This window comes from Aquarana catesbeiana, linkage group LG01 (genome assembly GCF_042186555.1).
Source record: "Aquarana catesbeiana isolate 2022-GZ linkage group LG01, ASM4218655v1, whole genome shotgun sequence".
Lineage (NCBI taxonomy): Eukaryota > Metazoa > Chordata > Amphibia > Anura > Ranidae > Aquarana > Aquarana catesbeiana.
In genome coordinates this window covers 110,990,340-111,134,518 of record NC_133324.1, presented here as the reverse complement: position 1 = coordinate 111,134,518, position 144,179 = coordinate 110,990,340, and the positions used below count along the sequence as shown (strand labels likewise).

Below are 144,179 nucleotides of genomic sequence, written 5' to 3'. Positions count from 1 at the left end.
TACTCTGCAATACCCCGCAATACTCTGCAATACCCCACAGTACTCTGCAATACCCCGCAATACTCTGCAATACCCCGCAATACTCTGCAATACTCTGCAATACCCCGCAATACTCTGCAATACCCCGCAGTACTCTGCAATACCCCGCAATACCCTGCCATACTCTGCAATACCCCACAATACTCTGCAATACCCCGCAGTACTCTGCAATACCCCGCAATACTCTGCAATACCCCGCAATACCCCGCAATACTCTGCAATACCCCGCAGTACACTGCAATACCCCGCAATACTCCGCAATACCCAGCAATACTCTGCAATACCCTGCAGTACTCTGCAATACCCCCCATACTCTGCAATACCCCCCATACTCTGCAATACCCCCCATACTCTGCAATACCCCGCCATACTCTGCAATACCCCGCCATACCCAGCCATACCCTGCCATGCTGAGCCATGCTCGGCTGTACTCGGCCTCTGTATGTGGCCAGGCTGTGGAAGTCTCACACATGTGGTATCGCCGTACTCAGGAGGAGCAGGAGAATCTATTTTGGGGTGTCATTTTTGCTTTGTGTACATGCTATGTGTTAGAAATATTGCATAAATGGACAACTTTGTGTTAAAAAAAAAAAAAAATACGTTTTAACCACTTCCCGCCCGCCGACTGTCATACAACGTCCTTGACTTTGTGCGGGGATATCTGAATAAAGCCTGCAGCTACAGGCATCATTCAGATATCAGCTTTTTCAGCCGGCGATTCCCTACACCATAAGAACGATCATAGCAGCTGTTCCACTGCTTGATCGTTCTTACGGGAGGCGAGAGGGGATGTCCCCCCTCCCGCCGCACTCCGCTGCTTCTACCGACTCACCGCTACGATCGAAGCCAGGATCGTTTTTTTTTTTTTTTTTTTTTTATTTCAGGCTTCCAAGCCTAGAGGTGAGATGTGGGGTCTTATTGACCCCATATCTCATTGTAAAGAGGACCTGTCATGCCATATTCCAATTACAAGGGATGTTTACATTCCTTGTAATAGGAATAAAAGTGGTCAAAATTTTTTTTTTTGTAAAAAAGCATCAAACAAAAATAAATAAAGTAAAATGAACAATAAAAAAAAAAAAAAAAAAATTTAAAGCACCCCTGTCCCTGTGTGCTTGCATGCAGAAGCGAACGCATATATAAGTCCCGCCCACATATGAAAACGGTGTTCAAACCACACATGTGAGGTATCACTGCGATCGGTAGAGCGAGCGCAAACATTTTGGCCCTAGACCTCCTCTGTAACTCAAAACATGTAACCAGTAAAAAATTTTAAAGCGTCGCCTATGGGGATTTTTGAGTAGCAAAGTTTGGCGCCATTCCACAAGCGCGTGCAATTTTGAAAGGTGACATGTTGGGTATCTATTTACTCGGCGTAACTTCATCTTTCACATTATGCAAAAACATTGGGCTAAATTTACTGTTTTGGTTTTTGTAAAGCACAAAACAGTTTTTTTTCCAAAAAAAAGCGTTAAAAAAAATTGCTGCGCAAATACCGTGTGAGATAAAAAGTTGCAACGACCGCCATTGTATTCTCTAGGGTCTTTGCTAAAAAAAACATATATAATGTTTTGGGGTTCTATGTAATTTTCTAGCTAATAAATTATGATTTTTACATGTAGGAGAGAAATGTCAGAATTGGCCTGGGCACTCCAGAATGCCTGAAGGTGCTCCCCTGCATGTTGGGCCTCTGTATGTGGCCACGCTGTGTAAAAGTCTCACACATGTGGTATCGTCGTACTCGGGAGTAATAGCAGAATGTGTTTTGGGGTGTAATTTGTGGTATGCATATGTGGAGTGTAAGAAATAACCTGCTAATATGACAATTTTGTGAAAAAAAAAAAAGTAAAAAAAAAAAAACTTGATTTGCAAAGAATTGTGGGAAAAAATGACAACTTCAAAAAACTCACCATGCATCTTTCTAAATACCTTGGAATGTCTTCTTTCCAAAAAGGGGTCATTTGGGGGGTATTTGTACTTTTCTGGCATGTTAGGGTCTCAAGAAATTAGATAGGCCGTCAGTACTTCAGGTGTGATCAATTTTCAGATATTCGCACCATAGCTTGTGGACGCTATAACTTTTACAAAGACCAAATAATATCCACCGATTTGGGTTATTTTTACCAAAGATATGTAGCGGTATAAATTTTGGCCAAATATATGAAGAAAAATTACTAATTTGCAAAATTTTATAACAGAAATGAAGAAAAATTTATTTTTTTACAGAATTTTCGGTCTTTTTTCTTTTATAGCGCAAAAAATAAAGAACCCAGTGGTGATTAAATACCACCAAAATAAAGCTGTATTTGTGTGAAAAAAAGGACAAAAATTTCATATGGGTACAGTGTTGCATGACTGAGTAATTGTCATTCAAAATGTGAGAGCACCAAAAGCTGAAAATTGGTCTGGTTAGGAAGGGGGTTTAAGTGCCCAGTGGTCAAGTGGTTAATAAATGCTCCATCACTAGTATATATAGTAATGGGGATAGCGGGCAGCCCTGTTGGGTTCCGTTCGTTATAGGGACTACCTCCGAAAGATAACCGTTTGCCTGTATCCTAGCCGTTGGGTTCTGATATAAGGCCATTATTTTATCTATAAGTATAGGGCCCAACCCCCATTGTACTAAGGTCTCTCTAAGGAAGTTCCATCCCACCCTGTCAAAAGCTTTCTCAGCATCAATTGCCAATAGACAGGATGGGATGGAACTTCTCTGTGCATATTCTACTAATGTGAGTGTTTTTAGAGTGTTATCTCTTACCTCCCTACCCCTTACAAAACCCACCTGATCTAGATGTATGTATGCAGGTATTATAGGGGCGAGTCTATTGGCGATTATTTTAGAGTACAATCTTAAATCAATATTTGTTAGAGAGATTGGTCTATAGTTTCCACATAAAGTATGATCCTTCTCTGGTTTGAGTATAAGTGAAATATAAGCCTGCATACTTTGTGGGACAAAAGGCACTGATGTGGATACTGCATTAAAAGTCCGCTTCATAATAGGGATAAGTTCTTCTTTAAATGTTTTATAGAATCATGGGGTAAAGCCATCAGGGCCTGGGCTTTTCCCAGGTACTAATGCATCGATTACTTTTTGTATCTCTGTCTCCGAAAAATCCTGATCTAATTGTAACGTTTCTATCGGTGCTAGTACAGGGAGTGCAGTTTCTCTAACATATTGATAAATACTTTGTTGGAGTCCCTCCGGGTCACTGTTTATGCCATAGTTAGGTATATTATATCATTTCGTATAGAAAATCTGAAACTCCTTTAGTATTTCTTTTGGGTCGTATCTCATATCTCCTTTTTCTGACTTGATCTTGACAATGGGCAATACATTGCCCCGATGGCGCAGAGCCCTTGCAAGAAGTTTACCTGGTTTATTACCTTGCTGGTAATATAAGGAGCGGTTGCTATCTCTTATACGTAGTGTTTGCTCGTTTATCAGTGTTTTTAATTCTGTTTTCATTTCCGTTAATTCAATTAATTTTTCACGTGTTGGATTTTGTTTATGTTGGGTTTCTATTTTGGGTATTTCTTTTTAATAGTTAAGTCATTCTATTACCTTTTATTTTCTTCAGTCTGGCCCCATGTTTTATAAAAAACCCTCGAATTACACATTTTAATGCTTCCCACTGGTTCGGCAAAGATGTAGTGTCTTTTATATGGTCGTATAAGAAGTCTGTTATCGCCTTTCTAATCTCTGTCACACATTTTTCATCATACAGCAAATTATCATTAAGTTTCCAGTTTCCCCTACTATTTTTACTCTTAAATATGTCCAGTACTAAAAGTGCTGTCGCATGATCTGACCATAACGAGCTACCTATCTCGGTAGATAAGGTTACTGCCATCCCCATCTGATTTATCAAAAAAAAAATCCAGTCTATGGTATGTCCCATGAACTTTTGAGTGGAACGTAAAAACTTTTTCCGTTGGATGTAATACCCTCCAAATATCAATCAACTGATATTTTGCCATCGTTTCTAAAAAAAAATGTTTTCTCCCTACCCAACTGTACTAGTGAGGGTGCTGTAGTATCCTCTTTATCCAGGACAAAGTTAAAGTCTCCCCCAATTACTGTTATCCCCTCCGCCTTTTCCATAAGCACTTTTAACATTTGTGTTCCTACTTTATAAAGTAAATAAGTGTGGCGCTAAATAATATGTGCGTTATTGGGCAAAGCCTGACAAAATGGATATCCGTGAGGACAACAGCCCAATAAAGTATATTTAATGAAACACCAAATAAATTGTGTATAATACTAGTGAGGGTAAATATATAAGAAAAATGTGTAAATAAATCATTCAAAACGGTCCTGTGTACATTGGAGATCCGTAATGATAGGATCTAATCACTATAAAATAGTGTGAAGAAATACATAGAGAAATTGATCCCTATGAATCTCAAATTAATGTATGAATATATAGAAAAATAAATTAGTAAAAACTTTTGTAGAGTGTAGTGACACACATAAATAAAAAATATTGAAAATATATAACACTATAGTAACATATATTGCTGTCACGACCAAAAGTCCAGCATATATTTATAGATAACTAGCATAACTACAGTCCAATGACAAATAAATGGGTAAGCATCTAGCAGTGTAGTTGAAAGATCTGTAGCTGCCAAGAGAAGTGGTAAGAGGCCTTAAATCCGGGGATGACGTACACAGGATAAGGTGCCCTGCATATATGTAGACGGGATAGGCAAAAATACCCTTACCGGCAATGGTGGACCCCTCGGCCAGAGGCCTGGGGGTCAAACAGGCTTAAGATATGGAAGAGGATTCCACAGCAGCTGGAGATGTTGGGGGAAATCTGCAGCACTCACCAACCGACCTCTCTGGTTATAACGACTCTCAGTCTCCAAGATGTGAATCAGGAACTGCTTACAGGAAAGCCGTTTCCATAAACTGGATAAGGATCCTCAAAAGAAGTGGGGTTCAAAAGGAAGACCTCCCCATAGTGTAAATCCGCGTATTGAAAAGCATTTATTTAAAAATCCAGAACTATACAACACACCCTGACCTAAACAATACAGTCAGGTATAAAACAATAAAAAGCGCTATGAAATAAAAGTGGCAAGACAGGCATATGCCTGTCTTGCCACTTTTATTTCATAGCGCTTTTTATTGTTTTATACCTGACTGTATTGTTTAGGTCAGGGTGTGTTGTATAGTTCTGGATTTTTAAATAAAAGCTTTTCAATACGCGGATTTACACTATGGGGAGGTCTTCCTTTTGAACCCCACTTCTTTTGAGGATCCTTATCCAGTTTATGGAAACGGCTTTCCTGTAAGCAGTTCCTGATTCACATCTTGGAGACTGAGAGTCGTTATAACCAGAGAGGTCGGTTGGTGAGTGCTGCAGATTCCCCCCAACATCTCCAGCTGCTGTGGAATCCTCTTCCATATCGTAAGCCTGTTTGACCCCCAGGCCGCTGGCCGAGGGGTCCACCATTGCCGGTAAGGGTATTTTTGCCTATCCCGTCTACATATATGCAGGGCACCTTATCCTGTGGACGTCATCCCCGGATTTAAGGCCTCTTACCACTTCTCTTGGCAGCTACAGATCTTTCAACTACACTGCTAGATGCTTACCCATTTATTTGTCATTGGACTGTAGTTATGCTAGTTATCTATAAATATATGCTGGACTTTTGGTCGTGACAGCAATATATGTTACTATAGTGTTATATATTTTCAATATTTTTTATTTATGTGTGTCACTACACTCTACAAAAGTTTTTACTAATTTATTTTTCTATATATTCATACATTAATTTGAGATTCATAGGGATCAATTTCTCGATGTATTTCTTCACACTATTTTATAGTGATTAGATCATCATTACGGATCTCCAATGTACACAGGACCGTTTTGAATGATTTATTTACACATTTTTCTTATATATTTACCCTCACTAGTATTATACACAATTTATTTGGTGTTTTATTAAATATACTTTATTGGGCTGTTGTCCTCACGGATATCCATTTTGTCAGGCTTTGCCCAATAACGCACATATTATTTAGCGCCACACTTATTTACTTTATATTTTCACCACAATTAGTCTGATTGTTGTGTCGGCAGCTCCTTTTTTGTTTTGGTTGGCGCATTATTATTTTTATCTTTTTAGTGTTCCTACCTTATGCTGACCTTGAAGTATATGTTGATGAAGGTATATTTCTTACCGAATATAATAAGTTTGAGTAGCATTGCTCTTCCATCTTTATTGCTCCATTCTTCCAGCACTTGATGTGGTATTGTCTTATGTATTGCAATAGAGATGCCTTTTGATTTTGAATACATAAAGGAGTCATGATACCATGTAGTATAAAATCTATTTTGTAGGTTAGGGATATGGTCCGTGCGGAAATGCGTCTCCTGGAAAAATATCACACCGACTTTTTGTTTATGGAGCGAGTATAGAACCTGAGACCTTTTTTGTTGCTGAGTTAAGACCTCTAATATTGTAAGAGCATATTTTCATGTTTCAAAGTCCGAAAGGATACCCAGGAGAAAAAAAAAAAAAGGGAAAAAAAAAGGGAACACACACTCACACCCAACACCCAAACTACCCTAAAGCTATTTGACTTATGTAAAGTCTGTCTTACTAACTAAAGTAAGTTCACTATAGAGGGGTCACCGGACACCGGCGTCCAAGATCGGCTGCTCTATCGGTGGCGCACGCTGCATTTGAAATTTAATTTCCTATTCTTTTATTTCACCTTCTCCCTCCTCCCTCCCCGTTATCCATTTATCCTATCCTCACCCTAAGCCAACAGAGAGGGAAGACAGGAAAGCACAGGTGGGGGGGGGGCACAGGGGAGGTCTCTCCAAACATATACATCTCATGTATATCTATATTCTCCTCTCCATCCCGTCCCGCCACGAAGGAAATTTCTTTCTGTCACCGCGGGAAGGGGATACAGAGACGCAGCAAGAAGGGAGATGAAGAGGGGAAAGGGAGAGGGGAAAAAAAAAAATTCAAAACCCCCAACGGGAAAGAAAAAAAAAAAAGAAACCTTGGTCCCCAACCCAATCATATTATTATTTAACATCCCTCTATATCTTCATTATAATAACCAATTTCTATATTTGTGCCTAAATTCCTACACCAACATCTTTAATCACTCATACATATCCCGTGTCGAGCCGGTCTAATATATATCCTCTGTGCAACATGTGTTTTTATGTCAACCAAGATATTCCAATATAGTACCCCATTAACGTCTATATTTCCACATTGTGGAAAAAAAAAAAAAAAGGGAAACCCCCCCCCCCCATACAGTCACCCCCAGCCCTCTCGGTGTCAAATCCATCGAACTCTGCTATTTTGTTACATAATAATGTGTTACATTGTGCTAGCATCTTACCAAAAATAGTGCTAAAATCCCAGCAAAATATCCTTAATATTTGTGCTATATCTTTATATTATTTACACCAAAAAAAAAAAAAAAAAAGGGGGGGAAACCCCCCATACTACACACTCCCCTCCTCCCTCTCCCCCCTAAATTATTTACTTTTTTTGTACCTTCTTATTTAATTAATGAGTTAATGATTACTTATAGCCCCTCCTCCCCCATACATTGCTCTTCAAAACCTTCTAGGCGATTTCATATAAGAAATGGGCCAGTCCGGCAGTTCAACTTCTGATAATTTAAGAGTTGCCAAAAACTGTGGTAGATCTTCTAAATCATTGAATATTGCGGTTACTTCCTCTCTTTGAGCCTGTAGTTGAAATGGAAATTTCCATCTATACTGCAGATTGTTCCTTCTAAGTTGTTCCACCAGGGGTTTTAATGCTCCTCCGATCCAATGTATATTTCGATAAGTCTTGGAAGAATAATAGTGGATCTCCCTCATGCTGGATATTTTGATTCTGTCTTGCTGCTAGCATGATTCTGTCTTTTATGTGAGCATAGTGCATCTTACAGATGACATCCCTTGGTTTACTAGGATCTAATCTCCTTATTCCTGCTACTCTGTGTGCACGGTCTATTATCAGATCTTTTACATCCATATCCTGAATTATTTCCTGAAAGATTTTCTGTAACGTTGTTATAAGATCCTTAGCATTCACTTCTTCCTTTAAACCTCTGATTCTTATGTTGGATCTTCGGCTTCTATTTTCTTGTTCGTCCAGGCTATTTATTAGTTGATTTATTTGATTCCCTTGTTTTTGTATTTTTTTCTTTTACCTTCGCTAGTTCTTGTTCTGTTTTTGAAACTCTGTTATCTAATTTAGCCGTTTTTTCTTGTGCATCTTTTGTGGATATCTTGAGCTCTTGGATCTCTATTTTATATGTTTTTTCCAGTCTGTGCACATATTGATCCATATCTGCTCTAGTTGGGAGAGATTGAATGTATGTTCTCATGTCCCAATTTTCTTTATCCTCTTCTTTTTGTTCACTTAAAGAGCCTGTTGTGTCTATTGGTGAGCTATTTCTAGGATGAACCATTTGCTCCTCCCCTGATGATCTAGATGTTGCCGATATTTCCGCAATGTTTGATATTTCCTGTGATGTATGTAGAACTTGAGTTGTTCGGGGCGATTGCAATTGTAATTGTTGAAAGATCTCCTTTATATCTGTTGCTTGTGTAGATTGAGCTCCTGTAGGGTTTTTATTTTTACTTTCCATTTTATCTTTCTTGTTCTTTTGAGGCTGAGGTGTTTTATTTCCTTTCTTGGGTGCCATATTTTTATTAGAGCTTCTGTCTCTTGATCCTCTCCCATATAGAATGGATATTTTATGCGTTTTTATGATTACTTATCCGTCTTGGCTCTTGCTTAATATTATTGTGCTTTTTTTCTTTTTCCTTTCTTCTCCTTTTCTTTCCTTCTCTTCTCTCCTTCTTTCCTTTCTCTTCCTCTCCCTCTCCCCTCCTTCCTCTCTTCCTTTCTTTCCCTTCCCTCCCTTCCTTTTTAAATGAGCACAATATTTATCAAGGTATTGCAATAAACAATTTTACATCTTAATTTACATCTTATAATCAGACCCTTGATTGATGCTGGGATGACCAATAGAAACTGTTGGTATAGTGTATATTGTCTCTATACATATATTGAGTGATTAGATTCTAATAAGCTCTATTGCCCCAAAAGTGTTTGTGCCTGCACAGAGTCCTTAAATCTTCTCAGTAACACTCTTTCAGGAAAATTAAGACTAGCACTTTGTAATTTCTTATACAGTCTTTATACATTTCGCTGTTCCCCTACATATCTTCCATAGTCATACCTGGTACAGAGGTCGTTGCTTTCTTTCCTTGTTTGGTATACCGTGGCGCCCCTGCAGCTGAAGTTTCCACTATGTAGACTGAAAACCGGGAGATCACCTGGTCTTCCTGAACCCTGCTGTTTGTGTCCCGAGATCCTCCGCCGGAGTGCGCGTCCTCCCAGCGAGCCGCCCCCACCGCCTGTGTATGCAGACAGGCAGAGACTCCCGCACGGCTTTGCGCTGACTCCTGGCTCCGTCCTCGGTCTCACTCCCAGCACCCGACAGGTACCGTTCCTTCCTCGATCTCCCGGAACTATTTACGCCTCTTCACAACACCGCTCCGGTGGTGGCGGCACTTCTTCGGATGGCTCAGTCTTGTTAGAGGTAGTCTCTGGCATTCAGCCAAGTAGTTAGGCACATGTATCAGCTGGCCTGGACCTCCTTCTCTACGGCGTCTGCAGCGTGTCTGCCCCTCGATCCCCCTAAGCAGCCATCTTGGGCGTCAACTCCTCCCCCCCATCCATGTTTCTTAATGACAATGGAAAAGCCTATTCCGAAGTTGTGGTCTTCTGCACCTGTCTGTGGCCTGCACTATTGCTGTCCCCAGTCTAGGCTTTTAGATTTTCCACAACCTTTTTGAGGCACCTGTTTGCATTCTTCCTTTATGGAAGAACCCTGGACATGTTTGTCCCTCCCAAGTGGCTATCAGCCTTGTTTGTATCCCTTTTGTTAAACGGTGGGCTGCCCCCTCTGTGGACCTAGCAGTATCCCATTGCTAAACGTTGGCCACCACAGTGTATGATACAACTGTCTTTCGGGACCTCATCACTAAAGGACAGGAGGCCCTTTATAGAAAATTGTTCTCTGACAGGCCAGACACTCTGAAACCTGTCTTGGCCTCCTAATGAGTCTATTTAACAAACAAAAAAAACTTTGCAAAGAATTCACACAGCACAAATAATCCCTGTGATTTGCCTAAACTATTTCCTATAGCCAGAAAGGAACTACGTGATCTACATGAGGATAGTCTGCTCCAGAGCTAGACGAGCAGAGGTGAGGGCTGATGTAGTTTGAAAGAAGGGGTATGGGTGGCTTACAGACAGCCCCTTGACATCTGACTCTCCTGCAACAGATGAGAGATGGGGAACAACCCAATCAGTGGAGAGGGACATTAGAGCAAACACGCTGAGGACCCTTCTGAAAAACTATACTGTTTAAAAATGTCTTCAAGTGATGAACTATTTCCAAGTGTCCCAGAATGAGGATGCCAAAAGAGGGCACTAGGATAGGCTCTGGAGTCAACCCACGGCAACATGCCAGGTAGACAAGTGCAACATTGATGAGTCAGAGCACTAGTAGGGCAGTTAACAGCCTGTGTTGGTCCCAGCTGATCATGAAGTTCAGAGTGTCCTGCTGTAGAGGGGCAGGGATAGTGAATCTGATGGATATCAAAACACGACCAAAGGCCTTATCTATCCTAAAGGGAAACATGATTGCCCTTGTACAGAGGAGAGTGGCAAGAATAGGACACTTCTCCTGAGTCGGAAATGGCACAGGAGCTAATAGAAGCTTTGGGTTTAGGAGACCCCACAAGGGCAAACATAGGTCTGTTAATCTGTGGAGTGGCATAGAAATGTAGAGCATGAGCAGCTGCAGAGAGCACTAGAAACCAGAGACTAGTTTCTAAGTCTGAAGGGGCACTCTCTGAACAGCAACCTACCCAAAAGCCTGCAAAGATTAACATCCCCCACTTAATAGACCTTCATTCTGAAGGCTTCTTTGAGGGTTTTGCAAGGTTCCTTGCTTCCAGCTTTGCAGGTGTCTGGAGAACCAGGCTTAGGAGGGCCCAGTTGTGCCTATATCAACACTAGGGCAAGGGACTTTGTAAATCTCCAGTTCTCGCGAAGGCATCAGTATAACTCAACAGTGTCCCCCAGTGGAGGAGAATGAAACTGATCTTTTCAGTAATTTGTGTAAGGTAAGGCGATTTTAAGTAGTAGAATCCTGTTTGGCTAGCACGCCCCTTCCCCACAACATATAAAACTTTTTGGACAACTCATGAGTGGGCTTATGCAAGAATCTAAAATTCTTAAATTAGTACAGTGAGGGAAAAAAAGTATTCGATTCCCTGCTGATTTTGTATGTTTGCCCAATGACAAAGAAATGATCAGTCTATAATTTTAATAGTAGGTTTATTTCAACAGTGAGAGACAGAATAACATAACAAATTTCAATAAAGTTATAAATTGATTTACATTTTAATGAGTGAAATAAGTATTTGACCGCTTCACAAAACATGACTTAGTACTTGGTGGCAAAACCCTTGTTGGCAATGGCAGAGGTCAGACATTTCTTGTAGTTGGCCACCATGTTTGCACACATCTCAGGAGGGTCTTTGTCCCACACCTCTTTCCACATCCTCTCCAAGTCATTAAGGTTTAGAGGCTAACGTTTAGTAACTCGAACCTTCAGCTCCCTTTACATATATTTTCCCTTATCGTCTTTCAGGACAGCACCTTGAGAGCGTGGCTCCACCCACTTGACAGGAAACACACCTCCACCAAACTTTAAAAGGAGGCTCCTTCCCACTTATCATCAGTTTATGTGTTTCCTCCGGCGGGAACACATGTGGGAGTTTGGAGCTCTCAAGGTTCTGTCCTGAGAGAACAGGCTCCCTACTCCACTATTTTTACCTACCTCAGGAGAGCCGATTCCTCCCATTTTCCACAGGCTTACGGGTGCCGGGTGGATGGGCTCCTTCTCCCTCGTCAGTGCTCGGGGAGAGCCAGGACTGCTCCGGGTATTGCTGCTCCCAGGCGGAGGCGTCGGGCATGTCAGGCATTTCTGTTTGTTTTTTCTTGCCTGCACATGTTTTTTCCCTGACGCCGCCGCCATCTTGGGAAGGGCAGTCAGAGGACTGCATCCGCCGGATGTGAGGTATCCGGAAGTGGGGCGGCATCCATGGAGCAGGCGCCAGGCGTCATTTCCGCCGGAAGCGCAGGGGGAGGAGGGAGGAATAGGTCTGGTGCCTATTTATTGCCGGTTTCGGTCCGGCGCACAGGTGCTATTGGAGTCCGGAACCGGCGTTTTCGCCACAAGCATCACGCTGCTGCCTCAGCATGGATTCAGGAACCGCAGCGAGTGGAACAGGCACAGGCACCAGCAAGGCCCAGGTAAGGAGCAGACTGTAGTTTCTGCTCAGCTTTACTGTGGGGTCTCTCTCTAGCCCTCTTCTCTCTAAATGTTAGTGAAGTTTGAGGGTATTTTTTCCCCCTGGTGGCGGAGGGGCCTGTCAGGGCACATGAGTCTGATAGCTTTTCTCACTGTGCACCTGTGGTGAGCAACCTTGAGTAATCAGGCTGACTCTAAAAGATGGTTTGTCTTTTTTCTCTCTCTTTTTTTTCCCTTATCATGGCAGGCCAAGAGCTCTGACCCTGGGATTAGAAAGAAATGCCCTTCATGCAAAATTAAGTTAAATGAAGGCTGGAAAAAGGCTTTATGTCAAGCATGTATTGACTCCTTGGTGAGGGAAGAAACCACTTCCGCATGCAGTGATCTAATCGCATCTGCCAAAAAGGAATTGGATGCTACCATTCAATCCTTCAGATCCTCACTCACCTATCCATCTGCAAGTCAGCCCACTACCTCACAGTCCTCTCAAGGCTCACTGTTAGTCCCGGCAGTAGAGGCGGAAATGGGTCCTCTGAACCGGGAAGGGCTTTCCCCATCCCATTCTAATGAATCGAATGAGGATAGTGATGAGCTGGAAAATATGTCTTCCAAGTATAAATTGTCTTTGGATCAGGTGGATGGCCTTTTAAAGGCTATTTATGCTACTCTAGGCCTTGAGGAAGAGCATAAGGAGATGTCTTTACATGACAAGATGTATGCAGGGCTTAGTGAGTCTAAGTCCCGTACCTTTCCAGTCCATGCAGTGATTTCTGAAACAATCAGAAAAGAATGGGCTGACCCTGATAGGAAACCATTTTTCTCTAGGGCTCATAAGAGAAGGTTCCCTTTTGATGAAGACCCAGCAGCTCTTTGGAATAAGGTTCCAAAACTTGATGCAGCCTTTTCTCAGTTGTCAAGATCTACTGATCTAGCATTTGAGGACATGGGGATCTTAAAAGACCCCATGGATAAAAAAATGGATCAACAGCTCAAGCGGACTTGGCAATCCATTATGGGCAACCTTAAGCCAGCAATGGCAACTACTTGCATCTCCAGGAACTTGGAGTATTGGGTAAATCAGCTTAAAGCTCATATAATAGCAGATTCCCCTAAACAAGAAATCCTTGACTCCTTTTCTACCCTCTCAGCAGCCGTAGCCTATGTCTCTGATGCCTCAGCAGAGTCTATCAGGATGACAGCTAAGGCGGCAGCCCTTGCTAATTCGGTTAGACGGGCTTTATGGCTAAAGACTTGGCAAGGGGACACAGCATCTAAAAACAAATTATGCGGGGTCCCTTTTCTAGGAGACTTACTGTTCGGCCCTGATTTGGATTCAGTTCTGGACAGGACTGCAGATAAAAAGAAATCTTTTCCTGTCAAAAAGAAGAAACAACCAGTCAAACGTTTTTTTCGTCCTCAAAGGGCTCAGGAACAGAACAAGTCTCAAGAGAAAAAGAAAAGCTGGTCAGGGCAGAGGGGTAAGGGCAGAGGAAATGTCCTTTTCCATCCTCCTGCGCCAGCCAGCAAGACGCAATGACAGTCGGTTACAAGTAGGGGGAAGACTACAAGACTTTCTCCCCTATTGGGCAAGCATAACAGAAAACCAGTACATCCTGAATATGCTAGCCCAGGGTTACAATATAGAATTTTCAGATCTCCCCCTAGAAAGGTACTTGGTGACAAATCTTCCAAGAGATGTAAAAAAATCCCTGGCAATGAAGAGCCTATTAAAGGATCTGATAGATCAGGGGGTTATGACTTACGTCCCTCAGGGGGAGCTTTATCAGGGATTTTATTCCCGTATATTCCTGATAAAGAAACCATCCGGAGATTTTCGGTTAATCCTAAACCTGAAACCGCTGAACAGATCAGTCCAATACAAAAGGTTTCGTATGGACTCCATCTTCACGGTCAAGAATCTATTGACGAGGGAATGCTTTATGGCATCAATAGACCTTCGAGATGCCTATCTGCATATCCCTATAGCCCCGCAGTCCCAAAAATTCCTAAGATTGGCGATAAATTTGGGAAAAGAGGTTCTGCACTTGCAATTCAGGGCCCTCCCCTTTGGCCTGTCTTCTGCCCCACGAATTTTCACAAAAATAATGGCAGAAGCGATTGCTCCTCTTCGCATGCAGGGGATTGCGGTAATTCCGTACTTGGACGACCTACTCCTTTTTGCCCCCTCCAGGGAAAGACTGCTAGACAACCTCGGAAGGACCCGAGGTCATCTAGAAACCCTGGGTTGGATCATAAATCTGCAGAAGTCAAATTTCGTTCCAGCCCAGAAAATACTATTCCTGGGGTATCAGATTTGTTCAAGGGAACAAAAGATTTTTCTCCCGGAAGAGAAGAAGGGGAAAGTCCTGAAGGTGGTAGCGTCCTTGCAGGCAAGCCAGCAATTATCAGTCCGACAAGTGATGTCATCCCTAGGAACCCTAACAGCAACCATACCAGCCATTCAATGGGCAAGGTTACATTTCAGGCCTCTCCAGAGCTTTCTCCTGAGAATATGGAATCACAGGTCAGAATCTCTGGAAGCAAAGGTAAAGATACCCACCAAAGTCAAGAGATCACTTTGGTGGTGGAGAAGACAGGAGAATCTGTCAGAAGGCCTGCTCTGGTCATTTCCAATAGAAAAAGTGGTAACGACAGATGCCAGTGTATGGGGTTGGGGAGCTCACTTAGACCAAGACTTCGCGCAAGGAATGTGGTCTCGGACAGAGGCAAGGAGGTCCTCAAATTGGAGGGAACTAAAAGCAGTCGCCTTAGCTTTAGATGCCTTCTCTCCCATCCTTCAAGGTTCTCATGTCCGGGTCCTCTCAGACAACGCCACTACCATAGCCTACCTAAACAAACAGGGGGGTACAAGAAGCAAAACACTTCAGTTGCTAGCTTCAAAGATCCTGGTTTGGGCAGAAAAGCATGTTCGGTCCTTATCAGCAGTCCACCTCAAAGGCACCTTAAATGTAGTGGCAGATTATCTAAGCAGAAGGCGGATTCAGGAATCAGAATGGAGCCTGAATCCGGAAATCTTTGCAATGATTACCAGGGCCTGGGGTCAACCGCAAATAGACCTATTTGCATCACAGGAAAATACACAACTCCCAGTATTTTTCTCTATTCACAGAAACGACAAGGCCCAGGGGACAGATGCGTTAATCCAGCCCTGGAACTTCCATCTGGGTTACGCATTTCCTCCTTTCCAACTTATCCCGTTGGTGTTAAGGAAGATACAGAGGGAGAAGGTGGAAGTAATCCTAATTACTCCATTTTGGCCAAAAAGGGCATGGTTTTCCACCATTCTACAGATGGCAGTCAAACCATTTTGGCGGCTGCCTCTCCGGCAGGACCTGCTCCTACAGGGTCCAATACAGCATCCGGGAGTGGCCAGTCTAAGCCTCACGGCCTGGTTTCTGAGGAGCAGTTGTTAAGAAACAAAGGTCTGTCACAACCCTTGGTAACTACCTTACTTTCCAGTAGGAAAATAGTGACCAGAAAAATCTATGCTAAATATTGGAAGGTCTTCAACTCTTTTTGTCATTTGACTAAGAGAAAAGTTAAAAATTTAGTGTCAATTTTGGAATTTCTTCAAGAAGGGGCAGACAAGGGATTGTCAGTCAGCACCCTTAGAGTTCAAGTAGCTGCTTTGGGAGTATTTCTAGAAAGACCAATCTCTTCTGAGCCCTTGGTTATAAGATTTTTCAAGGCACTTACCAGATCTAGACCAGCTCCGGCTAAGCACTTTCCCAATTGGGATCTATCAGTGGTCCTGCAAGCCCTTACAAAGGAACCTTTTGAACCACTACAAGGAATCTCTCTAAGGAATCTTACTCTTAAGACCTTGTTCTTAGTTGCAATAACGTCAGCAAGGAGAATTGGTGAGCTGCACGCCCTATCTGTTAAGAGACCCTTTTTAACCATCTACACAGATAGGATTATACTTAAAACCGATCCAGGTTTTTTGCCAAAGGTAGCGTCAGCACACAATAGGTCGCAGGAAATCATCCTGCCAACCTTTTGCTCTAACCCTTCGGGGGAAAAAGAAGGCAAATTCCACAATTTGGATGTAAGAAGGACTTTATTACAGTATCTGGAGGTAACAAGTAACTTTAGATCCTCGGATTCTCTATTTATACTTTTTTCAGGTAAAAAGAAGGGCCAACAAGCTTCTAAGGGGTCTATAGCTAGATGGCTTAAATCAGCTATTCTAGCAGCCTACGCTCAGTCGGGGCTATCTCCCCCGCTGGGAATTAAAGCACATTCTACCAGGGCTCAGGCCTCTACATGGGCAGAAATGGCTGGTGCCACCCCAGATCAGATTTGTAGGGCGGCTACGTGGTCAAGTTACCTTACGTTTGTCCGTCATTACAGACTGGATCTTCTGTCAGCCAGTGAACAGGCTTTTGGCAGAAAGGTCCTGCAGGCTGTGGTCCCTCCCTAAGTGGGTAAGTCTCTGTTATCCTCTCAAGGTGCTGTCCTGAAAGACGATAAGGGAAAAATCAAGTTAGACTTACCGGTAACTTGTTTTCCATGAGTCTTTCAGGACAGCAGCAACCCGCCCTTATTGTATTAAATTACTATGCTGTGACTAACCATATTCTGATTATGTGTTCCAGCTTGGGCCGGAGGTTCTCTACTACTACTGATGATAAGTGGGAAGGAGCCTCCTTTTAAAGTTTGGTGGAGGTGTGTTTCCTGTCAAGTGGGTGGAGCCATGCTCTCAAGGTGCTGTCCTGAAAGACTCATGGAAAACAAGTTACCGGTAAGTCTAACTTGATTTTTCTATGGGATTAAGGTCTGGACACTGGCTAGGCCACTACAGGACTAATGTGCTTCTTCTTGAGCCACTCCTTTGTTGCCCTGGCCATCTGTTTTGAGTCATTGTCATGCTGGAATTCCCATTCACGACCCATTTTCAATGCCCTGGCTGAGGGAAGGAGGTTCTCACCCAAGATTTTATAGTACATGGCCCCGTCCATAGTCCCTTTGATGCGGTGAAGTTGTCCTGTCCCCTTAACAGAAAAACACCCCCAAAGCATAATGTTTCCACCTCAATGTTTGATGGTGGGGATGGTGTTCCTGGGGTCATAGGCAGCATTCCTCCTCCTCCTGCTCCAAACACGGCGAGTTGAGTTGATGCCCAAGAGCTCGAATTTGGTCCCATCTGACCACAACACTTTCACCCAGTTCTCCTCTGAATCATTCAGATGTTCATTAGCAAACTTCAGACGGGCCTGTACACGTACTTTCTTGAGCAGGGGGGCCTTGCAGGCGCTGCAGGATTTCAGTCCTTCACAGAGTAGTGTGTTGCCAATTGTTTTCTTGGTTGACTATGGTCCCAGCTGCCTTGAGGTCATTGACAAGATTCTCCCATGTAGTTCTGGGCTGATTCCTCATTGTTCTCATGATCATTGAAACTAGATCTTGCATGGAGCCCTAGATCGAGGGAAATTGACAGTTATTTTGTATTTCTTCCATTTGCCAATAATCGCACCAACTGCTGTCACCCTCTCACCAAGCTGCTTGGCAATAGTCTTGTAGCCCATTCCAGCCTTGCGTAGGTCTACAATCTTGTCCCTGACATCGTTGGACAGCTCTTTGGTCTTGGCCATGGTGGAGAAATTGAAATCTGATTGCTTCTGTGGACAGGTCTTTTATACAGGTAACAAGCTGAGATTAGGAGCACTCCTTTTAAGAGAGTGCTCTTAATCTCAGCTCGTTACCTATATAGAAAACACCTGGGAGATAAATCTTGCTGATTGATAGGGAATCAAATACTTATTTCACTCATTAAAATGCAAATCAATTTATAAACTTTTTTGAAATGTGTTTTTCTGGATATTTTGTTGTTATTCTGTCTTTCACTGTTAAAATAACCCTACCATTAAAATTATAGACTCGTCATTTCTTTGTCAGTGGGCAAACGTACAAAATCAGCAGGGGATCAAATACTTTTTTTTTTTTCCCCTCGCTATACAACCCCCATTCCAAAAATGTTGGGACGCTGTATAAAATCTATATAGAAACAGAATTCAATGATTTGCAAATTTCATAAACCCATATTTTATTCACAATAGAAAACATAATGTTTAAACTGAGAAAATGTACCATTTTAAGGGAAAAAAAAGATTTTGAAATTGATGGGAGCAACATGTCTAAAAAAAAAAAAAAAAAAAAAAAAAAAAGTTGGGACAGGGAAACAAGCTGGCAAAGTAAGCGGTATGAACAGGGAAGAGCTGGAAGAACATTTTGCAATTAGGTTAATTGGCAACATGTCAGTAACATATTCGGTATTAAAAGAGCATCTTAGAGAGTCAATGTATTTTAGAAGTAAAGATGCCAATCTGTGAAAAGCTGCATCTAAAAATTGTCAAACAATTTCAGACTAATGTTCCTTAAGGTAAAATTTTAAAGACTTTATATACCGTATTTATCGGCGTATAACACGCACTTTTTTCCCCTTAAAACCAGGGGAAAATCGCAGGTGCGTGTTATACGCCGATCCCCTGCGATCCCGACCTGTCACATTTTCAAAATCGCCGACCGCGATTTGAAAATGGCGCCGCCGGCGCCGAAATACACAGCCGGTCCTCGGCTCTTTCCGGCGGCTGTCGTTCATTTTCGGCTCCACTCGTAGTCCCGAGCGGAGCTATCCGAACCTACTCGGCTAGGTTCGGATAGCTCCGCTCGGGACTACGAGTGGAGCCGAAAGTGAACGACAGCCGCCGGAAAGAGCCGAGGACCGGCTCTGTGTATTTCGGCGCTGGCGGCGCCATTTTCAAATCGCGATCGGCGATTTTGAAGCCCAGAATGGCTGGGATCACTGGGGAAGTCTGCACTGGGGAAGGCTGCACTGGGGAAGTCTGCACTGGGGAAGTCTGCACTGACAAGGCTGCACTGGGGAAGTCTGCACTGACAAGGCTGCACTGACAAGGCTGCACTGGGGAAGTCTGCACTGACAAGGCTGCACTGGGGAAGGCTGTACTGACATGGCTGCACTGACATGGCTGCACTGACATGGCTGCACTGACAAGGCTGCACTGACAAGGCTGCACTGACAAGGCTGCACTGACAAGGCTGCACTGAGAAGGCTGCAATGATGGGCGTTTAAATGTAAGTTTTTTTTTCCCTTCAACTTCCCTCCTAAAAGTTTTTTTTTCCTTAAAATTCCCTCCTAAATTGGGGTGCGTGTTATACGCCGGTGCGTGTTATACGCCGATAAATACGGTATATATATCATCTACAGTACATACTGTAATATCAAACAATTCAGAGAATTTGGAGAAATCCATGGAGTGTGGGCTCAGGAATACTTCCAAAAATTACTGAACACAGGTAGCTGTGCCATCCAAAAACACAAGGTAAAGCTCTACCATAAAAAAAAAAAAAAAATTATATATATATATATATATATATATATATATATATATATATATATATATATATATATAAACATGATATAGAATTGCCAGTGTCTTCTTTGACCCAAAGCTCATTTAAGAAATGGTCTGTTGCAGTTGCAAAGTGGAAAACTGTTCTGTGGTCAGACAAATTGAAATTTGACATTCTTTTTGGCAACCATGGGTGCTGCGTCTTTCAAACTAAAGAGGGGAGGGACATTCTGGCTTGTTGGTGCACAGTTCAAAAGCCTGCATCTCTGTTGGTGCATTACTGTGTATGGAATGGGCAGCTTGCCCATCTGAAAATGCTGCATCAATGCTGAGCAATATATGCAGGTTTTAGAGCAGCATATGCTCCCATCAAGACAATGTCTTTTTCAGGGAAAGCCTTGCATATGTCTGCAGGACAATGCTAAACCTCATACTGCATCTATGACACCAGCATGGCTTCATAGTAGAAGAGCCTGGGTGCTTAACTGACCTGCCTGCAGTCCAAACATTTCACCAATTGAAAATATTTGGCACACCTTAAAATGAAAAATACGACGAAGACCCAGAACTGTTGAGCAATAGTCTCCTCTGTTCCCAGATGTTTACTGAGTGTTGTTAGAAGAAGAGGGGATGTTACACTGTGGTAAACATTATTATTATACAGAATTTATATAGCGCTGACAGTTTACGCAGCGCTTTACAACATTAGGGCAGACAGTACAATTACAATATAATTCAATACAGGGGGGAATCAGAGGGCCCTGCTCGTTGGAGCTTACAATCTAGGAGGGAGGGTCAAATTATACAAAAGGGTAATAGCTGTGGGGGATGAGCTAATGGAGAAAGTGCAGTTGTTAGATGGAGGCAGGATAGGCTTCTCTGAAGAGGCAGGATAGGCTTCTCTGAAGAGGAAAGTTTTCAGGGATCGCCTAAAAGTGGATAAATTTGGAGACAGTCTGACAGATTGGGTTAGCGAATTCCAGAGGGTGGGCGAGGCTTGGGAGAAGTCCTGGAGGTGGATATGGGAGGAGGTGATGAGGGAGCTAGAGAGCAGGAGATCTTGGGAGGAATGAAGAGGGCGATTAGATTGGTATTTTGAGACTAGGCTAGTGATGTAGCTGGGGCAGAGTTGTAGATGGCTTTGTAACTTAATGTTAGTATTTTGAATTTAATTTGTTGGGCAAGTGGCAGCCAATGGAGGGATTGGCAGAGAGGGGTAGCAGACACTATGTGGTTTGTAAGATGGATGAGTCTGGCAGCAGCATTCATGATGGACTGAAGGGGGATAGTCTATTTAAAGGTAAGCCAATGAGGAGGGAGTTGCAGTAGTCAAGGCGAGCGATAACCAGGGAGTGAATCAGGAGCTTTGTGGTTTCCTTGGTTAGAAAGGGACGTAGTTTTGAGATGTTGCGGAGGTTGAGGCTCTTGAAAGATAAGTCAGGGAAAGAGGCACGTGGGGGAGGAAATATTATAAGCTCGGTTCTGGACAAGTTGAGTTTGAAGAAGTTGTGTGACATCCATACAGATATGTCTGTTAGTAAGTTAGTGATGTGTGAGGAGACTGATGGAGTGAGTTGAGGGGTGGAGAGATAGATTTGTGTGTCGTCAGCATAGAAATGCTATTGAAAGCCATGAGGCTATCAGCTGACCCAGGGAAGAGGTGTAGATTGAAAATAAAAGAGTAGAATTGTAAGTGACACTGAATGTGCGTTAGCATAGGTAGGATGAGAGCCACTGAAGAGCATAGTCACGGAGACCAAGGGAGTAAAGTTTTTTGAGGAGGAGGGAGTGGTCAACCGTATCAAAGGCAGTTAAAAGGTCCAGAAGTAGGAGTACAGAATAGTGTCCGTTGGTTTTTGCAGTTAGGTCATTTGTGAGTTTTAAAAGAGCAATTTCCGTGGAGTGTTGAGGGTGAAATCCAGATTGAAGGGGATCAAGAAGGTTATTCTTAATGAGGTGGTCACTCGGTTGTAAACCAGGCGTTCAAGGCGTTTAGAGGAAAAGGGGAGCAAGGAGATAGGGCATAGGTTGTTAAGATTGGTAGGGGCCAAGGACAGCTTTTTAAGTATGGGGGTGACCAGTGCATGTTTTAGAGCATTGGGGAAAATGCCAGAGGTGAGGGAGAGATTGAAGATGTGGGTTAGAGAGTGTAGGATAGAGTCAGAGGGCGACCGTAGTGTTTGAGAGGGAATAGGATCCAGTGGTTAGGTGGGCGTTAGAAAGGAGTTTAGCAACTTCACCTGTAGTAGCAGATTTGAATAAGGGTGAGTGTCAATTGTAGCTGTTGATATGGGGTCTTAACTGGGGGAGATACCTGTAGAGTGGAGATTTCATCACAGATTGTTTCAATCTTGTTTTTGAAGTGATTAGCAATCTCCTGGGCAGTGAGTGAGTCAGTGGGTAGAGGCTGTGGAGGATGAAGTAGAGAGTTGAAGGTAGAGAAAAGTTTACGGGGACTGGATGAGGTGTTAATAAGAGTTGTAATATAGGTCTGCTTGGTAGTGTGGAGGAAAGAATAGTATTTTTGGAGGGCAGATTTGTATTGGTTTAAGTCTTTGAGAGACTTAGTCTTCTGCCACAGACGCTCAAGAGCACGACTAAGTTTTTTGAGAATTTTAGTGTCATCTTTTGCCAGGGTTGTAGGGGTCGAGGTCTGATTCTGCATGTAGTGAGGGGAGAGAGCTTGTCCAGGGTGGAGGACAGGGATTTATTGTAGATGGAAGTGGCTTGGTTGGGGCAGGACAGGGGAGAGATTTTGTCATAGAGGTGGTAAGTAGCAGAATAGAGAGAAGAGTTGAAGTTGTGAAAGTTTCTACGGGCGATGGTTAGGTGATTGGAGGGAAAGGTGGTGGAAGACAGGGAGAGAGAGAAACTAATAAGGTGATGGTGGGAGAGAGGAAAAGGATTGTTTGAGAAGTTGCATGGAGCACATAGGTAGGAGAATACAAGGTCAAGGGTGTTGCCATCAGAGTGAGTAGAAGCCTGTACCCATTGCTTCAGGTCAAATGAAGAGGTTAGACTAAGAAGTTTAGAAGTAGCAGGAGTGTTTGTATTAGCAGGGATGTTGAAATCACCGAGAAGGATTGTGGGAATTTCCAAAGGGAGAAAGTAGGGTAGCCAGGCAGAAAACTCATCAAGGAAAGTCGATAATGGTCCAGGGGGCCGGTAGATCACCGCAATTCTTGGGGAAGTTGGAGAGAATAGACGTGTACAGTGAGCTTCAAATGATGAGAGGGAAAGAGAGGTAGAGGGGAGTGAATAACCTGGAAGGTGCATTGGGGGATAGGAGGAATCCCACTCCACCTCCCTTGCATCCATTAGGCCTAGGGGAGTGAGTCCAGTGAAGGCCACCCTGGGAGAGGGAAGCAGGAGAAGGGGTGTCGGATTCGTGGAGCCAGGTTTCGGTGAGAGCAAGTAGATTAAAGTAATTAGTGACAAAGAGGTCATGAACAGCGATTAGTTTGTTGCAGACAGAGCGAGTGTTCCAGAGAGCGCAGGAGAGAGGGAGGCTGGCGTTGGGAAGAAGAGGAATGGAGATTAAATTGGGTAGATTGCGACTACTGTCAGGAGGGTGTAGGGTGATGGTGATGGGTGTGTTGCGTAGTTAAATAAGGGAGGCCCAGGGTTTGGGGAAATATCTCCAGCGGTTAGGAGAATCAGAAAAGTAAGGGGGGTAATATGAGAATACAATTTGTATGAGGGGACATGCTTCAGTATCTTGGGGGGTTTGTTAGCAAGAGGTGATGAGTGAAGTAATAGGGAGAGGGGAGAAGTGAGGGTGATATGTACAGATTGTGGGGTGGAGAAGAGGGGTGAAGAAAATAGAGTTTGAGGAGAGACGCTGCAATTGTGAAAAGGAAATGAGGTCACCTGCAGTCTGCTGTGGTTTGCTTTGTGCAAGTCGCTGAAGTGCAAGAGTGGAACTGCCACTTATTTAAAGAACCCCACTTCTTTGGAAGAACCTCCTCCATGTGCAGCCCCCTGTATGTGTTCCCCGTAAAGCAGGCCTTGTTTTTATACTGTACAATATTGGGTGTGGGTTGAATCTGGCAATTAATCAATCAGGAGGTAATATTAGGCACAGTGCTACCAGAGCAAAACTTTTCACACCACAATCAAACTGCAAGAGGACTAAAGGCCAAAATTGTAAAGATAAGGGAACCCATAATTTAGGTAAGACTTAATAGCTAAATAAACATTTAAATAATGTGAGCATGGCTACAGATGGAGTTGAAACAGCAGTGACAAACAGATTTACCAAATTTGCATGTGACCAGTCAGTCAATGTTCAGTTTAAGGTAGATGGAGGTATAAACGCAGATTTACCAAATGTGCAGGCAAACATGGCCCTGTCCCAATTTTTTGGAGACGTGTTGCTGCCATCAATTTCAGTTACCTTTTTTTTTTTTTTTTAATTAAAAGAGAAGTATGGGTTATTTTTTTTAGATTCATACTTACCTAGGTGGATGCAGCATCAGACTGATGCTGCAGCTGTCCCCCGGAATCTCTGCACTGGGAACCAAGCCACTGAACATGGCTAATGGCTCGGTTCTCACTCCTCCCCGAGCGGAGAGATGCTGCCGGTCAGTCAGCTTCTCTACAGAAGTCGGGATAACGCGCTGCCTCGACTGATAGCAGTGACGTCTTTGAAGAGCGGACTCCGCTGAAAACGGGTCACAGGAGTGCAAAACAAATTGCACTCCTGTGACCCAAAGGAGAAGCCCAGCCTAAAAAGCTCAGGCTGGACGTCTCCTTTGAAATGAAACATTTTCTTACTTTAAACATTTCATATATTTTCTATTGTGCATAAAATATGGGTTTATGAGATTTGCACAGCATCCTAACTTTTTTGGAACTGGGGTTGTAGGTTGTAGATCTGTTTTGCCTTTCTTACAAAAGATTTACATTTTCCCTCTTTCTACTACTGTTGTCAGTGGGTGAAGGCTAGTCAACTGACAAAAAAAAAAAAAAAAATCTTTAAATCAAGGGAGAAAATATAGAGCTTCCATAAAAATACCTTAATAGCAATTTTAGGCCGTTTAAATAGGAGCAAATTATGGAAAAAACTGTCCTGTTTTTAGACAGTGGTCAGGGGGCGTGGACGGGATGTAAGCGAGGACAGACGCATCTTCCGTGAGCTCCGCAAGCCTCCTGTACCTTACCCTGTTCCAGGGCTCCACGAGAAGCAAATACTCGGGCGCCGCCGCCATTTTGTTGAAGCCTGCGCTTTTCCTCACTCTCCACTGCACGACACGAGGATGGAGTATCCTGCGGCCGCACAGAGAGCTATGCCACCTAAGCCACAGCCGGATCCGAGGCCTTTGAGCTCCACACGAAGCAAAGACTTGGGCGCCACTGCCATTTTGTGGAAGCCTGCGGCTTCTCCTCCCTTTCCACTGCACGCAATGAGGATGGAGTATCCTGCGGCCGAACTCCGACGGGGGCCCCTCAGAGAGCTATGCCCCCTTCCACCCCTGAGGCTGGCGCAGTGGCAATTAGCAAGCCCATACTGGAGGCTACAACTGCTAGCAAGACAGAAATAATGGTCAGAATTGACCACCTGGCATCAGAATGCATGCTCATCTGCCATGACCTTGATAAAATGAGGGGTTGAATGTCGACTGCAGAGGGTCACATCCCTGATGTAGAGGACTCCACCAACTCACAAGCAGCCCAGTTATCCGAGCTGCAGGACATGGTAAGGGCATTGCAACACAGGGAGGATGACACAGAAGATCGGCAGCGAAGACATAATGTGCGGGTGGTGGGGCTCCCTGAAGGCTCTAAGATCACAGCATTCGCCCAACGGTTCTTTAAACAGCTACTGACTCTAGAAGATCTTCCTCTAACTTACGTTGTGGAGTGAGCTCATCGGTTCCTACGGGTAGTCACCCACCTGGAGCGCCTTCTTGGCCCTCTCTTATGCAATTTCTGAACTACCGAGATAGGGACAAGATACTGGCAGAAGCCAGGCAACATCCTGAATTACGATACGAGAATGTGAGAGTGATGATGTCCCCTGATTTTTCGGCAGAAACACAGAAGACGGCGCTCTTTCACTGATATTCGGAAGCGGCTGAGGGAAAAAGGCCTGCAATACAGTATGCTTTACCCCAGCAGGCTCAGAGTGCAGCATAATGGTGCTGTGAAGTTCTTCAACACCCCAAGAGAAGCGTGTGACTGGCTGCATGCTGTCCCTTAAAGCTATCTGAGATCCAATTACGGCTATCTACTGAGAATTCTCCTTGTTTGCTGTCTGCTGCAAATTGTGTTCCAGAGTCTAACCATACTCCTTATGACTACCCTTACTCTACCACCTAGTTTGTGCCTTACTCTTTGGTTCTTGTTTTTCTCCAGGGGACTGGATTAGACCCTCTCTGATCTAAGGGCTGGGGCCCTGTTAACTTTTGCCTGTCTGATTTGCGGAGTCTCCCACGGAGGTTCTTCGCGGTAACAGAACAGCTGATACTCGGAAATAGGCTTGAACCCCCCCTCCCCTTTTTTTTGTTAGGTTTTGAGTGAAAGCTGTACACTAGACCTGTTTTTCTTTAGTTTCAGTTTCTAGTGAAGCAGCCGAGATAGTTTTTTTTTTTTTTTCTGGTCGCCCGTTTCAGGTCCCCACTATAGTGACCTGCGTTCTCAGGTTCATAACATAAGCTTTGGTTTTTGTTTTGGGTATAAACTATTTTCCAAGTCCCTTCATGCATTTTTGGAGGGCGCTGGGTAATGGTAGGATAAGCACATCGTGCTTGGGCTGTTCATGTGTGATTTATATATTTTTGTTTTCTTCATTTTTTACCCGTTTAAGTGCTAACAATTTTTGGTGCGGCTTTATGCTGATTGTACTGCTTATGAGTTGCCCTCTGATATTCCCATTCCTTTATCCTGACCCACCATGGTTATGTTATTATTATGGCTACCCGTGACGTTAACTTCTTTACTGTGCTATTGTGGAATGTCAGAGGCCTCAACTCCAAGTTCAAAAGAGCTCTTTTGTTTCAATATCTGAAATCCCACTCACCCCAACTTATCCTTTTACAGGATACTCACCTCATGGGCAGTAAAATCCTAACGTTAAAAAAGCCGTGGATACAAAAGCCATTCCATGCCACTTATTTCACATTTGCCAGAGGGGTTTCTATTCTAGTGCATACAAATTTTCCATGTCTGATTGAAGAGATACGTATTGATCCCCAGGGTAAATTTGTGGTATTAGTTTTCACATTATGGTCTCAAAGATATATAGTGGTTAATATGTATGTTCCTTCGATTAGGAGAGAAATCTGCAATGTTGGGACTTTAAATGAGGATAGTGGGGCCGTTCATAACCCCTCCTCCATCCCGGTTCAATATTAGAAACTAAAAAAGAGAGCAGAGCGGATGCGGAACTTTAAATGAGGCACACGGGAGCAGAGGTCTAGCTAGAGTAAAGTATCAATTATTTTTTTATTAAGATAATACATGAATTCATAAGTTTACATTTATAGGCACATAGCTCAATAATTATAATTTATATTCAATCATATATTACATTCCAAAGAAAATATAAATAACACTGCGCTAACCCAATGTGAAAAGCAGCTACATAAAATATGACCAATATTGTAAACAGAAGTAAAAGTGAAATGCAGCGCTAAAAATGATAACCAATGGTAAAAGGCACATCAGACATGGTGCCCATTACCAATATATACATAGCTGAAACACATGAAGCATAATACCAAAAAATTGAATATTAGACGGGATATAGTAAAGTCCCAATGTATGGTTATGAATCTGATACAAGAGAGTCCCAAACATAGGCTAAATATGAATGTTGGACTGATGTAGAAATCTTCTCTTGTATATCACGAGTTGTACGATCATGGGAAGTGAATAGATGGAATACGCTTACCAGCAGGAGTGGATTCGGATGCCGGTGACACAGAATCAAACAGGCTCTGAGATCCTTAATGGACGATGGTTGGTCCTGGAAATCCCGGATCTCGAGGGGGATCTATCCTCTATGGTCCACGTCACGACTGTCCGTTCAGAAGCCCAAGGGGGAATTCTCCGCCACAAACAAGTCTCCACAGCATGGATGGTTCCCAAAAAGATAGATAGGATGCTGATAGTGCAGATCAAATGACGTATTTTATTGGATATAACCAATAATCAACAAACGATATAAAAACGTGATCATGTGTAAAACAATAAAATCAAGTGTAGGAAAGAGTAAGGCTCACCGACGTGTTTCGTCCACATGGACTTCAACAGGGGCATCAAACTCCTCTCCTACACTGTACAAATTTATATAAAATCTATGCCAATCATATGGCCAAACGCCAGCAATGGAGTCATGTGACAAATCGACTCCTGATAGGCCAAAGAGGAATCAGCTGACTGCCTGGGACTGTCCAATGAGGCCACCCACTAATGGGGAAGGAACGTATCCCTTGACCAATGGGAAATTAATAAGAATAAAGATAATAACAATCAAGATGATAGGGAGAGAACCCAAATGATCATGATTTCCGCAGTGCTGTAATCATCTGTGCCCACTCAGAGAGTTCTACAATGCATCAGTACATTTGTCAAAGCATATACATAATGCCTAAATCCAGATTGTAAATGTGGGTATCCCGGGAAACATTATGCAGGTTATTAATGAAAGCCCCCTGTCGGTCACATGACCGCATCATTCCTAGCATGGCCAATCGTATTGCATACTGCACGATCCTTCTTATTGGATCTGTGCAGTAAACAGGAAGAACCACAGGGAAATGATCACGTGACATGTCTGCTGACATAGTCACATGATCGGGAGACGAATCACGTCTCAATCACTAGAAGCCTGAGAGTCATGTGGCAACAAAGGAAGTCACATGCTCTCCTGTGGCCAATAGAACAGTCTTATATCTCCCACTCGTCCAAACTGTAAGCAGGGAAGGTAATTCCATCCACTACAGCCCGGAAGTGACGGATATAGCGGCGGGGACAACCGAAAAGACAGAAGAGAGAAAAATCTCTCTATCTCCTGGTGTCATGCTCCGAAGAGCTGCTCCATGTTAAATGTAAATGGCTGAACAATATGTTGAACAATAAGGATGAGAAGTGTATGTGCCTCCACCAACATGTGCAGATATATATACGTGTGCCGTAATAAAATAATAAATATGTTAAATTTAGGATATGTAGCAATATGGCCAAATGGGAGGAGGATGTCGTCTATTCACCCAGGAGGCCAGAAGTGGCTCTCTGGGTCCGTTACATAGACGACATCCTCCTCCTATGGAAAGGCGATCTTTCCTCATTACATGAATTCATGGCTCATTTGAATTGCAATAGTCGAGGTATTAAATTAACCTATGAAGCCAGTCTCACGTCTATACATTTCCTTGATTTAGAGATTAAGGTTCAAAATAATCGGTTGGAGCTTCGAACATTCTTCAAACCCACTGACCGTAATGGGTATATCCCATTGGACAGTTGCCACCACTCACAGTGGCTAAAATCAGTACCTCGCAGCCAATTTCTTCGGCTGCGACGCAACTGTACCAATGAGGCAGATTACGTCATTCAAGCCCAGACCCTTAAAAACAGATTCATTGAAAAGGGTTACACATATACAGAGTTGGAGGCAGAAATACAAAGGGTGGGTTCTATAGATAGATGATCCCTGCTGGTCACTAATTAAAGGAAGACCAAAGATGATCAATTTAAGTGGTCGTTCTTTACAACCTATTCTGTACAAGCTAGGCAAATTCAAAAAATTGTCAAAAAACATTGGGGCATTCTTCGGAATGATGCACTCTTAGGCCCAGCACTTCCAGAACATGCGGGAGTCACATTTAGAGGAGCCAGATCCATCCAAGGACAAATTGCCCCTAACATCATAGATCCCCCCCAAAAGACCCCTTTTTTTCAGGACTACAAAGGTTTTTTTCCTTGTAGGAAATGCAGAGTCTGTTTTTTTAACACCAATGTAAGACGTAAAACTGATACTTTTCGATCAACAGTCACTCAATGCACTTATTCCATGAAGCACTTTACTACGTGTGCCACAGAATACATAGTGTATCTTCTAACTTGCCCCTGTAAAAAACAGTACGTGGGTCGTACTAAAAGAACCTTTTCAGTTCGAGTAGGAGAACATCTCACTAACATACAAACAGGCAAGACCAACCACACGGTGCCTAGACATTATTCCACACACCACAATCAGGATCCTACTGGAACCCAATTTCTCATTTGTTGCTAACTGGAGGGGCGAATCACGTGTGTGAGGAGTCTCAAGACTCGAAACATATTGGATATTTGAATTACGCACTTATTCGCCCCATGGGTTAAACGTAGAATGGGATATTAATTCCTTCATTAACCAAGCCTGATTGTTTTGTACACTGTAAGGGGTTAATATTTATCTTATTGGTCTTTAATACTATTCTCACGGCAGTCCAGTTCCCTTTATTTATCCATAGTGTTCTGTCAAGTTTTAGTTGTATTCACATACATTCACCTATTCACACTGCACATTTTCATCATCATTTTTCAGATTATAGGTCCATAGATTTAAATATTACTGGATGGACACACATTTCCATATCATTTTTTATTTTTATATTTTCACTTTCTCACATTATTATTATTTTTTAGTCATGTCCCTATGGGATAGTGACCATGTACGAGGGGAAATTTTCTCCTTCTTTCTAGCTCATTTGGGGATTTAAGCCCCCCACACTTAATTTCAGAATTTTATTCAATTCCATCCTCACTTATTTATGCAGTGGGGAGGATGCTATTTTCCCTGTCTGCTGCTTTTGAGCTTTGTTTATTGCACATTTACATTTGCTGACTAAATAGTCTTACACATTATGCACTCACATTTTTATATTGCTACATATCCTAAATTTAACATATCATTTATTATTTTATTACGGCAGACGTATATATATATCTGCACATGTTAGTGGAGGCACATACACTTCTCATCCTTATTGTTCAACATATTGTTCAGCCATTTACATTTAACATGGAGCAGCTCTTTGGAGCATGACGCCAGGAGATAGAGAGATTTTTCTCTCTTCTGTCTTTTCGGTTGTCCCCGCCGCTATATCCGTCACCTCCGGGCTGTAGTGGATGGAATTACTTTCCCTGCTTACAGTTCGGACGAGTGGGAGATATGACTGTTCTATTGGCCACAGGAGAGCATGTGACTTCCTTTGTTGCCACATGACTCTCAGGCTTCTAGTGATTGAGACGTGATTCATCTCCCGAGATCATGTGACTATGTCAGCAGATATGTCACGTGATCATTTCCCTGTTGTTCTTCCTGTTTACTGCACAGATCCAATAAGGATCGTGCAGTATGCAATACGATTGGCCATGCTAGGAATGATGCGATCATGTGACCCACACTTCCGGGCTGTAGTGGATGGAATTACCTTCCCTGCTTACAGTCCGGACGAGTGGGAGATATAAGACTGTTCTATTGGCCACAGGAGAGCATGTGACTTCCTTTGTTGCCACATGACTCTCAGGCTTCTAGTGATTGAGACGTGATTCGTCTCTCGAGATCATGTGACTATGTCAGCAGACATGTCATGTGATCATTTCCCTGTGGTTCTTCCTGTTTACTACACAGATCCAATAAGAAGGATCGTGCAGTATGCAATACAATTGGCCATGCTAGGAATGATGCGGTCATGTGACCCACAGGGGGCTTTCATTAATAACCTGCATAATGTTTCCCGGGATACCCACATTTACAATCTGGATTTAGGCATTATGTATATGCTTTGACAAATGTACTAATGCATTGTAGAACTCTCTGAGTGGGCACAGATGATTACAGCACTGCGGAAATCATGATCATTTGGGTTCTCTCCCTATCATCTTGATTGTTATTATCTTTATTCTTATTAATTCCCCATTGGTCAAGGGATACGTTCCTTCCCCATTAGTGGGTGGCCTCATTGGACAGTCCCAGGCAGTCAGCTGATTCCTCTTTGGCCTATCAGGAGTCGATTTGTCACATGACTCCATTGCTGGCGTTTGATTGGCCATATGATTGGCATAGTTTTTATATAAATTTGTACAGTGTAGGAGAGGAGTTTGATGCCCCTGTTGAAGTCCATGTGGACAAAACGCGTCGGTGAGCCTTACTCTTTCCTACACTTGATTTTATTGTTTTACACGTGATCACGTTTTTATATCGTTTGTTGATTATTGGTTATATCCAATAAAATACGTCATTTGATCTGCACTATCGGCATCCTATCTTTTTGGGAACCATCCATGCTCTGGAGACTTGTTTGTGGCGGAGAATTCCCCCTTGGGCTACTGAACGGACAGTCGTGACGTGGACCATAGAGGATAGATCCCCCTCGAGATCCGGGATTTCCAGGACCAACAATCGTCCAACCATCGTCCATTAAGGATCTCAGAGCCTGTTTGATTCGGTGTCACCGGCATCCGAATCCACTCCTGCTGGTAAGCGTATTCCATCTATTCACTTCCCATGATCGTACAACTCGTGATATACAAGAGAAGATTTCTACATCAGTCCAACATTCATATTTAGCCTATGTTTGGGACTCTCTTGTATCAGATTCATAGCCATACATTGGGACTTTACTATATCCCGTCTAATATTCAATTTTTTGGTATTATGCTTCATGTGTTTCAGCTATGTATATATTGGTAATGGTCACCATGTCTGATGTGCCTTTTACCATTGGTTATCATTTTTAGCGCTGCATTTCACTTTTACATATATTACATTCCAACAAGGACTTCTCTGTAAGCATACGAGGATATAAATAGAAAATACATAACAATGAATATGTGATACTCAGTGTCACTAAAGGAAAAATCAGAAATACAGTAACATTGGAATGTCCATACATTGTTAATAATGGTGTATATATAACGGTAGTTGTAAGTTCTACGCCGTTTCGGGACCTTATAGCCACTCATCAGGAGCATAACCGTATTATTCACCTACGAGTAGGGAGAATAGCAATATTTAGAATAAGTTTGAAGGACAAGTGGGCAAATGTAAAACATAAAATTCCACATTCTGTCACAAAGACCATGGACTTACAATTGCGTCCGTGCGAAGGCGGCGCAGCCCTGAATGCAGAGCCCGCCCACAGTGCCAGGGTCCGAAGCTGAGGGGGCGTATCCAGGCAGCAAACCCGGCACCGAGAAACCCCCAGATTGGGTCAAAGTGTGAATACAAATTGAAAAGTGACGGGGGTGAGCTCAAAGAGAGGGGGAAAATAACCTGAAAAGCAAAAACACAAGGTGGATGGGTGAGAATAGTGTGAAAAGATAAAAGAGGGGTAGAGCGGTGAAAGTGGATTAGAGTGAGAAGAGTGAAAGAAAAGAGGAAGAGAAAAATGAAAAAGTGAAATAAGAAGGTTTAGAAAAAAAGAGAGTGGAATAAGTGAGAGACGACCAGGATAGTCCAAAGGGAGACCAGGAAAAGGGGATAGTGGAGCAAGAGAAATATAGTAAGTGAATGAAAAGGGGTGAAGAGAGACCAACCTGCAGGGGTAGGAGTATGGGCATGGTTGCCATAGTGTGTAATGAGAGACACCTCACTGGGAGAAGCCAAAGCGGGGAGTGCCGCCGCAGAGTCGCCCCCAATGTCATGCAGCCAGCAAACCAAAGGGGGACCGGGAGGCGCCGCAACCCCGCCAGCCAAACACCAAACTGTCCGACCGCAAGCGTCATACCGACCCCACCAAGCGCTGGAGAAGGAAATACACGCTGCTGCTACAAAGGCGTCACAAGGACGCTGTACAGCCGGTGCGGGAGGCATGACGTCGACACGCAATGGGGGAGGCCCCGCCCGCCTCACGTCACAACAAGGCGGAGGGGGGATCCCCAGTGCGCGTCGCAGCTCCGGAATAGGCAGAAAGGGCAGACAGCGGCCAGAACCAACAGCGCACGGACACAACTGCAAAAGTTGAATTAACAAGGGGCAAAAACACCTATGAAAATATCCTAATGATTGACTCTATATAGGAACAATCAAAGTATATAATTGGAAAATTCTGGATAGACATAACCTAAATGAGTTAATAGAGAATGAATGTAAAAATTAAATGATATAATACTTGAAAGTGCGACCGTGTGCCTCCATCCCTAATTATTTGATTAGAAGGAGAGAAATCTGCAATGTTGGGACTTTAAATGAGGATAGTGGGGCCGTTCATAACCCCTCCTCCATCCCGGTTCAATATTAGAAACTAAAAAAGAGAGCAGAGCAGATGCGGGACTTTAAATGAGGCACACAGGAGCAGAGGTCTAGTTAGAGTAAAGTATCAATTATTTTTTATTAAAATAATACATGAATTCATAAGTTTACATTTATAGGCACATAGCTCAATAATTATAGTTTATATTCAATCATATATTACATTCCAAAAGGACTTCTCTGTTGTAAGCATACGAGGATAAAAATATAAAAAATACAGAACAATGAATATGTGATACTCAGTGTCACTAAAGGAAAACTGGCAAAATCAGAAATACAGTAACATTGGAACATCCATACATTGCTAATAATAGTGTATATATAACGGTAGTTGTAAGCTCTACGCCGTTTTGGGACCTTATAGCCACTCATCAGGAGCATAACCATATTATTCACCTACGAGTAGGGAGAATAGCAATATTTAGAATAAGTTTGAAGGACAAGTGGGCAAATGTAAAACCTAAAATTCCACATTCTTCCACAAAGACCATGGACTTACAATTGCGTCCGTGCGAAGGCGGCGCAGCCCTGAATGCAGAGCCCGCCTACAGTGCCAGGGTCCGAAGCTGAGGGGGCGTATCCAGGCAGCAAACCCGGCACTGAGAAACCCCCAGATTGGGTCAAAGTGTGAATACAAATTGAAAAGTGACGGGGGTGAGCTCAAAGAGAGGGGGAAAATAACCTGAAAAGCAAAAACACAAGGTGGATGGGTGAGAATAGTGTGAAAAGATAAAAGGGGGGTAGAGCGGGGAAAGTGGATTAGAGTGAGAAGAGTGAAAGAAAGAGGAAGAGAAAAATGAAAAAGTGAAATAAGAAGGTTTAGAAAAAAAAGAGAGAGTGGAATAAGTAAGAGACGACCAGGATAGTCCAAAGGGAGACCAGGAAAAGGGGATAGTGGAGCAAGAGAAATATAGTAAGTGAAAGAAAAGGGGTCGGTATGACGCTCGCGGTCAGCCAGTTTGTGTTTGGCTGGCGGGGTCGCGGCGCCTCCCGGTCCCCCTTTGGTTTGCTGGCTGCATGACGTTGGGAGTGACTCTGCGGCGGCACTCCCCTCTTGGGCTTCTCCCAGTGAGGTGTCTCTCATTACACACTATGGCAACCATGCCCATACGCCTACCCCTGCAGGTTGGTCTCTCTTCACCCCTATTCTTTCACTTACTATATTTCTCTTGCTCCACTATCCCCTGTTCCTGGTCTCCCTTTGGACTATCCTGGTCGTCTCTCACTTATTCCAATCTCTTTTTTTCTAAACCTTATTTCACTTTTTCATTTTTCTCTTCCTCTTTCTTTCACTCTTATCCACTTTCACCGCTCTACCCCCCTTTTATCTTTTCACACTATTCTCACCCATCCACCTTGTGTTTTTGCTTTTCAGGTTATTTTCCCCCTCTTTTTGAGCTCACCCCCGTCACTTTTCAATTTGTATTCACACTTTGACCCAATCTGGGGGTTTCTCGGTGCCGGGTTTGCTGCCTGGATACACCCCCTTAGCTTCGGACCCTGGCACTGTGGGCGGGCTCTGCATTCAGGGCTGCGCCGCCTTCGCACGGACGCAATTGTAAGTCCATGGTCTTTGTGGAAGAATGTGGAATTTTAGGTTTTACATTTGCCCACTTGTCCTTCAAACTTATTCTAAATATTGCTATTTTCCCTACTCGTAGGTGAATAATATGGTTATGCTCCTGATGAGTGGCTATAAGGTCCCGAAACGGTGTAGAGCTTACAACTACCGTTATATATACACTATTATTAGCAATGTATGGACGTTCCAATGTTACTGTATTTCTGATTTTGCCATTTTCCTTTAGTGACACTGAGTATCACATATTCATTGTTATGTATTTTCTATTTATATCCTCGTATGCTTACAGAGAAGTCCTTGTTGGAATGTAATATATGATTGAATATAAATTATAATTATTGAGCTATGTGCCTATAAATGTAAACTTATGAATTCATGTATTATTTTAATAAAAAATAATTGATACTTTACTCTAGCTAGACCTCTGCTCCCGTGTGCCTCATTTAAAGTCCCGCATCTGCTCTGCTCTTTTTTTTAGTTTCTAATGTATGTTCCTTCCTGGTTATGGGAGATTTTAATGCTACGTCACCTGATCTAGATAGACCTACCCCCTCCAAATATTATTCTACAAATCTCTCTGCCTGGGCTTAGGCGGCGGGTCTCACGGAGATTTGGAGGTGGACACCCCCCCCCCCCCCGATACTAGGTCTTACTCCTGTTTCTCAGCCTCATAAAACTACATCCCGCATCAATTTAGCCTTTTCCAATCCCTCACTTCTTGCAGATGTAATTGAGGCGTCATACTTGCCAAGTGGCCTATCTGATCATTGCCCTCTATCAATTGTGCTTCGTTCCCCTGACTCTTGTAACGCAGCACTGTGGCAGTTAGGTTCACAGTGGGTCTCCCATCCAGACCTTGCAGACAAAATTCTGCCTTTATTGACTGAATTTTGGAAGCATAATACGGGGTCCTCCTCTCCGGAAACAACCTTGGATGCCTTTAAGGCTTACATGAGGGGACAATATATTTCTTCCATTGCTGCTATCAAAAAGGAACAGCTGGCCACAACTCTGTCTCTGCAACAGTTGGTAACTGACCGCACCTTGAATTATAATACAGACCCTACCACAGTTTTGATTGACTGATGGCTGCTCAAAGAGACTTGCAACTTCACCTGACGGCGGTCACCAGACTTGATGTGTATCATAATCAGTATGTCTTCGAGCAGGGAGATGGAAACGGCCGCTTATTAGGCATGATGGCCCAGCACGACCGACCACTCACACTCATATCTGAAATTACTAGCCCTAATGGTGAGACTGTGACCTCTCCTTCAGACATCCTAAACACTTTCCAGGGGCTTTATGAGACATTATATGCCTCTGCCTTCCAATTTTTGGCCGAGTGCTTTGCATGAGCTGTTAGATCCCTTGGCGCTCGGTTGGCTCTCGGACGGGGAGCGGGAGGTGCCGGTGCAGCCATTTACGGCCTTGGAGGTCCTTAATGCAAACCATTTTTTTCCCTCTGGAAAGGCACTGGGCCCAGATGGTCACCCAATAGATTTTTATAGGGCACATGGTGAAATCTTGGCACCACTCTTGGCCTCCCTCTACATTCAATGTTTAACAGATGGAGAATTACCCGCATCTATGTATCATGCTTACTTGACCCTCATACATATATCCCCTATGGATCCTAAATCCTGCCTTTCCTACAGGCCCATTGCTCTGTTGAACAATGATTTTGAAATCCTCACAAAACTTCTTGCCCTTAGACTATATCCAATGCTATCCTCTGTGATAGATTCAGACCAAACAGTTTCATGCCTCGTAGAGCCACAGATGTCAATCTCCGTAGATTGTACACCAACATACATGCTCAACACCTCAACACAGGCTCGCGAACGGTGGCCTCTCTGGACATAGAGAAGGCTTTTGATACCTTTTTATGGGAAACACTGCACAAAATGGGGTTGCCTATGGTCTTTATAAAATGGCTCCAGGTGATTTATAGTTGCCCCACTTCCTCGATACGCTTGGCTGGTGGTGTATCTCTCCCTCTTAGGCTGTACAGGGGAACTAGGCAGGCCTGCCCTCTCTCCCCGGCTTTGTTTGCCTAGGCCATTGAACCAGTGGCTGTGGCTTTACACACCTCTCCACTTATCAGGGGTCTTCGCATTGGCTTGCTGGAGGAAAGGGTCGCCCTGTATGCGGATGATATGCTGCTCTCCTACTGATGCAGGTTTTTCGTTACAGGGGGCCCTACAAGTTTTAGACTCCTTCGCTACTTTCACAGCACTTAAGGTTAACTGGTCCAAATCTCTATTATTTCCGATTGACCAGGCAGCAAAGACAACAACCCCCCCCCCCCCCCAGATACCTCTTTACAGTGGGTGGACACCTTCAAATATTTGGGAGTCACAATTTCTTCCCAGGCCTCGGACTTCCTCTCCCTAAATGTAGTCCCAGTTTTACTCGAGGTTAAGGCCAAACTAAAAGCATGGGAGAATCTACCCTTGTCCCTGTGGGGACGGGTCAATCTGATTAAAATAAAAAATTATCCCCAAGCTCACATACTTATTTCGGCATTCTCCACAATGGTTACCCAAGTCCTTCTTTACAAAAAAAAAAAAAAAAAACACTTAACCAAATTTTCTCATCCTTTCTTTGGGGCCCCAAGCCACCCAGATATAAGCTGAGCACCTTGATGCAGCCGTGTATGCAGGGTGGTATGGCATTTCCCGATTGCTTTAAATATTTTTTGGCTACCCAATTAGTGACTGTAGCCTGTAGTAGGTAGTTGATTCCCGATTTGTTCAACTCATCCACAATGCTAGAGGCTGCGGTGGTCGGGTTGCTGGAGGCAATTAAATTCTTGGCCTACAGAGGACCACGAGCCCCTTATGACCTGACCCCTTCCATGCTTACCACCCTGCGGGCTTGGAGGGCGGAGCTGGCTGTCGAGGGCTATTAAAAAAAAACCCAAAAAAAACAGAGGTCTCCCCCAACGCACCAATTTGGCTGAATCCCAACCTTTTGCACATTTACAAGATGTCTGACCCATATGCTTGGACCAAATACGGTATTAAATGAATCTTGCAAATAGTATCACACCAGTCCTTAGTCCCCTTATCTCAACTTTCCTCTGCATATAATGTCCCTATCTATTATCATTTTTGCTATTTGCAACTTGCTCATGCCTTTGCTGTACAATTTCCACGTTCCTCCTACATGGTTGTTCAGTCGGGACTGGAACGAACGCTCTGAACGGAGTGTGGCAAGAAGCCAACTTCGCACCTATATTCTCATTTAATGTTTGCATCACTGCCGCCACTAGAGGGGCTTTGGATTCACTGGCAACGTGACATTCCTGCACTGGATAATGATGACTGGAATGATGTTTGGGATTTCCCTTTCAGGTCTTTAGTCTCAATACGCAACAGACTTGTGCAATTTAAAATTGTACATAGAGCATACTTCACGCCTCATAGGCTCCATATGATGAACGCAGATATATTGCGCTGGCATGTTGGCGGTGCTTCGCCCGGAGATTTTTTTGCACATCTTTTGGTACTGTCCCAGGGTCAGGAAGTCCTGGGAAGAGGTTCTGGTTCTGATAGATCTGGTCACCTCAACCTCGATTCAGCCATCAATGGAAGTATTTATTGGGGATGATAGATAATATAGTATCAACGGTTGCCAAGAGAACACTGATAAGGCTGCTCCTTTTTTATGCCAGGAAAAAATAGGATTTTTATAACAGCTTACCTGTAAAATCCTTTTCTTGGAGTACATCACGGGACGCAGAGCCATAGTAGTTACTATGTGGGTTATAGGCCACCGTTAGGGTGTGCTAGTGTCCATCACCTAAGACAGGAAGTTCACTCCCTATATAACGCCTCCCACTACTGGGAGTACCTCAGTTTTTTTTGCCAGTGTCTTAGGTGTTGGTCCTGAGTAAAGATGTGCTAGGCTGAGCTCCACTGGAATATTCCTTTGCTGGGGCAACCTGTGCAACCGGATCCATTCAAAGTGTCTTTTCAGGCCAGCCTTGTGGCGGAAGAAACGAGGTTTAGCCCGTAACGCTTCTCTTTTTAGAGAGTTGGACCCTGGGATCCAGTGCTTTCGTTTTTTCAGCCATAAAGCTTCCCGGCGGGGTGCTTTACGGGTCCAGGGGAGTGGAACCCCCGAGAAAAAGGGACCCCGGTCCCTGAAGGTTTTTTAACGGAGCCCACCGTGAGGGGTGAAGATTGGGTCTGTTGGTTTTACCACAGAATCCCTGCTGCGGCATAAGGTAAGTGGAGATGCCTAAGGAATTTTAAATTTTCTTATGGATTGTCTCCTTTAAAAGTAAATGTTGTCATGTTGTCAAGTCACCACTGGGGGCTGTTTAGAGCACATACCTTGCTTGTGCTTTCCATAGATCGCTCTGTCAGCAGAAGTTGCAGGCTTTCTCCGGCTAACCAGTCCCAGGCCTCCGGTAAGTTTTGGGGGGGGGGGGGGATTCCAAAAACCCCCCACCTGGACAGAAGCTCTCCCGGATAGGTAGGGGGAAGCCCAGAACGATCAGCGGATGCCGCTCCAGTCTTCCACTGCCTCTGTATGGCAGTTTGTCATCTGCTCTCCTCCAGGCCAACACACACGGGCCCGCGCTCGTGCGGGAAAATGCTCTTTTGAAAAGAGATGGGGCGCAGTGGGAAGACGGAGGGGGTGTGGCTTTGGCGTGGCATTAGCGTGCAGAATGTCTAGCGCGGGAGTGCATTTTAAAAAAGCTTCATTGTGCTGACTGCAGCTGTCAGAGGGGCACAAGAGCAAGAGGGGGGCATGTAAGTGGTGACACAGGCATTCCCTTGGCACATTTACTGAGCATTAATAGCAGAGGCAGTTGCTGGACTATTTGCTCAAGCATTTCACAAGGATTTCTTCTGGTAGTGCCTCTGCATTTGTGCAGCGGGCTATGGTCAGAAGGGGAGGTAGAAACACCCCAAAAAAAGGGTCTCCCTCAAGCTCTAAGAAGCTTAGTCTCACCTCTACAATGGCATCCTCCCCTGAGAGATCTGGGGTGGCTGGTCAGTGTGAGCTATCGGGGCCGTCAAATGTTGCAACTGTTTCCAACACTGCAGCCCCTGTCTATATTACTGAAGAGGTTTTTTCCTCAGCTATGATAGGATTGAAAGAAAGATTAGCGGCTTTAAACGCATCTTCCCAGAATGGGACAAAATGTGTCAACGGTTGCCAGGAGAACACAGATAAGGCTGCTCCTTTTTTATGCCAGGAAAAAATAGGATTTTTATAACAGCTTACCGGTAAAATCCTTTTCCTGGAGTACATCACGGGACACAGAGCCATAGTAGTTACTATGTGGGTTATAGGCCACTGTTAGGTGATGGACACTGGCACACCCTAAGACAGGAAGTTCACTCCCTATATGACCCTTCCCACTACTGGGAGTACCTATGTTTTTGTAGCAAGGCAATATACGTGTATTAAAAGAGGGGAGGGACCTCTGTGTCCCGTGATGTACTCCAAGAAAAGGATTTTACAGGTAAGCTGCTATAAAATTCCTATTTTCGTTATCGAACATCACAGGACACAGAGCCATAGTAGTTACTATGTGGGATGTCCCAGAGCAATGCCAACTGAGGGGAGGGAGACAACAAAAGTAGGGCACCATGAGACCAGAGAACTTATACTGCTGCCTGCAGCACACTGCGCCCAAAGGCGATATCCTCATGCCTTTTTACATCCACCTGATAGAATCTGGTAAATGTATGGACTGAAGACCAAGTTGCGGCCTTGCAGATTTGAGCCATGGAGGCTTGGTGATGCACGGCCCACAAAGCACTAACAGTCCTGGTGGAGTGCGCTTTGATTTGAGAGGGTGGAATCTTCCTCTTCAAACCATAAGCTTGAACAAATTACTTGCCAAATCCATTTAGAAATAGTAGATTTCAATGCTGCCTGTCCTCTTTTAGGACCTTCAGGCAACACAAACAAAACATCCGTTTTTCGAATCTGAGCAGTCGCCTTAAAGCAGACTTTGACTGCTCTCACCACATCAAGAGAACGTAGTGACTTTTCTTCCAGGTTCTGGAAAAAACAAAAGGTAGAACAATATCCTGGTTTAGATGAAAACCTGATACTACCTTCGGTAGAAAGTTAGGATGAGGACGCAATACTACTCTATCCTTGTGAATAATTAACCACTAAGCCACCGCCCACCGTCATATGACGGCTGGACGAGGCTTCTATTGTTCTGGGAGGACGTCATATGACGTCCTCGCCTTCCGAGCCACTAGGGGGCGCGCGCTGCGTCGCTCGGGACCCGGTGCGCGTGCCCGGCGGCTGCGATGTCCGCCGGGCACCCGCGATTGCCGGGTAACAGAGCAGGAGCGTGGATCTGTGCATGTAAACACAGATCCACGTCCTGTCAGAGAGGAGAGGAGACCGATGGCGTGTCCCTTGTACATAGGGACAGCGATCGGTCACCTCCCCCAGTCAGTCCCCTCCCCCCACAGTTAGAATCACCTCCTTAGGTAATACATTAACCCCTCGAGCGCCCCCTAGTGTTAACCCCTTCCCTGCCAGTCACATTTACACAGTAATCAATGCAATTTTATAGCATTGATCGCTGTATAAATATGAATGGTCCCAAAAATGTGTCAAAAGTGTCCGATATGTCCGCCGCAATATCGCAGTCACAATAAAAATTGCAGATCGCCGCCATTACTAGTAAAAAATAAATAAATAATAAAAATGCTATAAATCTATCCCCTATTTTGTAGACGCTATAACTTTTGCGCAAACCAATCAATATACGCTTAGCGCAATTTTTTTTTACCAAAAATATGTAGAAGAATACGTATCGGCCTAAACTGAGGAAAAAATTTGTTAAAAAATTGGATATTTATTATAGCAAAAAGTAAAAAATATTGTGTTTTTTCAAAATTGTCCCTCTTCTTTTGTTTATAGCGCAATAAATAAAAACCGCAGAGGTGATCAAATACCACCAAAAGAAAGCTCTATTTGTGGGGAATGAATGATAAAAATGATAAAAATTTCATTAGGGTACAGTGTAACATGACCGCGCAATTGTCATTCAAAGTGCGACAGCGCTGAAAACTGAAAAATGGCTTGGGCAGGAAGGGGGTGAAAGTGCCCTGTATTGAGGTGGTTAAACATGGTTCTTTACAAGAAAGAGCAGCCAACTCTGATACCCTTCTTGCAGAAGATATGGCTACCAGAAAAACTAGTTTCCTTGTCAAAAGTCAAGTCCCAAGGGTTCAGGGGTGACCTGACCGGTGGATTAAGCCGCGTTACCAGCTGTATAAAAACTACAGACCAAAGAATGTGAAGCAAGTGGTCGTTGAAACAATACCGATTAGGCCAAGACCTGGCGTTTGATAGTACTCAAGGCCAGCTTAATTTCTAACCCAATCTGCAGAATGTCAAGAATTCTACCTATGACATACTTTCTGGGATGCCAACCCCTGGATTCAGACCAGGAAACATATGCCTTCCAGACTCTATAATATATGATTCTAGAGGCTTCCTTGCATTAATTAAAGGTAGATGCCACTGAACCTGAAAGCCCACGCTTCTTCAGAATGTGGGTCTCAATAGCCAAACCATTAAATTTAGCGTTTGTAAGGAAGGCTGGAATACCGGACCTTGCGAGAGTAGGTCTGGACGTGGTGGTAGGGTCCATGAGTCCCCTACTGCCATCCTTATGATCTTTGCATACCAAGATCTTCTGGGCCACAAGAATCACCGACTTCCCTACCTGCTTGATCCTGCGAAGAAGTCGTGGAAGCAGCAGAATAGGAGGTAATGCATAAATCAGTAAGAACTGATTGCACGGGACCACCAAGGCATCTGTTACGCATGCTAGCGGATCCCTTGTTCTTGACACAAAGCTGTTGATCTTCTTGTTGAACCTGGGCACAAACAGATCTACGTCTGGGATCCCCCATCTTCGACATATTGCCAGGAAGATCTCGGGGTGAAGGGACCATTTTCCCGGGAACAACTGCTGGTGACTCAAATAGTCCGCCTGCCAATTTTCTAATCCTGGAATGAAGACTGCCGATAGGCAAGGTACATTGTTTTCTGGCCAAGTTAGGATATGATTCACGTCTCTCTGGGGCACACGACTTCCTGTGCCCCCTTGGTGATTGATATAAGCCACGGCTGTGGCATTGTCAGATTGGATCCTGACAGGACAATTCCGTAACCTGAACATCCAGGCCCTCAGGGCCAAGCGCGCTGCCCAAATCTCTAGAATGTTGATGGGCAAGCCCATTTCTGAATTGGACCATTTTCCTTGGACAGTCGCCTCTTCTAGGACTGCTCCCCAACCTGAAAGGCTGGCATCTGTCGTTACCACCTTCCAGGTAACTGGAAGGATCTTCCCTTTTGCAGATTCTTGGTTATCAATCACCAACTGAGGCTCTGGTGCACCTTTGGAAACAGACACAGTGGGAAATCTAGAGCTTGGACCTTCTTGTTCCAATCTAATAGGATACTGTTTTGCAGCAGCCTCGAATGAAACGGAGCATAAGAAATGGCCTCGAATGAAGCCACCATCTTTCCCAACAACCTCATTCTTTTTTGCTTTGACCACCTGAATCAGTTCCTTTATGGCGCTGATCTTTTCCTGGGGCAAAAATGCCCTTTTCTGGGCTGTATCTATGATCAGACCCAAGTATTCTAATCTCCTTGATGGTTTTAAGGAAGATTTCTCTAGGTTGAGAATCCAAACTACGTATTCCAGGTAATTGACTGTGGTGACCATACTTTGGTCTAAGAGGGCTACGGACTGGTCTACCAAGAGCAGATTGTCTAGGTAAGCTATAATTACACCTTGGGTCCTTAATCTGGCTAGAAGAGGGGCCAGGACCTTTGTAAACACTCAAGGTGCAGTAGCTAGACCGAAAGGCAGAGCTACAAACTGAAAATGAAGATTTTCTACCTCGAAATGTAGATATTTCTGGTGAGCAGGGAAAACAGGCACATGGAGGTATGCATCCTTGATGTCGATTGACGCCAGAAATTCTCCTCCTTGTAGGATGGAGACTACTGATCGGATTGACTCCATGCGAAAAGAGCGGATATTCAGGAACCGGTTTAGATCTTTGAGATGTAGAATGGATCTGACATCTCCATTTGATATTGGCTCCGTGAAAAGGTTTGAATAAAACCCCAATCCCTGCTCTTCCATGGGGACCATCGAGATAACTTTTTGAGACAAAAGACGATCCAATGCTTGAGAGAGAGAGGCTTCTTTTTCTCTGGATCCTTGGGAATGTTTAATCTGAGAAAACGAGAAGACAGGGACTCTTGAAATTCTAGTTTGTACCCTAGAGCTATTGAAGAAGTCACCCATCTGTCTCGACACTCTTCCTGCCAGACCTTTGAGAACTGCAGAAGTTTTCCCCCCACTCGAGCGAGCAGGGGCGCCCCTTCATAAGGAGACTTTAGTATTTTGTTTTGTAGGTTTCCTCCCCCAGGACTTTTGTCACTGAGGTTGACCCTGAGGTTTACCTCTTGAACTTGACAGCGGAGGCCGTCGTGACTGCCTGGAGGCTGATGGCACTGGAGAAGGAGCTTGTTTAAATTAAATACGTTTACTCCTTTTCCTAACTGGCAAAAGGGTACTTTTTTCAATAGAAATTTTTTGGATGTATTTATCCAAATCATCCCCAAACAGCTGTTCACTGCGGAAAGGAAAATCAGCCAGGAGCTTTTTGCATAGCGCTTCGGCTGACCAATTTTTCAACCATAGTATTCTACGCATATGGACCAGCCCAAGCTTAAGGTGCGAGGCCTGAAGAATAGAATCTCTCATAGCGTTTATTGCAAAACATAAAGCCCCTGGTAGCTCGGCTAAATCCTGGGCCTGCTGATCAGGGATAACCTTGAACACCTGTTGAAAGACCAGTTTAAAAGACTGACATGCACCAATTGCTACCACTGCAGGTTGAGTCACTGAACCTGCCAGAGAAAACGCGTGTAACAGGAATTCCAATTTCTTATCTGTTGGATCCCTAAGCAATTGAGCATTGTGTACCGGACAAGTCAAACTTTTATTCACAGAGGATATAGCAGCGTCAATTGCTGGTATCTCCCACCTTTTAGTGAATTTTTCCTCCATAGGATAAAGTGTTAAACTTTTTAGGAGGAAAAAAATGCTTATCTGGGTGATCCCAACTCAGAATACATAAGCTGTTCCAGCAATGAATGGACAGGAAAGGCATGCACAGCTTGAGCAGGCTTTAGCGAACCCAAATAAGAAGTGGGCTTATCAACTGACTCAGTTAAGGGTAGCATAAAAGTGGAGCGGACCAACTCAGTAAGAGATTGTACCAGCAATGTTTCAGATTGTGAAGCTGAAGGAGATCCTTCTGCATTTGACCCCTCAGAAGAGGAGTCATCATTCTCTTCACGGTCCCCTGAGGGAAATTCATCTTCTCCCACCCCCAGTTCCTCTGTTTGAGGGTCCCGGGTAGTAGAAGGGTACCGGTCACATTTTGTCCCATTCTGGGAAGATGCGATTAAAGCCGCTAACCTTTCTTTCAATCCTATCATAGCTGAGGAAAAAACCTCTTCAGTAATATAGACAGTGGCTGCAGTGTTGAAAACAGTTGCAACATTTGACGGCCCCGATAGCTCACACTGACCAGCCACCCCAGATCTCTCAGGGGAGGATGCCATTGTAGAGGTGAGACTAAGCTTCTTAGAGCTTGAGGGAGACCCTTTTTTTGGGGTGTTTCTACCTCCCCTTCTGACCATAGCCCGCTGCACAAATGCAGAGGCACTACCAGAAGAAATCCTTGTGAAAAGCTTGAGCAAATAGTCCAGCAACTGCCACTGCTATTAATGCTCAGTAAATGTGCCAAGGGAATGCCTGTGTCACCACTTACATGCCCCCTCCTGCTCTTGTGCCCCTCCGACAGCTGCAGTCAGCACAATGAAGCTTTTTTAAAATGCACTCCCGCGCTAGACATTCTGCACGTTAACGTCGCGCCAAAGCCACGCCCCCTCCGTCTTCCCACTGCGCCCCCCATCTCTTTTCAAAAGAGCATTTTCCCGCACGAGCGCGGGCCCGTGTGTGTTGGCCTGGAGGAGAGTAGATGGCAAACCGCTATACAGAGGCAGTGGAAGAATGGAGCGGCATCCACTGATCGTTCTGGGCTTCCCCCTACCTATCCGGGAGAGCTTCTGTCCAGGTGGGGGGTTTTTGGAATCCCCCCCCAAAACTTACCGGAGGTCTGGGACTGGTTAGCCGGAGAAAGCCTGCAGCTCCTGCTGACAGAGCGATCTATGGAAAGCATGAACAAGGTATGTGCTCTAAACAGCCCCCAGTGGTGACTTGACAACATGACAACAGGCATGACAACATTTACTTTTAAAGGAGACAATCCATAAGAAAATTTAAAATTCCTTAGGCATCTCCACTTACCTTATGCCGCAGCAGGGATTTTGTGGTAAAACCAACAGACCCAATCTTCACCCCTCACGGTGGGCTCCGTTAAAAAACCTTCAGGGACCGGGGTCCCTTTTTATCGGGGGTTCCACTCCCCTGGACCCGTAAAGCACCCCGCCAGGAAGCTTTATGGCTGAAAAAACGAAAGCACTGGATCCCAGGGTCCAACTCTCTAAAAAGAGAAGCGTTACGGGCTAAACCTTGTTTCTTCCGCCACTAGGCCCGGGTACCATTCAATTTGGCCTGAAAAGACACTTTGAATGGATCCAGTTGCACAGGTTGCCCCAGCAAAGGAATATTCCAATGGAGCTCAGCCTAGCACATCTTTACTCAGGACCAACACCTAAGACACTGGCGAAAAAAACTGAAGTACTCCCAGTAGTGGGAGGCGTTATATAGGGAGTAAACCTCCTGTCTTAGGGTGTGCCAGTGTCCATCACCCATATAGTAACTACTATGGCTCTGTGTCCCGTGATGTACGATAAAGAAATATAGCCATGCAATGGAAGAAACCCTCCGCCCCGTCTTTAGCTCAGTGGAAGCGATTAGTAAATGACAGTCTTCCCTTATACAAAGATACCTATGCGAACAGGGGCTGTCCCACGAAATATGACAGGGTATGGCATACATGGCTAGCTGAACCCTTGACAGCCTAATTAATGAAGTGAGTCACTACCGTTCTTAACGGATTTGGTGTACCAGAATGATTATGTATACTGTATGAGGGCAAAATGTTTCTTATTCCGAATATATAATTGTTAGAGGGCATTATGTATCATTGCAATGAGCGGCACCACCGACTTAAATATGGGGTACATCCACCGTATTCCTACTTGCCTCCTGCTGTATTCTCTTAGAAGGTTAGGAGTGGACCCCCTGAATAGATGTTCTGCAAATCTTTTGTTAAGCACTTTATTTGTGTTTTTGTGTATAAATACTGCAATAAACAGATTTTTCCAAAGAAAAAAAAAACTAGACAGTGGTCAAACTAGAATTAAAGTCCTGTTAGAAATTGACAAAGTTATTCCTGAATTAGTAGATTGGTGCAGCTAAAGTAAAAATTACCCTTTTCCACAGTGGGTGTAAGGGTGGAATAGCCCAAATGGTAAAATGAACATCACAACGATATCCTTCATGTAAAACAACCTTTTTATTTATAATATAAAGAATATAAAAACACTTTATAAAACTAAACACATACACATAAGCATAGTGGAGATCTAAGTAGAACAGATGTTTAGGTTATCAGTGCCATATACCAGCAACATGAAAAAGCAGCATCAGGCACTTAGCACACTTTTGAGAGTTGCCATTACGCCTTTGATTGCGGACACGCTGGTTCAGTAAAAAAAAGTTGAGACACATACATATTAGGAGAAATTTAAACAAACTACATCCCCTGCCCCAGATGTATACTTACCTGAGTCAGACAGCTACAGCCCACACAAGCTGCAGATCCTCTGGCTATAATCTGCCTTGTCCACACAGTCAGTCCTCATAGACTTCTATAGATCCATGTCCCAGTATCTCCAGTATCAGCAGATAACCCCATTAAAGAATGTGGGAATCAACTCTGAGTTGTAAAGTGTGAGGTGTAGCCAAAACAAAAGAGAAATATGAATATTGCTGCAGCTGTCTAAATTTAGGTAAGTATACATCTGGGGCAGGGGATGGTGTGCCTTTGCTCGGGGAGCCATCTGAAAGTATGATTATCTTTTAACATCACAGAAGAAACTGTGCTCTACCCAGTACAGCATTACCGTACACCATTGCTTAAAAATGACATGCCATCCCTACTCATGGCACCGTGTGCAGGAAAACCTTTCACATTCATTCCAAACGTCTTTCCAATACATGGCACCAATAATGATCACATCATGAAGATATCTTGGAAAAAAAAAAAAAAAAAATTATATATATATATATATATATATATATATATATATATATATATATATATATATATATATATATATATATATATATATATATATTGTAAAGGACACCTGTAGAGAGAAAAACATATAGGCCACCACTGAACACGTCCTGGCCTCTGATACATCCTGTAAAGCTTCTGTTTCCATATTGTATAAATCTTGAGCCCCCAGCATTTGCTAATGAATTATTGTAAAATAATTTGAAAAGAGCTCTTCTTCACAATGTATGTCTCTAAGAGCGACAAGAATGACGCACCTTACCGGCCTGTAATAGATAAAATATTATGCCAATCAATACACTGACTGAACACGTGAAAGGACTGACACACTGTATGCATTTGCATTTTCTGTACATCTTGCTAGTACTGCTGTCTTCTTGCTGGACTTTGCATGTTATGTCAGTAGAGTCTGTGGCAATGATGAAGAATTAATGAAAAATCCACTAATTTTATACACATCGAATAATGACAGCCATTCCTAGGTCTTTATTATATTCTTGGCCCAATTAATCTTTAAATTTCTAGGTGCATCAAAACAAAAGATGTTTAATGTCTTCCAGTTATTTTTTTTTTTTTATTTACAAAGCAGGCACAATCTGACTAGAAAAGCCCGTCTCCTGCCAGCATGCTGTAGATAAGGACCCTTGCTCTCTGTATGGAAGCAGTGATATCTCTGAAGAGGTCCAGCATATACATAGAAAATAATCACCCCCCCCCCCCTTTAAAATTATCACATTGTGTTGCTTTGCAGCCTGAAATGAAGACAGTTTTTTTGTTTTATCCCGCTGTATTTACTAGCGCACCATCAAATGTAACTGCAAAACTGCTCAAGTTCAAAGAAGAGTGGGCAAATATTGCAAAGTCTAGATGTGCAAAGATAGTAGAGACATATCCCAACAGACTAAAGGCTGTAATTAAAAAGGTGGTTCAACAAAATACTGACACAAGGGGGTGAACACCCAAGACGGAACACCCAGAGACATAATAGTGAAACCGCACTTTCACGCGGTCAAAGAAGAGGTTATGCGACAATCTTGTTTGAAACCTAAGCTACTACTACGGGGCCACCAAATTCAGGTGTTCGCAGACTTAGCTCAGTCCACCATACAAAGAAGACGGGCCCTCAAGCCTCTCCTTACGGTCCTAATGGAACGGGACATCAAATACCGTTGGTCATTCCCCTTCGCCGTGAAGTTCACAATACAGGGCAAGACTCACGCTTTTTCCAACTTCCCAGAAGGTGAGAGACTGTTCCTGTCCCAAAAACTAATATCTCAGGATTTCTCCTCAACATCATCGGGGTCAGCCAAACGCCCCCCTCTGGAACAAGGGTTCCTCTAAGAAGAGCAAGGATGGAAGACCACCATAACTGACCTTCAAGGCCCCCTGTGTTCTCGGTCCTACTTTGGACTTCTCCACTTGGGAAGTAGTTTCCTCTGTTGACTGAGCTAGAGCTCCATCCCTCCAATTCCCAGACCAGTCAGGTCCCCTGTTCCAGGTCTTTACTCCAAACCAAAGGCCTCTACACCACAAGACACTACAGCTCAGAGAGAAGAGACGTCTGCAGTAGCCAGCCCTTCTGTTGCCCGTTGCTTCCAGAAACAAGATTCCGGATCTTCATCCCTCCCCGCTGGGGTCTAGATTCCTACAAGATTCGCTATTTAAAAGGAACCAGCAACTACCTCCTATCCAGAACTGTGTTCCTGGGTCTTGAACATTTGAAGTTATTTTCCTAGGGCTACCTCTCTGATAGCTGCACTTCATCTTTTTTTGCTCTCTCTCAGGGTTTTTTCTATTTTTTTGTTTCTTAATCCTTTTACCCACAAACCTTTTTTCAGGCCTCTTTTTGTTATGGCCAATCCCGTTGCCTGGTCTCCCCGCATTCTCTCGGCCTTCCCGACCCTTCCCCTCAGTTTGGTTGGGGGGGGGGGGGGGGGGAGGTAGGGATGGGAGGGTGGCGGGAGATGGAGGCCTAAAGCACAGTCTCTATGAGACCGTATATTTCAGCACATGTTCACGGTTTTTGTTATGGGTTTCTTTTTGTCAACTCAGTTAACCATGACTTAGTTGTGCATAGTTTAGTAGTCAGACATATGTTACTACAGGGGTCCGGGGTGGTACCCTTGCGCCTCCTCTCATTCCTGGGGAACCGAATGTGTTCTCTGCGAGTGAGACTTCACTCGCCCCTCCAGGGCGGGCGAAGGTTAAGAGTGGAGATCTGGCAGATATCCAATCCGCCGCCCTCCACGGGTCTCGTTAGAAGACCCTGGTTACGGTCTTTGTTTTTGCGTTTATTTGATTCTCTTCCTTCCTTCTCTCCCCATTCATTCTCTTTTTCTATTCTGGCCTGTCGGCGGGAGTCATCCCCAGTCCTCACCCTCACAGAATTAGGACGAATCTTCACCTCCATCACCCCCGCTGCAAATAATCGTCATCATAAGGTGGGTGGCTGCTGGGTAGGTGGTCGTCCCCCCCTCTGTTCCAATGGCTGATCCAATATTGAAGGGAGTAGATCTCAAGGTGGCATCTCATAACGCTCAAGGTCTTAATTCTCCTAGGAAAAGGAGATTAGCTTTTGACCACTACAAATCCCTCCGACTGGATATAGTGCTCCTACAGGAGACGCACTTTCCGATTCGGTACAGTCCCAGGTTCCTCCACTCCTACTACCCATCTTTTTTCCTCGCCAACGCTCCAAACAAAACAAAAGGGGTGGCAATCCTTATCTCAAAAAACAGCAAATTTGCACACATCTTGGACTTTAGAGACCTAGGGGGCAGGTTTATTCTTGTAAAGGGCACTCTGGAGGGAGTTCTATGCTTCATAATCTCATATTACGCCCCTAATAAGGGTCAAGCCACTTTCTTCCAGAACCTCTTTGCAACTCTCAACCCCCTACTGGAGGGCAAGGTCATCTGGGGGGGGTGACTCTAATGTGGCGTTTGACCAGGGTCTTGACAAAACTAAACCCCTCAAAGACCAGTTGACGCGTCCCACAAAACTGTGTACCAGAATAGCCAAACAAATACACTCCCAAGGCTTAGTAGACATTTGGAGGGAACTGAACCCCAAATGCAGGGACTTTACTCACTTCTCCTCTCCCCACCAGTCCTACGCTAGGATTGACCACATCCTCATTCCTACTACACTAATCCCTCTGGCCAATAGGGCCTCTATCTTAGACATAGCATGGTCGGACCACTCACTGGTTCTCCTATCCTTGAGAAATGTCCTAACGGGGAACAGGGACTCTTCCTGGAGACTGAATGAGTCTCTTCTAAGCGACCCAATTCACACCAAGATGATAGCAGACGGCATTAAAGCATACTTTAGTCTAAATGACGTAGAAAACATTTCCCCCGAAACCCTTTGGGCCGCCCACAAGGCTACCTTCCGGGGGGAGCTCATCAGGCTAGCGACGCAGGTAAAGAAAGAACGACTGATTGACATCCAAAAACTGGAACAAGCCTTTGTAACCCTGAAAGTTGACCACAAAAAAAAACCTGTCTAAGGCATTATCGGATAAACTAGGTGCGATCAGACTTGAGCTCAATCTGGCATTAACGGCAAAAGCCGAAAAACATTAGATGGAGTGAAGCCAAATTTTATTGCCAAAAAGACAAAATTGGACCGATGTTAGCTGCTCTCTCACTTTCCCTAAACTTCGTATAGCGGGCCAACCACCAACAGCCAATCCAACTAAAATTATGTCTGCCTTCCACGAATTCTACTCCAACCTGTATAAACCCACCCAAGCGGTGAGAGATACCTCGAACGACTCATTTTTCACAAACCTTCAAATTGCCCTCTATTTCCAAGGAACATAAAGACTTAATGGACGAACCCTTCTCCACAGAGAAGATAAGGGAGGTCATCAAAAGCCTTAAGAATGGTTCAGCCCCAGGCCCGGACGGTCTATCGGTCCCATATTATAAGACTTTCGGAGACATATTGGCCCCCTATATGGCTACATTTTTCAACTCTAAAAACTCAGGTTCCCCAATATATTCACATCTGAACACGGCTTTCATATCAGTAATCCCCAAACCCAATAAAAACCATGAAGAAGTAGAGAATTATAGGCCCATTTCCCTAATTAATAACGACCTTAAAATTCTAACAAAAATTCTGGCCAACCGTCTTGCTTCTTTTATCAAACTGTATGTTCACAAAGACCAGGTGGGTTTTATTCCAGGGAGGCAGGGCCCAGACCAAATTAGGAGAGCGGTAGATATTGTCTCCATTCTCCAATCTAACTGGGAAGGGGGCCCTAAGCAGGAAGGAATGTTATTATCGTTAGATTTACATAAAGCCTTTGATTCGATCGAATGGCCATATCTATTCTCTCTTCTGGAGAAGTGGGGTTTTGGGACTCGTTTCTTAGGAATCCTGGGATCCCTGTACTCCAATCCAAAAGCGGTAATCAGACTACAAGGCCAATACTCCAAACCCCTCCAAATAGCAAGAGGCACAAGACAGGGCTGCCCCCTATCCCTTCTGATTTTCGCCATGGCGATCGAAACACTGGCGATAGCGATTAGGTCGAATCCCAACATCCTTGGAGTATCCTGTGGGAACCAATTACACAAATGTGGGCTATTTGCGGACGATATGCTCCTTTTCATCACTTCCTCGACCACCTCCCTCCCAAACCTGTGCAAACTCCTGAAGGAGTTTTCCAATATTTCAGGACTGAAGGTTAACTATTCCAAGTCTTCTGCTTTAAATATCTCCCTCAAGGCAGACACAGTTTCCGCACTTAAAAGTTCCTTTGACTTCAAATGGAGCGACCTCTACATCGACTACTTAGGAATTAAACTTACAGCCAAAACGGAACAATTATATTCTTCGAACTTCCCCCAGACCTACCGCAAGTTAGAAGCTAACTTAGGAAATTGGTCGAAGGGGGAGGTTTCCTGGCTTGGGAGAATCCACGCGGTGAAGATGACTTTCCTGTCGCATCATGGCAGCATACACTTTGGGAGGTTGTGACTCCACCCCTCACAACCTGATAGGACCACATAGCTATAAGTTGTAAAGATGGCCCCCGCCCCAGTATTCTCTTATTTTTCCTCACCTGAAGGACTGAAGATGTCAGAAGCACCCCCTTACCGAATTCGCCCCAGCCAGGTTCTAGCCTCTCCTGGGTGGAAGTCCTTGCCTGTACAGCCTCTAAATGAGCTAGATGGAAGGAACCCCACTCTGGTGATCTCAGGGGTATATGCGGCTTCAGTATAAGCCTTAAACAGGCTTAGTTGTGTGCAGTGGTCTCCATCTGCCTTTCCCATTTTTTGGTGCAGCTTGCTGGGCATTGTGGTACTTCTGTCTCTCCCCTGTGCGGTCGGGCGTCTCGGCGCTTCCGCGCATGCGCAGTGAGCGCTTTTAGGGCATCCTGGCACGTTCCCCAGGTTCCAAGACTGCGCATGTGCGGGCGGGACGTGACCCCGGCAGCCATTGCGGTCCTTTTAAAAGGCTCAGAATGTCAGTTTCTGATGCCTCCAGCTTCCTGAGCATTTCTGACGCTGCTGTCAACTCTGCTATCAGCTCTGCCTCACCTCTGATCGCTCCCTCCTTGGGGTAAGTGTTTCTCTCTTCCCTGGTACCTTTGATGGTTTTGCTTGCATGTTTATACTTGCCTGTATCCCTCCAGGGTATCACAGTTATCCTTTCCATGGAGACCGCTGCCCCAGCAGATCACCATCAGTTCAATAGGTAAGGGGGGGGGGGATGTTCATGGTAAGTAATGAAGATTGAAAAAGAGAGCAGGATCGTACTAATGCTGCCTCATTGGTCAGCCATTGGTCACGTGGCAGAAGTCGCTCAGCCCACAGGGGAAGCCGTAGGAGGAGCCGTTCTTACTCTAGGCATAGACATTTCCATTACAGAAGATCCCCTGCTCGTAGACGTCAGTCTTCTGCACATCCTTCCCATCCAGCGGGAAATGCTTGCTGGGAATGCGGGGCCACAGCCCTACCAGACAGATTAGCCTGCCGCAAATGTATGGATGAAGCCACGAGAGAAAAAGAGCTGGTCACTGTAGACCCTACCGGGGTCCCTGCTACGCATATCTCAACTCCAGACGTGGAGGCTACAGCCCTGAGCACCTCTCCATCCCATCCCAGTACACCTAGGGAACAAGAATTCCCGTCAGATGAGGAAGAACTGGAGGCGGCAGCAGGGTTTGATTTTTCACTCATAGGGCCCTTTGCGAAATCGGTCAAGGAAGCGATTAACTGGGAAGAACCTGAGGAGGTACAACAGAAACAAAGGAAGTATTTTCCGAATCTCAAGAAGGTGCCTGAAGCCTTTCCATTCATAGAGGAACTGGATGAGCTTATTAAAGATGAATGGCAGAATCCAGAGAAGAAAGTTAGTCTAACAGACTTACCAAGTTATATCCTCTAAAAGAACCCAGGGTATCTCCCCTGGTTTCCCCTCCAGTGGTGGATGCCTCTTTGATGCGCCTAGCCAGGCATGTGATGCTTCCCATTGAGGACGCAGTGACGTTCAGGGATGTCCTGGACAGAAAGGTGGATACGGACCTTAAAAGGGCTTAAGTTTTTGCAGGGGGTGCCTGCAGACCAGCAGTGGCACTGGCCACCGTCGGGAAAGCTATTTCCGGTTGGTCATCAAACACTGCGAAACTCGTGGCTGAAGGCGCAGATCAAGACCAGATCGTTAAAGCCCTACAGGAACTCAGTCTCGCAGGAGATTTCGTGGCGGAAGCCTCTGTGGATACCATTAGGTCCGCTTCGAGATCTATGTTAGCTACGGTAATGGCCAGGAGGGCGTTATGGCTTAAACCCTGGTCAGCCGACCCGGCCTCAAAGTCCAACTGGTGCAGGATTCCATATGATGGAGTTAACCTCTTTGGTGCAAAGCTGGATACAGCAATATCCAAAGTGACAGGCGGGAAGTCTGGTCTTATCCCTTCAGACAGAAGACCAAAACAACAAAGAGCGCCTCCCTTCAAGCACAATCTCCCGGAAAGATACAGGGATGCAAAATCCTATAGGCCCGGGAAGGAGTACAGGAGAACTTGGAAGAACCCTCATACGTCCTTCCTTAAATTCCAAAAAACCAAAACCCCTGCCTCCAATGAACAGAAACCTTTTTGAAGGTACGCCCGCCCAACCAGCGGTAGTGGGTGCCAGGCTCACAAGATTCAAGTTGGTTTGGGCGGAATTGATAAAAGATCCATGGACAGTATCCACCATCCGGGTCGGGCACAGGTGGTCGTTCAAGAACCGCCCCCCAAGGGGTCACTTTTGCGCAACCAACCAAACTTCCTCCTTCCAGAGAGAAAAGGCTGTCCTTGGTCCAGTATATCCAGGATATGTTAAGGAAACAAGCAATAGTGGAGGTCGCACCATCTCAAAGAGGTCAAGGTTTCTATTCCCCACTCTTTCTAGTAAGGAAAGAGTCAGGGGACTTTCATCCTGTCCTGGATCTAAAGAAACTCAACCGGTCAATCCGGGTAGAAACATTTAGGATGGAGAGCCTTCAATCAATTCTCCAAGCGATAAATCGGGGAGACTGGATGCTCTCGATCGATCTTCAAGACGCATACTTACATATGCCGATTCACGCAGAATTCCAGAGATTCCTCCGATTTACGATAAACAGCTGGCACTTCCAATTTTGAAGTCTTCCGTTTGGAATCTCCACCGCACCCAGGACGTTCACGAAAGTCCTATTGCCCATGATAGCCCACTTGAGAGAGAGGGGATTGAGAGTCCACCATTACCTGGACGACATCCTGCTTCTTTCGGGCAACAAGGAGTCTCTCATCCAGCATCGGGGAATCCTGGTCTCCACCTTACAGTCTCTAGGGTGGCTGATAAACTGGGAGAAAAGCAGTATCCATCCCACTCAGAGAATGGTCTTTTTGGGGGCCGAGCTGGACACGAGAGAGAACACGGTGGAGCTTCCAGGGGAGAAGATTCCTCCCCTGATTCAGAAGGTGAAGAAGGCTATCTCGGCCAAGAGACTACCAGCCAGAACATGCCTCAGTATCCTGGGCTCCTTGGCATCCACCATTCCGATGGTTCAGTGGGCGCAATGGAACTCGAGGCCTTTCCAAATTTCCTTCCTGGGCCAGTGGAACGAGATTTCAATGTCACAGTCGATTCACATCCCTCAGGAGGTGAAGCAATCATTGCTGTGGTGGACACGGCCTCGCAACTTAGGAAGGTGCAAGCACATTATCACCCCTCACCAGGAGACGGTGACCTCAGATGCCAGTCTGCAGGGGTGGGGAGCTCACCATCAGCACTTTGCGGCTCAAGGCCGCTGGCCATTCAGGGCACAGGACGCAGTGTCAAATGTGTTAGAAATGAGAGCAGCACTCCAGGCGCTCCTGTCCTTCAGCTCCCTCTTGAGAGGAAGACATGTTCTTCTGAGAATGGACAACAAGGTTGCGGTTGCCTATGTCAACAGGCAAGGGGGCACCAGAAGCAGGTCCATGATGCAGGAGGTCCGTCCTGTCCTAGAGTGGGCACAACTGAACCGGTTAAGCCTAAGGGCAGTCTACGTTCCGGGAGTACAGAACGTGTTGGTTGACTCGCTGAGCAGGAATTTCACCTCCAACCACGAGTGGTCTCTGAACCCACAGGCCTACGCCCTCATATCCCGGACTTGGGGTTCACCAGAGATAGACCTGGCGGCAACCCCAGAGAATGCGAAATGTCGGAGATTCCTATCAAGAATACCATTCCCTTCGGCGGAGGTGACGGATTGTCTCCTGCACCCCTGGAACTTCCAGCTGGGATACATCTTCCCTCCAACTCCTCTCATAGCGAGGTTTCTCCTGAGACTCAAGGAGTCATCGGCACTGGTGGTGGCAGTGATTCCCTTCTGGCCGAGGAGGCCATGGTTTACCACTCTGATGCAGCTGAATAAGGCAGATCCCCTGCCCCTTCCGTTGTTGCCAGACCTACTCTCCCAAGGTCATCTTCTTCACCCGAACCCGGAGAAGCTACATTTGATGGCTTGGAGACTGAAAGGGCTAGGTACCTAGAGCAAGGCTGTTCCCAGAGGGTAGCGGATACCCTACTCTAGGCCAGGAGGCCTACCACGAATAATACTTACAGGCGAGTCTGGGAGAAGTTTACCTCCTTCGCTCAACAGCAAGGTTGGGACCCATCCTCACCATCGGTGTCACAGGTCCTGGAGTTCCTTCAACTAGGCCTAGAGAAGGGCCTTAGATCAAGTACCTTAAAGGTCCAAGTCTCGGCCCTGTCCGCCTTGACAGGAGTTAGATGGGCACAAGATCCCCTTGTGGTTCAGTTCCAACTGGCCTGTCTAAAGCTGAGGCCGCCTAGAAAATCTTCCTTCCCAGTCTGGGACCTCTCAGTCGTACTGGAAGCTCTATCTAAGGAGCCCTTCTTTCCTAATGAGAACATATCCTTATGGGATCTGACGCTGAAAGTCTCATTCCTGATAGCCATAACATCGGATAAGAGGGTGTCAGATGCAAGCCTTAATGGTCAGTGATCCATATCTGATTGTATTGCCAGACAGATTAGTCTTGAAACCTTCGGACCGGTTCATCCCCAAGGTATCCTCATCCTTTCACTTCAACCAGGAGATTAACCTTCCGGCTCTCAGTACGGAACAAGGCGATCCTCACCCTCTGGACGTCAAGGGTAATGTCCTGGAGCATCTTTCAGCTACCAGATCCATCAGGAAAACGGAAAGTCTCCTAATCATTCCGGATGGATTCAGGAGAGGTCAAGCGGCATCCTCACGCACCATTGCGTCATCGCTGGTGAAGACCATCAAAAAGGCCTACTCACTGAGCAATCATCAAGTACCCGAGGGCTTAAGGGCACACTCCACTAGGGCAGTGGCAACCTCCTGGGCAGCATATTGTAGAGTCTCGGCGGAGACAATTTGCAGAGCGGCTACCTGGTCTTCCAGGAGCACCTTTATGTCCCATTGCAAGGTGGATTCCGCCTGGTTATCCACAGTGGATTTCAGAAGATCCGTTATCCAGGCCAATTCTTCTGTTCTTTGTTAATAAACTTAGTTTGAATTCCCACCCAGTCTTTGCGAGTTACTCCCCAAAGTGTATGCTGCCATGATGCGACAGGAAAATGGAAAATTGTATACTCACCTTTCCGTAATTTTCCTTTCCTGTCATATCTTCATGGCAGCATACAATCTCCCACCCGTCTGAGGTGATATATACAGAGAATACTGGGGCGGGGGCCATCTTTTCAACTTATAGCTATGTGGTCCTATCAGGTTGTGAGGGGCGGATTCACAACCCCCCCAAGGGGAATGCTGCCATGAAGATACGACAGGAAAGGAAAATTACGGAAAGGTGAGTATACAATTTTCCGTTTTGCTGCCTAGACTCCTCTATCTATTCAGGGCCCTTCCAATAAACGTTAATAAGGAACACTTAACTAAATTCCAAAGAAAAGTAACCAAATTTATTTGGGGGGGTAGAGGTCACAGAATCCAGCAAAGAACCCTTTTCCTACCCAGAACACAGGGGGGTTTAGGGTCTCCTCAGCTTTTCTGGTACTGTCAAGCTGCCAGGCTAGCTCAGCTCTCCACAGTCTACTCTAAGGCAGAGAAACCAGACTGGATTCAGATAGAAAGATAGGCTGGCCCATCCTACACCCTGGACTTCCTACTATGGGTACCCCCTAGGCAGCGACCCCCAATACTCTCCCTGTCTCTCTCTCAATCTTTCAAACTCTGGGACAACCTAAGAAACAACCTCACTTTAATCTCGAGGTGTCACCCGCTAGCGCACATCTTCAACAATCCAGACTTTACCCCAGGGATGGATATCAAAGCCTTCAGATGGTGGTTGGACAAGGGATTGTACCGAATCGGACACTTCTTCACTTCTGAGGGCCCCTTTTCTCTTGAGTTCTGTCTCAATCATCTTGAAATGCCTAATTCTGAGCGTTATAGATTTCACCAAATAAGACATTTTCTCCGCCACATTTGGGGGGGTGGGGGTGGGGGAGGCAATTCCCCGTCTCACACATTTACACCATACGAATTATGGTGTGGGCGGTCCTTGGAACAGAGGGGAGAGATCTCCATCATCTATCAGTCACTAGCTCTTCAATTTCAAAAGACTCCTTACATGCTAGCCTTGGAGAGTGATCTTTCCCTCAACTGGGACGTTGATAAATGGAGAAGCTCCTTCAACAGATCCTTTTAAGAATATCTCCCTAATTGAATCAAGTATCAAGGTCATCACCAGATGGTACCTCACCCCGGACAAATTGTCCAAAATGTTCCCAACAGCGGACCCCAAGTGCTTCCGAGGGTGTCAGCTGTTGGGCTCAATGGCCCATATATGGTGGGAAGGTCCCAGACTGAGGCCCTACTGGAGCAAGATATTCTCCCCGATTCGAAAAATAACGAAAATCCAAATACCGAAAACCCCAGCCATAGCTCTTCTTAATGGTAACTTACCTAAGACACCAAAATGGTCATGTAAACTAATACATTTCATCCTCCTAGGTGCTAAACTCACCATTGCCAAAGCATGGAAACAACCCAAGGTTTCCTTCAAGGCAGCTATTCGTAAAATATCCTGGATTATGTCCCAAGAGAAACTCTCGAGCGTGCTGTACGACACCAAAGCACATTTCGAAGCTTATCTGGGAACCATGGGCGCAGTTTATTGGTAATTCTCTCATACCTGGTGTCCAACCTTAAAATTACAAGCACTTTAAAAGGGGACGGGGGCCTCTCCCGATGATAGGCTAGCTTCTCTCTCCCTCTCCTCTCTCTTTCATATCTTCTCCCCTTCTCTCTCTTTTTGTCACTACTCTTCTGCTCTTCTCTCCAGGGGGTCTAGGAAAAGTCCTCCCGACTTGTATGCAAACCATCCCCCAGAAGGAATTTTAGCCCTAGATAGTTAGCGAACCAGGCTACAGCTACCTCACAGCTTTATCCTTGACCCCGAGGCCATATGGTTACTATAAGTTGGGGGTGGTTCGCAGAGATTCTTCCGTGCACAGCTTGATCCCTTTTGGGGTACAGGCGGAATCTCTTCTGGTCACTCTAAGTAACTGTATTTAAATGTAGCGGTCTACACATTCTTTGAAGAGCCGCAGTAGCTCGGTAGGTCCTGTTTATTGATTGGGTTATTTGATAGATTTTTGCATCTAGTATTGTCAGTTCATGCCTCCCCTTCAGGGGGTTTCCATGTAACAATCTGATGTTCCTCTTATTATTTTGTATTGCTTTGTTTTATTTGGTAAAACCAATAAAGACTTTGAAAGCAAACAAAAACTATGTCTGCCTCTGCTTCAGGCTGCAAAGCAACAAAATGTGAATATTTTAAAAGGGGGCGATTCTTTTCTATACTCACTGTATTCTGTTAAGTCGGAGTTCAGAGCCCTCAATTTAGCGGGTGCACAAGTTTTGATAATTCTAGAGTTTCAGTGCCATAGCCTTTTCTGTTTGAAGGTTACAAAAGGGATGCAAGCATCTGAGAACAAGTCACCTGACAATGAGTGTCAGTAGACAAAGTATGGCTGTCACTATGGGGTTTATTTACTAAAGCTAGAGAGTGCACTATTAGTAACACTTCTGCAGAGACACCAATCAGCTTCCAGGTTGTATTGCCAAAGCTTATTTGAACAAGCTGAGGTTAGAAGCTGATTGGTTTCTCTGCAGAAGTGTGACTCATTTTGCACTCTGTAGCTTTAGTAAATAAACCCCTATGAGACTATAGAGGTCACTAACCTCAAGTACACACAAAATATAGTATTGATATGGTGTCAGAGACATAGCTGATTTTTTTAATGAAGTAGTTCTGCTGGGACATGTTGTGGAGTGGTTGAAGGAATTCTACATGTAAAAGTAAAAAAGCGATTTATAATAAATCTTCTGAAAAGACCTCCGATCCTACAGCAAACACACTGGCACCCAGGCTTATGCCATTTTGTGTGTTCCTACAATAATGCAAGAGATCCTGTCTTCATTATAAACATGGACTTGTTTATGTAAGCAATGACAAAACTGATATGTATAATAGGATTTGACAAGTGCTACTAATTAAACATATACCAACCCTTCACTCTCATGAGAATAGCAAATATTCGGGATGTATTGTCGTAGTTCCACTGGGAATGTGTCAGGCACATCAAATTCCTGGTAGCACACGTTAGCTTCCTTCTCTGTGTAAAGATGTGACAGATCAGTCTCCTGGGATTAAAACCAAAACACATATTAATGTTAACCACTTAAGGGCTGGTAGAATTTCCCCCTTAATGACCAGGCCATTTTTTGTGATACGGCAATGCGTCGCTTTAACTGACAACTGCGCGGTTGTACGACGTTGTACCCAAAATTGATGTCCTTTTTTTCCCCACAAATAGAGCTTTCTTTTGGTGGTATTTGATCACCTTTGCGGTTTTTATTCTTTGCGCTATAAACAAAAAAAAGTGCGACAATTTTGGAAAAAAAACCCCAATGTTTTATACTTTTTGCTATAATATGTTACCAAAAAAAATTTTTTTTTAAAAATGTAAAAAAAAAAAAAAAAAAAAAAAAGAAATTTCTTCATCAGTTTAGGCTGATATATATTCTTCTACATATTTTTGGTAAAAATAAATAAATAAATAAATAGCGTCTACAAAATAGGGAATAGATTTATGGCATTTTTTTATTATTTATTAATTTTTTTAACTAGTAATGGTGGCAATCTGCGATTTTTAGAGGGACTGTGACATCGTGGCGGACAGATCGGACACTTTTGACACATTTTTAGGACCACTGACATTTATACTGTTTAAATGTCACTGGTAGGAAAGGGGGTAACAATAGGAGGCGATCAAGGGGTTAAATGTGTTCCCTCACTGTATGGGGATGGGACTGACTAGAGGAGGAGACATATCGCTGTTCCTACTTACTAGGAACAGACTATCCGTCTCTCCTCTCCTGACAGAGTGGGGTTTTGTGCGTTTACACACACACACACACACACACACACACACACACACACACACACACACACATTCTGACCCTCGATCGCGCATGGCTGTGATGTCCATCGGGGTGCCTGCTAGAGCTGTTTAAAGGGCCGAACAGCTACGGCGATTCGCAGGATCGCAAATGGTTAAAGTAGGACTCCAGGATGAAATACATCCATCTGCTTAAAGTGACAGTTTAGTAACAAAATTAGGTCCTGTTAGATTACTTCATTCTGGCTTCTTTTACAGGTATAGCCATTTAAAACATTACAAATAAGTGCCTATATTGTTTAACCACTTCAGCCCCTGAAGAATTTACCCCTTCCTGACCAGAGCACTTTTTGCAATTCGGCACTGCGTCGCTTTAACTGACAATTGCGCAGTCGTGCGACGTTGTACCCAAACAAAATTGACGTCCTTTTTTTTCCCACAAATAGAGCTTTCTCTTGGTGGTATTTGATCGCCTCTGCGTTTTTTATTTTTTGCGCTATTAACAAAAAAAAAAAAAAAAAAAAAAAAAGAGCGACAATTTTGAAAAAATAAATTTTGCTATAATAAATATCCCCATTTTTAAAAAAAAAAAAAAAAAAAAGCAAATTTTTTCTCAGTTTAGGCCGTTATGTATTACATAGTTACATAGTTACATAGTAGGTGAGGTTGAAAAAAGACACAAGTCCATCAAGTCCAACCTATGTGTGTGATTATGTGTCAGTATTACATTACATATCCCTGTATATTGCGGTCATTCAGGTGATTATCTAATAGTTTCTTGAAGCTATCAATGCTCCCCGCTGAGACCACCGCCTGTGGAAGGGAATTCCACATCCTTGCCGCTCTTACAGTAAAGAACCCTCTACGTAGTTTAAGGTTAAACCTCTTTTCTTCTAATTGTAATGAGTGGCCACGAGTCTTATTAAACTCTCTTCTGCGAAAAAGTTTTATCCCTATTGTGGGGTCACCAGTACAGTATTTGTAAATTGAAATCATATCCCCTCTCAAGCGTCTCTTCTCCAGAGAGAATAAGTTCAGTGCATACAACCTTTCCTCATAACTAAGATCCTCCAGACCCTTTATTAGCTTTGTTGCCCTTCTTTGTACTCGCTCCATTTCCAGTACGTCCCTCCTGAGGACTGGTGCCCAGAACTGGACAGCATACTCCAGGTGCGGCCGGACCAGAGTCTTGTAGAGCGGGAGAATTATCGTTTTATCTCTGCAGTTGATCCCCCTTTTAATGCATGCCAATATTCTGTTTGCTTTATTAGCAGCAGCTTGGCATTGCATGCCATTGCTGAGCCTATCATCCACTAGGACCCCCAAGTCCTTTTCCATCCTAGATTCCCCCAGAGGTTCTCCCCCCAGTGTATAGATTGCATTCATATTTTTGCCACCCAAATGCATTATTTTACATTTTTCTACATTGAACCTCATTTGCCATGTAGTCGCCCACCCCATTAATTTGTTCAGGTCTTTTTGCAAGATTTCCACATCCTGCGGAGAAGTTATTGCCCTGCTTAGCTTAGTATCGTCTGCAAATACAGAGATGGAACTGTTTATCCCATCCTCCAGGTCGTTTATGAACAAATTAAATAGGATTGGTCCCAGCACAGACCCCTGGGGGACCCCACTACCCACCCCTGACCATTCTGAGTACTCCCCATTTATCACCACCCTCTGAACACGCCCTTGTAGCCAGTTTTCAATCCATGTACTCACCCTATGGTCCATGCCAACGCACCTTATTTTGTACAGTAAACGTTTATGGGGAACTGTGTCAAATGCTTTTGCAAAATCCAGATACACCACGTCTACGGGCCTTCCTTTATCTAGATGGCAACTCACCTCCTCATAGAAGGTTAATAGATTGGTTTGGCAAGAACGATTCTTCATGAATCCATGCTGATTACTGCTAATGATATCATTCTTATTACTAAAATCTTGTATATAGTCCCTTATCATTCCCTCCAAGAGTTTACATACTATTGATGTTAGGCTAACTGGTCTGTAATTCCCAGGGATGTTTTTTGGGCCCTTTTTAAATATTGGTGCTACATTGGCTTTTCTCCAATCAGCTGGTACCATTCCAGTCAATAGACTGTCTGTAAAAATTAGGAACAACGGTCTGGCAATCACCTGACTGAGTTCCCTAAGTACCCTCGGATGCAAGCCATCTGGTCCCGGTGATTTATTAATGTTAAGTTTCTCAAGTCTAATTTTAATTCCGTCCTCTGTTAACCATGTAGGTGCTTCCTGTGTTGTGTCATGAGGATAAACACTGCAGTTTTGGTTACTGAAGCCCCCCGATTCACTCGTGAAGACTGAGGAGAAGAATAAATTCAATACCTCTGCCATCTCCCCATCCTTTGTAACCAGATGTCCTTCCTCATTCTTTATGGGGCCAATATGGTCTGTCCTCCCTTTTTTACTGTTTACATACTTAAAGAATTTCTTGGGATTTTTTTTGCTCTCCTCCGCTATGTGTCTTTCATGTTCTATCTTAGCCATCCTAATTGCACCCTTACATTTCTTATTGCATTCTTTATAAATTCTGAATGCTGTGGATGATCCCTCAACCTTGTATTTTTTGAAGGCCTTCTCCTTTGCTTTTATATGCATTTTTACATTGGAGTTAAGCCATCCAGGATGTTTGTTCGCTCTTTTAAATTTATTACCCAATGGGATACATTGGCTAATGCCCTTATTTAATATGCTCTTAAAGCAAACCCATCTCTCCTCCGTATTCTTTGTTCCTAATATTTTATCCCAATTTATGCCTTTTAGCAAGGTTTGTAGTTTAGGGAAGTTGGCTCTTTTGAAATTCAATGTCTTTGTGTTCCCTTCATGTCTCCTATTTGTGTGATTTATACTGAAACTAATTGACCTGTGATCGCTGTTACCTAAATTGCCCCGTATTTCCACATCTGTTATCAGGTCTGTATTGTTGGTAATCAGTAGATCTAGTAATGTTTTATTTCTAGTTGGTGCGTCTACCATCTGACCCATAAAATTGTCCTGCAAGACATTAAGGAACTGGCGAGCCTTAAATGAATGCGCGGTTCCCTCCGCCCAGTCTATGTCTGGATAATTAAAATCCTCCATTATGATAACACTTCCCATCCTTGCTGCTAATCCAATTTGTGATAGGAGATCCGTCTCCACTTCCTCCCTCAGGTTAGGGGGCCTATAGCATACTCCCAGTATTATTTTCCCCTTAGCTTCATCCCTTTGGAGCTCTACCCATAAAGATTCCACCTCCTCCCTAGCCCCCTCAGTGATGTCATCTCTCACATTCACTTGTACATTATTCTTGATATATAGGCATACCCCTCCCCCTTTTTTACCCTCTCTATCCTTGCGGTATAGGGTATACCCTTGAATGTTTGCCAGCCAATCATGAGAGCTGTTGAACCAGGTCTCTTAAATTCCCACAAAATCCAAATCCTCCTTGTACAACAGTATCTCTAGTTCACCCATCTTGTCCGCCAGGCTCCTGGCATTGGTGAACATGCCACATAGTTTAGACCGGTCGCATATTGTCCTCGTATTGGGTGTTTCAAGATTGCAACTTGGACTTGCTACTATACTCACCTTGTGTTTTTGTGCTTTGGTTAACCTACCACTAATGCCCCCAATACTACCCTCTGGAATATCTTCCGCGCTGGCTATCACTGTCTCTGGACCCTCCCCCCCATCGCCTAGTTTAAAAACCCCTCTAACTTTTTGGCCATCTTCATTCCCAGCAGATCTGCACCCTCCTCATTTAGGTGCAGTCCGTCCCTTCTATAGTACCGGTTACCGACTGAGAAGTCGGCCCAGTCCTCCAGGAACCCAAACCCCTCCTTACTACACCAGCTCTTCAGCCACTTGTTTACTTCCCTAATCTCCCTCTGCCTCTCTGGTGTGGCTCGATGTACCGGTAGTATTCCTGAGAACACTACCTTGGAGGTCCTTTTCCTCAATTTAGCTCCTAAGTCCCTAAAATCGTTCTTTAGGACACTCCATCTGCCTCTGACTTTGTCATTGGTGCCAACGTGCACCATGACAGCCGGGTCTTCCCCAGCCCCTCCCAGTAATCTGTCCACAAGATCCGTGATGTGCCGAACCCGAGCGCCCGGTAGACAACATACTGTTCGGCGCTTCAGGTCTTGGTTACAGATTGCCCTCTCTGTCCTTCTAAGAATTGAGTCCCCTACCACCAGAATCTGTCTTTCCTTTCCCTTTGCTGCCCCCCCACTCTCACTGGAGGAGTTCTTCCCCTGGCAGCTAGGAGAGTCCCTCATCTCCAGCAGTGCTGGTCCCTGACTGGTAACACCAATGTCACTCAATGGAGCGTACTTATTGGGATGCTCCAGTCCTGGATCGGCCTCCCTGGCACTTCCCCCTCTACCCCTCCTGACTGTCACCCATCTACTCTTTGCTAGTGCCTGCACCTCTTTGTCTCCACCCGCCTCTGTGCTGGCCCCTGCCGGCACCTGCCGTGTACATTCCTGGCTCACCTTTAGTATGGAGGGACTTCTCAGTGCTGACAGTTGCTTCCCCAGATTCAGAACCTGGGCTTCCAGGGAAACAATGTGCTTACATTTTGCACAGCAGTATTCGCCCTCGATCGGATGATCAAGGAACGCATACATGCGGCAAGATGTACAAAGAGTCACCTCTCCACACCCGCCGGGCATCGTACCTATTAAATTTAGTGAGGATTTGGGGATTTTACCCTGTCCAAATTACCTAACAACTAGCTTCCTGGCACTAATACTCAAGACAATACACAGGTACACGACAAGACAATACACAGGTACACAATACACAAGTACTAACGATCCACACACACTACTCAGACAACACTCAGATACTCACACTACACAGGTACTGTGACCCCTGTTATAACCTCCTGTTTTAAACTCTTGTTTTTAACTCCCACTTAATCCAGCTCCACTTACACCAAGCTCCACCGCTTCAAACTGAGCACGCTCAGACTGAGTCCTACAACAAGTTAAATAGGCACCTGGGCACCTGTGAGCAATTAACCACACCCTTAATTGATAGACTGATGAAACAGAAAAAAAAAAAAAAAAAAGCTATTTAAAAAGTGACAGCAAAAGGCAAATTAAAAACTAAAAGGAAAAGTCCCCAAAATACAACCCAGCAAACACCAACAGACAGCAGCAATACACACACCAACAGACAGCAGCAATACACACACCAACAGACAGCAGCAATACACACACCAACAGACAGCAGCAATACACACACCAACAGACAGCAGCAAACACCAACAGACAGCAAGACTTGTATACTCTAACACTTGTTTTTAACTCCCACTTAATCCAGCTCCACTTACACCAAGCTCCACCGCTTCAAACTGAGCACTCAGTATTCTTCAAACTGAGTATTCTTCTACATATTTTTTTGGTAAAAAAAAAAATCACAATAAGCGTATATTGATTGGTTTGCGCAAAAGTTATAGCGTCTACAAAATAGGGCATAGATTTATAGCATTTTTATTATTTTTTTTTTTTACTAGTAATGGCGGCAATCTGCGATTTTTATCGTGACTACGACATTATGGCGGACACATCGGACAATTTTGACACATTTTTGGGACCATTGGCATTAATACAGCGATCAGTGCTATAAAATTGCATTGATTACTGTAAAAATGTCACTGGCAGTGAAAGGGTTAACTGCGTTCCCTGGGAGGTGATTCTAACTGAAGGGGGAGGGGACTGACTAGAGGAAGTGACGGATCGTGGTTCCTAGCTAATAGGAACATACGATTTGTCACTCCTGTCAGAACAGAACAGGGAAGTGTGTTTACACACACTCGTCCCTGTTCTGTCTCTCCTGCTCAGGATCGCTCGTGGCCCGCGGTCATCACGACGGTCGGCCACAAACATCGGCACCCCCGCTGTGCAGCGGGTACGTGCCTGCTATCCTTACCCCGCGTGCCGACGTAAAGCTACGACAGCTCGCGCAGGGGAGCCAACCTGCTGCAGTATAACTGCGGTGGTTGGTCGAGAAGCAGTTAAAATCCTAGGCACTGTGCTGATAATCAGTGAGTCACTAGAGCACAGGTGGCCCTCCACCTATTGCAGAACTACAAATCCCATAAGCCATTGCAAGGCTGACAGTTACAAGCATGACTCCCACAGGCAGAGGCATGATGGGACTTGTAGTTCCGCAACAGCTGGAGGGCCGCCAGTTTGACACCCCTGCACTAGAGGCTGATCAGCTGATAGCCTAAAGATTTACTGCTATGGAGGGGGTAGGAAACAACAGAAATGACAGATTAGGGAGAGAGAAAAGAAAAGGAGAGGTGACAGAATAAACGCTGCTGCCAGAGAGATAAAAGAGTTAAACTTATGAGAACAGCGTCTTATCTTATCTCCCCGATATGCTCTCCTTGGCATCAGGCAGGGGAAGGACAGTGAGCACTGTAAAGCTTCTGTCAGCCTTCCTCTCTAGCTAAGCCAAGACATACAATCAAGGCTGGGAATGCACACATTTTAATTGCAGTAAGTAACATACGGTTTATGAGACTAAAGAAAGAGGGAAGAGTACTCAAAAAGCAAGTGACTGCTTCAGCAAGAGGGGACTTCAGCAAGAAGCAGGAGCAATGCTGGAGGCAATTTACCGAACACGTTAAATTTTAGTAGCATTATTAACATGGAATGTATGTTCTTTTAATAAAGTGTCATTAAACCTAAATGATTATAAACTGTTAATACATGCAATGTTACATTGTGTTCATACAGTTGTGCTCAAAAGTTTGCATACCCTGGCAGGGCTGGACTGGGAAAATAGCCCCGAGTTGCCGACCAACCCCAGGCCTTGGGACTCGGGGCTAATAATGGTCATTGGTAATACGGAGACCCGGAGCTTTTTGGGTGGGGGTTTATGACCAGGTGGGGAGGTATATGACCAGGTGAAGAGGTGGGTATATGACCAGGTGAAGAGGGGCGTATATGACTGATGGCAATTACACATTGTATGCGTAGGATCACGTTAAAAGAACATTAACTGATATCAAACTGTTATGGGTAAAGTTCTGTGGAGCATGCCACAAAGCCAGTTTTCTGTGTCATTTTAATGGTACAGGAACCCTTGTAATTCCTCCCTTTGTTTACCCAAGACAGGAGAGCTCATATTGAAATAAACAGAATTTTAAAGCGGTGTTCCGCCCAAAAAAAAAAAAAAAGGAATTAAAAGCCAGCAGCTACACATACTGCAGCTACTACCTTTTAATAATAGGACACTTACCTGTCCTCGAGTCCAGCGAAGTCGGCACCGCAGCTGATGTTTCCATCAGCTGTTGGGTGCTGCCGCCGCCATTGCGGCTAAGGGTACCCTGGCATTGTAGCCTTACGGCTTCACACCGAGAACCCTACTGCGCATGCGCAAGGCCACGCTCCTCTCTCCTACGGCGACAGGGAAAGGAGGAGGGAGCCCCGCGGTGATGTCACGGGCCACGAACCCCCCCCCCGAGAGGTGCCAATTGTGGCACCAGAGGGGGAGAGAAGACAAATGAGCAGAAGTTTCACTTTCACAAATGGAAGTTTAACATTTTCAATACCCCCATAACTTTTATGATACCGGCAATGCCAGCATGTAAACAACTGGCTGCTATGGTTGCCAGCTTTCTAGTAGAAATGATTCCAGTAAAGCCACCCAGCATTTTTAACTGAAAATACAGATTTGAGCAGTAGTGTAAATATCTTTTGACAAAAAAAATTCCAACTATTTTATTCTACAAGGGCTCTGCTTTCAGAAAATATGTAACGTTTTGGGGGTTTTAACCGCTTCAATACCGGGCCTATTCTGGCACTTCTCTCCATGTAAAAATCATCATTTTTTTGCTAGAAAATTACTCAGAACCCCCAAATATTATATATATTTTTTAGCAGACACCCTAGGGAATAAAATGGCGGTCATTGCAACTTTTTATCTCACACGGTATTTGCACAATAATTTTTCAAACGCCTTTTTTTTTTAAAAAAAACGGTTTCATGAATTAAAAAATAACAAAACAGTAAAGTTAGCCCAATTTTTTTGTATAATGTGAAAGATGATGTAAATAGATACCCAACATGTCACGCTATAAAATTGCGCACAATCATGGAATGGTGCCAAACTTCATTACTTAAAAATCTCCATAGGCGACACTTTAAACATTTTTACAGGTTATCAGTTTAGAGTTACAGAGGAGGTCTAGTGCTAGAATTGTTGCACATGCTCGAACGCATGCGGCAATACCTCACATGTGTGGTTTGAGCGGCGTTTACATATGTGGGCGGGACTTACGTGTGCATTCGCTTCTAAGACCAAGCTACCAGGGACAGGGGTGCTTTAAATTTTTTTTTTTTTTTCACTTAATTTTTTTTATTTTTACACTTTAACATTTTTCTTTTAATTACTTTTATTCCTATTACAAGGAATGTAAACATCCCTTGTAATAGGAATCTGTGACAGGTCCTCTTTATGGAAAGATATGAGGTCAATAAGACCCCACATCTCTCTTTCAGGGTGGAAAGCATGAGATCGGGAAAAAAAAATGTCACCGATCTCATGCTGACAGCCGCGATCGCGGCTTCGTTTATTTCCGGGTACCCGGGCGTGACGTCATAACGTTACGCCGGGGCCTCCGACAGTCATAGAGATGACTGGTGACCATCTGGTCACCAGTCATCTCTATCGTCAACATCCGGCACCGGCCGATTCTTTCTCCGGGCACCCGATGGCACGGGAGAGCCCGGAGAAGCACCGGATGGCGGCGGGAGGGGGTGCTTCCCCTCCCGTCGCCTATAAGAACGATCAAGCAGCGGAACTGCCACTATGATCATTCTTATTGTGCACAGAATCGCCGGCTGAAAAGAATGATATCTGAATGATGCATCTAGCTGCAAGCATCATTCAGATATCACCCCACAAAGTAGAGGACGTCATTTTACTATAGCCGGGTATTGAAGTGGTTAAAGTGATATTAACCACTGGGCACTTAAACCCCCTTAATAATCAGACCAATTTTCAGCTTTTGGTGCTCTCACATTTTGAATGACAATTACTCAGTCATGCAACAATGTATCTATATGAAATTTTTGTCCTTTTTTTCACACAGAAAGAGCTTTCTTTTGGTGGTATTTAATCACCGCTGGGTTCTTTATTTTTTGCGCTATAAAAGAAAAAAGACCGAAAAATCTGTAAAAAAATGCATTTTTCTTCATTTCTGTTATAAAATTTTGCAAATTAGTAATTTTTCATCATATATTTTGGCCAAAATTTATACCGCTTCATATCTTTGGTAAAAATAACCCAAATCGGTGGATATTATTTGGTCTTTGTGAAAGTTAGAGAGTCCAAAAGCTATGGTGCCAATATCTGAAAATTGGTCACACCCGAAGTACTGACGGCCTATCTAATTTCTTGAGACCCTAACATGCCAGAAAAGTACAAATACCCCCCAAATGACCCCTTTTTGGAAAGAAGACATTCCAAGGTATTTAGAAAGATGCATGGTGAGTTTTTTGAAGTTGTCATTTTTTCCCACAATTCTTTGCAAAATCAAGTTTTTTTTTTTCCACAAAATTGTCATATTAGCAGGTTATTTCTCACACACCGCATATGCATACCACAAATTACACCCCAAAACACATTCTGCTATTACTCCCGAGTACGGTGATACCACATGTGTGAGACTTTTACAATGCGTGGCCAAATACAGAGGCCCAACATGCACGGAGCACCTTTAGGCGTTCTGGAGTGCCCAGGCCAATTCTGACATTTCTCTTCTACATGTAAAAATCATCATTTATTAGCTAGAAAATTACATAGAACCCCAAAACATTATATATTTTTTTTAGCAAAGACCCTAGAGAATACAATGGTGGTCATTGCAACTTTTTATCTTGCACGGTATTTAACGCTTTTTTTTGGAAAAAAACAGTTTTGTGCTTTAAAAAAAACAAAACAGTAAAGTTAGCCCAATGTTTTTGCATAATGTGAAAGATGAAGTTACGCAGAGTAAATAGATACCCAACACGTCACCTTTTAAAATTGCACGCGCTTGTGGAATGGCGCCAAACTTCGCTACTCAAAAATCCCCATAGGCGACGCTTTAAAATTTTTTACTGGTTACATGTTTTGAGTTACAGAGGAGGTCTAGGGCCAAAATGATTGCTCTCGCTCTACCGATCGCAGCGATACCTCACGTGTGGTTTGAGCACCGTTTTCATATGTGGGCGGGACTTACGTATGTGTTCGCTCCTGCATGCGAGCACACAGGGACAGGGGCGCTTTAACATTTTTTTTTTTTTATTGTTCATTTTACTTTATTTTAGTTTGATGCTTCCCCCCCCCAAAATTTTTTTTGACCACTTTTATTCCTATTACAAAGGAATGTAAACATCTCTTGTAATAGGAATATGGCATGACAGGTCCTCTTTACAGTGAGATAAGGGGTCAATAAGACCCCACATCTCACCTCTAGGCTGGGAAGCCTGAAATAAAAAAAAAATTAAAAAAAAGATCCTGGCTTCGATTGTAGCGGTGAGTCGGTAGAAGTACCGGAGGGTGGCGGGAGGGGGGGACATCCCCTCTCCCCTCCCGTAAGAATGATCAAGCAGTGGAACAGCCACTATGATCATTCTTATGGTGTAGGGAATCGCCGGCTGAAAAAGCTGATATCTGAATGATGCCTGTAGCTGCACTCATCATTCAGATATCCCCGCACAAAGTCAAGGACGTTGTATGAAAGCCGGCAGGCGGGAAGTGGTTAAAACGCATTTTTTTTTTTTTTTTTTTACACAAAGTTGTCCATTTATACAATATTTCTAACACATAACATGTACATACCAAAAATGACACCCCAAAATAGATTCTAGTACTCCTGAGTACGGCGATATCACATGTGTGAGACTTCCACAGCCTGGCCACAAACAGAGGCCGAGCACGGCCGAGCATGGCGGGGTATCGCCGAGTATGGCGGGGTATCGCCGAGTATGGCGGGGTATCGCCGAGTATGGCAGGGTATCGCTGAGTATGGCGGGGTATCGCCGGGTATCTGCGGGGTATCGCCGGGTATCTGCGGGGTATCGCCGGGTATCTGCGGGGTATCGCCGGGTATCTGCGGGGTATCGCCGGGTATCTGCGGGGTATTGCACAGTACTGCGGGGTATTGCACAGTACTGCGGGGTATTGTGGGGCATAGCAGAGTATTGCACAGCATTGCAGGGCATTGCAGAGTAGTGAGGGATAACTGAGCATGGATGGATGGATGGATGTCACTGTGCAGCGCTGTGGGCACTACACTTCCAGCCCACAGCGCTGCAGCCATCCATCCATCCTCCTCTCCGTTCAGTGTACCGATCGGTACACAGGAGGGGAGGAGAGGAACCGGCGTCATCAGATGACGCTGGTTTGTTTACATATGATCGCTCCGTCATTTGACGGAGCGATCACATGGTAAACGGCCGCGATCAGCGGCCATTTACCGGGGTCACGGATGTGTTCAGGTGCGCGCCCCAGGGGGCGCGCAAGAGGGGAATTAAAAAATGGAACACAAAAATGGAACTTCCGCTTTTCGGAACCCCCCCCGGTGTCACATTTGGCACCTTTCAGGGGGGAGGGGGTTGCAGATACCTGTCTAAGACAGGTATTTGCACCCACTTCCGGCATAGACTCCCATGGGAGTCTATGCCTTTTCCCGTCCCGACCGCGCTGTCTGCTGGGAACACACAGCTCCCAGGAGAGAGCGGGGACCACTAGGGACGCGCATCGCGACTCGTGCATGCGCAGTAGGGAACCGGGAAGTGAAGCCGCAACGCTTCACTTCCTGATTCCCTCACCTAGGATGGCGGCGGCAGCTGCCGAGAACCGAGCGGGTTCTCGGCGTCCCCTGCCGACATCGCTAGACCCTGGGACAGGTGAGTGGGCATGTATTAAAAGTCAGCAGCTGCAGTATTTGTAGCTGCTGGCTTTTAATATTTTTTTTTTTTGGCGGTGTGGGTGAACCCCCGCTTTAAGCAACCGCCCTGCAGCCATCATTCGGCTATGGGCCGGTTGTTAAGTGGTTAAACCTTCCTTTTTTCTTTCTTTAAAATAACAAGCATGGTATACTTACCTGATCTGTGCAATGCTTTTGCACAGAGCAGCCCTGATCCTTTTCTTTTGGGGTCCCCCACTGGTGCTCTTTGGCGAGTGCCCCCGCAGAAACCCGCTTTTCATGTGGTCAACTGTGCGTGCTCACTCCCGAGCCACCCTATCTTCGTCGATTGACACCCACTTTAAAGTGGTTCTAAAGACAGGTTTTTTTTTTTATCTTATTGCAGTCTATACATTAAGATTAAAAACTTTGTGTGAAGCAGCCCCCCTAATACTTACATGAGCCCCATCTCGATTCAGCGACGTTGCACGAGAGACTCGGCTGTTCGGGACTCTCCCTCCTGATTGGCTGAGACACACAGCAGGCACCATTGGCTATCGCTGCTGTTATTTAAAGTCAGTAAGTCAATGAGGAGAGAGGGTGGGCCCTGGCGCGGGTCCGTGTCTGGATGGACACACAGAGCAGTGGCTTGGTTCATGTGCCCCCATAGCAAGCTGCTTGCTGTGGGGGCTCTCGGTTGCAAGCAGGGGCCAGGAGTGCCGGCGAGGGACCGGAGAAGAGGATCGGGTCGGGTCTGTGCAAAACCACTGCACAGGGCAGGTGTGTAGAACATGTTTGTTATTTTAAAACAAAAAAAAAAGAAGACTGTAGTATCACTTTAAGGCTTAATATACAAGGGATGTTCTACAACCTCTCCTGAACGATTTAACTTGACAGATAAAAACGTCCGTTTTGCCGCGTTTACATGCCGGGTTTGAAAAAAAAAAAATTTTTTCTCAAAATAGCCAAAAATGAAAAACGTCTGTAAACGAAACGCTGCTAAACACCATTACCGCGTTTAGCATCCGAAGCTTCGGAGTCTGAACTTGTTTTTTTTGCCTTCAAAGAAAATCCTCTAAATGCAACTGCCTAAAAACATTATTAAAACGAACTTGTGTACATGTACACATAAGATAACATTGGGTGAGTTCAGGGGCAGCTGAAAAAAGCAGCCAACTGCCTCTGAACGTCTGCTTACCATCAGCAGTGTACATGAGGCCTTAGTACGTATTCATGTAAAAAAATATGCATTTTTAATACATGTGCCAATATATGATGAAAGATGACAACTGCATGCGCCTAATACTAGTTGAGATCATATTCTATATATGGATTCCTTTTTTCTATTTCTTTTTGACAGTATTCTGTATATTACTTCCTTTATTTATCAAGTTATGTTTAATTTAGGGCTGTTACTGATTAAAATGTTCGTGTTCGATTAATCGATTTTTTTTTTTAATCGATTAATCGACTAATTTTGGATTAATTAGAACGCACAAACAGATCCAACTACTTTTAGCTGATTTAGCACCGTTGTTATGGTAATGGCCAAAGTTGGATATAGCGGGGCATGGTTAGGATGTCGCACGTCATAAATTCAGCCTCACCGTGCCCATGTCAGCCTTACCGTGCCCATAATCGCAGCCTCACTGTTCCCATAATGCAGTCTCACCGTGCCCATAATCGCAGCCTCACTGTTCCCATAATCGCAGCCCCACTGTAGTCAGTGCCTGTGCCTGGATTACACAGTCTGTGGGCATCTCCCGTTGTGTGTGAAAACTTTGGCTGCGCTGTGAGAAAAGTCCCGCCCTCCTCCTAGATCAGCTCGTGTGAAAGACAAAACACTGCATCGATCACACGAGCTGATCTAGGAGGAGAGTGGGACTTTTCTCACAGCGCGGCCAAAGTTTTCACACTCAGCTCGGAGACACACAGCAGGAGATGCTCGCAGACTGTGTATGACATATAGTGGAGGAGGAGGGAGCGGAGCGCTGCGCTGCAGCCACAGCTTGGCCCAAAGCGGCCCCAGGGCAGGCAGCCTACCGATCAAAAAAATTTGATCAATCAAAAAAATTAACGATTAATTGAGGAATTAATCGTTAATTTCCGCAGCCCTAGTTTAATTCTTTCTCCCAGCAGCACATATTAACTTTTACTTTACAACCCCCGCTCTGTAACGCAACTGGGAGTGAAGAAATGCCAAAATACTTTTAAGTATGGAGGAGCGTGTGACTCACTCCACTTCCTCTGATGTGATAGAGCTTGTACTTGATACCTGGCCTAGTGCAGTCACATGTGGGAGACAGTCCTCAGCCCTGTGTAATCTTCTGCTAGAGTGCTATGGAGATAACAAAAAGGTTTTCTTTCCACCAGTGGAGAGTATGTAAAAGATGCTGAGGAGGGGGGCATAGAAATTAGCCTACATGGGAAAGGTGTTGTTATAAGCAGGGAATCCTAATTACATTCCTTAATATTCATACGACAAACAGGGGGACCAATTACAAGTCTTTAAATATGCAATATTGAAAAGACAGCTGCAAACAAGTACAAATGTGAATGTCACATCAAAAATTGCTTTCAGGTAAATGGTACAAATAGTAGCCATTATAAAGAACTTTGATGCAATTAACAGCAACCTATCAAAATTAATTTCTTAATGGCTACCTAGAGGCAATGATTATGGTTTGCTGTGAGTTACTGCGTTTTACAAAATTTCAAAGTGATAAAATAAAAAAAAAAAGTGTGTTGTCACTACCATTGCTGACCCATTCCAGAAATGCTATTTGCCTGGCTATTATGTTGATCCACTGATCTGAGTACTTTCCAAATTACTGTCCTGGGGAACATGCATGCAGATTAGGTAAGATGGGTCAGTAATTGAATGAAAAGTACTGAATTCAGGGAATCAGTGTTTTTGGCAATGGGAACTTCCATGTTTCTCTTGCGACAGGTTACCTTTGAGGGAAGGTTGGTAAGTGGATGGGCAGACATACCATTGGAGCAATTGTTAACATACTGTCCCACAGCCAGTGGATTATGGGGGAAGCTGGTCAGCCATGTGGAATCGCACATCTTCAGAGGCCCCAGCTGGTCTCTTCCGCTGCAAGACCTGAAATACATTTAGCCTCATTTATAAACTGTCTAACTGATGGACTGCCGCGTTTACCTCCTAAAAACCAATCAATGCCAATAGAAAAATGGTTGCTAAAAGGCAAAAACAATGTTCTCATTTTAACAACGTAAACACGAAGTCAATTATTCTAATGTTTAGGGTCGAAGCAACTAATCGATTATGAAATGAATTATTATTTTCATAATCAATTAAATCGGCCAGTAACATAATGGGGTTAAAAACTAAAATGAGCCCTTTAGAGTACAAAAAAAAAATTAAAAATCCTATTTTACAATAGCGATTATTTGCAACAGCTTACCTGTAAAATCCTTTTTATGGAGTACATTATAGGTCACAGAGCCTCAATATGGGTTATGGGCCTACCTTCAGGTGTTGACACTGGTATAACCAATACAGAAAGTTGACTCCCCTATATAACTCCTCCTCCTTCCAGGCGTCCTCAGTTTTTGTAGCCAAGCAATATAAGCAATATACTCTCACCCCATAAAAAAGAGGGGCGGGAGCTCTGTGTCCTATGATGCACTCCAAGAAAAGGATTTTACAGGTAAGCTGTTTTAAAATTCTATTTTCTTTATCGTACATCATAGGACACAGACCCTCAAGTAATTACTTGGTGGGATGTCCCATAGCAATGCTACTTGAGGGGAGGGAGACACAACCCGTAGGGAACCCCCAGACCTTGAGGAATTATACTGCTGCCTGCAGCACACTGCGCCCGAAGGCAATATCCTCATTCCATCTTACATCTACTTGATAAAATTTTGTAAATGTATGCACTGAAGACCAAGTCACGGCCTTGCAGATCTGAGACATGGAGGCCTGGTGACGCACTGCCCAAGAAGCACCGCCCAAGAAGCACCAACCGCTCTGGCAGAGTGCGCCTTAACTTGAAAAGGGGGGAATCTTTCCCTTTAAATCATAAGTTTGAATTATAACTTGCCGAATCCACTTAGCCACAGTGGATTTTGACGCTGCCTGTCCTTTTTTAGGACCCTCTGGCAGAATAAATAAGACATCAGTCTTACGAATCTGAGCAGTTTTCCTTAAATAGATCTTCACTGCTCTTACCACATCAAGACAACGTAGTAACTTTTCTTCTTTGGAACATGGTTTTGGAAAAAACAATGTCAGGACAATATCTTCATTCAGATGAAAGCCTGAAACCACTTTTGGCAAAAAGCCTGGACGAGGGCGTAAGGCCACTCTGTCCTCATGAATAACCAACATGGTTTTGGAAAAAAACGGCAGGACAATATCTTGGTTCAGGTGGAAACCTGAGACCACTCTTGGTATAAAACCTGGACGAGGGCCCAACACCACTCTGTCCTCATGAATAACCAAATATGGCTCTTTACAGGAAAGAGAGCAGCCAATTCTGAAACCCTCCTTGCTGAGGATATAGCAACCAAAAATATCAGCTTCCTAGTCAGAAGGACTAAGGGAACATGCTGTAATGGTTCGAATGGTGGTTTTTGGAACACTGACAAAACTAAATTCAAGTCCCAAGGGCTTAAGGGTGATTTAACCGGCGGATTAATCCGCATCTCTCCTCGCATGAAACCCCGGACTAAAGAATGCGTAGCAAGTGGTCTTTGAAATAAAGTTGATAAGGCTGAGACTTGGCCCTTAATAGTACTCAGGGCCAACTTCATCTCTACGCCAACTTGTAGAAAGGCAAGAATTCTGCCTCTAATATATCTCCGAGGATGACAACCCTTGGATTCACACCAGGAAACATAAGATTTCCAGACTCTACAATATATAGCTCTAGAAGCTGGCTTCCTAGCATTAATTAAAGTAGATATAACTGCCCTAGAAAGCCCACGTCTTTTCAGAATGTGGGTCTCAATAGCCAGGCCGTTAAATTTAGCATTCGTAAAGTAGGATGGAATATCGGCCCCTGTGAGAGCAGGTCTGGCCTTAGTGGAAGGGACCACAGATCCTCCACTGCCATCTTTACGACCTCTGCATACCATGACCTTCTGGGCCATGCTAGTGCTGCCAGAATTACAGGTTTTCTTTCCAGCTTGATCCTGCAAAGAAGTCAAGGCAGCAACTGAATAGGGGGAAATGCATAGATCAGTAAAAGCTGATCCCACAGTATCATCAACGCATCTGTTCTGCATGCGAATGGATCCTTTGTTGTGGACACAAAGTTGACTAACTTTATGTTGCACTCGATGCTAGAAGATCTACATCCGGAGTCCCCCATCCTTGACAAACAGCCCGAAACATGTCGGGGTGAATAGACCATTCCCCTGGGAATAATCTGCTGGTGGCACATGTAGTGCGCGTGCCAATTCTCTATTCCCGGAATGAAGACTGCTGATGGGCACGGAATATTTCTTTCTGCCCAAGTTAGAATATGGTTCACTTCTCTGCACTGAGAGATTCTTGGTGCCCCTTTTGTTGACTGATATAGGCCACAGCCGTGGCATTGACGGATTGGATCCTGTCGGGACAATCTCTTAACCTGGAAGTCCAGGCTTTTAGAGCCAGACGCGCTGCCCGAATCTCTAGGATGTTGATGGGCAAGGCTCTCTCGGTTCTTGAACACAGTCCTTGGACAGTTGTCTTCTCTGTCATTACCACTTTCCAGAAAAGTGGTCTGAAGGATTTACCCTTTAGGACATTCTTTAGTAACCACCAATTGAGGTTTTGGGACACCCTTGGGGACAGCCGCATTGGCAAGAGCTTGGATCGTTTTGTTCTTAGAAAATAGAACACTGTTTTGCAACAGTCTCGAATGGAACTGGGCAAAGGGAACTGCTTCGAATGAAGCCACCATCCTTTCTAACAACCTCATGGAAAGGTCAATGGAGGGACCTCCTTTTGACCTGACCATCCGCACCAACTCTTTTATAGAGTGGTGTTTTTTTTTTCTCTGGGCAAGAAGACCCTTTTTCTGGGCTGTATCTATGATCAGACCCAAATACTGCAGCCCTTTTTTAGTGATTTTAATGGAGACTTTACTAGGTTGAGAATGCAACCCAGACCTTTCCAGGTAACTGGTTGTAATGCGTACACCTTACTCCGAACAGCAATTGGTCTATTAGCAATAGATCGTCTAGGTATGCCAAGACTGTTTAAGCCCTGTGCCCTTGACCTGGCTACAGGTGGGGCTAGCACCTTTGTGAACACTCGAGGTGCTGTAGCTAGCCCGAAGAGCAAGGCTATAAACTGAAATGCTGCTGTTCTACTTCGAACCGCAGAAACCTTTGGTGAGCGGGAAATATATGGACATGCAGATATGCCTTCCTGATGCCGATAGGCGCTAGAAGTTTTCCTCCTTGCAGGATAGAAACTACTGACTTGATCGACTCCATAGAAAGGAGCGGATCTTCAGGAACTGATTTAGATTCTTTTAGATCTAGAATGGACTTGTTGAATTTCTGCGTGGCTCTGTACATGTACAGGAAACACATGAAAAAGGCAGTGAAGGTTCCAAGGAACCTAAGAAAAAACAGAACTATCAGCTGACTCTACTAGAGGTAGCCTGAAAGAGGCACAAATCATCTCTGTAAGAGGTTTGTACCAGCAATTTCTCAGATTGCGAGGCTGAAAAAAAGTTTAACTCTAGTTGTCTCCTCTGCAGAGGAGTACTTGGTTTGCCTTTCTTCCCGATTACCTAAGAGTAATCCTTCATCCTCTACCCACTGTTCTCTTGATAAGGGATCTCGGGGTGGGGATCTAACACGCTTCCCATCCTTGGATAGCGGATGCGATTACAGTCGCTAATTTTCCTTCTAGGCCCTGCAGGTCGGAGGAAAAACGCATCTTCAATCAAGTATACAGGGGCTGAATATTTTCTCCTATTAGGCTCAGTTTCCACTATTGCAACCCCAAAGTTGCGTGATTTTTTCGTGATCCTATGCCACTGAGAATATGTTGGGGCGCGATTTTAATGCGACAGGAAACAATGCCTGTGTATTCTAGAGGTTTATGGACCTCAAGTCGCATCAAAGTGGTACCAAAATAGTGCAGGGACTACCTTGAAGTCGCACAGATCTGAACAGTATTTCTTGGAATTCATGCCCTAGAGTCTGATGGTGGAGGCAGTCACCGCTGCCTAGAGGCAGCTGCCCCTGCGCAGGGGAAGGAATCTGTTTAAGTGACTTGTCCAAGGTCACAAGGAGCCAACGTGAGGACGAGGTCCCACCTCTTTCAGGAAGCCACCCATGCTACGCTGGCCGTCAGAGTAGTTAACCTGTGAGGAGTGGCTCCTTCACTAGTGAACGCCGACATGTGGATCTGAACCCATGTTTGTCAGGAAGTCTCCCATGGCTGCACTGGCCGTCAGAGTACTTAACCTGTGAGCTGTTGTGGCTTCACTTTAAATAAAAGGACATTTAAACCTTCTACTGGACAAAAGAGCTTTACTGCTAGAAATCATTTGGATGTATTTTACCAAAGCTTCCCCAATGAAAAGGGAAACTAGTCAGACACCCTTTTTTGCAAGATGCTTCGGTTGACCAACCCTTTTAACCACAGGGACCTAAGCATGTGTTTTAGCACAAGCGCAAGGTGAGACGCCTGGTGGATAGGCTTTTATGGCATCTATAGCCATACATAGCACCACTGGTAGGATTTTAACAAAAAATTCCAACTCCTTATTTGTTGGATGCTTAAGCAATTATGCATCTTGATGCTGGAAATCGCAGCGTCTACTGCTGGTACTTTCCAACCTTTGTGAATTTTTCCTCCATGATAGAGAACTGAGAAACTCTTTGGAGGGAAAACATGCTTATCCAGATGATCCCATTCAGCATAAATAAGCGCTGTAAAAAACCAAAGGAGGGACCTGGACTTTCAGCTTACTCTGTTAGGAGTAGTATAAAAAGTGGAATGAACCATCTCTGTAAGAGTTTGTACCATCAATCTGTCAGATTGTGAGGTTGCATAAGGTTCATCAACTGTTGTTTCCTCCACAGAATAAAATTTGGCTTGTTTTCCCCCATGTTCACCTGAGGATAACACCTCATCCTGTGCCCACTGTTCCCTTGGAAAAAGGGGTTTGAGGTGGGGGAGGGGGATCTGGCATGCTTCCTATCCTCTTGGATGGAGAATGCGATTAAAGCCGCTAATCTTACTTCTAAGCCCAACAGGGCAGAGGAGAATGCATCTTCAGTCACATACACAGGGGCTGAAGTGTGAGAAGCAGTTGCACCACCAATTGCTTCCAATGACTCACCCTGGCATTCCCATGTCAGGTATCTCCGGAGAGGATGACAGTGTGGAGGCATGACTGGAGTTCCCAGCGCCTGGGGTGGAATCCTTGGTACCTTTGTGGTACACTGGAAATCAAATGTGCTAAGCACAACAGCAGAGGCACTTTAACAAATTATGGTATTTGCTGAACAATAGTTTTAGCAAAAGAAAACAATGTCACCATAAGGATCAACCTTTGATTCTGAGTACCATAATATTTCCTGTGCTGGAAATGCCTGTTTACACACCTTTACATGCCCAGCGCTCCTGTGACTCTTAAGGGCCGTACACATCGGACTTTTTGACAACAAACATGCAAATTAGCTGTTTTGGAGCAACATCTGACCGTGTGTACGCTCCATCGGACAAACTTTTTCAGTTTCCATCGGACTTTTGTTGGCTGTGCGAACGGACAAACTTTCCGGCAACAAAAGTCCGATGGAGCAAAGTCCGATCGTGTGTACACAAAGCCATCGGACTTTTGTACAAACTACAGTACGCAGCTGCGAGAATGTTTCCCGGCGGCAGGGGGTCCCCCGAAAATCCATACCAGACCCTTATCCGAGCACGCAGCCCGGCCAGTCAGGGAAGGGAGTGGGGACGAGCGAGCGTTCCCCCCCCCCCCCTCCTGAGCCGTACCAGGCCGCATGCCCTCAACATGGGGGGTGGGTGCTTTGGGGGAAGGGGCGTCCTGCGGGCCCCCCACCTCAAAGCACCTTGTCCCCATGTTGATGAGGACAAGGGCCTCTTCCCGACAACCCTGGGCGTTGGTTGTCGGGGTCTGCAGGCGGGGCGCTTATCGGAATCCGGGAGCCCCCTTTAATAAGGGGGCCCCCAGATCCCGGCCCCCCACCCTATGTGAATGAGTATGGGGTACATCGTACCCCTACCCATTTACCTAGGGAAAAGCGTCAATAAAAAACACAGTACACAGGTTTTTAAAGTAATTTATTAGGCAGCTCCGGGGTCTTCTTCCGACTTCGGGGGTCTTCTTCCGGGAAGAAGACAATCCAGAAGTCCGGACTACCGCTGGCAAAAGAGCGCCAAAAGATAGCGGTGGAGCCGGCAGAAGATGCAGACACCGGGAGAAGACGCCGGAGAGACCCCGATGTCGGAAGAGGACCCCCGAAGTCGGAAGAAGACCCCGGAGCTGCCTAATAAAATTACTTTAAAAACATGTGTACTGTGTTTTTTATTGACGCTTTTCCCTAGGTGAATGGGTAGGGGTACCATGTACCCCATACTCATTCACATAGGGTGGGGGGCCGGGATCTGGGGGCCCCCTTATTAAAGGGGGCTCCCGGATTCCGATAAGCGCCCTGCCCACAGACCCCGACAACCAACTGCCAGGGTTGTCGGGAAGAGGCCCTTGTCCTCATCAACATGGGGACAAGGTGCTTTGGGGTGGGGGGCCCGCAGGGCGCCCCCTTCCCCAAAGCACCCACCCCCCATGTTGAGGGCATGCAGCCTGGTACGGCTCAGGAGGGGGGGGGGGGGGGCGCTCGCTCGTCCCCATCCCCTTTACTGACCGGCCGGGCTGCGTGCTCGGATAAGGGTCTGGTATGGACTTGGGGGGGACCCCCACGCCGTTTTTTCGGCGTAGGGGGTTCCTCTTAATATCCATACCAGACCTAAGGGCCTGGTGTGCCCCTGGAGGGGAACCCATGCCGGTTTTTTATTTAAAATTTGGCGTGGAGTTCCCCCTCAAGATTCATACCAAACACAGTGCCTGGCATTGGCGGGGATCCAAGTCGGATCCCCGCACCAGTGTCAACCCTCGCAAGGTGTCAATCTCGCCAAAAAAAAAAAGAAGTGACGAGATTGACACAATATCAGACAATAATACAGTTGACCAAAGGGTGGTGGTAAAGAGCTGAAAAACCACGTGATATGGTGAAAGTTGGCTGGAAAAGTCCTTTCGTCTGTATGCAAGACAAACTTTTGGGCAACGCCCTTTGTACAAAATTCCAAGGGAAAGTTTGTACAAAGTCCTATCGTGTGTATGGGGCTTAAGTGTGACAGACTTCTGTCTTCAGCATATGAACAGAGCGTCTGTGTTAAGCCTCAGGTGAGAACCTGATTACACATAAGTGTCAGCTGTTACCGCACCTCTCCAGGAGGAGAGGGGGGGGGGGAATAGGGGAATTTTTATCAGCAGTGTTCGTTAAGCTCCTAGTTTTAAAGGAAGACTTCACTTTATAAAAAAAATGCAAATGGATGGTTTTGTATGTTCATAAACTACTGCTGTAACCCCTTTAGATCCCTCAGAAGAGGAACATCTGTTCAATTAAGAACTCCCCTCTGGCTGCAGGAACCACACCCGCTGCTATAGCCAGACACAGAGCTGCTGAAAAAGGCATCTTACTAGGCAAGTGTAATATACTCCCCCTAGAGGAGACATTTTAAGGCATACAGATAGATATATCTATCTATCTATCTATCTATATATATATTTGGAGAAAAAGGAATAGGTGGACTTTTTACAGTTCCTAGGCTTCTCCCCTTACCGTATCCTCGCTGCAGGATACTGCTGATTTAACAGACAGATCCAACCTTCACCCATCACGGCGGGCAGCGTAGTTAAACCTTCAAAGACTGGGGCCCTTTTTAAAGGGGTTCTGCTCCTTTGGACCTGTATAGCACCCCTCAGGAAAAACTTTAGGTAATATGAAAAACCAAAAAGACTCCTGGTTCCTAGGGTCCAGCTCTCAAAGAGAAGCTTACAGGCAAAACCTTTGTTCTTCAATGCGAGGCCCAGGTACCATCCTATGGCCTCAGTGGCGAGGATGGATCCGGTTGTGGAGGTTTTTTAAATCCAGCATGAATCCCTCCCTGGAGCTCCTCAGAGCACATCTTCACTCGTGACCAACACCTTAGACACTGGCGAAAAAACTGAGGACTCCTGGAAGGAGGAGGGGTTATATAGGTGAGTCAACTTCCTGTATTTGTTATACCAGTGTCAACACCAGAAGGTAGGCCCATAACCCACCAAGTAATTACTTGATGCTCTGTGTCCTATGATGTACGATAAAGAAATATTATTTTCACTGTTGCACAGTAAAAAAAAAAAAAAAAAAAAAAAAGAACCCCTAAGGCCCCTTTCACACTGGGGCGGGGTCGGCGGTAAAGCGCCGCGATTGTTAGCGGCGCTTTACTGTTGGTATTCGGCCGCTAGCGGGGCGGTTTTACCCCCTGCTAGCAGCCGAGAAAGGGTTAAAAACCACCGCAAAACGCCTCTGGAGAGGCGCTTTGCCAGCGGTATAGCCGCGATGTCCCATGGATTTGCTTTCCCGCTCCAAAGATGCTGCTGGTAGGATTTTTTTTTCCCTGCCAGCGCACCGCTCCAGTGTGAAAGGTCTCGGGGCTTTCACACTGGAGACAAAGCAGCGGCACTTTCGGGTCGGTTTGCAGGCGCTATTATTAGCGCAATAGCGCCTGCAAACCGCCCTAGTGTGAAAGGGCCCTTACAGTAGCGATTATTTGCTCTTTGTACTAAAAAGGGATATTTTTTATTTTTTTTTTTAACCCAATTATGTTACTAAACATCTTAGGCCTGGTTTCCACCCATGTGTTTTTTGGTGCTTTTTTCAGAAACACACTACAGTTCATTAAACGTTCACATCTATGCTTTTTTCAGCTGTTGCGTATTTGGAAAGGGTCAAGGACTTTTTTCAGTGCAAAACAGTGCTTTTTTTGGTTCAATAGACTTCAATGGACAAGCTGCAGAAAAGCATGTGTTTCGTGTTTTTTTTCTTAATCTGCTCAACAACAAATTGGCCAAAAAAAAAAAAGGCATTAAAAAAAAAAAAATGCAAAAAACGCAAATCGCAGCAAAATCACATGCACGAAAAAGTCAAAAACGCACAGCAAAAAGCACTGCAGAATCAGATCAAAAGCAAACTGCATAGGTGTGTACTGAGCCTTATGCTGGCCACACGGATCAATTTTCAGACGAGAATATTCATACGAAAAATATTTCTACATTTGTTGAATGAAAGAATGTTGTTTGAAATTTTCATTTGCTTTTAACATTCGGTTTCAAAACAAATGTAATTTCTGAACAAAAACCACATACACTGTCTGAAAATTTCTTTGACCAAGAAGTTTTCTATTATTTCTAAATTTTCCCGTCACTGTGGTTGAAAACAAACATTGATTTGACCCCACTAACTATTAGAAAATCGAACAAATGTTCTTAAAATGAATTTTTTGAAGGAAGTTCTGTTTAAAAATCTGCAAAACAGTCTAACTTTTTCTTTTAAATGAAAAAATTTGATCGGAGTCTGATGATATTTACTAGATTCAACCTCTAATAGTATATACAGTATATCTCTTCTGTCCATTATTCTCAGAGTGGATTAAAGAATAAATTGCCTTTTTTTTTAAACTTTACATATTAACTCAATTATACACCACACTTTAAGGTTATTAACTGATTAATCGAAACAATAAATCGGCCAACTAATCGATTATGAAAATAATTGTTAGTTGCAGCCCTACTAATGTTTACAATTTCCAACCAGAGCACTCCATGTAATATTACTTTTCAACAAAAGGCAACATGTCTCACCGGTATACAGACTTTGAGATCCCCTTGTCATTCCCATCAATGAGAATACCATCCAGGCACCGAAAAATAAATGGGTTCCCGACCGACTGAAAAAATATGGGTTCATACTTTTGGTAAATGGTACCTTTTAAAATAAAGCAATTCAGAAAGTTACAAAAAGTAACACTTCATCTGTGCAATTAATTCACTACATTACTATTCAATCATATGTTACTATAGCTATATGAAACAAACATACGTCTTATAACATAATAGCAAACATAAGAACGTAATAGCCAAGCCTTGCTTTCTTAAAAGGAGAAGTTAACCTTTTGACAAAAGAATAAATGCAAATTTTTGCAGGTAAAAAAAAACAAAAAAAACATGCATTTATTATTTTTTGTTTCAGGAGCCTGGAAAGCACTGCACCAGTGATCAGCAGATTGTTGATGCCATGCAGGTCTCCTGCAGACCTGTCAGTATATCTGCTTCCTCGTACCACATACTCGCACAGGAAGAATCACAGAACTACCACAGTGCTCACATCAATGTGGTAGTTTATTGAGAACTTCAAAGCGGATAGCCATTTAAGCCTCGTACACACGGTACAATTGTTGGTAGGGGATTGTCTGTTGACAGACTGTTCTAAAATCTTACCGTTAGTACGCTCCTTTTGACAACTGTTGTCCAACTTTCGGCCAAAAAATTTTGGATGATAGGCTAGTACATTTTTGGCGGACAACGGTTTGACATCAGATTTTCGTATGGTCAGTACACAAATCCTTCACACAAAAGTCGAATGTACAGACACGTATGCTTGGAATCAATGCTCACCAAACACGAAATTAGCAGAAGGGGCATAGTACGTCATTACGTTCGTGTGCAAGACAAGATCCTGGCACACGCCCTTTTGACAAAAATCAGACACTCGGTTGGCCAACAATCGTACCGTGTGTATAAGGCTTTAAGGCTGTCCCGGAGCTCTGCACAGCTGTGTTTGTTTTCAAATTGTGACAGATAGCAGGGGAAGAAGATCCCCCGCTGTCAAAATGGGAGCCGGTCCTTTCATAACATGTTACACCCTGAAAATGGGTGTAACATGTTATGAAAGGTGAATTTATCCTTTAAAGAACGATCTGAAGAATCTTCACATAAAAAAAAAAAAAATCTCTCTCTCTCTCTCTAATTATATATATATATATATATATATATATATATATATATATATATGCCTGGAACTGTAACTATGCTTTCTCAAGGTGACATACAGGAGAACAGACCTTAGTAGGTACACTGCTTAAGTATTAATACAGCCAAATAGCGTGCTAAATTGTTATAGCGTAATCAAGACTACACTGATTTACAGGGGAAAAAATATAATATAATTTTCTGATAAAATCCTACATATACAGTGGCTTGCGAAAGTATTCGGCCCCCTTGAACTTTTCAACCTTTTGCCTCATTTCAGGATTCAAACATAAAGATATAAAATTTTAATTTTTTGTGAAGAATCACCAACAAGTGGGACACAATTGTGAAGTGGAACGAAATCTATTGGATATTTTAAACTTTTTTAGCAATTAAAAAACTGAAAAGTGGTGCGTGCAAAATTATTCGGCCCTTTTACTTTCAGTGCAGCAAACTCACTCCAGAAGTTCAGCGAGGATCTCTGAATGATCCAATGTTGTCCTAAATGACTGATGGTGATAAATAGAATCCACCTGTGTGTAATCAAGTCTCTGTATAAATGCACCTGCTCTGTGATAGTCTCAGGGTTCTGTTGAAAGCGCAGAGAGCATCATGAAGACCAAGGAACACACCAGGCAGGTCCGTAATACTGTTGTGGAGAAGTTTAAAGCCGGATTTGGATACAAAAGATTTCCCAAGCTTTAAACATCCCAAGGAGCACTGTGCAAGCGATCATTTTGAAATGAAAGGAGTATCAGACCACTGCAAATCTACCAAGACCTGGCTGTCCCTCTAAACTTTCAGCTCAGACAAGGAGAAGACTGATCAGAGATGCAGCCAAGAGGCCCATGATCACTCTGATTGAACTGCAGAGAACTACAGCTGAGGTGGGAGAGTCTGTCCATAGGAAAACAATCAGTCGTACACTGCACAAATCTGGCCTTTATGGAAGAGTGGCAAGAAGAAAGCCTCTCAAGATATCCATAAAAAGTCTCGTCTAAAGTTTGCCACAAGCCACCTGGGAGACACACCAAACATGTGGAAGAAGGTGCTCTGGTCTGATGAAACCAAAATCGAACTTTTTGGCCACAATGCAAAACGATATGTTTGGCGTAAAAGCAACACAGCTCATCACACTCAACACACCATCCCCACTGTCAAACATGGTGGTGGCAGCATCATGGTTTGGGCCTGCTTTTCTTCAGCAGGGACAGGGAAGATGGGTAAAATTGAGGGGAAGATGGATGCAGCCAAATACAGGACCATTCTGGATGAAAACCTGTTGGAGTCTGCAAAAGACCTGAAACTGGGACGGAGATTTATCTTCCAACAAGACAATGATCCCAAACATACAGCAAAATCTACAAAGGAATGGTTCACAAATAAACGTATCCAGGTGTTAGAATGGCCAAGTCAAAGTCCAGACCTGAATCCAATCGAGAATCTGGAAAGAGCTGAAAACTGCTGTTCACAAACGCTCTCCATCCAACCTCACTGAGCTCGAGCTGTTTTGCAAGGAAGAATGGGCAAGAATTTCAGTCTCTCGATGTGCAAAACTGATAGAGAGATACCCCAAGCGACTTACAGCTGTAATCGCAGCAAAAGGTGGCTCTACAAAGTATTAACGCAAGGGGGCCGAATAATTTTGCACGCCCCACTTTTCATTTTTTTATTAGTTAAAAAAGTTTCAAAAATCCAAAAGATTTCGTTCCACTTCACAATTGTGTCCCACTTGTTGGTGATTCTTCACAAAAAAATAAAAATTTTATATCTTTATGTTTGAAGCCTGAAATGTGGCAAAAGGTTGAAAAGTTCAAGGGGGCCGAATACTTTCGCAAGCCACTGTATTTCTATTTGTGAGGGGGCTGGGCAGCTATGTTTGCCATAATTAACCCTGTCTGTACTGTGCAGGCAGATCTCCATTATCAATCAACTAGATTTGAAAACTATCTGTCTTAATAAAGGGTTAAAGTAGAACTAAAGGCAAAAGTTTTTCTCATTTTGAATAGAGTAAGGTAGGTAATAACCTCGACAGGTTCCTTTGCCAATGGTTTCCCATTGGGGAGAAAATCCCCTTCACTTCTCGTCGTATAGTCAAATAAGAAGTAAGAGAAAGTCCCTTCAAAGCAGGGGAATCCCTGGTTTTCTCCAGGATCACCAGAACCAGTGTCCATATTGAAAGATTTCCCTTCTATTACTGTTCTAGGGACAACCCAAAATTTCAGATTCTCTTTTGTCTAGGGACAAGAGGGTTAATAAAATAGTGGTAGTTCCAATTTTTTATGTCATGTTACCGCAAAGGTCTAGGAAACACAAAATGTCAGTAAAACATACACTAAATTTAATTTTAGGGCACACACACACACACTAAATTACCAATATTATATGGTAAAATATAAAAGCCGAGGTTGCACCAACTAAATAGATATCAAACATGCCAAACCTTAAATTTGTGTGCGCCTGTTAAATAGTGGCAAGGTTCAGTACCCTATATTTTTCATAAGAGACACTTTAAAAGCCCCCTATATGTCATCAGTTTAGGTAACGTTGTAAAGAACAGCGCAAACTGTTGGTGCTATATAAATTCTGTATAATAAATGTGTATTCGCCCCCCGGCGTGCATGTTTACGCTCATACTTGCATACAGGTGGAGGTGGGGGGGGGGGGCTCACAAATTTTGGGGGGAATTTTATGTGCTTGGGTGTAACTTCAATTTTTTACTATTTAGAAAAAATAATTAAAAAACAAAAAGTCCCCTATGTGATGATTTTTTGGCAACAATTTCTCTTTAATGAGACCCTGGATTTCCCCCCTGTGCTCCACTGAATGTAATGCAATGCAAATCAGATTACATTACGTTAATTTCCAGGTATGCTGGCTGGGGACACCGAGAGGCGGACCCGAAAGTGACGTCTAACACGCTGCTTTTTGGGTCAGAAAGAAGGAGGGGAGGACACTGGACGTGTGCTCCCTCCCCTCTAGCCCTTGGCACCCACTTTGCTGGTCCTGTGCCCACAGATGGGCAAGTGGAGCCAAGAAATCATGGTGGGGGCACACACCATTACCATGGCTGGGTGGAAGCAATTGGGTGGCAGCGCAGCCACCCGAATGCTTCCATCTGACAGGCAGGCCCTCTGACCATACAACCATTTGCATGGATGCATTCTGAGATCACAGTTCTTGAAGATATGACCCTGGAATAGATCCCTGCTCATTGACCTATATCTTTGTGGACAAATACACTATGATCCTTTCATGATGTCTAAATATATATAAAAACAACACACAAATGACACAATAAATTTGAATGCTATTCAACACAGCACCCCATTACTTTTGGTGACTGTGCAACAGAATGATCTTAAACGCTGCTAGCTCTGCATTGTCACTTAAGATCTAGCACATACATCAATACTCTCCTTGTGTTGAATCATCCGACCCCAGTGGATCACTGGCTGGGAATTGACATTGACGCCCCCTAGTGGTGCTCAGAGGACAATATTCAGCCTATTTTTAAATTTGGGATTGTTTCTAGATGTACTCACTACTCTAAAGAAGACAATCTGCTCTTTTTAATGTTTATGCACCACTGAAGAAGAAAACCTATTTCGAAACGTGTTAGGTGTCCTCCATTATTACTCTGGTGATTTCCTTCTTGGGTGCACCGTATCTAGACAAATTATCCAACCCATTTTTAATATGTATTATCATTTTTTGTACAGTTTTGTAATAAAGAATTTGTAAACTTTTAACCTTTCTATTCACTCACATAATAACCTAGTGCCGTTAAAGTCCCATCATGAGGGTTTCTTCCATGTATCTGCTTGTCAGATCTACACACAATCCTGGTGGCTGTAGCTACCGGGAATGTGTGTAAAACACCCTGCTGGCAGTGGAAGGGTTAGGCCCCTTTCACACGGACGGATAGAATGGTGCTTTTGGCTGCGGATTTTCTAATTTTCTACCGCAGCTAAAAGCACACAATGCTTTCCTATGGCCCCATTCACACACTGCATTTAGCTGCAAATTAGATACATGCGGTTCTGTGCAGATAGAAAAAAATAGAATTGACTGCGTCCAGGAGCGATTTAGCGCAGCTATCCGCACATAACCGCAGTGTACTGTGTCAGCTGCGGATAACGGCGCCCAGCTGCTCATCGGGAAAGGAAAAATGATTTTTCCTTTCTCATGAGCGACAAGCACGGGGATCCGACTCGGATCCCTGCCAATGCCCGGCACTGTTTGGTATGCATCTTGAGGGGGTACTCCACGCCAAATTTTGAATTAAAAAAAAATGGCGTGGGTTCCCCCGCAGGGGCATACCAGGCCCTTCGGTCTGGTATGGATTTTAAGAGGAACCCCCTACGCCGAAAAAACGGCGTGGGGTCCCCCCAAAATCCATACCAGACCCTTATCCGAGCACGCAGCCCGGTCGGTCAGGAAAGGGAGTGGGGACGGGCGAGCGCCCCCCCCCCCTCCTGAGCCGTACCAGGCCGCATGCCCTCAACATGGGGGGTGGGTGCTTTGGGGAAGGGGACGCCCTGCGGGCCCCCCACCCCAAAGTACCTTGTCCCCATGTTGATGAGGACAAGGGCCTCTTCCCGACAACCCTGGCCGTTGGTTGTCGGGGTCTGCGGGCGGAGGGCTTATCGGAATCCGGGAGCCCCCTTTAATAAGGGGGCCCCCAGATCCCGGCCCCCCACCCTATGTGAATGAGTATGGGGTACATGGTACCCCTACCCATTCACCTAGTGAAAAAAAGTGTCAATAAAAAAAAAACACTACACAGGTTTTTAAAGTATTTTATTAGACAGCTCCGTGACGTTGTAGGGGGCATGGTCAACATCACCCGGTGACCACGCCCCCTACAACGTCACAGTCCCAGCATGCCCAGGGGCAGTGACGGCATAAGGGGCGGGGTCACCACCTATATAAGTCAGAGCGGAGCGCCCAGCGTGCATTCCAGCCAGAGAGAGCGTCGTATCAACATCGGAAGAAGAGAAGAGGGCAGAAGGCAGCAGACCGGGCTCCTCCGCTAGCAAAAGAGCGGCAAAAGAGCAGAAGATAGCGGAGGAGCCCGGCAGAAGACCCGAAGAACCGGAGAGACCCCAGAAGTCGGAAGAAGACTCCCGGAGCTGTCTAATAAAATACTTTAAAAACCTGTGTAGTGGTTTTTTTATTGACACTTTTTCACTAGGTGAATGGGTAGGGGTACCATGTACCCCATACTCATTCACATAGGGTGGGGGGCCGGGATCTGGGGGCCCCCTTATTAAAGGGGGCTCCCGGATTCCAATAAGCCCTCCGCCCGCAGACCCCGACAACCAACGGCCAGGGTTGTAGGGAAGAGGCCCTTGTCCTCATCAACATGGGGACAAGGTGCTTTGGGTGTGGGGGGCCTGCAGGGCGCCCCCTCCCCGAAAGCACCCACCCCCCATGTTGAGGGCATGCGGCCTGGTACGGCTCAGGAGGGGGGGGGGGGCGCTCGCCCGTCCCCACCCCCTTTCCTGACCGACCAGGCTGCGTGCTCAGATAAGGGTCTGGTATGGATTTTGGGGGGACCCCACGCCGCTTTTTCAGTGTAGGGAGTTCCTCATAAAATCCATACCAGACCGAAGGGCCTGGTATGCCCCTGCGGGGGAACCCACGCCATTTTTTAATTCAAAATTTGGTGTGGAGTTCCCCCTCAAGATACATACCAAACAGTGCGAGTCGGTACCCTGTCGGGTTGCCATGGAAATGGCAAACCGCAGCTAATCGCAATGTGCAAATGCAGCTGATCGCAGTGCCTGGAGTCTTGAATTCCACAGGAAAAAAAAAATATGCTTTTAACTGCGGCAGAATAGCCGTCCGTGTGAAAGGCGCTTTAGAGGCGTAGAGGCTGAGCTTCTTGCATTGTATGCTAATGAGGACTTGGGATAGGCTCACTCCAACATTGTTCAAAAAAAAAAAAAAAAACAAACAAACAAAAAAAAACAAAAAACCACACAACACATGCAATCAGCCATGACACCTCTAGAGAAATGTCTAAAAAGTAGTACTAGTAGTAAAAGAAATATAACACACTAAATATATATATACACACACATACATACATACATACATACACACACACACACACACACACACACACACGGTATCTCACAAAAGTGCGTACACCCCTCACATCTTTTTAAAAATATTTTATTATATCTTTTCATGTGACAACACTTAAGAAATGACACTTTGCTACAATGTAATGTAGTGTGTACAGCTTGTATAACAGTGTAAATTTGCTGTCCCCTCAAAATATCCTAACACACAGCCATTAATGTCTAAACAGCTGGCAACAAAAGTGAGTACACACCTAAGTGAAAATGTCCAAATTAAGCCCAAAGTGTCAATATTTTGTGTGGCCACCATTATTTTCCAGCACTGCCTTAACCCTCTTGGTCATAGAGTTCACCAGAGCTTCACAGGGTGCCACTGGAGTGCCTCACAGATGCTCAATAGGGTTTAGATCTGGAGACATGCTTGGCCAGTCCATCACCTTTACCCTCAGCTTCTTTAGCAAGGCAGTAGTCTCTTGGAGGTGTGTTTGGGGTCGTTGTGTTGGAATACTGCCCTGTGGCCCAGTCTCCGAAGGGAGGGGGATCATGCTCTGCTTCAGTACGTCACAGTACATGTTGGCATTCATGGTCCCCTCAATCAACTGTAGTTCCCCAGTGCCGGCAGCACTCATGCAGCCCCAGACCATGACACTCCCACCATCATGCTTAACTGTAGGCAAGACACACTGGTCTTTGTACTCATCTGGTTGCCGCTACACACGCTTGACACCATCTGAACCAAATGAGTTTATCTTGGTCTCAGACCACAGGACATGGTTCCAGTAATCCATATCCTTAGTCTGCTTGTCTTCAGCAAACTGTGGGCTTTCTTGTGCATCATCTTTAGAAGAGCCTTCCTTCTAGGACAACAGCCATGCAGACCAATTTAATGCAGTGTGTAGTGTATGGTCTGAGCACTCACAGGCTGACCCTCCACCCCTTCAACCTCTGCAGCAATACTGGCAGCACTCATACATCTATTTCCCAAAGACACTCTAGATATGACGCTGAGCATGTGCACTCAACTTCTTTGGTCGACCATGGCAAGGTCTGTTCTGAGTAGAACCTGTCCTGTTAAACCGCTGTATGGTCTTGGCCATCGTGCTGCAGCTCGGTTTCAGGGTCTTGGTAATCTTCTTATAGCCTAGGCCATCTTTATGTAGAGCATCAATTATTTTTTTTCAGGTCCCAGGAGAGTTCTTTGCCATGAGGTGCCGTGTTGAACTTCCAGTGACCAGCATGAGAGAGTGAGAACGATAACACTAAATTTAAACACACCTGAGACCTTGTAACACTAATGCCCCGTACACACGGTCGGATTTTCCGATGGAAGATGTCCGATCGGAGCGTGTTGTCGGAAATTCCGACCGTGTGTGGGCTCCATCGGACATTTTCCATCGGATTTTCCGACACACAAAGTTGGAGAGCAGGAGATAAAAATTTCCGACAACAAAATCCGTTGTCGGAAATTCCGATCGTGTGTACACAAATCCGACGGACAAAGTGCCACGCACGCTCAGAATAAATAAAGAGATGAAAGCTATTGGCCACTGCCCCGTTTATAGTCCCGACGTACATGTTTTACGTCACCGCGTTTAAAACGATCGGATTTTCCGACAACTTTGTGTGACCGTGTGCAAGACAAGTTTGAGCCAACATCCGTCGGAAAAAATCCTAGGATTTTGTTGTCGGAATGTCCGAACAAAGTCCGACCGTGTGTACGGGGCATAATGAGTCACATGGCACCGGGAGGGAAAATGGCTAATTGGGCCCAATTTGGACAGTTTTTACTTAGGGGTGTACTCCCTTTTGTTGCCAGCGGTTTAGACATTAATGGCTGTGTGTTGAGATATTTTGAGGGAACAGCAAATTTACACTGTTATACAAGCTGTACACTCACTACTTTACATTGTAGCAAAGTGTCATTTCTTCAGTGTTGTCACACGAAAAGATAGAATAAAATATTTACAAAAATGTGAGGGGGTACTCACTTTTGTGAGATACTGTACAATTGTGTATATATTGCACATAAACACCCACCCACACATACATGCTGTGTGAATGGGAACACAAACGCATGCAAAAATGGAAACACACTTTAAACCCAAATTCCAGGCAAACAGCTCTACACAAAGTTGAAATGCATATGGGATTACTGATATACCTGCTGAAGACTTCATAATTCTGGTCATAAATTCTTACGATATACAGTTCCCTTGTACATTGCACAGACAGAAAAGTGACCCACTTATTTCCTGGTTTAGCTTTGTTTTTTGTCACCTTTCCACCTCTAGCTTCATTATTGGGCAATGAATTGGCATTATTATCTCAATCCAAGAAGTAGTAAAGCTGACCCAGGAAAAGTATAGGTAAACCAGAAAGTATCAGAGTAACCATCCAGAGTAGAGGTATGTGTGTTACAAGAATGTCTGCACAAAATTCCAAATCCTTTGGTAGATAAAACAACCATTAGTACTTTAACTGTGTACTCAACTCTCTGACAGGAATTAGACATTAGAGTAGTAGTAAACTCTACTGCTTTTTTTTTTTTTTTTTTTTTAAATGGTTCCCCTGCAGGTTCATGCCATAATGTGATACAATGTACCACATACAGTGGTGAAAAAATTAGTTGATCTCCTGCAGATTTTGTAAGTTTGCCCACTTACAAAGAAATGAAGGGTCTAGAATTGTTATCATAGGTGTATTTTAAATGATAGAAACAGAACACCAACCAAAAATCCAGAAAATACATGATTCAAATCGAGTTGCAGTTCAGAGAGTAAAATAAGTATTTGATCCCCAAACAAAACATGACTTCGTACTTGATGGAGAAACTTGTTGGCAAGCACAGAGGTCAGACGTTTCTTGTAGTTGGTTACCAGGTTTGCACATATCTCAGGAGGGTTTTTGATCCACTCTTCTTTACAGATCTTTTCTAAATCCTTAGGGTTTCTTGGCTGTCGCTTGGCAACTCGAAGTTTCAGCTCCCTCCATAAATTCTCTATAGGATGGCTAGGCCACTACATGCCCTAATGTGCTTCTTCTTGAGCCACTCCTTTGTTGCCTTGGTGGTATGTTTTTGGCAATTGTCGTGCTGGAAGACCCATTTTCAGTGTTTTGGCAGGGAAGAAGGTTCTCATCCAAGATTTTTATTTATTTTTTTAAATCAAGAAGAGTTTTATTGAAAAAGTAAAACACAAGGCAAATAAACAGTACAAATAAAGTATTGCCAAGAGAGCCATACACAAATATAAGTATAGAAATGTAGTATACCACATCATTGCAATACTTTAGGTCACACCGTATTTGCGCAGCGGTCTTACAAGGGCAACTTTTTCTTTTTTGGGAAAAAATACACTTTTTTTTAGTTAAGACAACAGTAAAATTCACCCAATTGTTTTCTACATTGTTAAAGATAATGTTAAGCCGAGTAAATTGATACCCAACATGTCACGCTTCAAAATTGCACGCCCGCTCTTGGAATGGCGACAAACTTTGGCACTTAAAAATCTCCATTGGCGACGTTTAAAAATTTCTACAGATTACCAGTATTAAGTTACAGAGGAGGTCTAGTGATAGAATTATTGCTCTCACTCTAATGATCGCGGCGATACCTCACATGTGTGGTTTGAACACAGTTTTTATATGCGGGCGGAACTTTCGTATGCGTTCGCTTTTGCGCTCGAACTTGGTGGGACGTGGCGCTTTAAAAAAAAATATTTTTTTTTCTTATTTAATTTTACCTCTTTATTTTCACACTGCCCTTTAAAAAAAAAAAAAAAATTGGTCACTTTTATTCCTATTACAAGGGATGTAAGCATTGGGCGGAAGTGACGTTTGATGTCGCTTCCGCCCTCCAATGCTATGGAGCCGAGCGGGGGCCATCTTTCCTTAACTCAGCATCCAGGAGAGAGGACGCGATCGTCTCTGCCGCTACTGACAGCTCCGGTAAGCGGTGGAGACGACTGGAGCGCAGCGGGAGGGGGCCCTCTCCTGGCACCAATAAAAGTGATCTTGTGGCGAATCCACCAGAGACCACTTTCATCTTAAAGAGAAATGCACGCCATTCCTGAAAATACCAGGGTTATGGCAGCTAGCTGCTGCCATAACAATGGTATTTAGCATCAAAGTACCGACATACGGGTACGACGATTTGCGTTAAGTGGTTAATATAACCATTCCGGGGCGTATCCCTCACCTTCGGCTTCCAGTGGAAAGTTTTCATTTACATTCACTAGTTAGGGGAATCAGGCCTAGCCTATGAGCAGTCTGTCCATTACCAGTATCATCCAAAATTTTACAATACATGGCCCGTATATTGGCCCCTCGATGCGGCAAAGTCTGCCTGTACCTTTTAGCAGAGAAACAGCCCCAAAGCATAAAGTTTCCACTTCTGTGCTTGACTGTAGGGATGGTGTTCTCAGGGTCATAGTCAGCATTTTTCCTTCTCCAAACACAGAGTTGAGTTATTGCCAAAGAGTCTCATTTGACCACAACACTTTCTCCCAATCCTTCTCTGAATCATTTAGATGTTCATTGGCAAACTTCAGATGGGCCTGTAACATGTGCCTTCTTGAGGAGGGGGACCTTGCAGGCGCTGGAGGATTTTAATCCTTGGCAGCGTATTGTGTTACCAATAGTTTGTTTGGTGGCTGTGGTCCCAACTGCTTTGAGATCATCCACAAGCTCCTCCTGTGTAGTTCTGGGCTGATCCCTCACTTTTCTCATGAGGGAAAATCTTGCATGGAGCTCCAGGCCGAGTGTGATTGATGGTTATTTTGTATTTCTTCCATTTGCGAATAATTGTTCCAACAGTTTTCTCCTTCTCACCAAGCTTCTTGCTGATGGTCTTGTAGCCCATTCCAGCCTTGTGCAGGTCTACAATCTTGCCCCCCATGTCCTTTGACAGCTCTTTGGTCTTGCCCATGATGGTGAGGTTTGCATTGAAGAAAGATTCTGTGGACAGGTGACTTTTATACATATAATGATTTGTCATTAGGAGCACCTTCTTAAATTGACAGGACTAATCTGTGTACCACATGAGCACTTACTGTAGCCAGTCTATGGGAGCCAGAATTAGTGTTGGTTGGTAGGGGATCAAATACTTATTCTACTCATGGAACTGCAACTCAATTTATAACATTTGTATTGTGTTTTTTTCTGGATTTGTGGTTTATATTCTGTCTCTATCATTTAAAATACACCTGATAATTATAGACTCTTAATTTCTTTGTAAGTGGGCAAACTTACAAAATCTGCAGGGGACCAAATAATCATTATCCCCCACTGTATACTACAAAAATGGCTCCCCAAAATTACAAACAGCAAAATATACATATTTGAACTGTGTATGGAGCCGTTTGCCTGGAGTTAAACACGCATCCAATTCATATTCTAAACTATACCGGGGTACATAGACACTACGGCTCCTTTGGGCACAAACCCTCTAGAAACAAAAACTCCAATCCCAGCTGAGTCCAGAGAGCTTGGGTGTCGTTCAATGGTGAACCCGAGAGACCTGTATAATATCTCATCCACTTGTAAAGTGACATCCCGCTCCGTGTGGCAGTTCTGTGTGTCTCCAGTGTCTGGGGTATAATACAAGACCTTAGTGCAATCAGGAAGCATGTGGAGGAGGTCTCTCTGTCTGTACAAATCAGCCCTGAAAAAAGCTTGGAAGAGGCTGACTAATGTGCTGTTCACAAAGGCATCAGAAACAAGTTTGTCACTACTGCTTTCCGAAACATATCGCAAGGTTCTGTGTAGAGAAAATAAAAAGAAGGATCATTTATCAAAGAGTGTAAAGCTTGGTTTAGATAAACTAACATGCTGACTACATTGCGACTGAACAATGCAGTCTGCTCTAAAACATGATTGGACAATGAGGGAGCAGCAACATGCTGATAAGATCATCACTCTGTCTCTACTTTCAGGAAGCTCTCCAAGTAATTGACACTCTGATGTGCAATACATCAGAGCCAGGCTGCTTCACAGTGCAGTTTTTCCTTCTCCCAGTCTAAGTGCTGCTTTACCAGCGATTATAGAAAGCTTGTATCAGTTCAGTTTCAGGTCATTTTACCAGCTGCATATACAGTTCCTTGAAAAATATTCATACCCAGGGGTGGATCCAGGGTGGTGGGGGGTGTCAAATGCACCCATCCCCCCCACCCCCAAAAAAATTACTGACTCCGGAGTCTCTCAATCTCACATCAGCAGCAGGCCAGAAGCGGCGTCAAGAGACACTGTTGTCTTCATGCCACGCTGGAGCATGGAGAAGAGGGAGGGAGGTGGGTGGAGCCATGCCGCTGGCATGGCCTCTCCAATGCCTGCTGCACTGGTTGCTAGCGACTGTCCTGCCTGGCGTCTAGCAGCCAGTGATGTCAGTCATGTCCGAGTCGCTGCTGAGGAGGAAGAGAACGAAGTGCCAGCATTCAGAGCCTTTTTCCTTGTCCGCGCCTAGTGTGAGTGTATTGGCTCCACCCACCTCCTCCCTCTATGATCTCCTTCAGGGCTCCAGCGCAGAGTGAAGACAGGATGAAGGCATGAAGCAGTGGCTGTATGTCATGTGATGGCGTTGCTGCCTGCAATCCCGGATCCTGCTCATCTCTATTACTCCTTGGAGGTCCCTCCCCCACCAGAGCACCAAAGTATATGAATTAAAGTGAGTACAAAAATTAATGATTATGTAAAATTGCAGAATACAGGTATGCCATTATTTATGAAGAAAAAAAAAAAAAAAAAAAAAGCTACCCTTATAGTATTGACATTTTCATCTTGTTCAGTCTTAATCGAATTATAATGCAGGATATTGATTTTCTTATTTTGTCCCTCTCTCCTATACAAAATGGTAAAAATATGCATTTTTAGGTTCATCTTCTGGCTCATTTTTGTGCTGCAAGACAACACTTTCTAGCATTCAGCGTAGGCTGGGCCCGCTGCCACCTGGGATTGCTACGTCAAAGCCGCAACATTGCAGCGCATATGCACACGTGCTGTGAGCAACACATTATTTTCTGGCCCCTCCTGAGACTAGACTCTGGATCCGCCTCTGTTTATACCCCTTGAAATTTTCCACATTTGTCATGTCACAACCAAAAATGTATTTCATGTGACAGACCAACACAAATTGGCACATAATTGTGAAGTGGAAGAAAAATGATAAAATGGTTTTCAAAATGTTTTACAAATAAATATGTGAAAAGTGTGGTGTGCATTTGTATTCAGCCCCCTGAGTGAATACTTTGTAGAACCTCCTTTCACTGCAATTACATCTTTTTGGGGATGTCTATACCAGCTTTGCACATCTAGAGAGTGACATTTTTGCCCATTCTTCTTTGCAAAATAGCTCAAGCTCTGTCAGATTGGATGGAGAGCGTCTGAACAGCAATTTAAGTCTTGCCACAGATTCTCAATTGTATTTAGGTTTGGACTTTGACTGGGCCTCTTTAACACATGAATATGCTTTGATCTAAACCATTCCATTGTAGCTCTGGCTGTATATTTCAGGGTCGTTGCCCTGCTGGAAGGTGAACCTCCGCTCCGGCTCAAGTCTTTTGAGATTTTCCTGTATTTGGCTCCAACCATCTTCTCATCAACTCTGACCAGCTTCCCTGTCCCTACTGAAGAAAATCATCCCCATAACATGATGCCACCACCACGTTTGCTGTGTCCCCCACATGGCTTCTTGCAAACGGGACTTCCTATGGCTTTCTTTCAACAATGGCTTTCTTCTTGCCGCTCTTCCATAAAGGCCACATTTGTGGAGTGCACAACTAAAAGTTGTCCTGTGGACAGATTCTCCCACCTGAGCTGTGGATCTCTGCAGCTCCTCCAGAGTTACCATGGGCCTCTTGGCTGCTTCTCTGATTAATGCTCTCCTTTCCTGGCCTGTCACTTTAGGTGGACGGCCATGTCTTGGTAGGTTTGCAGTCACGCCATACGCTTTCCATTTTCGGATGATGGAGTGAACAGTGCTCCGTGAGATGTTCAAAGCTTGGGATATTTTTTTATAACCTAACCCTGATTTAACCACTTCAGCCCCAGAAGGATTTACCCCCTTCCTGACCAGAGCACTTTTTAAAATTTGGCACTGCGTCGCTTTAACTGCTAATTGCGCGGTCATGCAATTAGGGCTGAAACAACTAATCGATTAATCGACAACTAATCGATTATGAAATTAATCGATTACTATTTTCATAATCGATTAATCGGACAGTAACATAATGGGGTTAAAAAAAACTAAAATGAGCCCTTTATAGCACAAAAAGAGCAAATAATCGCTACTGTAAATCAAAATTTCACAGTTCTACAGTAAAAAAAAATGAACCCCTTACAGTAGTGATTATCTAAAGGGCCAATTTTATTTTTATTAACCCCATTATGTTACTAAACGTCTTAGACCTGCTTCACATCTATGTGTGTTTTTTGGTGCTTTTTGCATAAACGCACTACAGTTCATTTACATGGTTTCCTATGGAACACATTCACATCTATGCTTTTTTCAGCCAAGTCAATTTTCAGACGAGAATATTCAGACGAAAAATCTTTGTACATTTACTGAATGAAAGAATGAAAAAAATTGATGTCTGAGTCTGATGATATTTACCAGACTCACCCTTTAATAGTATATATGCTCTAATAGTATATAAAGTATCTCTTCTAATAGTATATACAATAGATCTCCTCTAATAGTATATACAGTAGATCTCCTCTAATAGTATGTACAGTAGATCTCCTCTAATAGTATATACAGTAGATCTCCTCTAATAGTATGTACAGTAGATCTCCTCTAATAGTATATACAATAGATCTCCTCTAATAGTATGTACAGTAGATCTCCTCTAATAGTATGTACAGTAGATCTCCTCTAATAGTATGTACAGTAGATCTCCTCTAATAGTATATACAGTAGATCTCCTCGAATAGTATGTACAGTAGATCTCCTCTAATAGTATATACAATAGATCTCCTCTAATAGTATGTACAGTAGATCTCCTCTAATAGTATATACAGTAGATCTCCTCTAATAGTATATAAAGTAGATCTCCTCTAATAGTATATACAGTAGATCTCCTCTAATAGTATATACAGTAGATCTCTTCTAATTGTATATACAGTAGATCTCTTCTAATTGTATATACTATATACTATACTATATACTACAGTATATCTCCTCTGTCTTATTCTCAGAGTGGATTAGAGCTTTTGCTCCCTAACCATAAAGTTGGTAATTTATATTTACCACTGCATTGAGATATTTAGGAATAAATTTCCTTTTTTTTTAAACTTTAAATATTAAACTAAATTATACACCACACTTTTTTTTTAGGTTATTAACCGAATAATCGATTAATCGAAACAATAATCGGCCAACTAATCGATTATGAAAATAATCGTTAGTTGCAGCCCTACATGCAATGCTGTACCCAAACGAAATTTGCGTCCTTTTCTTCCCACAAATAGAGCTTTCTTTTGATGGTATTTGATCACCTCTGCGGTTTTTATTTTTTGCGCTATAAACGAAAAAAGACCGAAAATTTTGAAAAAAAAAAAAAAATGATATTTTCTACTTTTTGTTATAAAAATAATCCAATAAACTCAATTTTAGTCATACATTTAGGCCAAAATGTATTCGGCCACATCTCTTTGGTAAAAAAAATGTCAATAAGTGTATATTTATTGGTTTGCGCAAAAGTTATAGCGTCTACAAACTAGGGTACATTTTCTGGAATTTACACAGCTTTTAGTTTATGACTGCCTATGTCATTTCTTGAGGTGCTAAAATGGCAGGGCAGTACAAAACCCCCCCAAATGACCCCATTTTGGAAAGTAGACACCCGAAGGAAATTGCTGAGAGGCATGGTGAGCCCATTGAATATTAATTTTTTGTCCCAAGTGATTGAATAATGACAAAAAAAAAAATTACAAAAAGTTGTCACTAAATGATATATTGCTCACACAGGCCATGGGCATATGTGGAATTGCACCCCACAATACATTCAGCTGCTTCTCCTGAGTACGGGGATACCACATGTGTGGGACTTTTTGGGAGCCTAGCCGCGTACGGGGCCCCGAAAACCAATCACTGCCTTCAGGATTTCTAAGGGCGTAAATTATTGATTTTACTCCTCACTGCCTATCACAGTTTCGGAGGCCATGGAATGCCCAGGTGGCACAAAACCCCCCCAAATGACCCCATTTTGGAAAGTAGACACCCCAAGCTATTTGCTGAGAGGCATGGTGAGTATTTTGCAGCTCTCATTTGTTTTTGAAAATGAAGACAGACAAGAAAAAACATTTTTTTTTTTTCTTTTTTCAATTTTCAAAACTTTTTGACAAAAAGTGAGGTCTGCAAAATACTCACTATACCTCTCAGCAAATAGCTTGGGGTGTCTACTTTCCTAAATAGGGTCATTTGGGGGGGTTTTGTGCCACCTGGGCATTCCATGGCCTCCGAAACTGTGATAGGCAGTGAAGAGTGAAATCAAAAATTTACGCCCTTAGAAAGCCTGAAGGTGCTGCTTGGTTTTCGGGGTCCCGTATGAGGCTAGGCTCACATGTGGTATCCCCGTACTCAGGAGAAGCAACAGAATGCATTTTGGGGTGTAATTTCACATATTCCCATGGCATGTTTGAGCAATATATCATTTAGTGACAACTTTGTAAAAAAAAAAAAAAAATTTGTCTCTTTCCCGCCCGCAACTTGTGTCACAATATAAAATATTCCATGGACTCGACATGCCTCTCAGCAAATAGCTTGGGGTGTCTACTTTCCAAAATGGGGTAATTTGGGTGGGGGGGGGTTTGAACTGTCCTGGCATTTTATGCACAACATTTAGAAGCTTATGTCACACATCACCCACTCTTCTAACCACTTGAAGACAAAGCCCTTTCTGACACTTTGTTTACATGAAAAAAAATTACTTTGAACCCCCAAACATTATATATTTTTTTTAAAGCAAATGCCCTACAGATTAAAATGGTGGGTGTTTCATTTTTTTTTTTTTTTTTCACACAGTATTTGCGCAGCGATTTTTCAAACGCATTTTTTGGGGAAAAAAAAAAAAACACACTTTTTTAAATTTTAATGCACTAAAACACACTATATTGCCCAAATGTTTGATAAAATAAAAAAGATGATCTTAGGCCGAGCACATGGATACCAAACATGACATGCTTTAAAATTGCGCACAAACGTGCAGTGGCAACAAAATAAATACATTTTTAAAAGCCTTTACAGGTTACCACTTTAGATTTACAGAGGAGGTCTACTGCTAAAATTACTGCCCTCGATCTGACCTTCGCGGTGATACCTCACATGCATGGTACAATTGCTGTTTACATTTGACGCCAGACCGACGCTTGCGTTCACCTTAGCGCGAGAGCAGGGGGGGACAGGGGTGCTTTTTTTTTTCTTTATTATTTTTTTGCTTTTTTTTATCTTATTTTTAAACTGTTCCTTTCATTTTTTTTTTAAATCATTTTTATTGTTATCTCAGGGAATGTAAATATCCCCTATGATAGCAATAGGTAGTGACAGGTACTCTTTTTTGAAAAAATTGGGGTCTATTAGACCCTAGATCTCTCCTCTGCCCTCAAAGCATCTGACCACACCAAGATCGGTGTGATAAAATGCTTTCCCAATGGCGCTGTTTACATCCGGCGAAATCTAAGTCATAAAATGCCTGTAGCTTCCGGTTTCTTAGGCCATAGAGATGTTTGGAGCCACTCTGGTCTCTGATCAGCTCTATGGTCAGCTGGCTGAATCACTGGCTGCATTCTCAGGTTCCCTGTTGAGACAGGAGAGCCAGAGAAAAACACGGAAGACGGTGGGGGGTGGGGGGGGGGGCAGGGTCATTCCCTTCCACTGCTTGTAAAAGCAGTCTAGAGGCTAATTAGGATTGATTTTACATGAAAGCCGACCGCTGGCTGAAAAGAATGATACCAGGATGATACCTAAACCTGCAGGCATCATTCTGGTATAACCACTCAAAGTCGTGAATGGCGTACCTGAAGACAAAAAAATGGTTAACAATAAAACACAGTAAACGGTAAAGTATAAAAAATTGCATACCTGAAAAGCAAAACATGATAAAACATAATAACAATAAAACATTGCAGAATAGAATACAGTAAAAAAGCAGAACAATAGAGAGAGAGAGAACAATAAAAAACGACAACTATTTTTTTATTTTATATTTTTTTTTTTTTTTTTTTACACTTTTTTTTGTAACTAACTTTTATAAAACTGTAACCGGTTCCAGGTTCGGGTCTCTCAAAATGCGATGGCATCTTGCGAGACCCTGTGAAAGTGTGCCTAGTCTGTGCAATGCTGTACCCTACGCTAATACTCAACTAGTGTATGGTAGCGTTCAAAACATTCACCAATGCAAAGACCAGGATTATCAGGACAGGAAGGACAATAATAGCGGGTGTCACGCCTATATCCACGCTTGCTGCAGACACAACATCTTTTTTAGGGGGGTTCGTTGGGTAGGGGTACTCGGGAGGACATAAAGAAAATGCCTCTCATGCAGCCGACTGCATTTGGTTGGGGATGTGAATGGGGGAAGTACGGGTGCTGCAGAAGTGGTGGGTACCCAATTAGGATTGGCGAATGCAGCAGGAAAGGCACTATGGGCACGACGGGCCTGCGTTTGTCTTCTTCTTGGTGGCAGGGGGACACTACTTGTGCTTGCCACCTCACCAGCTCGAACTGCACTTATGGGACTCGCCACGTCACCAAGTGTTACTGCAGTGCTGGTTTGACTACGACCGCGGTGTACTAGGCCGCTGGTGTTTGCCAGTTCACCAAAACGCTACCAAAAAAACTGTTAGCGATCGCAGGGATCAGGCCTGACTCTGCGAACGCTGCAGTTATGCGTTTAGTGTTTTGTAAGTGACAGTCATCGATCGATACTGCACTTGGGTGGGCTGGGCGGAGGGGCAAAACGCAGGTGCTAGCAGGTATCTGGGCTGATCCCACTAACACTGCGTTTTTGGGAACCCTAAACTGCTGGGGACGCTAGTATAGATCTGATCGGATCAGATATTGATCCGTTCAGATACTATACCACTAAAGGAGGTGTACGGTGCGTGCGTGGGTGTTAGCACTACTGGCGCTAATCTGACGCTGCCTGGGGCGACGCATATCACCGCCGGGCGATCCGGGGGCTAAACCTTTATTCGGTAATAAACGACGGGTGCCCTGACACTATAAAAGATAAACTAACCAGCGTCACCTGTAACACTTATACGGTGATCACTGGTGAAAGTGTTAACTAGGGGGCAATCAAGGGGTTAAAACCTTTATTCGATAGTATATGGGGGTCCCTGATGCTATAAAACGCTGACGGCGAACCTATATATTTACCTCCCTAACTAGCATCACCAGTGACACTAATACAGCGATCAGAAAAATGATTGCTTAGTGACACTGGCGACAAGGGGTGATCAAGGGGTTAAAATTTTATTAGGGGGGGGGTATCCTAGACCTAAAGGGGACTACCACTAACTGCCCTACCACACTAACTGTCACAAACTGACACCAATGCAGTAATCAGAAAATCAGTGTGACCGGGGGGGGGGGGGGGGGGGGAATCGGGGGTGTTGTGTGCCTGGCATGTTCTACTGTGTGTGTGTGTGTTGTGCACTCACATTGCAGTCTTCTCTCCTCGGCACCGGAACGGAAAATACCGAGCCGAGGAGAGATGACATCATTTTCTCTGCATCTGTGTACTATACAGAGGCAGGGGAATGATCCCATTGGCTGGGAGCGATCGGGAGGGGGGGCGCCGCAAATGGATGGCCTCCCCCTCACCTCCGATCGCCGGGGGACAGAAGCCGACCACCTCGGGCACCGGGGGGAGGGGGGGTGTTGGGTTTAGGTACATGATTCTGCCTGCCCGTGCCATTCTGCCGACGTACATCGCCGTGAGGCGGTCGGCAAGTGGTTAAACTTTTCCACAACTTTATCCCTGACCTGGTGTGATCCTTGGCCTTTATGATGCGGTTTGTTCACTAAGGTTATATAACAAACCTCTGAGGGCTTCACAGAACAGCTGTATTTATACTGAGATTAAATTACACACAGGTGGACTCTATTTCCTAATTAGGTGACTTCTGAAGGCAATTGGTTCCACTAGATTTTAGTTAGGGGTATCAGAGTAAAGGGGGCTGAATACAAATGCACGCCACACTTTTCAGATATTTGTAAAAAAAAAAAAAAAAATTGAAAACCATTTATCATTTTCCTTTCACTTCATAATTACGCGCCACTTTGTGTTGGTCTATCACAAAAAAATCCCAATAAAATACATTTACATTTTTGGTTGTAACAAGACAAAATGTGGAAAATTTCAAGGGGGTATGAATATCTTTTCAAGGCACTGTAAAATACACATCCACTAACCTAGTGCTTACTATGCAGAACCTCTGTGGCTACTTGAATACAACAGCCGTTGGGGGAGATTCCTCTATCCATGCTGTTTAGTGTGGATGGAGAAATCTATTAGTGGGCTGAATGAAAAAAATCTGTCCGTGTATCGTAAGCTTAACCACTTTCCACCCGCGCTATAGCCCCAAGACAGCTACAGCTCGGTCTTCCAGTGCCGAGAGGGCGTCCATAGACGTCCTCCCATGATCGCTCTGCTTGTGCCCCCCATGGCGCACAAGCGACACGCTCTGTGATCGCCAAGTCCTTCGGACTCGGCTGATCACAAATCAGGGTAAAGGGACAATCACAGTGACCCTTTACTATACCACGTGATCAGCTGTCAGCCAATGACAGTTGGTCACAGAAGTAAACATAAGCCGGTTATCGGCTTTTTTCTCCTCACGATCAGGGGGAGGAGAAAAAAAGAAAGCCGGTAACCGGCTTCTGTTAAAGGGACATCCGTCCAAATCTGTGCCCACCAGTGCTGCTACTCAGTACCTCATCATCAGTGTCACCTATCAGGAAAGCTCTATTTGTGTGAAAAAAATACAAATTATCTTTGGGTATAGTGTTGCATGACCGCACAATACTCATTCAAAGTGTGACAGCGCTGAAAGCTGAAAATGAGCCTGGTCAGGAATGGGGTATAAGAGCCCAGTAAGCAAGTGGTTAAGGCTGACCTCCAGGAAACCTAAAAATTCTCCTGCAGTTCCTGCATTGCAAGGGTTAACTGTCCTTTTATGTCTGGGGAATTTGGAAAAGTAGATTTAAGGTGGCTTTACACTAGTAGATTATCAAACAAATGATCATAGAGCAGGGAGGGTATATAAACTTTCCCTCTACGCTGATGACACCTTGATATACAGTACCTGGGGGACACAGTCGGGTCCCTGGAAGCTGTTATGTGGCTTATTGATATATTTGGGCAACACTCGGGATTTGTCATTAATTGGCATAAATCCTCACTGTTGCCATTGGACCCAATACCCACGGGTCTTCACTCCCCCCCCCCCCCCCCCCCGATAGCCTCCCAGGTGGCAGTGGTAAATTGCTTTAAATATTTGGGAATCACTGACAGGGAATGTTGGAGACTATATACCACTGAACCTCAAACCCATTTCGCAAAATCTTCAGCAGAAGTGCTCAACTGGTGTATGCTACCTTCATCTGTTTTTGGCAGAGCCAACCTCATCAAAATGGTGTGGGCCCCCCCAACTGTTATATGATCTCCAGAACACCCCTGTATGGATTCCTAAATAATGGTTTGAACAGATAGATTCCAAATATAGAGTGTTGATCTGGAAATATGGAGTAGCGAGGGTTAAATTGACCACAGTATCCCAAAGAACAGGGGTGGGGAGATTGGCGGCTCCTCATTCTCATACTTACTTTATGGCCGCCCAGTTGTAGTATTTGGCTGGGATCTTCCACTAGTGGCTGACCCCTCTAAGACCTTGCTGAGTCGATCCTTATTGTAGTTTTCCGCCATGTCTCAGCTGGAAATGGGCCTGCCAGAATAGATAGAGAGACAGAGAGAATATCTCTCTCCATACATACACACAGTATAGCTGTGCATAAAAGAAGGGAGCTGGACACGGGGGTGGGGGTGACTGTCAGTGTAGCTGGAAGTGCTCTGGAGTCTCAGCTCACAGTCTACAATGATAGTACAGGCAACCACATTAAGGCTCTGTTTCCACTAGTGCAACAAGTCACAGCCCATTGATTTTAATGGCACCCGTTCCCATCTATGCGACTTTGAAAAGGTACCAGCAATGCTTTGATGCAAATTTGAGTGCAGCATTGATCCAATTTTACACTATCTGGATCAAATTTGCATCAAAATCATACTCCAAAGTCGCATTCCAGCCTAGGCTACGTTTCCACTATTGCGACTCCAAAGCTGCGCAATTTAGAGCGTGACTTTGATCCAACTTTAAACTCTGGATCAAAGTCGCATCAAAGTAGTGCAGGCACCTTTTCAAAGTCGCTGATTTTTAAAGGCACATAGATGGGAACGTTTGCCTTTAAAAGTCAATGGGCTGTGACGTGTCATGCGACTATGTGTCCAAAGTCACATGACAAGTCGCACTAGTGGAAACAGAGCCTTAAACTCATTACTCACATGTAGCTCCCTCAGCTCAGCATGTGCCACACCATGTACACAGTGTCATGCAGAAACAACCACATGGTTGTACACTGTAGAAAATCTGCACCACGTTGCATTGTAATCTATCTTACAGTTTCTAACAAACATAACATTTTCCAAAGCCTGCCCTCTCCCCTTCTTAGGAGAAACTGCTATCCAAAACAAGGCTATGAAGACAGGAGGAAATCTGAGAAGGAGGGATGGGGGTGGGGATGGGCAGATCAAGGCATGTCTGCCCAAAAAAAAAAAAGAGACGGGATGGGGGCAAGACTGGGTAAGACAGGGGCAGTTAGAATGAACAGGCATGGCTGTGTAGAAGGGAAGGAGAACATTTTCATTAAGCGAGAGGCCCCCGTGCAGAATTCAGAAATAAGGAAGTAAGGTTGTCCCTGAAGAACAGAAAGAAGCTGATTGTCTGGCTTTGATTAGAATTTCTAAGCGACACAATCAGCTATACAGAAAATGAATAATGGCAAAGATTAAGATAAATTTACATATAATTAACCACTTCAGCCCCGGAATATTTGGCTGCTGAATTACCGGGCCATTTTTTGCGATTCGGCACTGCGCTACTTTAACTGACAATTGCGCGGTCGTGCGACGTTGTACCCAAATGCCTTGTTTACATAGGCATCTCCCCGTTCTTCCTCTCCACACCACAATCGCGGGCCGCCGGAGAACATAGAGTTCCCGGGACCCACGTGCACGATCCTGCGGAGTGTGCGCGCCCGAAAGGTGGCAAATTTAAAAGGGACGTACCTGTATGCCCATTTGCCTGCCTGTGCCATTCTGCTGACGTACATCTGTGTGCAGTGGTCGGCAAGCGGTTAATAGAAAAATGTTCATTTGTGACTGGACTTCCACTTTAAAGCGTAGATTGGGAATCACTGGTTTTCTTCAAATCCATTCCAATCATATAAAAATGCACGGTGGATTGGAATCATTTAAATCGGAGTTCCACCCATATAAAAGTCAGCAGCTACAAAAAGTATAGCTGCTGACTTTTATTAATCGGACACTCACCTGTCCCACGGTCCAGTGATGCGGGCGAACAAATCCCCACTCCCCCTCCTCTCTGCGGCGCCGGCATTGTCACTGTGGGCACTCGGCAGTTGCTTTACAGCTGGGCATGCACTGCGCATGCCGCGCACTCTGACTGGCCGGGCAATCATCTGGGACCTGTGACATGTCCCAGATGATTGCCGAGAGGGAGGGGGGAGGTGAACTTCCTTCCCGGACCGTGGTGTCCCAGGAAGTGGGAGCTGAATGCCCCTAAAAAGAGGGTATCCGCCGCCCCCCCCAAAAAAAATAAAAAAATTACATGCCAAATGTGGCATGTCAGGGGGTCACCTTCACTTAAAACGAAGTTCCATTTTTGGGTGGAACGCCGCTTTAACCGGTTCCCGACCGGTTCCTGTACATTTACGCCAGCAGAATGGCACGGCTGCGTAAAGCAACGTACCCGTACGTTACTTTGAATTTGCCGTGGCACGCGCCTGCCGCGATCTCCGTGAGTCGGGTCGCGGGTCCCGCGGACTCGGATCACCGCAGGAGAGGACGAATGGGGAGATGCCATTGTAAACAGCATCTCCCCGTTCTGCCTAGTGACAAGTGTTACTCGATCTCTGCTCCCTGTCACCGGAGCAAAGATCAGTGACGTCACACACCAGCCCATCCCCCTGACAGTTAGAAATCACTCCCCTAGGACACACTTAACCCCTCCCCGCCCCCTAGTGGTTAACCTCTTCACTGCCAGTGTCATTTATACAGGAATCAATGCATTTTTATAGCACTGATTGCTGTATAAATGACAATGGTCCCAAAAATGTGTCAAAAATGTCCGCCATAACGTTGCAGTCACAATAAAAATCGCTGATCGCCGCCATTACTAGTAAAAAAAAAAGTTATTAATAAAAAATGCCATAAAACTATCCCCTATTTTGTAAACGCTATAACTTTTGCGCAAACAAATCAATAAACGCTTATTGCGATTTTTTTTTACCAAAAATATGTAGAAGAATACGGATCGGCCTAAACTGAGGAAAACATTTTTTTTCTTCTTTTATATATTTTTTGGGGATAATTATTTTAGCAAACATGTAAAAAATAATGCGTTTTTTTCAAAATTGTCGCTCTTATTTTGTTTATGGTGCAAAAAAAAAAAAAAAATCGCAGAGATGATCAAATACCACCAAAAGAAAGCTCTATTTGTGGGCAAAAAAAGGACGCCAATTTTGTTTGGGTACAATGTCGCACTACCGCACAATTGTCAGTTAAAACGACGCAGTGCTGAATCGCAAAAAGTGCTCAGGTCAGGAAGGGGGTAAATTCTTCCGGGGCTGAAGTGGTTAATTAAAGTGCAAGGATTTGGAAATTGTCACAGTTGAATAAGGACACAATATATGCACAAAGATTTCATTAATAGAACACTCTTATTAATATTTTGACATTTTTTCACAGCATCTTTGTAGAATTTTTTGTGCGTTTTTTTGTGTATTTATTTTTTTGTGCGTTTTTTGTTTTTGACATTGCACAATAGTGATTATCACATTATTTTGAATGAATATGACTATCATTGATAGAACACTGGCATGAAATGAACAGCATCTTTGTGGAATTTTCTGTGCAACTTTTTTTGCTCGATTTTATAATTTTTTTTTTCTTTTCACAATAGTGATTATTACAGTGGGTGTAATCTTCATTACCTAGCACATGTTAATTTTAGGATGTATATAGTTTAACCAACGCCTACTTTATATTTTTTGTTTGATTTATTACTGCGATTCACACTTAAAGGGGCATCTGTCACACACATTTACATAGGGATGGCACCTTCTATATTTTGAAATAATTTTATAATCAATAATATATATCAGGTTCAACTTGACTTAAAGCGGAGTTCCACTCATGAAAAAGTGAGCGGCTACAAAAAGTTTAGCTGCTGACTTTTAACAATCGGACACTCATCTGTCCCACGGTCCAGCGATGCGGGGGAATGAAGACTCGCTCCTCTCCCCCCCGTCCTCTTCTTGGCGCCGGCATTGTGACTGTGGGCGCCCAGCTTCACAGCCGGACATGCACTGCGCATGCGCGAACCGCGCCCTGTAACGTGTCCCAGAAGATTGCACGGAGGGAGGGGGGAGAGGTGAACTTCCTTCCGGATCCACGGAGCCCCAGGAGGAAGTGGGAGCTAATGTCCCTAAAAAGAGTGTATCCGCTACCCCCCCCCCCCCCCCAAAAAAAATGCTATGCCAAATGTGGCATGTCAGGGGGTCACCTTCACTTAAAGTGGAAGTTCCATTTTTGGGTGGAACTCCGCTTAAAATCCAGTTATGTGTATTCTAAGTGGTTTGTCAGAACTATATCCCCAGTCTACTTATGTAGCACTTGTTAGACTGCTTTATTTAGCCAGAAAGCCGATAGCGAGATTCTGGTTATCCCCTCAAACGCCTACATGTCGGCAATGGATTAAACAGGTAAACAATATCCTAATATGGGAAAAAAAAAAAAAAACCATACCTTCACAGGAATACCCCTCATAAATTCCAAAAAAATTGGCAGGAGTGGTTGGAGACTCCTTGGGTGGCTCCCTCTTAACTTAAATGCTTCTATAAATGGTGTGTCAGATAGAAATGGGCAGATTCGGTGAAATGTATACCTATGAGATAAGATACGTGCACTGCAAGAGTTTTGGTTTTTGTTTTATGTTTGTTTGGTTTTTATTGCTATTTTACTTGAGCTGAAGACAACCCTGACTGAATGATGTGGACTCTATGCAAACAAGTTATACTTTTATGTAGTGTAAAACCAACCTTTGACTGTCTACTTACTGCTTATGGAGTCTATACTTGAATGTTTGTACTTTATATTTTCTTGTACGCTAAAACCTTTTTTCCTTGATTAAAAAAAAAAAAAAAAAAAAAAAACACAAATGATCATAGGAACATTTTTAGAAATATTTTTGTACTGTTGATGACTGGACAAATGTCATTTGAAAAATGCAATTTGTTTTTAACTCCTGCCCGCCAGCTGTACGCATAAATGTGTACCTAAAGATAAACAGAGCTGTGCCGAGAGCGGGCGCCCTACGTGCTCCTGGCACAGTTACCGGCAGCTAAAGGAAAGCTCCATATCTCTAGCTTTCCGATCATGTGACCGCTGTGATAGCCAATCAGGGAGGTCACATGATCAGAAACCTTGCCCTGCCTCCCGGCATCTGAAACCCCTTAAAGGGCCAGGAGGCGCTGGCACGAAGGGGTTAACATTCAATTTTGTAATAAATGTGATTTCCTAAACGAAAACCACATACACTGAGAAATGTATTCACGCCAGAAAACGTTTCCATCCTGTTACTTTGAATTTTCCTGTCACGGTGGTCAAAAACGACTGTCAATTTAACCCCACTACTGGATTAGAAAAATCAAAAGAATGTTCTTACAATGAAAAATGTTTTAACGAAATTCTACTGCTTTACTTACCTGATCCACTATCCTGCAAGCTGCTCTCCACTGCTAAACCCCTTAAAGCCTAGGATACATGCGGTTCAAGGTCTTCTGCCCTTTATCAAGACTGATGCAGGATCCATAGCCCTGTGAGGATGACAAGGGACAGTCCACTACCAAATCATGGGGGAGAGCCGTCTGCTGGAGAAGCGGAGGATAAGGTAAGTAAAACTACTTTTGTGTCCCCCAGACTAAACGGGCAGTTAACCCTTGCAGTGCGGGTGCAGTCACACTGCAAGGGAGGAATATTATGTTTTCTGGAGTTGGGCTTTAACAGTGTAAATAGATGGGGGGAGGTCGATTTAATGATTTGTTTTCTGGCATTTAGTCCTAAAAGCGGAGTTCCACCTGCCCCTTTAAAAATTAAAAGTCAGCAGCTACAGGCTTTTAACATTAGGACACTTACCTGTCCTGGAGTCCAGCGATGTCAGCTGATGTTTCCATCGGCTAGCTGGGTGCTGCCGCCGCCATCGCGGTTAAAGGAACCTGGCAGTGTAGCCTTTCGGCTTCACAGCCGGGTCCATACTGCGTCCTGTCACTGCCCCAGCAGGAGAGGAGGGAGGGGACCGAGCTGCTACCTTAATTCGCTGTGAGCCGGTCTCCCGGAAGTGGGGACAGGGTACCCGTAAAAAACATTAAAGGTGCCAAATGTGGCACCGGAGGGGGGAGGGTGGAGGAATCAGATAAGAGGAAACTCCACTTTGGGGTGGAACTTCACTTTAAATCTAGTGTTATTTTTCACATGAAATTATTGCAATTATTTTCCATAGTCTAACCCCCTGCACCAGAGATTGAAGTCACACCTAAATATTTGGGCGGGGCGGCTATGGTCACGGGTCCCTCGCCCACGCCTGGTGGTGCAGGGGACCCGTGGGTGGGCACTGCCTGAGTGGGTCTTTTGGCCCACCCGGCGGCGGCGTGTTTTTGGCCGCTGCCGCCTGGGGTCCTGAAGTTGCAGGTAAAGAAACCTTGTTGTTTGATTAGAGTTATTTTTATACTCTTCTTGGTTGTTTTCCTTTTTTTTATTCTCCTTCCCATATACATTGTTAACAGAAGGGCTTAACATGGTTCTTGAAGACTGAATCATTATCAGATTTTCTTTTATTTTCTTTTTTTCTTTGTTTAGGCTCTGTGCTAACATACTGTTTAACTTGCAATTATTTTTATATGAACCGGCCGGTGGTTCCAGCGGACCACTGCTCCCCCTATGAGTAGGTACTTGGCTGCGACTAAAGTCTTGGCCAACGACCCACTCCACCGTGAACCTCAGAGTTCACAACTTGATGCAATTTGGTTTACATTACACACCCTACTTCAAATGTATTTCGGTAAATTTAAAAACCACATGCTCTCCTCTTTTCTCTCCTGTCTCTTGCTACTTTCTTTCTCCTCTCCTCCCCCACTCTCCCCTTTTGGTCCCCGGGGTTCGCGAACAGAGTTTTACATAGCAGCACACCCTTGATTCCATGACCCTCCACTGGTTATCCCTGAATGTTCAGGGCATGAACTCTCCTCAAAAAAGGGTCAAGATATTCAAATATCTCAAACAACAAAAGATAGACATTGCGTGCCTACAGGAAACGCATTTCTCTTCAACTTCCTGCCCTAGATACTTTGCGGCAGACTACCCCCAGGTCTATTTAGCTAACGGCCCTACCAAGCAAAGAGGAGTCCTGATTGCTATACACAAATCTGTTCCGTTTATTTGCAGTAAACAGATCGCTGACCCAGATGGCAGGTACTTAATAGTTTAAGGCACAGTTCAAGACAATGATGTAACCATAATGTCTTACTATGCCCCAAATAGAAATCCGGGACCCTTCTTGACCCACATCTGTTCTCTCTTGAAGTCGCACCAAAAGGGTACCCTCCTGCTAGCAGGAGATTCTAATGTGTCATTGAATCCCTCTATCGACAACTACCCACCGGATCATAGGCCTCCCTCCCCTGCCGCCAAAATATTTAAATACTCCCTACAATCTCACGACCTGGTAGACGTGTGGAGGGAATAGCACCCCCGGGGTAGGGACTTCACTCACTACTCACATCCCCATAACTCTCACTCTAGAATAGATCACATGTTTGTGCTAAGAAAACACCTCTCACTAGTAGATTCATGCTCTGTGCTTGCCACTCCATGGACAGACCATGACCCTATTGTAACAGTGCTCCACTCTATTTTGAGCAAACCCCAACACTCCCCCTGGATCATGAATGACTCTCTCCTCTCCTTCAAAGACATTTTTAAAAATATCCAAGACACTTCCGAGGAATATTTTAAACTTAATGTAGGGTTGGTCTCATCCCCGGTCACACTTTGGGAAGCTTATAAAGCAGTCCTTCGAGGCCATGTAATTAGGATCGCATCCTGACGTAAACGGGAAAGGGCGCAAGTCCGCCGAACGTTAGAGCACCAACTGGAGACCTTTTCTGAGACCTTTAAACAATCTCCCACTCCGGATAATCGCAGGCTCCTTGATAAGGCTCGTACAGATTTAGACTTATGCTTAACAGATGAAGCAGAGCGCACACTACGCTGGGCCAGACAAAAATGGTATGCCAAGGCCAATAAACCCAATGCAAGGTTGTCCAATAGATTACGTACCTTCCCCCCGAAATTCACTCCCATCACTCTGCGCACTCGCCACAACATCCTAACGGGAAACCCACAACGTGTTCTAGATGAATTTAGATACCGTCTCACAAAACTTTACTCATCTCCTGACCATCCTTCCCCCCAATCCCCCAATGACGTTCTGACAAATCTTTCTTTACCTTGTCTATCTGAGACCCACAAATCACTCATGGACCGAGACATTCAAGTCTCAGAAGTCCTTCAATGTATTAAAGAACTGAAAGTAGGTAAAAGACCGGGCCCTGATGGTTTCTCGGCTCTTTACTATCGGAAATTAGCTGATGTCATCGCTCCCCACCTCACAAATATGTATAACTCGGTTAAAGATGGTCGTTCTTTCACACCAAATCTATTAACTGCCAACATAGTGATGATCCCCAAGCCTGACAAAGACCACTCCTCCTGGGCCAACTTTAGGCCAATCTCCCTGATCAACATAGACATGAAGGTTTTGACAAAAATTCTGGCCAAACGCCTTAACTCCTTCCTTCCACGGCTAATAAAAAAAAGACCAGGTGGGCTTTGTCCCAGGGAGACAGGCTGGTGACGCTATCCGACGCCTCCTACAAATACAACACATTGTACACAACAGATCTCTGGAGACAATGTTTTTGTCTCTGGACATTACTAAAGCTTTCGACACCCTGTCCTGGCCCTATCTTATACAGGTATTAAACCACTATGGGTTTGGTGCGTCCTTTATGAAATGGGTTTTAGCCATTTATGACACCCCCCAAGCTAAAGTGAAATATTATGGATTTGAGTCACCCACCTTTCCTATCCTAAGAGGGACTCGTCAGGGCTGCCCCCTCTCTCCACTTATATTTATATTGGCACTGGAACCTCTGGCTGAGGCGATTCGATCTCACCCGGACATAGAGGGGGTAGAAATTGCGAGCTCCCCTCATAAATTATCCCTGTTTGCGGACGATATCCTGCTGACTATTACCAAGCCTAGAATCACCTTGCCTAACCTGCTGTCCCTTTTAAACACCTTTGCTGCGATCTCGGGCCTAGTTGTCAATCCCTCTAAGTCCAAAGCGATGTCAATTAATCTAGCGCCCCTTGAACTAGAACACTTAAAAGCTACTTTCTCCTTTCACTGGCTGGCCTCCCTACCCTACCTGGGGATCAAACTTACCCCAAGTTACTCAAACCTCTACCAGGCCAACTTCCCCTCGCTCTCTGGGAAATTGACAGCAATGCTCAACTCTTGGTCTGCCCTCCCACTATCCTGGTTCGGAAGGATTGTAACTATTCGAATGACCTATCTCCCAAGACTACTCTATTATTTCAGGGTCCTACCGGTCCATGTTCCACCCCATATTATACGCATTCAGCAACGGAAAATAATGCAATTTATATGGGGTTCCACCAGACCCAGAATCAAAAAACGGGTGCTGTATGCCCGCAGGGTCGATGGCGGCCTCTCGGTTCCTAATCTGCAAGCTTATTACACGGCGGCGGCTATTGCCCCGCTATCACATCTCCATGAAAAACAGCAGATGCTGTTGTGGGCCGTCGTCGATCTGGTGGACGCTCACCCGATACCACTGGCCTCTATCCCTTGGCTTCCCAAAGCTCACCGCCCAACCAATATAGGCCCTTGTTTGGCTCACTCACTTAAGTTGTGGGACTCGATTAAATACTCAGTGAACCTGATTTCCCCGCATCTCCCTCTACTCCACCTCCTTCATTGCCCGCTATTTCCACTTGGGCGTGATAATCCGATGCAATTCACGTGGTGGTCCGAGAATGGTTTTGTAGATATCCACTCTATGTTTACCCCTACCAAGATTATCCCATTCGCAGCATTGCGATCCTCCCACGATATTCCCCTTAGGGAGCACTACAGCTACATGCAGATTCGGCATTTCCTACAACAACTCATTAAATCTCAACCATCTCCCTATACATTGACCCCTTTCGAAAGCTTATGCAGATCACGACCCCAATCCTCAGGTTTGATCTCTTTAATATACGCAGCCATAATAGGCTCCAAGAAACCACCCCTGAGACCATATCATCTCCAGTGGGAGGCAGAATTGGGGAAAAAACTAGATCCAGAAGACTGGCAGGCCATGACTGCTGCTCTATCCAAATGCTCCAAGAATGTGTTACATCTAGAAAACGCTTACAAAATACTCTATCGATGGTATTATACTCCAGCTAGACTTGCGAGCTTTATTCCATCCTATTCCCCCTTATGCTTTCGTGGGTGTACCCAGGAGGGAACAATGGCACATATTTGGTGGAAATGCCCCAAGGTTTGCAGACTGTGGGTCAGAATTTATGCTCTTCTCCGTAACAAACATAAGAAGGGATCCCTATGAAGCTCTCTTGGGGAAACCAATCATAGAACTACTGAGACCGGAACGCCAACTGGCGTCGCATATTTTTACTGCAACTAAATTGACCATAGCAATGGCTTGGAAAACCCCAGTTCTCAGCTTCGAAGCAGTTAAGAATCGTGTAAATGATATTATGATTAACGAAAAATTGACAGCTGTCCTATCAGACACACATGATAAATTCCTTCGGACATGGCAGCCTTGGGTGTCTCATGTCCACCCTTCTAGATTTGATCCTGTGCTACTCTCGCTCTGAGATGCCTCCGTCCTCCAGCCCCAGGGACCCCCCTCCCCCCTCTCTCTCCACCCTCTTTCTCTTCTCTCTCCTCTGCTACACAATTTTCTTTCCTCTCTCCTTGGCCTTTCCTCTTTTGAATCTTCCTTATATTCTTTCTCGCGATTTCTCTGATTTACAGACCAACCTCTGTCAGGTTGGACAACTGATGAGCAACCGTTCTAAAGACATGAAAAATTGTTACTCAGCGCCATATGGTCTTTTTCACATTAAGACACTAAACATTCATAGTCTATCCAATCTTTAATAGGTATTTTTCTAATCTTAAGCACCCCTTCCAATGATTCAACAGGTTGATATATTCATAAAATCCGCAGACCTCATGCAAACTCTCCTGAACCTCAAGACCGTGTAAGATTTGTTATGTCTAATATTGTTATGCCTGTTATATATCCGCAATCTTATTGCAGATGTGTTTACATGGTGTGCTCACCATTGTTTTTTGTATTTTTCTTGACGATTTTTATGTTTAATAAAAACCTTTGTACAAGAAGTCACACATAAATATTGTGAAATCATGAAAACTCTTTCAGTGTGTCTTCATTCTCAGAACGATCTTCTATTGGAGGGGGTCCCCAAACTACAGCCCACAGGTCAAGTCTGGCTCTCTGCAACATTTTATATGGCCTGCAGCTTGGGTCAGTGGCCTCTCACACAGGTCCTCAGCCTATGGTCTCCCTTCATAAATACAGCTCCTCCCGCCTTTAGCCCAGGTTTTGTATCTTTGCGGATTACTAGGATAACTGACGTCCTCACAACCAATTATGTGCTTGCCCCAGCATTCACAGGAGAATAGCACTTCCTCCATCCAGACCTGATCTGCATGCTTCTACAGCCACGCATCTGGGATCTCCAGGCTCCCAGCCATGTTGTATGTGTGCGAAGTAAGGGTGGACTCTGATGGGGACCCGAATTGAAGGGGAACACTGATGGGGAATCTAATGAGGACTTTGATGTAAGGTCACACTTTGGTGAGAACTTTGAAGGGAACCCTGATCTAAGATGGAGACAGTGATGTAAAAAGGGAATCTAAAGAGGCCCCTGATGTATGGGGGGGGGGGGGGGGGGGGGGACGACTCTGATGGAGACCCTGATGTAAGAGGGGTCTCTAATGTAAGGATTCCAATGGGGATGATTCTGATGGGCTCAATTTTATTTGGGATTTCTTTACCGGAAAAAAAGCTCCAAGTAAAACGTCTTAATCCATTTAAATTGCAATTATTCATTTATAAAAAAAATTTTTTGTGGGGAATCACAAATCTTTTAAAACTATACAATGCAGCCCTCGTGCTGAAAGGTTTGGAGGCCTCTGCTCGAGTATAATATTACAAATGATCAAAATTCCTGAGCTAAAGACATAACATTTCCACACTGATAAATTGTATGCTTTTAACTTACTGGTCAATGCAAAGTTTTCCGTGTTATCTCCTAAAACATTGTCTGCCTGTACCCTGAGATAGTTGACAAGTGTTTTTTTTTTTTTTTTTTTTTTTTTTGTGAAATGACTTTAATAAATCTCAATTGTTTTGGCACTTACCGCAAATCTGATATCTTACTTTGGAGAACTGGCTCTAATATTATCGAAGATAACATAAAACCTCCAAAGCATTATATTTTCTGAAAGCAGATACCCTAGAGAATAAAATAGTGGTAGGTCCAATTTTTTATGTCACTCGATATTACCGCAAAAGGTCTAGAAAATGCTAAATTTCTATTAAAAAAAAAAAAAAAAAACACACATTAACCACTTGCCGACCGGGCCATAGCCGAAAGACGGCTACAGCGCGGTCGGCTAGTTCTGGGTGGACGTCCATGGACGTCCTTCCAGAATACTGCTCTCGCGCGCCCCCTGGGGCGCGCACCCGAGAACTTCCGTGACCGCCGGGTCCAGAGGACCCGGCGCATCACGGATCACGGTAAACGGCCGCTGATCGCGGCCGTTTACCATGTGATCGCTCCGTCTGCATAATACCCTGCAATACTCTGCATAATACCCCGCAATACTGCAATACTCTGCAATATACCCGGCACTACTCTGCAATATACCCCGCAATACTCTGCAATATACCCCGCAATACTCTGCAATATACCCCGCAATACTCTGCAATATACCCCGCAATATACCCTGCACTACTCTGCAATACTCCGCAATTTTTAACCAGTTCCCGCCCACAGTCATATGACGTCCTTGACTTTGAGCGGGGATATCTGAATGATGCCTGCAGCTACAGGCATCATTCACATATCAGCTTTTTTAGCCGGCGATTTCCTACACCATAAGAATGATCATAGCAGCTGTTCTACTGCTTGATCGTTCTTATGGGAGGCGAGAGGGGACGCCCCCCCCCTTCCCGCCACCCTCCGGTGCTTCTACCGACTCACCGCTGTCATGAGGACCTGTCATGCCATATTCCTATTACATGGGATGTTTACATTCCTTGTAATAGAAATAAAAGTGATCAAAAATTTTTTTGGGGGGGAAAAAGTGTCAAACTAAAATAAATAAAGTAAAATAAACAACAAAAAAAAAAAAAATTTTTAAAGCGCCCATGTCCGTGTGCTCGCATGCAGAAGCGAACACATACGCAAGTCCCGCTCACATATGAAAACGGTGTACAAACCACACATGTGAGGTATCACTGCGAACGTTGGAGCGAGAGCAATAATTTTGGCCCTAGACCTCCTCTGTAATTCAAAACATGTAACCAGTAAAAAATTTTAAAGCGTCACCTATGGAGACTTAAGTAGTGACGTTTGGCACCATTCCACGAGCGTGTGCAATTTTGAAGGGTGACATGTTAGGTATCTATTTACTCGGTGTAACTTCATCTTTCACATTATGCAAAAACATTGGGCTAACTTTACTGTTTTGTTTTTTTTTAAAGCACAAAACTTTTTTTTCCCAAAAAAACGCGTTCTAAAAATTGCTGCGCAAATACCGTGCGAGATAAAAAGTTGCAACAACCGCCATTGTATTCTCTAGGGTCTTTGCTTAAAAAAAATATATATATATATAATGTTTTGGGGTTCTATGTAATTTTCTAGCAAATAAATTATTATTTTTACATGTAGGAGAGAAATATAAGAATTGGCCTGGGTGCTCCAGAACGCCTGGAGGTGCTCCGTGCATGTTGGGCCTCTGTATGTGGCCACGCTGTGTAAAAGTCTCACACATGTGGTATCGCCGTACTCGGGAGTAATAGCAGAATGTGTTTTGGGGTGTAACTTGTGGTATGCATATGCGGTGTGTGAGAAATAACCTGCTAATATGACAATTTTGTGAAAAAAAAAAAAAGAAAAAAAAAAATCTTGATTTTGCAAAGAATTGTGGGAAAAGATGACAATTTCAAAAAAACTCACCATGCATCTTTCTAAATACCTTTGCAATGTCTTCTTTCCAAGTAGGGGTCATTTGGGAGGTATTTGTACTTTTCTGGCATGCTAGGGTCTCAAGAAATGAGATAGGCCATCAGTACTTCAGGTGTGATCAATTTTCAGATATTGGCACCATAGCTTTTGGACTCTCTAACGTTCACAAAGACCAAATAATATACACCAAGTTGTACTTATTTTTACCAAAGATATGTAGCAGTATAAATTTTGGCCAAAATTTACGAAGAAAAATTACTAATTTGCTAAATTTTATAACAGAAACAAAGAAAAATTCATTTTTTTACCAAATTTTCAGTCTTTTTTCTTTTATAGCGCAAAAAATAAAAAACCCAACGGTGATTAAATACCACCAAAAGAAGGCTCTATTTGTGTGAAAAAAAGGACAAAAATTTCATATGGGTAAAGTGTTGTATGACTGAGTAATTGTCATTCAAAGTGTGAGAGCACCGAAAGCTGAAAATTGGTCTGGTTAGGAAGGGGGTTTAAGTGCCCAGTGGTCAAAAGTTAATTTTAGAGGGCACAAAAACACAATTGCCCAATTTTTGTTGGTAAAATATAAAAGCCGAGTAAATAGATACCCAACATGTCACACCTCAAAATTTGTGTGCGCCCGTGTAATGGCGACAAACTTCAGTACCCTATAGGTTTCATAGGTGAAGCTTTAACCACTTCCAGCCCACGGACGTCATATGACGTCCTGGGCTTTGGGTGGGTATATCTGAATGATGCCTGTAGTTACAGACATCATTCAGATATTGCCGGTTTCAGCCGGCGAATCTCTACACCATAGGAATGATCATAGCGGCCGTTCCGCCGCTTGATCGTTCCTATGTGAGGCGAGAGGAGACGTCCCCCCCCCCCCTCCCGCCGCCCTCCGGTGCCTGCTCCGACTCACCGTTACGATCGGTGAGGCGGAGAGTGGATCCGCCGGCGCCGGATGTAGATCGTAGAGATTTCCGGCGGACCATATGGTCCCCGGAGTCTCTATGATCGTCGGAGGCCGGGCGCGATGTTATGACGTCACTCCCGGCCTCTCCATTCAAAAAAATGGTGCCGCTTCGGCTGGGAAGCGGCGATCGTTTTATTTATTTTTTTTTTTTATTTCAGGCTTCCCAGCCTAGTGGTGAGATATGGGGACTTATTGACCCCATATCTCACTATTAAGAGGACCTGTCATGTTATATTGCTATTACAAGGGATGTTTACATTCCTTGTAATAGGAATAAACGTGATCAATTTTTTTTTTTTTTCAAAAAAAGTGTCAAAATTAAAAAAAAAAAAAAATTATATATATATATATATATATATATATATATATATATATATATATATATATATTTAACAATAAAAAAAAAAAATGTTTTAAAGCGCCGCTGTCCCCGTGTGCTCGCACGCAGAAGCAAATGCATATGTAAGTCCCGCCCACATATGAAAACGGTGTTCAAACCATACATGTGAGGTATCGCCGCGAACATTGGAGCGAGAGCAATAATTTTGGCCCCAGACCTCCTCTGTAACTCAAAACATGTAACCAGTAAAAAAATTTCTAGCGTCGCCTATGGGTATTTTTAAGTACCGAACATTGGCGCCATTCCACGAGCGTGTGCAATTTTGAAGCGTGACATGTTAGGTATCTATTTACTCGGCGTAACTTCATCTTTCACAAAATGCAAAAACATTGGGCTAACTTTACTGTTTTGTTTTTAAACACAAAACTGTTTTTTTCCCCAAAAAAACGCGTTCGAAAAATTCCTGCGCAAATACTGTGTGAGATAAAAATTTGCAACAACTGCCATTGTATTCTCTAGGGTCTTTGCTAAAAAAAAACACATATAATGTTTGGGGGTTCTATGTAATTTTCTAGCAAAAAAATGATGATTTTTACACGTAGGAGAGAAATGTCAGAATTGGCCCAGTATTGAAGTGGTTAAAAGCCCACTATAGGTCATCAGTTTAGCTTTACAGAGGTGGTCTGGTGCTAGAATTATTGCTCTCGTTACGGCGTGTGCGACGATATGTAATCTGTGTATCATAATCAACATTTTCAGGCGTAGGCGCCCCACCACATGCATTTACGTGTGGTGGTGGGGCTTAATTTTTTTTTTTTTTTTTTACATGGGGTGTGTGGAGCATTCAGGTGGCAGCCAAGACACCAGGGCGCGATTTCATGTCCCCATGGCAACCTGGGGTTTGCAGATTCCTGGTTTACTCAGCGTAATGTCATCTATTATATTCTACCCGAAAAATTGGGCATTGTATCTGTGTGCACTAAAATTCATTAAAGCAGGTTTTTTTTTTCCCTGAAAATCTGCACTTTAAAAATGGCTGCGCAAATCTCGTGCGACAACTACCACTATTTTAACCAGGGTCTCTGCTTTCAGAAAAAAAAAAAATATGATATATATATATATAGTTTCTAATATAACTTTCTAGCAATTAAATGCAGATTTATACATGTAGGTTAGGGGGCATAGAATGGGGAGGGGTGAAGTGGGTAATCCAGGTGAATGACTGGAAGTAGTAATGGCAGAGGACAGGCATGTCTCTGTATTGTAGACTAGAAGAAATGCCCCTCCCCCTCCCACCAATAGCCGTCAGTGTGCGTCACTCCCAGTGCCGGTGTTCTGCCATATACTGTCCTCGTATCAGATAGTGTCCGCCTCGTACTGCGCAGGCGCAGCGCCTGCGCAGTACGGAGGAGCAGGAGATGCCGAAAATGGCCGAAGTTGATCAGCTGACCATCAGCTGTACACGGCGCTCGGGCACCTGTTAGCGATGGCTGTGTAAGAGGGCCCCTCGCGGGCTCGCTTCGCTCGCCACGCTTCGGGCACGGCCTCGCTGCGCTCGGCAAATATTTATTCTAACTCTATGTCCACTTGGATAGTAGGGAATGATCCTGGACATAGGGTAAGAATAAATGCGCAGGCGCCGTGTACAGCTGACGATCAGCTGTTGAACTTCGGAGACTTTCGGCGTCTCTTTTGTCCTCCGTACTGCGCCTGCGCAGTACAGGGAGGACACTATATGATAGGGGACTGAATTCGATAAGACACCGGCCCGTAGGGGGAGCTGTACTCCCCGCACTCATATACAGAACAGGAGGCGGACCCGAAAAAGGACCTGTGATCACACCTGCGATTCCGGGCCACGTTCAGAGCCACCCAGGGCACAAAGCGGTGTCGGTATGACTTCCAGCGGGAGAGCAGAGCCCTCAGCACCGAGCCCGGGGAAGAGGACGACATCATCATCATCATCACCACCACCACCGAGCAGCAGCGCCTCAGCTCACCAGCTTCCTAACTGGGAGGGAGTGGCAGCTCTTAGCCTATCAGCTGTCTCCCTGCTGCTGCTCCTCCCACCGCGTTCGTGCGTGTAGAGGGTGAGGTGTACGTATCAGACGTCTTCCTGCTGATCCTCCCGCCGCCTTGTGGCCAATCAGAATTTTCTTTTCTGATGACAGCTGGTCACGTGAAAAGCTCTTGCTCGTTCCTTTGCCTCTATGGAGCCTCTAGGTGGGCGGGGTTTACTGACATAATTTTTTTTTTTCTACCGACAACAGGAACAAATATCACAGAAGTGTTGTCACTGCTTGTATACTGTATAATATATCAAGCATTTCCTTATTTTTATTTCTAAGTAACAGCCAATATTAACCACTTACCCTCCAGAAGATTTACCCCCCTTAATGACCAAGCCATTTTTTGCGATACAGCACAGCGTTACTCTGACAATTGCACGGTCGTGCGACGCTGTTCCCAAATAAAATGTATGTCCCTTTTTTTTCCCCACGAATAGAGCTTTCTTTTGGGGGTATTTGATCACCTCTGCGGTTTTTATTTTTTTTGCACTATAAAAAAACCGACAATTTAAAAAACAAAAGACAAAAAAACCCCAATATTTTTTACTTTGTGCTATAAAACACACCCAATAAAAAAATCTAATTTCTGCATCATTTTAGGCCAATATGTATTCTGCTACATGTTTTTGATAACAAAAATTCCACTAATCGTTTATCGATTCATTATTTGCGCAAAAGTTATAGCGTCTACAAACTATGGGATATTTTTATTTATTTTTACTAGTAATGGCGGCAATCGGCGACTTATAGCGGGACCGCAATAAATCAGACACCTGACAATTTTGGGGGACCAGTGACACTAATACCGTGATCAGTGCTAAAAAAATATGCACGGTCACTGTACGAATAACATTGGCAGGGAAGGGGTTAACATCAGGGGCGATCAAGGGGTTAAATGTATCCCTAGGTTGTGCTTACTAACTGCGGGGGAGGTGCTTTTACTAGGGGAAGGCAAAGATCCATGTTCCTGCTTAGCAGAAACACGGGATCAGTACCTTCCCCTCTGACAGAACGACAATCTGCCTTGTTTACACAGGCAGACTGCCGTTGTACTTGTGTCCCCGGCAGACATTGAGTCTCGTGCACCCCAGAACCAGAAGTGTCAGATAATGTACTGGGTATGTGCTCTGGCACAGAGTGGCCGCCCTGCCGCAGTAAATGTACATGTAAGTGGTTAAAGTGGAAGTTAGAGGAGGTCCAGGCTACACCCAAAAAATAAAAAATCAGCAGCTACAAATACTGTAGCCGCTGACTTTTAATATAAAGACACCTGTCCAGGGATCCAGCGATGTCACCCGAACTGATTCTTCAATCAGCTTCGGGTGCAGGCGCTGGCATGACAAGTAAGGGAAACGGGAAGTGAAACCGTGCAGCTCCACACCCAGTTTCCTACTGAGCATGTGCAAGTCGCGCTGCGCCTTGTGAATGGTCCCGTAGTCTTCTGGGACCTGTGATGTGTCACAGGGGAAGGGGTGGGGGCCAAACTTCTGTCTCAGATCGCCTCAGCGTCAAAACCAGGTACCCGCTTCCCCCCAAAGAGTGCCATATGTGGCAGTCGAGAAGGTGGGGGGGTTCGGGTACAAACAAGCAGAGCTTCCCCTTGGGTGGAGCTCCGCCTTAAGTCCACTTCTTAACTTGTACCTAAGGCTTACCTGTAGGTACAGTGATTATCTTCTAAACTTTTAGGAGATATTCACACTGCATGCAGATGCTGACGTAAATGAAACAGCTGCGTAGGAGGCTTAAAACTGGGCGAGGAACAGCTACATTCTGCTACTAAGGTGAGGTTGTAGAAAACGGTTTCAAGTCCCAGGCCTTACACCATGACAAGACCGAGCACAGCAACAAGCCACAAGGTAGTTCAACTGCATCAGCAAGGTCACTCCCTGGCAAAGATTTCAAAGCAGACTGGGGTTTCAAGGTGCGCTGGTCAAGCTTTTTTGAAGGAGTACAAAGAAAACGGGCAACGTTGAGGAGTGCAGATGCAGTGGTCAGCCGAGAAAACTTAACACAGTTGTTAACCACTGGACGTTTTTTTTTTTTTTTCTTTTTTTTACCTGCAAGGCAAAGGCATAATGTGCTGGTATGCATTGCATACTAGCACATTATGTGAAACTTACCTGAAAAGGAAGTTTCCATCTTCACCCGTGTTGCTTCCGGGTTTGCAGACTCCGGCTCTGTGACTGGCCGGAGCCGCGATGACGTCACTCCCGCACAAATGCGCGTGGGGACCTGCTAGTCACGGCACAGGGTTCTGAGAAAACAGTGAAAAGAGATTTATGTAATAATTATGAATAAAACTAAAATAATGTGTAAAACATTTGATAGTGATCTAAAGAAGTCCCAGCAGGTGAAACATCAATAAGATATCATAGTGAATCCAAATCACCAGCAAAAAAAACAACAAAAGTCCAAGTGATGATTGATGTTAATCCGTGACAGCAAGGGAGAGTCCACCACCAGAAATGGAAGGGGTTGCTCCTTACCAGATAGCCATGACCCCCCACCACAGAGGATCACAGCAAGCAGAAATCTTTATAAGCCAGAAATGGGAACTGCCAACGGTGTCCACCAGAGGTCATCTCATCATCAGCCACACCAACGAACCCATGACAAGGATACCATAAAATATAGAAGGAGCTCACATAGTGTAAAACCGATAAGATTTATTTGAGTAAAATAAAATACAAAATGCACACTTACAAAGCGTGATGAATAAAACAGCCTTAAGTCCGGCTCCGTGGCCACCGGAGCTCAGACAAACTCGTCCTGCTGGAATACGACTTGCTTGGGGGTGACGTCAGTGCGTCGTCTGGCTCCGCCCTACACGTTTCGTGACATCATCATGTCTTCCAGGGGCACAGTTTTATTCATAATTATTACATAAATTTTTTTTCACTGTAGATTTTACGTTAAGTTACACATGCATTAGCGCAACCCCTTATTTTTTCCTATGTTTATCCACAATTGATGTTTTTTGTGGGGATTGCAGCTTTTCACATTAATTGAATATTTATTTGGTTTATAGCGCAGTTTCTCTCAATTTTCTATTCTGAGAAAACAGCACAGGTGGCCATTCCTTCAGAGCGCATACGCCAGTGATGTCACTAGCTGCATGTACAGTAAATATCTCCTAAACGATGAATGTTTAGGAGATAATTACACTACTTATAGCTAAGCCTTATTATAGGCTCACCTATAGGTAAAATTCAAAGATGGCAGTTTACTTCCTTTTTATTACAGAGGAAAGACACATTATGCTTACTTCCCTTTGACATTGGAAGAAGTCCAGCAGTGCCATCAGCCCACAGAACTGGTGGAATCCGGTGGGACCCGGTTATACCCATCTACTGTCTGCAGATGTCTGGCCAGAGGCGGCCTTCACACAAGAATTGTGGCCAAAAAGCCATACCTCCAACGTGCAAAGAGCCCCCACAGAGCCCTGATCTTATCATCGAGTCTGTCTGGGATTACAGGAAGAGACAGAAGGATGTGAGGCAGCCTACATCCACAGAAGATCGGCAGTTAGTTCTTCAAGATGTTTGGAACAACCTACCTGCCGAGTTCCTTAACCACTTCAGCCCCAGACCATTATGCTGCCTAAGGACCAGAGGACTTTTTCAAATTTGGCACTGCGTTGCTTTAACTGCTAATTGCGCGGTCATGCAATGCTGTACCCAAACGAAATTTGCGTCCTTTTCTTCTCACAAATAGAGCTTTCTTTTGATGGTATGATCACCTCTGCCGTTTTTATTTTTTGCGCTATAAACGGAAAAAGACCGAAAATTTTGAAAAAAAATGATATTTTCTACTGTTTGTTATAAAAAAATCCAATAAACTCAATTTTAGTCATACATTTAGGCCAAAATGTATTCCGCCACATGTCTTTGGTAAAAAAAAAGTCAATAAGCATATATTTATTGGTTTGCGCAAAAGTTATAGCGTCCACAAACTAGGGTACATTTTCTGGAATTTACACAGCTTTTAGTTTATGACTGCCTATGTAATTTCTTTAGGTGCTAAAATGGCAGGGCAGTACAAACCCCCCCCAAATGACCCCATTTTGGAAAGTAGACACCCCAAGGCAATTGCTGAGAGGCATGTTGCACCCATTGAATATTTATTTTTTTTGTCCCAAGTGATTGAATAATGACAAAAAAAAAAATATTTACAAAAAGTTGTTACTAAATGATATATTGCTCACACAGGCCATGAGCCTATGTGGAATTGCACCCCAAAATACATTCAGCTGCTTCTCCTGAGTATGGGGATACCACATGTGTGGGACTTTTTGGGAGCCTAGCCACGTACGGCGCCCCGAAAACCAATCACTGCCTTCAGGATTTCTAAGGGTGTAAATTTTTGATTTCACTCCTCACTACCTATCAGTTTTGAAGGCCATAAAATGCCCAGATGGCACAAACCCCCCCCCAAATGACCCCATTTTGGAAAGTAGACACCCCGAGCTATTTGCTGAGAGGCATGGTGAGTATTTTGCAGCTCTCATTTGTTTTTGAAAATGAAGAAAGACAAGAAAAAACATTTTTTTTTCTTTTTTCAATTTTCAAAACTTTGTGACAAAAAGTGAGGTCTGCAAAATACTCACTATACCTCTCAGCAAATAGCTTGGGGTGTCTACTTTCCAAAATGGGGTCATTTGGGGGGGTTTTGTGCCACCTGGGCATTCCATGGCCTCCGAAACTGTGATAGGCAGTGAAGAGTGAAATCAAAAATTTACACCCTTAAAAAGCCTGAAGGCGGTGCTTGGTTTTCGGGGTCCCGTACGCGACTAGGCTCCCAAAAAGTCTCACACATGTGGTATCCCCGTACTCAGGAGAAGCAACAGAATGTATTTTGGTGTGTAATTTCACATATTCCCTTGGCATGTTTGAGCAATATATCATTTAGTGACAACTTTGTGCAAAAAAAAAAAAAAATTTGTCTCTTTCCCGCAACTTGTGTCACAATATAAAATATTCCATGGACTCGACATGACTCTTAGCAAATAGCTTGGTTTGTCTACTTTCCAAAATGGGGTCATTTGGGGGGGGTTTGAACTGTCCTGGCATTTTATGCACAACATTTAGAAGCTTATGTCACACATCACCCACTCTTCTAACCACTTGAAGACAAAGCCCTTTCTGACACTTTTTGTTTACATGAAAAAATTATTTTTTTTTGCAAGAAAATTACTTTGAACCCCCAAACATTATATATTTTTTTAAAGCAAATGCCCTACAGATTAAAATGGTGGGTGTTTCATTTTTTTTTCACACAGTATTTGCGCAGCAATTTTTCAAACGCATTTTTTTGGGGAAAAAACACACTTTTTTAAATTTTAATGCACTAAAACACACTATATTGCCAAAATGTTTGATGAAATAAAAAAGATGATCTTAGGCCGAGTACATGGATACCAAACATGACATGCTTTAAAATTGCGCACAAACGTGCAGTGGCGACAAACTAAATACCGTTTTAAAAGCCTTTAAAAGCCTTTACAGGTTACCACTTTAGATTTACAGAGAAGGTCTACTGCTAAAATTACTGCCCTCGATCTGACGTTCGCGGTGACACCTCACATGCATGGTGCAATTGCTGTTTACATTTGACGCCAGACCGCTTGCGTTCGCCTTAGTGCGAGAGCAGGGGGGGACAGGAGTGATTTTTTATTTTTTTTTCTTTATTATTTTTTTGCTTTTTTATCTTATTTTTAAACTGTTCCTTTCATTTTTTTTTTTAATCATTTTTATTGTTATCTCAGGTACTCTTTTTTGAAAAAAATTGGGGTCTATTAGACCCTAGATCTCTCCTCTGCCCTCAAAGCATCTGACCACACCAAGATCGGTGTGATAAAATGCTTTCCCAATTTCCCAATGGCGCTGTTTACATCCGGCGAAATCTAAGTCATGAAATGCTCATAGCTTCCGGTTTCTTAGGCCATAGAGATGTTTGGAGCCACTCTGGTCTCTGATCAGCTCTATGGTCAGCTGGCTGAATCACTGGCTGCATTCTCAGGTTCCCTGTTGAGACAGGAGAGCCAGAGAAAAACACGGAAGACGGTTGGGGTGGCATTCGCTCCCACTGCTTGTAAAAACAGTCTAGAGGCTAATTAGCCACTAGGATTGCTTTTACATGAAAGCCGACCACTGGCTGAAAAGAATGATACCAAGATGATACCTAAACCTGCAGGCATCATTCTGGTATAACCACTCAAAGTCGTGAATGGCGTACCTGAAGACAAAAAAATGGTTAACAATAAAACACAGTAAACGGTAAAGTATAAAAAATTGCATACCTGAAAAGCAAACATGATAAAACATAATAACAATAAAACATTGCAGAATAGAATACAGTAAAAAAGAGCAGAACAATAGAGAGAGAATAGAGAGAGAGAGAGAGAACAATAAAACGACAACTATTTTTTTTTATTTTATATATATATATATATATATATATATATATATATATATATATATATATATATATATATATTTTTTTTTTTTTTTTTTACACTTTTTTTTGTAACTAACTTTTATAACTGTAACTGGTTCCAGGTTCGGGTCTCTCAAAATGCGATGGCATCTTGGGAGACCCTGTGAAAGTGTGCCTAGTCTGTGCAATGCTGTACCCTACGCTAATACTCAACTAGTGAATGGTAGCGTTCAAAACATTCACCAATGCAAAGACCAGGATTGTCAGGACAGGAGGGACAATAATAGCGGGTGTCACGCCTATATCCGAGCTTGCTGCAGACACAACATCTTTTATTGATCCGTTCAGATACTATACCACTAAGGGAGGTGTACGGTGCGTGCGTGGGTGTTAGCGGTACTGGCGCTAACCTGACGCTGCCTGGGGCTGGTGCTTGCCAGTTCACCAAAATGCTACAAAAAAAACTGTTAGCGATCGCAGGGATCAGGCCTGACTCTGCGAACGCTGCAGTTATGCGTTCAGTGTTTTGTAAGTGACAGTGATCGATCGATACTGCACTTGGGTGGGCTGGGCCGGGCGGAGGGGCAAAACGCAGGTGCTAGCAGGTATCTGGGCTGATCCTGCTAGCACTGCGTTTTTGGGAACCCTAAACTGCTGGGGACACTAGTATAGATCTGATCGGATCAGATATTGATCCGTACAGATACTATACCACTAAGGGAGGCATATGCTGCGTGCGTGGGTGTTAGCGGTACTGGCGCTAATCTGACGCTGCCTGGGGCGACGCATATCACCGCCGTGCGATCAGGGGGCTAAACCTTTATTTGGTAATAAACGGCGGGTGCCCTGACACTATAAAAAATAAACGAACTAACCAGCGTCACCCGTAACAGCTATACAGTGATCAGTGGCGAAAGGGTTAACTAGGGGGCAATCAAGGGGTTAAAACATTTATTAGGTAGTATATGGGGGTCCCTGTCACTATAAAACGCTGATGGCGAACCTATATATTTACCTCCCTAATAAGCGTCACCAGTGACACTAATACAGCGATCAGAAAAATAATCGCTTAGCGACACTGGCGATGGGGGGTGATCAGGGGGTTAAAACTTTATTAGGGGGGGTTAGGGGGGTACCCTAGACCTAAAGGGGGCTAACCCTAACTGCCCTAACACACTAACTGTCACAAACTGACACCATGCAGTAATCAGGAAAAAAAAAAAAAAACTGCTTGGTGTCAGTGTGACAGGGCGGGGGGGGGGGGGGAGGGGTGATCAGGGGGTAAAGGGGGGTGTTTTTTGTGCCTGGCATGTTCTACTGTGTGTGTGTAGTGTTACACTCACATTGCAGTCTTCTCTCCTCGGCGCCGGAACGGAAAATACCGAGCCGAGGAGAGATGACATCATTTCCTTTGCTGCTGTTTAGCATACAGCAGCAGAGGAATGATTTGATTGGCCGGCGGCGATCGCGGGGGGGGGGCCACGAACGGATGGTCTCCCCCTCATCTCCAATCGCCGCTGGTCAAAAACGGACCGCCTCGGGCCCCGGGGGGGGGGGGGCGATTGGACCCCCCCGCCCGCGGGAGGCAGATCACGTATATGTACGTGATTCTGCCTGCCCGTGCCACCTTGCCGATGTACATCGGCGTGAGGCGGTCCTTAAGTGGTTAAAAAAAAACAGGAGTGCACAAGAACCGGGCGTACCTAGAAGAAATTATGCCGTTTTGAAGGCAAAGGGTAGTGACAAGAAATATCGATTTTGATTTGTTTTGTTTTTTTCTTCTGTTCATTTACTTTCCAGTTTGTTTAGGGCTTTCCTGATACCACTTTTTTGAGATCGAGTACAAGTACCGATACCTTTTTTCAAGTACTCGCCGATACCGATACTTTTTTTTAATGTCATGTGACAGTTTGACTAATGGGCACTGATAGGTGGAACTGATAGATGGCACTGATTGTTGGGCACTGATAGATGGCACTGACTGTTGGGCACTGATAGATGGCACTGATAGACGGCACTTATGGGCACTGATAGGTGGCACTGACAAGTGGCTGGCACTGATAGGCGGCACTTATGGGCACTGATAGGCGGCACTTATGGGTACTGATAGCACTGATAGGCGGCACTTATGTGCAGGCACTGATTGGCAATTGCATAATAAATGACATGAATGATGAGAGGAGAGGAAGGATTTTGCAATGCTATATGGCAGGGATATGCAATTAGCAGACCTCCAGCTGTTGCAGAACTACAAGTCCCATGAGGCATAGCAGGGCTCTGACAGCCACAAGCATAACACCCAGAGGCAGAAGAATGATGGGATTTGTAGTTCTGCAACAGCTGGAGGTCCGCTAATTGCATATCCCTGCTATATGGCATAAAGCATTACAAAATCCTTCCTTGCCTCTCATCATTCATGACATTTAACATCTAGTAAGAATTCTGCGACGCCCATAGTGGTACACCTAGCACTCGGCTGCAGTAAGCCAGCAGCGGACATCTTGTTACACCCAGCCCGAACTATATGGGCTGGGTGGAACAAGATGTCCACTGTTGGCTTACTGCAGCTGAGTGCAGGGTGTACCAAGATGGGCGTCGTGATGTTTACCCTCCGACGGAGACACGGAACATCACTTCCTTTACCGAATGTGACAACTCTGGTCACCGTTTTGGATGGAATATGCGGCAGTGCCCTGCACCCCTGCCCCGGCCAGCTTACCCCTAGTTCCACTGCTGCCAGACCGATCTCCGCTCCGCCTTCTCCGCCTGCTGACTTCTGGTTCCAGGTATCAGATTAGGCATCAGGAGCATTTATGTGAGTACAAGTACTTGCACAAATGCTCGTTATCGGGACAACCCTAATTTTGTTAATTGATAAAAAAAATAAACTATTAACACTTCTATTTTTTAAAGAAATCTTAGTTTACAGCATTTCTTCCACACCTGCCTAAAACAACTGCACAGTAGTATATGTGGGGGGGATAAACAAACACAAAAAGCAAAATCTAAAGATGCTGAGTACACCTCTCCAACACCCGTACATTCCTGAAGTCCAGCAGGGTAGAAATGGTTGGATGAACCTATCCTATATGCTATGTTTCCCCTTAAGAGAAGAAGGTTATTTATGGGAATTAAATATGTAGAACTGCCAACTTCCTTAAAGCGGAGTTCCACACAAAAATGGAACTTCCGCTTTTCGGAACCCTCCCTCCCTCCGGTGTAACATTTGGCACCTTTCAGGGGGGAGGGGGGTGCATATACCTGTCAAAGACAGGTATTTGCACCTACTTCATGGGAGTCTATGCTTCTTCCTGGAGTCTATGCTTCTTCCTGTCCCGACCGCGCTGTCTGCTGGGAACACACAGCTCCCAGTAGAGAGCGGGGACCACTAGGGACGCGCAGCGCGACTCGCGCATGCGCAGTAGGGAACCGGGAAGTGAAGCCGCAACGCTTCACTTCCTGATTCCCTCACCTAGGATGGCGGCGGCAGCTGCCGAGAACCGAGCGGGTTCTCGGCGTCCCCTGCCGACATCGCTGGACCCCGGGACAGGTAAGTGGCAATGTATTAAAAGTCAGCAGCTGCAGTATTTGTAGCTGCTGGCTTTTAATATTTTTTTTTTTTGGCGGTGTGGGTGAACCCCCGCTTTAAAACATGAGAAAAAAGGAGCATGCAACAAGTGCAACAGGGGCTGCCCCCTTAGACTTTTAAGGCAGAAATAAAGGTAATGGAGTAAATAAAAGGCAACCATGTGCCACTTTTATTGAGTACACAGTATCTGATAAATTGTGTGGTCATAAACAATCACATTAAAATATACAAAAAGTGCTGAGGAAGTGGCCCTAGCATTAGCACAAATGAAGCAGGGAAAGGCACCGGGCCTGGGTGGCTACTCCCTCCTATATTATAAGACCTTTGGAAACCTGTTGACCCTGCACTTCCTCTCCGCCTACAATGCAGCTGGAGAAGGGACTATCCCACCAAAGGACACCCTCCGGGCTCATATAACTGTGATCCCAAAGGAGGGTAAAGATCCCCTACTATGCCAAAATTATCGACCGATATCATTACTAAATGTAGATCTAAAGATATTCAGCAAAATACTTTCCCTGCGCCTGAGTGGGCGTATTCCCCAACTGGTCCACTCAGATCAGGTGGGGTTTGTCCCATTGAGAGAAGCGAGGGACAATACGACCAAGGCGCTTAACCTGATATACACCGCACAGAAACATAAAATCCCCCTACTGCTTCTCTCCACCGACGCCAAAAAGCCATTTGACAGGGTGGATTGGACCTTTTTGACTGAGCCCCTACGCTTCCTCGGCCTGGGGCGGAGGATGATGCACTGGATTCAGGCCATTCACTCATGCCCCTCGGCCAAAGTGAAGGTTAATGGGCACCTATCACAGTCATTTGAGATAACCAATGGCACACGTCAGGGGTGCCCCTTGTCCCCCCTGATTTTCATCTTGACTCTTGAGCCTTTCCTGCGAACCGTAAGAAACAATCCAGATATCACTGGTCTCCAGTTGGATAATACTCTCTCCCCTAAGATTGCAGCATTTGCGGACGACCTTCTCTTCTTTCTGTCCAATCCTCTGATCTCCATCCCAAACTTGCTTTCGGAGCTGAAGACTTATGAAGTGTTGTCTTTTTTCCGTGTCAACTGTCAGAAGCTATGAACATATCTATGAATGCTCCCACATCAACATTGTTACGTGTGGACTTCCCTTTCAAGTGGGCCGCAGAGCATATTAAATACTTGGGGATCCGCCTCCCCAGGCAGATTGAAGAGACTTTTTCTTTGAACTTTCCCCCTCTTCTGACGGCACTTAAAAAAGACTTACATTCCTTGCAGAACGGTATGTTCTCGTGGTTTGGACGCTGCAACATAGTGAAGATGAACGTTATGCTGCGTCTGCTGTATCACTTCCAAGCGATCCCGATCCGGATCGCGAGCTCTTCCTGAGGACGGTGAACCGAACACTGGTCACCTTCCTGTGGTCACATAAACCCCCCTGCTGGCACAATCTACCCTCAGACTACCGAAACTCAGGGGAGGCATGGCCTTGCCTGACACTAATCTCTACCATACGGCTTGTCACCTGACGTGGGTACTAGACTGGTGTCGCCATGGTGAACTCAAACAGTGGGTGACGATTAAGCAGATTTTGTCGGGAATGCCACTTAAATCCGTACCATGGTGTCAGTTAGCGGTACCCCAGCAGGTACTGGATCATCCCACAATAGGGGAGACCAGGAGGGTCAGCCAGAAAGCCTTCCGAGACTTTTCGTTGGCGCCCTTACCGTCGCCACTCACACCTGTAGTGGGCAATCCAGCTTTTTACGCCTGGACTCCGAGACCCTAAATTCCCAGACCTGAAAAGAAGGGAACGTACACAGGCTTGACATTTCATTTTGTAGTCAATGGCCAGTGGTTGACTAGGCAACAAATCATGGCGGACGCAGAATTGGCAGAATTGTCATTTTGGCAAAAAATACAGCTGGCCCACTTCCTGGGATCCCTACCCCCTCCGAGGACGTTCGAGAGACAACTCACCTTTTTCGAATTGCTTTGCACAGATCAATCTCCACTTTCCCATGCGGTCTCTTTAACCTATCAACTGCTGATCTCACCACCAGTGGGCCATAAGCTCTCTTATATCGCCAGTTGGGAAAAAGAGCTGGGGATAGAATTATCGGAGAAACAGGTTGATAGACTCTTCCTGTTCTCCTATAAGACTTCGATCTGTGCTAGACATCAGGAGGTGGGCTTTAAAGTACTGACAAGGTGGTATCATACTCCGGCAAAGATTCACAGAATGCTTCCCCAATGCTCAAACCTATGCTGGAGATGTGGAGAGGAGGTTGGCTCTATGCTCCACGTCTTCTGGTCCTGCCGGCTTCTGGAACATTACTGGAACGAAGTATATCGTATAGCTCAAAAATTCACTGATAGACCCATACCGAAAGATCCAGCACTCTTCCTCTTGCACCACCACGACATACCAAGTAAAGCTTATAGGAGGTCCATTCTGCCCCTGTTGATCACGGAATGCATTCCACTGTTCTGGAAACAGACACAGCTCCCGTCGATAGCCGTCTGGTTGAAAAAAGTCGCTGACATTCATGCAATGGAAGATCTGGTGGCCACCGAAAGGGGCCTTAACGAGAAATTCTCTAGAAGATGGTTTTGGTGGCACGAATCAACTGCTGATCTCACCACCAGTGGGCCATAAGCTCTCTTATATCGCCAGTTGGGAAAAAGAGCTGGGGATAGAATTATCGGAGAAACAGGTTGATAGACTCTTCCTGTTCTCCTATAAGACTTCGATCTGTGCTAGACATCAGGAGGTGGGCTTTAAAGTACTGACAAGGTGGTATCATACTGCGGCAAAGATTCACAGAATGCTTCCCCAATGCTCAAACCTATGAGGGAGATGTGGAGAGGAGGTTGGCTCTATGCTCCACGTCTTCTGGTCCTGCCGGCTTCTGGAACATTACTGGAACGAAGTATATCGTATAGTTCAAAAATTCACTGATAGACCCATACCGAAAGATCCAGCACTCTTCCTCTTGCACCACCACGACATACCAAGTAAAGCTTATAGGAGGTCCATTCTGCCCCTGTTGATCACGGAATGCATTCCACTGTTCTGGAAACAGACACAGCTCCCGTCGATAGCCGTCTGGTTGAAAAAAGTCGCTGACATTCATGCAATGGAAGATCTGGTGGCCACCGAAAGGGGCCTTAACGAGAAATTCTCTAGAAGATGGTTTTGGTGGCACGAATTTGTGTACTTTGAGGAATACGCGGGACTGGTCCAGTGTGACTAGTGTTCTGAACATTCACTACATAACAAGATAACTGGCAAAGCTTTCAGTCTGGTTGCGGGTTCGGGCCGATGGATAATGTTTTCCTACTCCCTGTACCCCCCCCCCCTCCCCACTCCCCCTTCTTAGTGTGTTGTCTTTCTTTGTTTTTGTTTTTTTGTTTTATTTTATTATTTCGTTTGTTTTTACTTTTTACCCTCAGTGCGGCTAGGACTCTGCGGCTTTCTCTCAATCCCCCGGAGTCTTTACTACGCGCTTTTTTTTTTTCTCATGAAAAATTTGACATGCGGGATACAGAGACTCTTCTGTTTGAGCTGACCACCGGCTGCTACAAAAGTGTCTGATGAGATTACCATGATAATGATTTTTGAGGCCTGGAATATTCCTCGCTCTTTATGTTTCTAGTTATCTATATCACTGTATGGTCTCTGTATATACCGTATGTTTTTCTTGCAAAAATAAAGTATTGAAAAAAATAAATATATATATATATATATATATATATATATATATATATATACAAAAAGTACACCAATGAACCAATTAATACATAGACATATATATCAAACCCAAAGCTAATAATCCAGGCACTGCCAGAGTCAAACTGAGCTCAGTCCATGAAGATTTGTAGCATTTCGAACATTTTATTGGTACATATTTTCCTTCATTAGGGGAGATTTATACTTGGGTGACTTTATCTTTATCTGCAACATAGATATCATTACATAGTATTTGTACAATAGTACATAAAAAACAAGTGATTTTACATAATGAGCTATATAGTATTTAGGCTTTAAAGCGGAGTTCCACACAAAAATGGAACTTCCGCTTTTCGGAACCCGCCCCCCCTCCGGTGTCACATTTGGCACCTTTCAGGGGGGAGGGTGGTGCAGATAGATACCTGTCTAAGACAGGTATTTGCACCCACTTCCGGCATAGACTCCCATGGGAGTCTACGCCTCTTCCCGTCCCCACCGCGCTGTCTCCTGGGAAACACACAGCTCCCAGGAGAGAGCGGGGACCACTTGGGAAGCGCAGCGCGACTTGCGCATGCGCAGTAGGGAACCGGCAAGTGAAGCCGCAACGCTTGACTTCCTGATTCCCTCACCTAGGATGGCGGCGGCAGCTGCCGAGAACTGAGCGGGTTCTCGGCATCGCCTGCCGACATCGCTGGACCCTGGGACAGGTAAGTGGCCATGTATTAAAAGTCAGCAGCTGCAGTATTTGTAGCTGCTGGCTTTTAATATTTATTTTTTTTGGCGGTGTGGGTGGCCCCCTGCTTTAAGATACTTACATGTAGGGTTCATTGAAAAGACATGGGGAAATGAGTCCGCATGGACACAAAGATGTACAAGCATGCAACCCAGAGCCGGCCACTGATTCACATCCACAAGAGATGTCCCGATGTTAAACCAGCAAAGGAGTATTGCTGTCTGAAAGGCCATAAATAAACAAAGGAAATGCAATCAATGTTTTTAGAATAAGTATACAAGCACAACTAGTGTGCTGTAACAACAGGACAAGGGCATGTGTTACCCAGAATTGCTTATATAAACTAGTGTGTTACCTTTCACTGCTGATAGAGGTGCAGACATCGGAGCGACAGTCCTCAGACTGAGACATGCCAGCTGTGTCTGAACAATCTAAATAGTGAGTCAGCTGATGAGAGGGCCAATCCCCACAGGTTGTTTGGGTAATGCTGGTTATTCTGCCCCATTAGCTGTATGAAAACAGCTGAGGCCAAAAATCAAAGCGTCTCTCTGACGCGGAAGCGAGTGGCGAAGCCCCGCCCCTCAGGGCGTGATGATGTAATGCGCCAGAGCGTCACCAGCGAATGGAAAGTCCCCACCTGTGTTAGAGAAACACAGTGGGGACGGGTAGGGGCACCTCCCCGTACATATGGCCCACATGGAGATATGGAGAACTCTGTCATCCATTTAGCCATGCACAGGTGAAGCCTACCCGCCGGGTGTTTGTGAGATTGTTCGTGAGTAGGTACACTATGCCGGGAGTCTTATGCCGCGTACACACGGTCGGACTTTTCGTCTACAAAAGTCCAACGGACGCTGACGGACTAAAGCTGGCTGGTAATCCGATCGTGTGTGGGCTTCTCCGGACTTTCAACGGACTTTTTTAGCCTCAAATCCGACGGACTTTAGATTTGAAACATGCTTCAAATCTTTACGTCGTAAGTACGACGGACCCCGAAATCCGCTCGTCTGTGTGCTAGTCCGACGGACAAAAACCCATGCTAGGGCAGCTATTGGCTACTGGCTATGAACTTCCTTATTTTAGTCCGGTGTACGTCATCACGTACGAATCCGTCGGACTTTTGTGTGGTCGTGTGTAGGCAAGTCCGTTCGTAAGAAAGTCTGCCGCAAGTCCGCCGAAGGTACGTCGGAAGTCTGTCGGACAGGCTGTCGGACTTTTGTAGACGAAAAGTCCGACCGTGTGTACGCGGCATTACAGTTTACATAATGTTTAGGATGAAAATTGCGTCCATTGGGTAAATCGATGTGTCTACACCTATCAATGTACGTTCCCCCTTAAGAGTAAACCTTCTGTGATGACTTGCTTCGGTTTGGGATTCCATGATCAGGAATGATCTGGAGAGGCAGACAGGAGGAGAAAAGTAGTTGTGGAGCCGCCTAAGGCAAGCGTGTTGAAGGTGGAGAAGGAGACCCCATATGCCACATGCAGGGGGATGAACTGGAGTGTCCAAAAGAGGACCATGTTTGCCAGTG

The 144,179-nt window shown here is 44.4% G+C and overlaps 1 protein-coding gene across 5 annotated transcripts; it reads right to left on the bottom strand.

The window, feature by feature from the left end:
* Positions 1-32,567: 32,567 nt before the first annotated feature.
* SETD9 (SET domain containing 9) lies at positions 32,568-128,179 on the bottom strand. 5 transcript variants are annotated; one of them, XM_073622972.1, is made up of 7 exons: positions 127,943-128,173; positions 110,878-110,996; positions 100,460-100,812; positions 87,799-87,922; positions 77,881-77,996; positions 62,073-62,178; positions 48,214-49,284 (listed from the first exon to the last, which is right to left on the bottom strand). In XM_073622972.1, the coding sequence occupies exons 3-7, from the start codon at positions 100,680-100,682 to the stop codon at positions 49,197-49,199; spliced, it is 657 nt and encodes a 218-aa protein (XP_073479073.1). In that variant the 5' UTR covers positions 100,683-100,812; positions 110,878-110,996; positions 127,943-128,173; the 3' UTR covers positions 48,214-49,196. The 5 variants fall into 5 exon arrangements, with proteins under 5 accessions (XP_073479056.1, XP_073479073.1, XP_073479083.1 ...); XM_073622955.1 differs by lacking the exons at positions 48,214-49,284; positions 110,878-110,996 and adding an exon at positions 32,568-32,811 and having other exon boundaries at positions 127,943-128,175; XM_073622982.1 differs by lacking the exon at positions 110,878-110,996 and having other exon boundaries at positions 100,498-100,812; positions 127,943-128,179.
* Between the last annotated feature and the right edge of the window lie 16,000 nt (positions 128,180-144,179).

Coding starts and splice junctions, on each gene's coding strand:
- SETD9 (XM_073622948.1), bottom strand. CDS start 128,064: ATGATGATGATGATGTCGTCCTCTTCCCCGGGCTCGGTGCTGAGGGCT. Junction 100,813..127,942: donor AACGTGGCCCGGAATCGCAG/GTGTGATCACAG, acceptor TTCTCTACACAG/AACCTTGCGATATGTTTCGG. Junction 77,997..87,798: donor ATCTCAAAGTCTGTATACCG/GTGAGACATGTT, acceptor AATGTATTTCAG/GTCTTGCAGCGGAAGAGACC.